We start from the raw sequence: 138,040 nt of genomic DNA, 5'->3' as shown, positions 1-138,040 counted from the left end.
AACACTCACAACACATCAAACAATCACAACACATCAATCACAACACATCAGTCATAATACATCAAACAATCACAACACATCAAACAATTACAACACATCAGTCATAACACATCAAACCCTCACAACACATCAAACAATCACAACACATCAGTCATAACACATCAAAGACTCACAATACATCAAACCATCACAACACATCAGTCATAACACATCAAACACTCACAACACATCAAATACTCAACACATCAGTCATAACACGTCAAACACTCACAACACATCAAACAATTATATTACATCAAACACTCATAGTACATCAAAGAATTACAACTACATTCATAACACATAAGTTAAAATCATTATCCAGATACCAACCGGATTCCAAAAATGTTGGGACACTAAACAAATTGTGAATAAAAACTGAATGCAATGATGTGGAGATGGCAGAACATAGATGACAGATCAAAGTTTAATCTGAGTAAATGTAACATTTTAAAGAAAAAATATGTCGATTCAAAATTTCACAGTGTCAACAAATCCCAAAAAAGTTGGGACAAGTAGCAATAAGTGTATGGAAAAAGAAAATTGAGCATATAACGAACAGCTGGAAGACCAATTAACACTAATTAGGTCAATTGACAACATGATTGGGTATAAAAAGAGCTTCTCAGAGTGTCAGTGTCTCTCTGAAACCGAGATGGTAAGAGGATCACCAATTCCACCATTGTTGCGCAGAAAGATAGTGCAGCAATACCAGAATGGTGTTACCCAGCGTAAAATTGCAAAGACTTTTAGTTATCATCATCAACCGTGCATAACATCATCAAAAGACTGCACCTCAAACAGGAATGCCACTGTAAAGGAAATAACAGAATGGGCTCAGGAATACTTCCAGAAAGCATTGTCAGTGAACACAATCCACCGTGCCATCCGCCGTTGCCAGCTGAAACTCTACAGTGCAAAGAGGAAGCCATTTCTAAGCAAGCTCCACAAGCTCAGATGTTTACACTGGGCCAGGGGTCTTTTAAAATGGAGTGTGGCAAAATGGAAGACTGTTCTATGGTCAGATGACTCACGATTTGAAGTTCTTTATGGAACACTGGGACGCCATGTCATCCGGACCAGAGAGGACAAGGATAACCCAAGTTGTTATCAACGCTCCGTTCAGAAGCCTGCATCACTGATGGTATGGGGTTGCATGAGTGCTTGTGGCATGGGCAGCTTGCATGTCTGGAAAGGCACCATTAATGCAGAGAACTATATTCAGGTTCTAGAACAACATAAGCTCCCATCTAGACGTCATCTCTTTCAGGGAAGACCCTGCATTTTTCAACAAGATAATGCCAGACCACATTCTGCAGCAATCACAACATCATGGCTACGTAGGAGAAGGATCCGGGTCCTGAAATGGCCAGCCTGCAGTCCAGATCTTTCACCTATAGAGAACATGTGGCGCATCATAAAGAGGAAGGTCCGACAAAGAAGGCCCAAGATGATTGAACAGTTAGAGGCCTGTATTAGACATGAATGGGAGAGCATTTCTCCTCTGTCCCCAGACGTCTGTTGAGTGTTGTAAGAAGAAGGGGGGATGCCACACAGTGGTAAAAAAATGACCTTGTCTCAACTTTTTTGGGATTTGTTGACGCCGTGAAATTTTGCATCAACCTTTTTTTCCCTTAAAATGATAGATTCTCTCAGTTTAAACTTTTGATCTGTGATTTGTGTTCTATTCTGAATAAAATATTAGATGTTGGCACCTCCACATCATTGCATTCAGTTTTTATTCACAATTTGTTTAGTGTCCCAGCTTTTTTGGAATCCGGTTTGTATTTCCTGACTCTTCCCCCTTAATCTGCTGCAGCAGATCAATGAGTTAAAAACTGGGTGATTTGATTTCCTTATATGGACTAAGCAGAGACAACCACAGTGTGTGTGTGTGTGTGTGTGTGTGTGTGTGTATAAGTGCACACTCTGGTGTGTTTGTGTGTGTAGTCATGGAGACGGCCTGTACACAGCGGTGTGTGTGTGTGTGTAGGGAAAGTGTTGATTTTCTGGTGTTTGGGTTTATTTTGACAACAGTAAAAACAGCAACCACGCGTTCACAGGCCCCACCTCCTCTCTCCACAGAGGCCCCACCCACTCCACCCACTTCTATAAGAGAGATATAATCCTGTTATCTGTAACTTCATATGAACTTTACACCTGGAAACAGTGATGTCACTTCAGACACACCCCCACCACACCACAGCCACTCCCCCATGGCCACGCCCATCCACAATACCTCCTTTTGACAATGAAACAATACCTATTACAATCATCACACAGCAGCAGAACAGCATTTAAACTCATTTAACAGATCTGTGGCAGTCTCACACACACACACACTCACACACACTCTCACGCACATACATACACACTCACACACACAAACACACACACACACAAACTCATACAAACACACACACACACACACTCACACACACTCTCACGCACATACATACACACTCACACACACAAACACACACACACACAAACTCATACAAACACACACACACACTCATAGAAACACACACACTCTCACTCACACGCACACTCACACACACACACACAAGCTCATACACACACACTCATAGAAACACACACACTCTCACTCACACGCACACTCACACACACACACACAAGCTCATACACACACACACACTCACAAACACTCTCACTCACACACACACTCATACACACACAAGCTCATACACACAAGCTCATACACACACTCACACACACACACATACACACACACACGCTTCCAATATACACACACACACACATTCATACACATACACACACACATTCATACACACACTCACACACACACAAGCACACTCACTCATACACACACACACACACACTCATACACACACACACACACACTCATACACACACACACACTCACACACACACACACACACACACACACACACACACACACACACACACTCATACTCTCACACACTCTCTCACACACGCACACACTCATACACACACACACACATACACACACATATACACACACACACACATACACACACTCACACACACACACACACACACACACACACTATGTAGCCATCCCTAGCCCCAGGGTGTAGTTGTGGAGTAGGGGTCATGCTCAGCTGTGGATGTTGAGGGACGAGACAGCGCTGTTCCTTCACTTACTGACACCAAATCAAACCAGCGACATTCTGCTCCCAAACACACCTCTGTAACATTAGATCACAGCCAAAACAAACAGAACTCACAGCCAAGAGAAAACACCACTGATATCAGGCTTAGTGTGCCACAATGAAATGTGTCTCTCTTTTTCTGTGTGTGTGTATGTGTGTATGTGTGTGTGTGTGTGTGTGTGTGTGTGTGTGTGTGTGTGGTAGATGTTAGTGTCAATCCTGTTTGCGGCGGTGGGTGTAGCGGGAGCTCTGTACAGTTTGGCGGTGGCGGTGCTGGGACTCAATAACGGACCTTACTGTAAAACCATCATCCTCTGGTCCACTCCCTTCAAGGACAGGTCAGTCACCTCACACACACACACACACACACACACATCACACACAAACTATGGAGTCAAAAAAGGGACAAAAACACTGAGTTTGTAAAACAATCCTCACAGATGTAACTGTTTGAGCGACTACATTCACGAAAAATTAACTCCACAAATGTATTGGAAACGCTCTAATTTACAACAACAACCACAAAAACAACAATAATTTAAATTCACAAATGTGGAAAACATATTTGAAACGTTTAGAAATATTTTTTACATGTGTAGAAAAGGTTAGCATTTGTAAATCAAATGTTGTGAACATGTGAATCAGGAATCTCTCAAACGGATTAAAATGTGCCAGAGCAAACATTTCTGAGGTTCCAAATGTGACCGGGGAGTTTTTCAGAGCGGTGGAAAAACCCACACATTCACCTTTTCTGCTGCGTTTGTGAAGCTCTTTTTGCAGCTGTGAATTTAACACCCTGCTTTGATGGACCAATAGGAAGCTTCAGCTGGACCAATCAGATCGCGCGGTTTGTTCAACCAATCAGAACACTGATTTGTTGCTATCAATCATAGCTTTTCCAAGAGGAAAAACTCAGGTTCTTGAATGGCTTTTGTTCCTGATTCTTGGAACCTTGGTTTTTTCCAGTGAAGCGGCTTGTGTTTCTACAAGTTTAGAGGGGAACGGAGGATACGTCACCTGCGGGGGGGGTGTCTGAATACAGACAGTCAGACATACAGACAGTCAGAGCCGCAGATAAACTGTCAGTCATGACAGGGTCATTGTTTATTCTATGTTTACCATGGAGTCAGATCAGAGTGAGATATAACACTGTGTAAATTAGTTCAGAGGTGTCCTGCTGAGCTCGTGCATGGCGGAGAAACATAACCAGTGCAGAGCCACAGCTCTGACCAACGCTCACTGTGTCACTCCAAACTCAACCCCAGAAACACACACAAACGGATTGTATTCCTGCTTTATTTCCTATTAGTTATTTATATGAAACGGTGTAAATGACCATGTCCAGCTCCACTGGGGGATAAAGCTGTGTGTGAGGCTCTGAGCTCTTTCCTGAACTGACCCTCCACATGCCCATGGACCACGTCAGGGTTCACGCAGAAGAACTTACTGTTCTTTGGTTCCAGCCGGAGGAATCCCTCACTGTCTCTGAGAGAACGGCAGAAAGTGAGGTCGATTCTAATGGAAGATGTTTGAGACGTGGCACATTTAAGAAGCTGCAGAGTGTTGAACAGTAAAGCTCTGCTTCCTCTGAGAGAGAATGGGGACTAACACATGACCGCTGTCTCTGAGGAAGTAGACCTTTACTGTTCAACACTCTGCAGCTTCTTCAGGGCAGCACTCAGAACTCCAGTGTGTTTCTGTACCTGGGCCCGAGGGGCTACAGTCTGTGTCCACACCAATGTTCCAGGGGTTCCTGCTCCTCCGGGTACAGTCTGTGTCCAGACCAATGTTCCAGGGGTTCCTGCTCCTCCGGGTACAGTCTGTGTCCAGACCAATGTTCCAGGGGTTCCTGCTCCTCTGAGTACAGTCTGGATAGGTTCTGTGTGACTCTGTGTGAAATGGGCTTCTGTCTCTCTCTCTGTCTCGCTCTGCCCCCCACCCCCACCCCCAGGTCTGAGAGTTATCTGAAAAACAGAGACTGGTGGGGGTTGTGTACGGAGCCGAAGAACATAGTGGAGTTTAACGTGGGGCTGTTCTCGACTCTGCTGGTGACAAGCCTCCTGGAGCTCGTCCTCTGTGGCGTCCAGATGATAAACGGCCTCGTCGGCTGCATCTGTGGAACCTGCAACAAGAAAGGGGTAAGAGACACAGACAGATAGAGAGAGAGAGAGAGAGAGAGAGAGAGAGAGAGAGAGAACAGAGAGAGAAAGAGAGAGATAGAAAGAGAGAGAGCGTGTTTATGGTGCCTCTGTGTGTGCGTGTGTGTGTGTGTGTGTGTTTTGCAGTGTCTGTAGTAAGGTGTATAAACCTGTATGTGTGTGCAGTGTCTGTAGTAAGGTGTATAAACCTGTGTGTTTGTGCGTGTGTGCATTGCCTGTAGTAAAGAATATAAACCTGTGTGTTTCAGGTTCTGTGAAAGTGCAGTGTGTTGGCGCCCCCTGGAGGTCAGTCCTCCTCCTGCAGCTGTGTCACAGATCCCCAGACCCCACCCCCAACATTCTCATGAATATTAATCATTTATAATTATCACAGACTTTAATTAAGAGCTTTAATTTAGATCATTAACGCAGTATTAACTCATTAATAATTCAGAAATAAAGGTTAATAGAGGTTATTTGCAGTTTACTCTCTAAAGTAAAGTGCGGGTCGTGTTTCCTCAGAGGCCTGTGAAGTGTCACTGCGCCAGTGTTTATTACAGTCCACTTTAAACTGTCCACAGGGTGAGTGTGTGAGTGACTGAGTGTTTGAGTGACTGGATGAGTGAGTGACTGGATGAGTGACTGAGTGAGTGTGTAAGTGACTGGGTGAGTGTGTGAGTGACTGTGTGAATGACTGTGTGAGTGACTGAGGTAGTGTGTGAGTGTGTGTGTGTGTGTGAGGGTATGTGTGAGTGTGTGAAGGAGTGAGTGTGTGATTGAGTGAGTGTGTGATTGAGTGAGTGTGTGAGTGAGTGACAGAGGGAGTGTGTGAGGGAATGTGTGAGTGACTGAGTGAGTGAATGAAAGAGTGAGTGTGTGTTCCTGTGTTTCTGGGGAGGCTCTGGACCCTGATCAGAATTCAGTGCTTACAGAAGATGAATGAATGAAATAAAGCTCTTTGTCATGTGACAGTTCTTAAAGAGGGAATAAATACTGAACACTTTTTAAACTCTGTTTGCTTTTATTAATGTATTTATTCTCAAATCCACTCAGTGTCAGTTTCAGAAAATATTCCTCTTCAGTGAAAGGTGAAAGTTAAAAAATCTAAGAGTTAACAGTGTTCTGTTAAGTTCTGTCGAGTTCAAGATACAGTACAGAGTACAGCAGCAGGGTTATCTCTATAAAACACTTTTAAAATCACTGTCCACACACACACACACACACACACACTGCAGTTTCACACCCTAGCGTTTCTGCTTTAATCCAAAAACATTCAAAACTCATTCCTTCACCATCAGTCACCCACATCACACACTGGACTCTACTGGTCTCTAACCCTGTCTCTAAGGGGAACAGTGGGCTTTGGAAACCACAACAACGGCGGCGGTAACGTTAAGCAGTGTTTACTCATGGTGTATTAGCGTATTGTTGTTGTTGTTTGGGACTGAACACAGCACTGTCATCAGTTCAGACAGATCAGTAGAGTTTGTTCCTTCGTTGTTGCAGCGTCCAACTCTCGCTGGATTCTTTCGTCAGCCACCGATTCAAGGAGCGTTTGAACCTCTTCAAAAGACCATGGCGTAATTTCACAAGCTGCCATCGTGAGTCGGAAAAAAACAAACGTGATCTCTGCTGCAGCTGGAGATTTTACAGATGGAGAGTTGGTGCTGGTCGTCTGCGTTGCGTGGCGTAGAGTGACAACTCTCTCTGGACAATCAGCGCTCTGCAAGGTTTACACGCCACAGTTTAGTCCCTACTCGGCTCGCTCTGAACCACGAGAGAACAGCCACTAAACAAGAACCCGCTTCCAGAACCAGGACCTGATTCACCTGGTGGAGGAGTGGAACAGACCAGTAGAGTCCAGTAGAGTTGATGTGCACAGACAGTGGCTGGTGGAGATTTATACGTAAACACTTGTGTCTGTGACATCACAAATCCAGTGAGTTCCAGAGCAGCTCTCAAAGCTGTTTCCAGGTACAGACTCTGAGGAGCGACTGCTGTGTTTAGAAAGGTGATAATTTAAAGGTTAAAAATGGGAGGTGCTTCAGTTTGGCAGGCTGTGGGCTCTTTACCCTGCGGAGGTAAACTGCGCGCTGGTCTGGAGTTATGGGACTAACCCAGGAGTCCGGGTTTGTGTGAGGTCTCTAACACTGATACGGAGAAGGACACTAACGGAACTCATCAACCAAAATAACTTCAATAAATAAAGATAATGGAGTGATAATGTTTACACAGAGCAGCCAAAACATTGAAACCACTCATTTCTCCACTCCGGTCTCTCTATAGTTTACACTTACACACGGTTCCCCACGGTGCTGTTAGAAACAAGGAGGTGGTTTTAATGTTGTGGCTGGTCGGGGCAATAATAAATGTGTTAAAATCTTTGCTCAGAAAAAAATGAATAAAATGATCAGACTCTGATCTACAGAAACATACCAACATCACAAAGAAATAAATGACAGGAGTTTGGCACGAAGGAAACATCAAGAGATTCAGAAGAGAACCAGCAGCTGGAGTTAACGAGAGAGTTAATGAAAGAGTTAATGAAAGATTTAATGCGAGGGTTATTGTTAACTGTCGAACTGTGACATCATGAGTTTGCGGCTGGCTTCGTATCCAAGGAACAGCGCTCCATTTGCTGGGAATGTCCGGATCATCGTGGGAGTGAGACCGGAATACAGTGCTCTGACACCTGCAGAGACATTAACCACATCACTGACCACACTGTGTGTATTACACTCTGTCAGAACATTATATTTTACTGCGTAATGGGGGCTTTGTCGCCTTCTGTTGCACCTGTAGAGTGTTACACTTTGTTTAAAGGAGGCTGTTGCAGCCATGTAACACTTTGTGGCACCTGTAGGGTATTACATTCTGTTTAAAGGAGGCTGTGTCATTCCCTGTGGCTCCTTATGGGTATAACACCCTGTTTAAAGGAGGCTGTGGAGGCCGTGACACCCCCTATGGCTCCTGTAGGGCATTACACCCCATTTAAAGGAGGCTGTGGAAGCCATCTTGCTCCCTATGTCTCCTGTAGGTTATTTCACTCTATTTAATTGAGGCTGTAGTTTGTGCAACCCCAGTCCACAGTGAGTGTGTATGTGTATGTGTGTGTGTGTGTGTGTGTGTGTGTGTGTGTGTCATGTGTCATGTTTACCTTCAGTTCTGAAGATGTTGAGGAAGGTCTTGAAGAATCCTGACTGTCTCCCGCTCATGGACATTACCTGGATTCTGGACTTCACACAGTCCATCGGGTACACCACCAACCACAGACACGCTCCCCCAAAACCGCCACTGAACATGATGGGGGCTACGCCTGAGCACACGCACACACACATACACACACACACACACACACACATTATGAAATATAGGGTCTCGCATTGCAAAATTCCTTTGGGACTCTTCAAGGAGAGTCTGGAACCCTTTGCCGTGAAATGTGGCCATAACCCGCCTACTACTGCAGGAAACACACTGAAGCAGAGAGATTATGAAATATATAAATCACATTTAATTATAAACATAAAGGCTCAGTTCAAGCCATTGTATTTATGTTTGTATATATTTATTGATGTTTGTTTATCTTTATGTCTGTGTTTGTTTATGTACTGTACCTATATCTTCTTTGCTGCAGTGCAGGTAATCTGCAAAGAAAGAGCGACAGAGTTCATACGCTCCAAAAAAGCAGAAATACCCCGGCACTTCGCGGGCTATAGTGGTGGTCAGACCCTGGAAAAACCCTGCAGGACCCTCGTTGTGGGCGATCGACCTTATAACAGACCACACAGAGCTAGAGAAAGAGAGAGAGGGTACAACATATTAACTATATTACAATAATAATTATTATTCTATTAATACATTTCCTACCAAACTTACTGTAAATCTGAAATGCAGGTAAACATAGGTAAAAAGATAAACACAGGTAAACATGGGTAAAGAGAGACAAACACATGTAAAGGGAGGTAATCACAGGTAAAGAGAGGTAAACACAGGTAAACACAGATAAACAGAGGTAAACACAGGTAAAGAGAGGTAAACACAGGTAAACAGAGGTAAACACGGGTAAACAGAGGTAAACACAGGTAAAGAGAGGTAAACACGGGTAAACAGAGGTAAACAGAGGTAAACACAGACAAAGAGAGGTAAACACAGGTAAACACAAATAAAGAGGTAAACAGAAGTAAACATGTGTAAAGGTGCGTTACTTGTGGGCGGTGGTGATGCGGCCGGATGACGCCATCTCGTGCATCGCCTGCAGACGACATTTCACCAGCTCCGTTGGACACAGAACCAGAGACGAGAACACAGACGCTACAGAACCGGAACATGCCTTCTGTACATCACTACAGAGAGAGAGAGAGAGAGAGAGATCAGAGAGAGGGAGACAGAGAGAGAGACATCACAAAGAGAGAGTGAGAGAGAGAGAGAGAGAGAGAGATAGAGAGAGAGAGAGAGCAAGAGTCAGATTGGATTCATACCAAATCACCGCACGTCTGATCACATTTACACCCTACACGCCCTGATTGACTTACATGTTAAAAACAATAAAAACAAAATATTCGCATGTTTTATTGACTTCAAAAAAGCATTTGATTCCATTTGGCACCAAGGTCTATTCTACAAACTTATAGAGAGTGGTGTAGGGGGTAAAACATATGACATTATTAAATCCATGTACACAAACAATAAGTGCGGTATAAAGATTGGCAACAAAAGGACGGGGCTGTTCTCTCAGGAGCGCGGAGTGAGACAGGGCTGCTGCTTAAGCCCAACACTATTTAACATTTATATAAACGAATTGGCCTGATTCTGGAGCATTCTGCAGCGCCGGGTCTCACTCTGCACGACTCAGAGATTAAACTCCTGCTCTACGCAGACGACCTGGTTCTTCTGTCCCCCACAGAGCAGGGTCTACAGCAGAACCTGGACCTGCTAGAGCAGTACTGTCAGAACTGGGCCCTGACAATCAACCTTAAAAAGACCAAAACCATCATTTTCAAAAAGAGACCCAGATCTCAGGGACACTCCCCCTGCTTCACACTAGGGACACACAGGTTAGACTCCGGTACAGAGTATAACTATTTAGGGCTGAAGATCAGTTCAACAGGAAGCTTCAGTCCCGCAGTCAAAGAACTGAGAGAGAAAGCACGCAGGGCCTTTTACGCCATCAAACACCAAATTCCCATTCAAATTCCAATTCGAATCTGGCTCAAATTATTCCAATCAATTCTAGAACCCATTCTCCTGTACGGCAGCGAGGTGTGGGGGGCGCTCCAAAACCACACATTTGACCAATGGGACAAACACCCAGCGGAAATGATGCACACAGAATTTTGTAAAAGCATCCTGAAAGTACACAGGACGACACCAAACAACGGCTGCAGAGCGGAATTAGGCCAGTACCCTCTGTTACTGAGAATACAGAAACGAATGATTAAATATTGGCTACATCTAAAACACAGTGACCCCCACTCCTATCACTACAAAGCCCTGCAAAGCCAAGAGTTGAGCAAAGAGAAGAGTTCCCTCACACAGCTGGTCCTGACCCTGACCTCACTAACACACACTAACCCCCCTCAGGACCAGTCTGACACAACCCCAATCAGAGTCAACCAAATTATAACACTCCAAAAACACAACTACCGTATTTTCCGCACTATAAGGCGCACCTAAAAAACTCAAACAGGTCTCGCAACTACGGTAAGCAACCGCCTACTTCATATTCTTCCGCGCGCGGTGCATGCTGGATATATACCGGTATATATATTTCATTTCCATTTGTTTTTTATGTAAAGCCCAAAATGGCTCCTATTAAGAGACACGCATATGACGCAGAGTTTAAACTCAAGGCGATCAGTCACGCAGAAGCACACGGGAATAGAGCAGCAGCAAGAGAATTTAACATTAACGAATCACTAACGAACGGGATTCGTGGATGAGGCATAACTTAGTAAAGTGAGCTTTACGTGTTTATTTTGTGTGTTGTGTGATTTTAACGTTTGAGCAACGTTGAGTTATTGATATATTGTTATCGCTTTGCACTATTTCGAGTGTTACTATATTGTGATTATTATCATTATTGAATCGAGGAAAAGTCCCCCCCCCCCCCCCACGATGTGGGGTATATTAACATTGCACTACATGTTTTACCTTAAACTACGCTGGGTTGTAATCTATTAATAAAGTTGAACTGACCTATCTGACTGTTTTGTTGACATTCCCTTTAGCGCAGCTCCATCTAATTGATGCATAACGTAACCCCCAGCCTCTACTGTAGCGTCTATTGTATGCACCTTATAATCCGGTGCCCCTTATATATGGACAAAGTTTTAAAATAGGTCATTCAATGAAGGTGCGCCTTATAATCCGGTGCGCCTTATAGTGCGGAAAATACGGTACATCACCCATTGGAACACACACACACAGGCACAAAGCAGAATGCAGTGCTATCTGGCCCTAAATCGACAGTACACTGTAGCAGAGTACCTCAGCACAGTGACTGACCCCACAGACAGAGCCACACTGACCAGGTACAGACTCAGCGCCCACAGCCTGGCTGTACAGACCGGCCGCTACAGACAGACCTGGCTCCCCAGAGCGGAGAGACACTGCCGGCAGTGCCAGAGTGGCGCTGTAGAGACAGAGCTGCACTTTATCACAGAGTGTGATAAATACAAAAGATTAAGACAAATTTACTTCCCAAAATTTGAAAAACTTCACCCACAATTCAACAGCTTCTCTAACGAACCCAAAATGAGCGTCCTGCTCGGAGACACGGGGGAGAGCAGCACCCTAGCAGCGAGATATATATCTGCCTGCCACACACTCAGGGACAGTGAGTGACCAACACACATACACACACACTCAAACACACATATACACACATACACGCACATAAACACACATATATACACGTACACACACACACACAAACAATTGCCCTGTCTGTTACCATTCTCACCATTCCTACCATTTATTTTTGTTATAATTTTATTTAGTTATGTATTTATTTATAATTATTATTATTATTATTTATCTTTATATTATTTATTTATTATATATATATATATATATATAACATTATTATTTATTTATTACATAAATTGTTTAAATTTTTTAACTGGTTCTTTTTATTATTACAGTCCTATAAGGTTGTTAATTATTATATTAATAATAACAGAAAAATAATTGTGATACTCATGTTCCATGTTATCGTATTAATGCTTTGGCAATACTATGTATGAATATGGTCATGCCAATAAAGCTTATTGAAATTGAAAATTGAGAGAGAGATCACAAAGAGAGAGAGAGACAGAGAGAGAGGGAGATCACAGAGAGAGATTCCAGAGACAGAGAGAGAAAGAGAGAGAGAGATCACAGAGAGTTCAGAGAGAGAGAGAGAGACAGAGAGAGTGAGAGACATAGAGAGAATACCCAATAAACTCCACGCCCATGTATCAGACCTCTCACCTGAGCTCCGCCCCCTCCCGCAGGCCGCAGGTGAGGCGCACCAGGTCCTGGCAGAAGCCGTAGCTCATGAAGAGGACGGAGTTCTCTGCGACGTTGGCCATGAGGGCGGGGCTGGTGCCCTGGTACAGCCCCCGGACGCCCACCTGTCGGTATGTGGAGAGGAAGCAGTGCAGGAACCCGCGGTAGAGACCCGGGAATGTCTGCATCTTCACCTTCGCCGTGTCCAGCGGCTGCCCACTGAACACACACGCAGCGCCACCTGCAGGACATGCACACACACAGACACACACATACACTGAACACACATGCAGCGCCACTTGCAGGACACACCCAGATTCAGATGATACCCTCTACAGTGTTTCAGAGGGAGTAGTCTCAGCACATGGGGCAGTGGACAAGGAAAGTACAGAGTGTGTGTGTGTGTGTGTGTGTGTGTGTGTGTGTGTGTGTGTGTGTGTGTGTGTGTGTGTGTGTGTGTGTGTGTGTGTGTGTGTGTATGTGAGAGAGAGAGAGAGAGAGAGAGAGAGAGAGAGAACTGGCTCTGTGAGAATGTGCAGGGGTCAGCAGCCTCACAAACCCCTCGATCAGAGAGTGGACACAATGCTGAGCTTTAACTCTATTCACACACACACACACATACATACACACTACAGACTGAACACTACAAACTACAAACTGAACACACACTACAGACTGAACACTAGACACTACAGACTGCTCACTACACCCTACAGACTGGACACTACACACTGCTCACTACACACTACAGACTGAACACTGCTCACTACACACTACAGACTGGACACTACACACTGCTCACTACACACTACAGACTGAACACTACACACTACTCACTCCACACTTCAGACTGAACACTACACACTGCTCACTACACACTACAGACTGGACACTACACACTGCTCACTACACACTAAACACTGCTCACTACACACTACATACTGGACACTAAACACTACAGACTGAACACTACACACTACAGACTGAACACTACACACTACAGACTGGACATTACACACTACAGACTGAACACTGCCAAATGAACACTACACGCCACTCACTACATATTACAGACTGAACACTGCCAACTGAACACTACACAATGCTCACTCCACACTACAGACTGAACACTACACATTGCAGACTGAACACTACACACTGCTCACAACACACTACACACTACAGACTTAACACTGCAGACTGAACACTGCAGACTAAACACTACACACTGCTCACAACATGCTGCTTACTACACACTGAACACAACACATTGCAGACTGAACATTACACACTGCTCACTACACGCTTCTCACTACACACTACAGACTGAACACTACAAACTGCTCACTACACACTGCTAGCATGGAGCCAGTGTGGGCTACTGTTAGCTAAAATTACACATCTTGTCAGTTAATGTTCTCCCCCAAGTGCGTACTGCGTCACACTTCACTTTTCAGTGGTTGTACTACACACCCCCTGGTGGCCAGTGCATTTTGTTTTGTTTTGTAGTGCTTACACATAAAAACTCACTATGAAATGTTACAGATGTGTGCTGTGTATTGTGTGGTTTGCAGTTTGTAGTGTGTAGTTTATTGAATAGCGTGAATAGTGTGTAGTGAAGTGTAAATAGTGTGTAGTTACTAGTGTAAAGTGTGTAGTTGCTAGTGTGAATAGTGTGTAGATACTATTGTAAATAGCGTGTAGTTACTAGTGTGAATAGTGTGTAGTTACTAGTGTGAATAGTGTGTACTATGTGGTTACTGGTGTGAATAGTGTGTTTGTGAATTGTGTGTGTAATGAATAATGGGGAGTAGCGTGACATGTAAATAGTGTGTAGTTAATAGTGAATAGTCCATAGTGTGTAGTGAATAGTGTGTAGTGTTTGTACTGAATAGTGCAGTGTATCCAGGTGAATTTTGTATGATTCTGTGACTCACCAATAGCTCCAGCCGACAGGTCAATTACAGCCTGGACAACAGGGTGCGGCGTCATGACAGAGGGGCTACGGGGGTCTCTCTGGGTCACGGCTTCCTTCACTTTATTAAAGAATGAGTCTGAGAGAGAGAGAGAGAGAGAGAGAGAGAGAGAGAGAGAGAGAGAGAGAGAAAGAGAGAGAATGAAGACTGCAGTGCTGGGCTGAATTATACTGTGCTGTGAGTTAAAAGCAGTGTTTCAGCCCTGGGGGGTGGGGGCTTCTTCTTGAAAGAGCTGCGTAAAGTGAGAAAAGAGCTCATTTGCATTTATCAGTCTTAAAGTCACAATAATAGAGTGGGTTTGCTTCTGAGGGGAGAGGCTGGGGACAGATCTGTGGCTGGTTTTGGAGCTTTACAACAGAGTCCCTTTATCCCTCTTTTCTCCTCTGTCTCCTCAGAGAGCAACAAGTAAAGATCATCAGAAGGACACTGAGCCTGAGGCTAAAGATCAGCTCTGCGTTAAACACATTCAAAACTTCACATTTACATCCAACCCCAGAAACATCCGCCTGAGGTAAAGCTCCATGTCCCCGCTTCACCACCCTCCATCCCCCGCTCTCCCGCCGGGAGAAGGCGCTGTAACCGGGAGCGGCGCTGCGGGGTCACGGCTCTGAGCCCCGGCGGAGATAAAAAGCCCCTCTGTGTGGAGAAAGTCCTCCGAGTTTTTACCGAGATTTCTGACCTCATTGACCGTCCATCGCTGCTCCTCGCTGTTGAGTCTTCTCTCAATGTGCGTGTTGTTTTCACACCCGAATTCCGGTAGACCACGCCCATCCTGCGCTCCGATTGGCTACTACTCCATATTTACAGCGTTCCTCTGTTGTAGACCGCTAAATCCCCGCCCCTCCTGTGCACTGATTGGCTACTAGTCCACATTTACAGCGTTCCTCTGTTGTAGACCGCTAAATCCCCGCCCCTCCTGTGCTCTGATTGGCTAACAGTCATGATTAAATAAAAGAGATTCTACTCTCTTCTCACTATTACCTACTCACGTCTCATTACTCATTACTCCCTAAACCCCACTCCCTCTCCCTATTCCCTTCTCACTACTCCCCCTCCCTACTCACTACTCCCTTCTCCCTAAATCCCTCTCCCTCTCCCCTTCTCACTACTCCCCTCTCCCCTCTCCCTACTCACTACTTTCTTCTCACTGCACACTACTCCCCATCCCTACTCCCTTCTCACTAATCTCTTCTAACTATTCCCTACTCCCTTCTCTCTATTCCCTACGTTTGCCTGCTCCCCTCTCCCTAATACCTTCTCACTACCCCCTACTCACTTCTCATTACTCACTATTTCCTACTCCCCTCTCCCTACTCTGTACTCCTTACTTCTCACTACTCCCTTCTAACTTCTCTCTAGTTACCACTCCCTACTCATTACCCCCTAATCCCTTTCCACTACTCCCTTCTTCCTTCTAGATCTCTCTACTTACTACTCCCTACTAACTACTCTCTTAACCCTTCTCACTCACTAATCCCTTTGTCATACTCACTACTGCCTAATCCCTACTCTCTACTCATTAATCTCTGTTATTAAAATCTGTTCACAGATTTCTGTGAATATTTTTGAGTTCATGAGAGATTTTTTTCTGACAGTGCAGGGGAAAACTTAGTGCTGCCTCCACTTCACTGCCCTCTACCCCTACTCTTCAGAAGAAGAAGAAACACTCTGCATTTGACCCATCTGTGAACACAGACACACACTAGTGAGCAGTTCTTCACACACACTCTAGGGGCAGTGAACACACACACATCCGGAGCAGGGTGCTGTGATTGGGTTAGGTGCCTTGCTCAAGGGCACGTCAGCGGTGAGTGAATTGAACCGGGGACCCTCCGGCCTCAAGCTTGCTTCTCTCACCTCAAGGCCCTGCTGCGCATTAATTTCTGACTCGCGACTCCATATTGTCTTCTCACTGTTCCCTTCTCTCCAGTCCATACACTCTGCCTCTGACTCACAACTCTACTCCCCACTGCCTTCTCCCAACGCTCTACTCCTTACGCCTTTCTTTAAGGACTTTATGAAGTTAAGAAAAATGTGTCCTGTTTATTAGAGTCCTAAATATTTGCAGCTTTAATAAACCAGCTGAGATTTGTTGCTGTACTCGCTGGTGTTCAGTTTCTGTGAGCGTGGTCTATGATCCCATTGCAAGCCACATGTACACGGTTTGGAACGCGCCCTCAGCCCGCAGCTCTCAGGACGGAGTTTGTCCGAAAGCGGGTGGAGAAAGCGCTGATTGCGTCAGAGGAGACGGTGACTTTTATTTTGTAGTCTTAACATGATGCAGATGTTTATGGTTTGTTCGCACAGGACATAAACTCATATATAGATAGATAGATAGATAGAGCCCGGGTTCATCAAGAATACACACAGTATAATGGACATTGTAAATAGGAATTATAAAATATATATATTTTTGAAACAGAGAGAGAGAGAGAGTTGTCACTTATTCGACAATTATTTGCTGCTTTTATTTTTCCTTTTTATTTTGTTGTTATTGTTGTTTGTTTAATGCTTTGGTAAAATTCTTCTAATAACATTCACAACAATAAAGCTATTAGAATCTGAATTTGAGAGAGAGAGAGACAGAGACTGCGTCACTGCGAGGCCGGAACGTTAGCGCGGTGTTGGTTCCCGGCCGGATTGTTTCGGCGGCTGCTCCGCAGTGTGTGTCGGGGTCATGTTGAGGAGATTAGTGTTAAATGTCTATAAAAATAAAACCGGTTTAACTCGGAGTCTCCCTCCGGAGCCGCGCCGCTGCCGGAGCCCCCCGCACACCGCGCTCAGGTCAGTGCCTCCGCCGCCTCTCTCTGCAGCCTTTAACCGCAGGTACATTAACACCACCTGTTTCTGCCCCGTCTCTCAGCTCCACTCTCCCCTCTCTCAGCTCCACTGTCTCCTCACTGTCCCTCTCTCAGCTCCACTGTCCTCTCTCTCAGCTCCACTGTCCCCTCTCTCAGCTCCACTGTCTCCTCACTGTCCCCGCTCTCAGCTCCACTGTCTCCTCACTGTCCCCTCTCTCAGCTCCACTGTCCCCGCTCTCAGCTCCACTGTCTCCTCACTGTCCCCTCTCTCAGCTCCACTGTCCCCGCTCTCAGCTCCACTGTCTCCTCACTGTCCCCTCTCTCAGCTCCACTGTCTCCTCACTGTCCCCGCTCTCAGCTCCACTGTCTCCTCACTGTCCCCTCTCTCAGCTCCACTGTCCCCGCTCTCAGCTCCACTGTCTCCTCACTGTCCTCTCTCTCAGCTCCACTGTCCCCTCTCTCAGCTCCACTGTCTCCTCACTGTCCTCTCTCTCAGCTCCACTGTCCCCTCTCTCAGCTCCACTGTCTCCTCACTGTCCCCGCTCTCAGCTCCACTGTCTCCTCACTGTCCCCTCTCTCAGCTCCACTGTCCCCGCTCTCAGCTCCACTGTCTCCTCACTGTCCTCTCTCTCAGCTCCACTGTCCCCTCTCTCAGCTCCACTGTCTCCTCACTGTCCCCGCTCTCAGCTCCACTGTCTCCTCACTGTCCCCTCTCTCAGCTCCACTGTCCCCGCTCTCAGCTCCACTGTCTCCTCACTGTCCCCTCTCTCAGCTCCACTGTCCCCGCTCTCAGCTCCACTGTCTCCTCACTGTCCCCTCTCTCAGCTCCACTGTCTCCTCACTGTCCCCGCTCTCAGCTCCACTGTCTCCTCACTGTCCCCTCTCTCAGCTCCACTGTCCCCGCTCTCAGCTCCACTGTCTCCTCACTGTCCTCTCTCTCAGCTCCACTGTCCCCGCTCTCAGCTCCACTGTCTCCTCACTGTCCCCTCTCTCAGCTCCACTGTCCCCGCTCTCAGCTCCACTGTCTCCTCACTGTCCCCTCTCTCAGCTCCACTGTCTCCTCACCGTCCCCTCTCTCAGCTCCACTGTCTCCTCACCGTCCCCTCTCTCAGCTCCACTGTCTCCTCACCGTCCCCTCTCTCAGCTCCACTGTCTCCTCACCGTCCCCTCTCTCAGCTCCACTGTCTCCTCACTGTCCCCTCTCTCAGCTCCACTGTCTCCTCACTGTCCCCTCTCTCAGCTCCACTGTCCCCTCTCTCAGCTGCACTGTCTCCTCACTGTCCCCTCTCTCAGCTCCACTGTCTCCTCACTGTCCCCGCTCTCAGCTCCACTGTCTCCTCACTGTCCCCTCTCTCAGCTCCACTGTCCCCGCTCTCAGCTCCACTGTCTCCTCACTGTCCTCTCTCTCAGCTCCACTGTCCCCTCTCTCAGCTCCACTGTCTCCTCACTGTCCCCGCTCTCAGCTCCACTGTCTCCTCACTGTCCCCTCTCTCAGCTCCACTGTCCCCGCTCTCAGCTCCACTGTCTCCTCACTGTCCCCTCTCTCAGCTCCACTGTCCCCTCACTGTCCCCGCTCTCAGCTCCACTGTCTCCTCACTGTCCCCGCTCTCAGCTCCACTGTCTCCTCACTGTCCCCTCTCTCAGCTCCACTGTCCCCGCTCTCAGCTCCACTGTCTCCTCACTGTCCCCTCTCTCAGCTCCACTGTCTCCTCACCGTCCCCTCTCTCAGCTCCACTGTCTCCTCACCGTCCCCTCTCTCAGCTCCACTGTCTCCTCACCGTCCCCTCTCTCAGCTCCACTGTCTCCTCACCGTCCCCTCTCTCAGCTCCACTGTCCCCTCACTGTCCCCTCTCTCAGCTCCACTGTCCCCTCACTGTCCCCTCTCTCAGCTCCACTGTCCCCTCACTGTCCCCTCTCTCAGCTCCACTGTCCCCTCTCTCAGCTGCACTGTCTCCTCACTGTCCCCTCTCTCAGCTGCACTGTCTCCTCACTGTCCCCTCTCTCAGCTCCACTGTCTCCTCACTGTCCCCTCTCTCAGCTCCACTGTCCCCTCACTCAGCTCCACTGTCTCCTCAGTGTCCCCTCTCTCAGCTCCACTGTCTCCTCACTGTCCCCTCTCTCAGCTCCACTGTCTCCTCACTGTCCCCTCTCTCAGCTCCACTGTCTCCTCACTGTCCCCTCTCTCAGCTCCACTGTCTCCTCACTGTCCCCTCTCTCAGCTCCACTGTCTCCTCACTGTCCCCTCTCTCAGCTCCACTGTCTCCGCACTGTCCCCTCTTTCAGCTCCACTCTCCCATCTCTCATCTTCACTGTCCCATCACTGTCCCATCTCTCATCTTCACTGTCCCATCTCTCATCTTCACTGTCCCATCACTGTCCCATCTCTCATCTTCACTGTCCCATCACTGTCCCATCTCTCATCTTCACTGTCCCATCACTGTCCCATCTCTCATCTTCACTGTCCCATCACTGTCCCCTCCCTCAGCTCCACTGTCCCATCACTGTCCCCTCTCTCAGCTCCACTGTCCCATCACTGTCCCCTCTCTCAGCTCCACTGTCCCATCACTGTCTCCTCACTGTCCCCTCTCTCAGCTCCACTGTCCCCTCACTCAGCTCCACTGTCTCCTCACTCTCCCCTCTCTCAGCTCCACTGTCTCCTCACTGTCCCCTCTTTCAGCTCCACTGTCCCATCACTGTCCCCTCTCTCAGCTCCACTGTCCCCTTACTGTCCCCTCTTTCAGCTCCACTGTCCCATCTCTCATCTTCACTGTCACATCACTCAGCTCCACTGTCCCCTCACTGTCCTCTCTCAGCTCAACTGTCCCCTCATTGTCCCCTTTCTCAGCCCCACTGTCCCATCACTGTCCTCTCTCAGCTCCACTGTCCCCTCATTGTCCCCTCTCTCAGCTTCACTGTCCCCTCTCTCAGCTCCACTGTCCACTCTGGTCACTCTTGTTCTACACTTACACACTGTAGTCCATCTGTTGCTCTGCATACTTCATTACCCCCCTCTCCCCCTGTTCCTCAGTGCTCAGGACCCCCACAGAGCAGGTGTGATGCAGTGGTGGTGGTGTTAGTGTGTGTTGTGCTGGTGTAGAGTGGATCAGACACAGCAGTGCTGCTGGAGTTTTTAAACCCTCAGTGTCACTGCTGGACTGAGAACAGTCCACTGACCAAAAACATCCAGCCAACAGCGTCCTGTGGGCAGACCCGAGTTCCCCTGTACTGACCTGCTGTTCTTCTCCTGTCCACTAGAGCGGCGCTGCAGGAGAGCAGAAGAGCACTCAGCAGCTCTGCTGTTCACCTTTGTGAGAAGAAAAATGGAGAGAGAGCAGATTCAGCGGGAAGGGGGGACCAGGAGGAGCGAGGGACACTGGAGGGGAGGAGCAGAGGAGGAGTGGAGGAGGAGGAGGAGGTGGTTAAGAGGGAGACGACAGGAGCTGAGTCTGAGGAGGGAGTTAAAGCAGCGAAGCCTGAGGATCGGGAGCTGAAGCCCACAGAGGTGTTTACACTGTTACAGCGTCAAACGTGGTTCTATATGTGTTCTGTATGAGGCCAGGCCTGTCCCCACAGTCATGTTTTAGCGGTCGATGTATTGCCCAGAAATGATCTCTAAACGATGTTACAGTCATTTTAAAACCTTCTATGCCACTGATGTAACAGCGTAATAATACCATTACATCTCTTTAAACAGCTGTTATAGTGCCCCCTGCAGAGTCAGGAGATTATATAGTGTGATGTAACAGGTGTGTGTGTGTGTGCAGAACGGTAAGCGTGGGCTGCTGGAGCTGCTGGGGGCGATGAAGGTGGAGGTCGTAACGAAGCGAAGAGTCAAAGCGCCGAAGACTCAGCAAAGTGCTCAGGAGACGCCAGAGAAAGAGGAGCTGGAGAGCACCAGCAGCATGTTCCAGGACGCCCACCGCGACTCCAAAACACGCAGGTACAAGAACACGGTACCTAGAACACTTTTATCTAGAATGCCCACTGTGTCCCTGTGCTGTGTCCTGTTTCTGAAGGGTGGTCATGTGGCAGTGGTCCTAACCGTGACATCTGGGCCGCACTGGGCTCTCTGTGTTTTTGAACGAACCTATGAACGGTAACAGAATAGAAACAGGGTCTTGGACGTTTGACGCTGCTTTCTCTGCTGTGTTTACGAGGGTCTGTGTGTTTTTCAGTGAGGGTCTGAGTCCAGAGCTGGTTGCCGCTGTCTCCGAGGTGGCGTCCACTCTGTCCAGCTCTCAGGCCAAATCAGAACTCCTCCGACAGCTCCGAAAACACGAGTCTGTGTCTCAGCAGGAGAGAAAACACGGAGAAACACAGGACCTCGGGTTAGTACACACACACACACAAACAAACACAGGGATATACACACCAACACGGGGCCGGAGTCCTCTTTTGTTCATCACACACCGCAAATATTTAAAAGAAATTCCACAAATTCCCAGTGTTCCCAGTTTTAAAGGAGGACGCCTGGTTCCATTCTCAGTCTCAGTTGTGTAACTGTGGAACGCTGTTCTCAGGGATATCATCGCTGACATGAAGGTGGGGAAGCGTCTGAACGGCAGACAGAACACACGGCCGGCCAATCAGATCCGCTTCGACGAGGACGGACGAGGATACACACACAACCGAGGCATCATGGGAGAACTGGACGGAGTCCGCAGGAGGTAAACAACAACAACGAGAAACACATGCAGAACATTTCCAGCTGTGAACTCCACACGGCCGATTTGTGTCCTGAGTTCATGTGATTCCGGGGTTTTCCGGAGTCTGTGTCCGTGCGGCACCCAGCTGAACTCCGTGTGCTTTTGTTTCACAGGAAGAGTTCGTTTCTGTCCAAAAGGCTGAGCATCTTTCCCTCTGCCGCGGAGCAGGAGCCGGACTCTGATCCCGGTAAAACACAGGCATTTCAGTTTTATTCGGACAGATCTAGGGCTGGACGATTTGGTCAAACTGTATATATCACAATATGTTTCTTAATTTCAGTCGATACAACGTGACTCCGATACCGATTACAAACAGCATAACAGCCACAGGAAAACTGCCAAAAGCAAACAAGAAACATCACCATCGAACATAAACCCACTGGCTTTGTCATTATTTATTATTAAAGTTAATTTAAGAAATTGTCCAGCCCTAGACAGGTCTGATCTTTTTAGTAATAGCTTTTTTCTGAATGAATGGAAGGTTCTTTGTTTATCGCAGAAGGCTGTCACACACTGAACTGCAGCGGACAGTCAGTGGATTTTTGATGTTGATGATAGTTTGAATGTTCTGAAAGGTCCACAGGGCCGTGCTCTCAGTGAGTGGCAGCCTTTATTCTGAACCTGAGGCTGAAGTGACTCAGATCTGATGTTTACTGATGTAGCAGCCCTCTGTCCACGAGATAAACAACAAAACATTAACCCGTCCCGTCATGTTGTAGCCACAGGCCCCTCCCTCTGGGACGCTGATCTGGCCAATCAGATCGCACAGACCATTAACAAGCATCCACGAAACGGCTTTGAGGAGATGATCCAGTGGACCAGAGAAGGAAAGATGTGGCAGTATCCCATCGACAACGAAGCAGGTCAGGATTAATACCCTCTCCAGCAAGGAGCAGATAAATATCTTAAATATTTAAAAAAAAAAAAATATCTTATTAATAAAATAGTGCACATATCTAAATATGTGAATGTTGTCCAGATAAAATTGAACTGAAATAATTTTGTGTAGAAGGTCCACTCTCTTTTGCGCTGAACGTGGTCTGCTTTAAAGATTCTCTGATCTCTCCCTCATGCCCCGTTTATGATTCTCAGGTTTGGAGGAGTGTAACGTGCCGTTCCATGAGCATGTGTTCCTGGAGCGCCACCTAGAGGAAGGCTTCCCTAAGCACGGCCCCATCCGACACTTCATGGAGCTGGTGATCACCGGCCTCAGCAAAAACCACCAGCTCTCAGTGGAACAGAAGCTGGAGCACATCGCCTGGTTCCGGGAATATTTCCAGCAGAAACAGGAGCTTCTCAAAGAGGCCGAGGCCCAGTGACCCCTCCCTGACCCAGAGGAAGAACATCAGTCTTTAATCAGATTAGACTCTGTCTCAGCGCAGGGTCTAACCCCAACATGAGCTTCATTCACTGCGTCATTCACAGCCATGTTTTTTGTGTTTTGTCTGATGTCCAATTAATAAATAAATCACTGAATAACAAACATTTCAGGTTTTAATATTTTATTGGATTTTTTACCTGTTTTGGCTGCTCCTGGGGCGAGGCATGGTGCTGCAGCAGATGGTGTCTCTGTCACAGCTCCATTTGTGGGTTTGAGTCCCGCTCCGGCTGACTGTCTGTGAGGAGTGTAGTGTGTTCTCCCAGTGTCTGCGTGGGTTTCCTCCGGGTGACTGTGAGGAGTGTGGTGTATTCTCCCTCTGTCTGCGTGGGTTTCCTCCACGCTCCAAAAACACACGTTGGTAGGTGGATTGGAGACTCAAGTGTTTACAAGAGTAGTGTGTTGTCTGCTCCTGCTAGGGGGCACCAGACAGGATCAGTATTCACATATTTGATCTGGCAAAGGATTTTCATTCATTGTCTGTAACCCTTATCCAGTTCAGGGTCGCAGTGGGTCCAGAGCCTACCTGGAATCATTGGGCATAAGGCAGGAACACGCCCTGGAGGGGGCACCAGTCCTTCACGGCAACACACATTCTGGCAAAGGATTTGCTCTCCTGAATTTAGTCAGTTCCACCTTAACCAGTGAAAACATGCTCTAAAGAGTGTGTTATGAAAGAGTGTGTGAAAGATTCCACTGAAGTTAGTGTGTCTCAGGACAGAGAGGACGACACCATGTACACAAAAGCTCCAGTTCTTTTATTGAACTTTCTATAAACAATGTACACAATCATCTTAAGGTCTGTACAAAGAGCTTTAAAGAGGAATATACAATGCATAACTTCAACAGATCTCCCATAATGCACCACAGGGGACATTGTTCTTCAGCTTCCCCCTGATGCAGCTGCTCTCTCAAACAGCTGGAGGTGCAGTAAGACAGATGTGCTCTCACTCAAATATGTGGACAAGTTTAGAAACAAAAAACAAACCCCCAAAAAAAAAAGCCTCCACACCAGAGTCCGACTCTCTCGGATCTCTCAGGCCCTGATCAAACGGCCGCGGAAAACAGAGTTAAGATTAAAGTAAACTTTGGCAACATTAACATGGTATATACACAGCGGGGTGTCAGTGACGGACAGGAACAGCAGGAGGGGCCCAGTGTAGAGGCTGTACGTCTCTGCAGCGAGAGCGAGTCCAGATCACCTTCACCACATCACAAACGTCCTTCATCCATTGAGACAAAGCTACTTCACACAGCCATCTGCAAAAACAGACAGACTTCAGGACCTGGTTTAAAGTTATAAACCACTCATAATACAAGCTTCAAACCTCTACAGGGCCAGCAGGGGGCGATGGCAGCCATTATCTCTTTTAAAGTAACACTAGGTCATACATTTACCTTAAAGTTACGGTTTCAGAATCAATGTGATGCTCCACTGAGGTGTAACAGGGAGGACAGAGCCTGTCTTTAATACTCCAGGCTCTGCACTATGTAACGTCTGGAGTACTGCAAAAGTGAATTACACTCAGCAACTCTTAGGGGGAGCCCATGAGCAAAAATACCAAATCTTAGTGTTGCTTTAAAATGTGATCTTTAAGACGTGTTACACGACAGGAACAGTAAGGGGTGATGTCCACGGCCTCATTTAGATAAGTTTTAATTGCATTGTGACAGAATGTAATACTCTGTGCCTTGTGCACAGGGCGCTCTGTCTTTCAGATTCAGGAATTCTGTTGTCTGCTTCACATGCAATTTTAAACAGTCTGGACATGCCCTGGAGTCACGTAATGTCACTGAACGTGTAATTCTCTCTTTGTGAGGTCCACATTCCTGAAACATTTGGTATACATTTGATAACATTTGGTATATATGAAAGGAAGACTAAAGTCACTAAGATATTTGAAGCACTAGAAATGACATTATAAATAAATAAAAGAATGAATGTAAAAAGCAGTAAGCTCTGAGCGCACCGAGGGGCTTCACCAGCGGCGGTAGCTCGTGGCCTGACGAGGGTGAGGAGGGGCTTTGTGTCGGAGGCTCTGTAGGTTTCTGTACTTGGACATGATGCTCTGGCTCTTCCTGAAAACAGGCTTCTGATGCAAGGGGGGTCGTGGAATGATGGTGGCCTGGAGGGGACAAGACAACAAGAAGTGGTCACAACGAGAATCCTCATCCACAGGGGTCCGTTCTCTCTGCAGAGGAGAGGGATCCTGGCTGCAGCCGGAGCTCCACGGCGCATGTGATATACATTCAACCCCAGGCCCCGGAAACACACTCTCAAGCACTTTACTGCTGTTGCCATGGCAACAGAGACTCCGTAATGAATTGTCACAGAAGAGGAACGAGGGCTTTTGTCCATGTTCATGTTTTATTTAGTTAATGAGTGACATGTGGATGTTTTTAGATAAAAGCTAAAAATCCTAACATTTACTGTGGGGTTTTAAATTGAAAATGCAAACGGTGTGTTGACGATGACTAACATTTCAGAGACGTTCGTGTTGAATTCCTCACTACTATCATCACTACCTCACTAACTTATATAATAGACCTCTCAATAATCAATAAGACACACACTGGAACTGGACTTGTTTATTTAACCGTTACCGTTCAGACCAGCCCTGGCTCTACCCTGCCGTTCAGTTACTGGCCTCTGTACGGCTTCTGAAACACCGATTGGCATTTTACGCTCGTGTTACCAGCACAAACGGCCAGAGTGAAAGGCTACGCTGACTTCATACAGGAGCCTAGTGAGTCTGTGAACGGGCTGTTTTCTGGCGTCGTAACGGATACCGTTTAGTTTAATACAAATCACACAACACACCAAGGGTTAAAACTCACTCATAAGCTCCTCAGATTCATTAAACCTGCCTCTGAAACGGTTCCTATCATTGGTCACTGAAAGTTTGGGGCTTGAGAGTGCACCTTCGGCGCCTGGTGGTGAATTAACACCAACACATGCCCCGTGGAGCTCCTGTGCTCCCAGACACAGAGGGAGGACTCCAGAGCTGAGAGCACACACACACACACTTCTCCCTGAGGAGCTACAGCAGGGTTCCTCTAAAGCTCAGAACGAAGAGCTGAACTCAAACTCTCACCATTAAAGGTCTCCTGAAGACGCCGTCGGGACACGGACCCCTTTTAAACCCGAAGTTTGGACGAAAGCCGGGCTTCTGTGTAAAACAAACATAGGATGAAGATGCGCCCTGACGTTTAAAGATGCCCTGGTCTTAAAATGACAATAAAACATTTCTTGCACCACCAGCACAGATTGACAGGCCCAGACTCTGTGTGTGTGTGTGTGTGTGCGCGCGTGTGTGGGTGTGCGTGTGTGGGGGTGTTACCTGAAAAGGCCCTGGCTTCCTGAAGGGTTTCCCAGGTCCACCCATCATCCTGTAACCAAACACACGGTAAAACACTTATCGTCATCATCCACCTGTTTATGATCACTTTATGATGATAATGATCATCATTGTTATGATGATTGACTCCACCCACAAAACCCGCCTTAAACAGTGTGGAACCACTGCAGTAACACTTTACAACATCACATCATTCTACCATCTCCAACCAATCAGTGCGATCCGTTTACGCCACTGTTTATTTCTTCCACTCTCAGCTCCGCCCTCAGTTTAACGCTGTACAGTTCGGACAGTAGGGGGCGCAATGCACTCACTACCCATTGGCTCACGAACTCCGTCAGTTCACTACAGAAATATGTAAATGATACGTAAAGGCACTGGTGGGCGGAGCTTGCTGTCTGCGTGCTCAGATCAGATCATTAAAGAACGGTAAAGGAGGAGGAGTGACCTACCGTCGCTCTTTCTGCTCTCGCGGAGAACATCCAGGACTCTGCAGTTTCCCAAAGCGCTCGCTCAGCGTGAGACTCTCATGAGAGCCTGAGGAGACGGAGGAAAGGAGACAAGGATGAGTGAAATCCAGGGACGTTTTTTACTCATCTGTGTTGGCGTTTATCAAGCGCAATCACAACAATCCAACAGCATTCAGAGAGTTACTGTGATATCACTCAGACTGCACTCACACGGACTGGTTATAAAAACCATAAACAGAAACATTAAACAGCCAGGGTGCAGGTCATTCCCTTCCGTAAAGCACTGCAGAGCTGTTCAGTTGCACACACACACAGAAACAGTCGTGAAAATAAGATTTACTTTGCACTGCAGCACTTCCTTCTAAATGGAACGTTTCCATCTGCTTTTAATCTCCTTCAGACAGTGCCCCCCACAAACCCTTCATTTATTTATTGTTTGTTTGTTGAATGATTAGTTGTTTGTGCTTTATCATTAATACAGTATTGTCTGGATGGGTATTAATCCCCTTCCCTCATTATTCCACAGTTAAAGCAGAGCTCTGTGAATCTGGAGGACGTCTCATTGTCGTTAGAAAACAAAGAAGCTGTGAAGGTGCAGCACTGTGCACAAGTTACAGATGGCTGTGAAACTGAACTTTAAAAAGCTATTTATCTGAACAATAAACAAACAAATTCGCTAACATCAGAATTAGGGCTGTGCCGTATCGTGTCATACGCAATAATATCATTAATTCCTTTTCAAACGGGACAGTGATTATGGTGACATTCGGACTCGTTTACGTAATGCCATCCTGCAGTAACACGGCGTACGCTCTTTACGTGACTCAGTGAGGCACAGAGAAGTCACTTCAGTCGTGTGGAGGTGGTTAGGACATAAAATATTAATATTCTATATTTATATATTGTCAGAACTTTGGTAATTTACAGCTGTTTACAAAATTCTTTGATGATTTTTTGATTTTATCTGAAATTATCTGATGTTTTTCTGAAAGTTTGAAATTGTATGAAAATAAAATGTTAAATATATACACTTTAAAAAATAAATTAAATATATTATTAATTGAATATAATAATTTATTTTTTGCAATAGTGTGTTCTGGAAATTAATAAAAATATCAATATCAAGATATCATTTTAGGGCCATATCAACTACCACTAATCAGAATCAACCCAGTCCCCTTATTCCTGTGTGTGTGTGTGTTATTTGAGGTGACCGTCCAGTGCCTAGTGTCAGATGTTAATTAATGCTTCATTGTGTTAAATTAAGTGTGCTGTATATATAGTAAATCCATATGATCAGGAAACATCTGGAAACACTCTGTTCTTCACTCGCTCCCAACACAGCGTCTACTTTTAGAACGTCATTTTACTACATTTACATTTATTGTAATTCTATAACTTTATACAAGCACCACCCAGAAAATGTCGATTATTATAGATAATAAACATAATAATAACAATCGTAGGTGCCCAACTCTCACAGATCAAAATAACCCACTAAAAGCTGAAGAGTAAATCCCTCTGCAGACATCTACTGCAGGCATTACCTGTCTTACTCCTCGAAGGCCTGTCCTTCCAGAGAGATCTGTCCTTGGGAGTAGGACTGGAACTTGGTCTAGGTCCAGCCTCCCAGTGAGAAACGACCACCAGGTCCCGAGTGAGATGTCTGTCTAAAGGTGAGGAGCTGAAAGAGCAGGTGAGGGAACAGGTGAGCCAGGCCTTCAGGAGGACGAGGATTATCAAACATTAACACACACACACACACATCGTTAAGAACATCTGTCAGAGGACGGTGAACATGCAAGTTTTAAAAATAAATAAATAAATAACTAAAACACAAGAATACCTTCCTCGTGAACTGAGGCTCAAGAGAGCAATGATCACTCAACAAACACTGAAATCACAAACTGTCCTCAAAACCTAACAGTACTGTAAAAAGGCGCAAGAACCAAATACGGATCACTGCTATGGTACTTACAGCAAGGCAAGCCCATCATCTCCACGCTTCAGATTGAACTGGCAGATTAGTTTCTCTCATTCACTCTGGCTGACAATGGTTTTCCTCGCTCTAATGCGAGTTAAAGACTGCTGAATCAAAAGAGGAGACAGAGGAAAGGCCTGGATCTGACAGACACTTGTTCCTAATATTGGGTCAGCCATCTTTTCTTGGGTTTTTCTGTCCATGTCGATCGTTCTGATCCTGCTGTTCTCATCTGTGTGACCGTCCTCCTCTCGGATCTCAGAGGGTTTCCCAGGTTTACGCTCCATGCGTCTTCAGCGTGACGAGATCTGGAGCAGAGGGACCAAGCTCGCATCTTTCAAACAGGATCTTCTCAGTCATTTGAAGTTTGGTAAATCTTTCACATGCTGCTGACATTGATTTGAAGGCAGAACGTTTACAGATGATTTTCAAATGGAAAGCACTGCACTCTAATATCGCTATCGGTAACTGATGTTGGTAAACAGTGTTAAAATGGTTTCACTCATTTCTTCAGGTCGACATCAAGCACGTTCGTGCGTGTCCTCATCATTCTCCGTGATCTCAAACACCTGGACACTTAGGAAAACGAATCTGTGCCATTACCTTCACAACCCGATAACAGCTCTTCAGGACAGCCAGGGTTATTTCTCTAGTCCCTTATTGATGATGTGGAAGGTTGGGTGACAAATCAGTGCTGACAGCCTCGGGTCCTGTCTGAACCAGTTGTATCCAGTGCAGATTTTTAAGCACTAATGCTTTCCTCTCATGCCTTTTTGGATTCACTGAGAGACCACACAAACTCTGCTTCCTGGTCTCACTTGGTATTAAAGCCACAGCTTTATAAAACATTTATAATCATTGGTGTGGACTGCAGGAACGTCTTAGGGATGCCTTACGTGTTTCCTCCATCTCCCACTGGAATATCACAGGTAGATCCTCTTACTGTTTCCCTCCAAAGAACCTCCTCATTTACCATGTCTTGCATTTTGAATTGCACAGGCTTTCCTTCCAAACTTTCTTCTTTGCTCTTGCCTCCCAGTTGAGAATCATTAAAGGGTTTCTTGAAAGAAGCAGCAGGGATTACTCTCTCTAAATTTCATCAACTGAACAGCTGGCCTTCAGTTGGCGTCCTCCATTTGCCAAGACACACCTTTGGGTTTTATCCCCAGACCGTTCCTGAATAAGACACTGCTTGGCACACTGGGCTGGTGTTGCGTAACCAACCTAATCTGATCTAGCATTCAGGCGAAAGGAATGAAGTTCAACCTCTGTTGACAAAGTGGGAGAGGCCATCGTTCTGCACAAACTCGAAGACGAAGACTTTGCTCGATCTTTCTTCCCTGTAAAGCTACCCTTCCCTCACAGACTGGTCACCGCAGCTCTGGGTTCAACAGCAATCGACGTAAACGTCATATGACACCGTTTCAGACTGAGGTTTGTGAGACGTGGGAAGCATAAGACCACACTTCTGGGAATTTTCAGACTCCCCTGGTAATCCCCTTAGATATCCCTGTGTTAACCGTGTTAAGGACAGAGATACTCTGAGCAAGCACAAAGGGCTTATGAATCTTAGCGGTGACTGTGATGAGGAGTAAAAATAGCCTTTATTTCTTTCCCTCTCTCATGTGAACTGAGGATGAGGCCCTTTGGTGAAAGCTGTGCCACTGACAAACAGGAAGCTTGACCTTCTAAACATCACGCGCCCACTGCCACAGTATGAGGGATGATACCGTACCTGTGTGCTCTCACAGAGCGGCGGGATTCCACCTGTGTCTCCGAGTCCCTTTCAGGATCAGTTGATTTGGAGTCCAGGTCAGACGATGATCTTCTGGGCATGGGTCTCTTCGCGGTTTTCTTTAGCAGGATCTTGGAGCGAGGTGGAGATCCAGAGTCTTCCTCGTGTTTGGATGCTTTCTGATCCTGCTCCGAGAGCCTGGGTTTGGGCGGAGGGAGTTTGAAGCGCGCCACGGATTCAGCTCTGAACTTGCGCCCTTTCAGGATCCGGGATTTGTCCTTGAGGGACAAGCCTCGTCCTCCAAAACCCCTAGGGGGCAGCGGTCGAACTAATAGCTCCTTGCGGAAGCGCTTGGGCGGTCCGTGCTCCATGCTGGCGGAGGACAGAGGGCGTCCGAGCCTTTTCAGCGGACGCATGACGGGCCTCTCCTGAGGACGCAGAGGAGGGAGGAACCTGGAAGACGAGTCGGAGGAAGACGGCGGGCCTGATTTCCATGAGGGCGATCTGAAAGGGGGTCGAGGGTGTGGGTTACCCCCTTCTCGGTGTGCCCAGGCTGGGGCGTGATGCCCAGGCCTCTCTCTCCCTCGCTCTCTTCCAAACTCTCCGCGCAGCTTCCGTGGATCTCTCTCTGCAGACCACCTGCATACCCATCACAAACAATACAAACATGTGGGTTATAATGCCAGCTTCCTGCTCAGGGGGTGACACTGACTGGACCTTTTTTGTAGGGAGGGGGGGGGGGGGGGGGTTCTTAACTTCTATTTGCTATTTCCAGCCCCAACCCTGAATGCTGAAATCCAAAACACTTCTGGGCCCAGTGTAACTCTTATAAAAGCTTCAAAAAGGGGGTTACAACATTTTCTCCACATTCGACTGGTTGACTTTAAAATGGCCTTAAAAATGAGGTGGGCTTTACAATTTAGCTCCTGCTTCAATCTTTACCTTCAGCCAAACTCATGAGGTAAAAGGCAGGGGAGGAAGAGCTGGGGTTAACTTATCTCCCTGTGTTGTTGACTTTTCGATCTAACATTTCTGCACATTCACATTGCCCCTCGTATCTCTACCACTCAATTCACCCGGCCTGTACGGCGCCATTCCTGTACCTCTCTGGATATGAGCTCCTCTCATGAAACTCCCTGGGCTTCCTATGGGGGGAGCCAGAGAACCTAGCCTCCCCATTGGGGTGATGGAATCCTCCCGGGCCGTTCCAGCGGTGCCGGTTGAAGGGTCTCTCCCTGGGGCTCAGGGGCCTCTCGGGGCCCCAGCCTCTGTCCTGCTCGTGGGCAGGGCTCCTGTGCCGCTGCGGGGGTCTATAGTTACCATGTGGAGACGGACCCCTTCGATCGGGAGGAGGGCCATTAAAGCGGCGTGGAGAAGGCGAAACGTGGCCAGAGTGGCTTCTGTGGAAGGGTGGGGGCCTGTGGTGGGCAGGGGGTCCGTGTGAGGGTCCATGAGGGGACATCCTATGCTGCACTGGTGGGGGGCGGTTTGATCGGGGCGGGGAAGGCCTCCTTCTGCCCCTTTGAGAATCTTGAGACCTAAAGTTGTCCGGGTTCTGGGGCGTCCAGTGTCCGTGTGGTCTCTCTCTGGGTTCTCCCATCAGAGGGGGTCTCTTGTAGGGGTGGGGTCCTCCACTGTTTTCTCGCCAGCTGTGAGGGGGCTTACCAGAGGACCCTCGAAACCCTCTCTGACTCCGAGAGGAGGGGCCGAACCGATCACCATGGTGCTCGCTGTGGTAGCCGTCAGAGAACGGCCTGGAAAAAAGGAAAAACACCAAAACCTGAGATTTTGGGAAAGACTAGAACTTTAAACATTTCAGTACAGTACTTTAACATCCATTCCCATTAAATTAATTATATTCATCAACAGTGAGGCGCTCCTCTCTGAAGAAGCAAATAAAACACTAACCTGGGTTTAGACCGTGGAGAGCCTGAGTGAGGTCTCACCATCTTCCAGTTGCTCACCTTCCTACTCAGAGAAAAGAGAACAGAGTTTAAAGGACTATTCACACAGAGTCCAATTTTTACGCAGGAAAAAAAAGCATTACATTAATCTGTAAATAAAATTGTACTTGATGTGATACTGATCCCTTGGCGTTGTGGCTAGTGCTGGCCAATGCCCCTTAGTGTTCACTAGTGTGTGTGTAAATGTGTTTCACTGCACAAGCTGGGTTAAACGTGGAGAACAAAGTCCTGTGTGGAAGCACAGCGGCCAATAAAATGATTCTAATTCATATAGGCTTATAAACAACAAATAGGACCACATTTTCCATATTCTAGTTTACAACGTTAAGTTATATGATAAAATTAGGATTAGACATGGGCTCTGACACAGAAAAAAAAAATCAACATTCCCGCAGTAACAGAGCTTCAGGATGCACCTGTTGAACTGTCTGAGGGATGGAAGGTCAGGGTGTGGTACATGGTGAAAGACCTAATCTTTATAAGATCTTGATGATTAAATATTTTTTCTATAAATTTTTCGATCCTATTTCACCTCCAACTTTTTTGTTTTTGGAGCGAGTTTCAGATTTTATAATGTGCTTATGTTCTTTTAAAAAATATAGTGGAGTTGTTCCGCAAAAACCCTGAAAATATGTTCTTTGTGCTTTTGTTGTTAGATGAAGTTTTAGAAGAACTAACACAGCACAGATTCCTGTTTTAATTGCAGTTTATAAAAGTTTCCAACTGAAGACTGAAAGGATCTTGAGGGAGTCGGGCTCCAGGAGACAACAACAACACCATCATCATGGCGCAGTGCTTCAGGGAAAAAAGCTCATCTTACTTGTAAGAGCGAAATAAAAATTAAAGATAATGTGAAAATCACATTATATTACACTGGTGAGGCCACATACAGAGATATTCGTGGTTAAAGTTTCTAAAAAGTAATACGATTCTCAAATAAAGCCTCTCTAGGCCGCACTGACCTAGCTACGTTACAAGGCCGCATTCTTTACCGAATAAACCAATAAACCTACACGATGAAAGCGCTTTGTAAACATATAGAGAATTTAAACCACGTATACATGTCAATATAATGAATTATAACAGGTCTGTTTAAAAGGTTGTGTGTCGCTAAATCGAGCTTTTTTTTCGAATTCTCTGTTCCACCTTAAACGGTGGGCTCAGGCGCCATAGTCTAACTGCACCTTTTAAGGTGGAACGGAGAATTCGACGAAGAAAAAACGAAAGCGAAGCTATCAAAAATTCACAAGCTAAACAATATTCGACACAAATCTCGTACATAACGCATACACTTCACTTTTACGACATTTAATAAGCCTTATAAACACTTTCACACTATAAAATGTCTATACTGGTTACTTACCCAAATTATATTCGAAAACTAAGCTGCTACACGACACTACTTCGCCAGTTTTTCGTACTCTTCGCGTCTTTAGTCGAGTAAATGAACAGAACTACAGATAAAATCGATGTTATTGCCTTACTTTGGTGTGTTTTAACCACATTAACTATTCCTTTTCCCACTTAAGCGCCTATATAAGCCCAGCAGGGCCGAGAGTCGACTCCACAAATGTGTCAGCTCCCCAATTCCATGCAAATCAGAATTACGAGTCGACTCCAAAGCATTGGAATCGATGCCGCATAGATAAATCATATTTAGTGTTAATATTTTAATTTTAAAAACCACTGTACAGAGCTTGAAAAAGAGAATACATAATATAAACGATTTATAAATGTTTAATCAAACTGATTATAATATTTGTTTTATTTGAACATTTTTCATGAGACTTTTGAACAGTATTCTCACGTGTCAGCAATCTTCATCTTTAATCCATCTTTATTTTATTTCAGAGAAAGTAAAGTAAATAATTTAACTTTAGACCTAATACTTGATATGGAAGTGAATTTGAATTAATATTGTACTTTAATTTTTTTGCCAGATAACTCCATTTCGACTCTTGGAATCAACTTTTCTGGTAAGTGGGATCCGAGGCGGAGTCGACTCGATATGTGTGGAATCGAGCAGAACCCGAGCACTGGCTCAACACGGGGCAGTGGGGTTGACTGAAATGGGGCGTGGCTAAAGCTGATCTCAGATCAGTTATTTTTATGAGTGTAAATGGGCGGGAGGAGTAAAAGTGACGTAGGCTGATCTGAAATCAGTTTTAAAGAGCTGAGCACAGTTCAGTACAGACTTCAGTCCTCAGCTGCTATTCTCCATCACTCAGACTTTAAATAAACTAAACCTGATTGATTAGAGCAGTCTGTTCTCTCTCTCTCTCTCTCTCTCTGTTATTTTCTTTCTGTTTTTTTTCTCTCCCTCTGTTTCTCACACTCAAACCCCACAGGTATTTTTAACATTTACAGTATGTATTTATAACGTTGTGGCATTCCCAGAAAGGGGCAGTGAGACACATCCCTGCTGCCTGTTTAATTCTCTTTAAATTGCCTCTAAAAGTTCATAGTGTACAAGTGAACACAGTACTATTTTTGCTTGGTGTGTAACAAGACCCAGGGACACCACATGCTATCAGACACCTTTCTGCACCTGTGTGAGCCCACACCTTGCTAAAAACATGGCATTTCTCACTTCGCTGCTCTGTCTGAAGCACTGATGGAGAGCTGTGGCGTGGGGCGCCGCCTCTGCTGCCTTAGAAACACAAATTCAGACAGATAGGTTTTCATACCTCACACACCTCAGGGACCAATCCTCTCAGCTTTCCACATGCAGGGGCGTGGCAGAGGGGTGGGTGGATATTAAGACAGGGACTAATGGCATATTTATAGAGCCAGGGAGAACCCACGCAGACACAGGGAGAACACACCACACTCCTCACAGACAGTCACCTGGAGGAAACCCACGCAGACACAGGGAGAACACACCACACTGGGGAGAACACACCACACTCCTCACAGACAGTCACCCGGAACGGGACTAGAACCCACAACTTCCAGGACGCTGGAGCTGTGACAGAGACACTACCTGCTGCTCCACCATGAGGCCTTTATAAATTAATTCCCACATTAATTTTATTTAACATAATAAAATTTTCTGGAATAAAAAATATTTATAATTCATCTCTCAAATAAATGATTTATTCGCAATACAAACTAAATAGGATTTAAGGATGATGCCTGCTGTGTTTCAGACAAGGTTTAAGACTAGGTCTAGACTGCTGTGCATTGTATGTATTTTTAGTAGATTTTATGTTGACTTTAAGAGACATTCCCCGACTCCCGGCTCTGATTCTGATGGTGATTATCTGCTCAAAGGTCAAGGATTAATAACACGGCCCTCTTCTTTACTGCAGGCAGATAGAGAATGAACGGGTGAGTAATAAATTCCCTTTTACAACTCTTTAAATTTACATCTGGAGAACACAGACTGGCGCTAAAACATATAATAAAATTTATCTTGTAATGGAATTTGTTTATTTAAATGATTAATAATCAATAGAGATAGTTTTAATCAGCAATGACCATGTATGCTTGTGTAACTGAAAATTGTTTCACAATGCACTGAAAAGAGTGCATTGTGAAAGGTGAAAGATAGGCAAAAGAGAGTTAAATAAATGGTAAAATGGCTCAGAGTTATACTGAGAACAGGACACATTAGAAAGCAAACGGAATATGAACAATGGTAACTTGGTTCGTAGCCATATAAGGTAAAGAAATGAGAGCTATGGTAATCAGAGGTAGAGAGACACAGGTATAAAGATGCAGTTTGTTAAGCGGGTCAGAGAGAGAGGAAACGGTGCTGCGCGTAGCATTCCCTCTCCATTAAATAAATTGTCGTTTTACTTGATGCCGACTCAGAGATTCAGCTTTCTTATTTCTGTCATAATTTTCCACCACAATGTTTAAACAGTTTAGGCTTAAATTAAATTAGCACTTATCCTACAGAACGAGGGAATGTTCCCTTGCAGGAGTTGAAGAAGTGAAGTCTAGAGTTGGTGTTCATGGTTTTGAGCTTCAAAGTAAAGAGAAGACAACAATAAATAAAGGCTTTATCAGTTTTATTGTTATAGCACAGCGTTCATGCCGAGGACCTATGCACATCGTCTACAGAAGTCACACCTCACACTCACTGCAGTGCACTGACCTCTCTCTGCACGGAGGAGAGGCTGAGACCCCTTCTCTTGAAACCTGATGTGGAAGAGCCCTGGAACTCCACAAAGCTTCAAGTAAACACTTTTCAAGTAAACATTTTGGTGCATGTTCCTCCTCCAGCTCCACCTCCTCAAATACAGACATTCATAATCCCACCACAGTCAGCAGTCACTCCATCAGCAAAACTACTGCAGGTAAAACGTCACCGAAACTCTCATAAAACAGCAGTAAAGCAGCTGGAGATCCCCATGCTCCACCCAGTAATGTTCTTCCCTAGTTACTGTTGCTAAGTTGGACAAGATTCTCTTGCTGCATTCAAGTGCAAGTCGGGGGATGGATTCCTCCAAGGTCCGACTCGTTCCCCTGACTCATGTTGTCATGTTGAGTTTAGCCGTTCTATGGGTGTCTTTGAACATACATACAGCGCAACAATATGCTTAAAAACATCACTCTTAGAATTAAGAACCAATTGTACATTATTATTTGATGTTTCACTGCTGATGGACTGTGACACCGTGTTGAAAACAGTTTGTGCTGCGCTGAAAATTTACATGTGTTTGCGGTTATTCATGTGGTGCCCCCTGAGGGAAACTCGTTTTTCTGATAAAACCGACACTACGTGAATGCAGCATCAGAGAAATTTTTATGTGACTTTTATTTTGTATATATGTTAATGGTGAAAGCATTTAATATTATATTATATTATTTATATTCAAATATATATCTCAGAGAATTCTGACTTTATTCAGAGATCTGAGGCGCTGCAGGTGGTGTCAAAATACTCTGTAATATTTGGCTGTGTACTGATTCGGTTTTTGCTAGAGGTGTATATCTGATTCTGATAACCCACTCTGTATATAACTAATGCACCTCAGTCTTCTGTGAAGCTTGCCCACACTAGCAACAGTAGCTATGGAAACACACATTTGAAAATTGTAACACATTTGTCCTTTATCATCGAGTTTAGAGAAGAAATAAGCGTCCAAAAGCGCTGTTATTTATTTATATAGAAGGACTGTGGATCTGCGGGTAGTTTCAACACTGTAAAGCACTTTGACTCCAACACTGAAGGAAAACTCACTCAGGATAAACACTAACAGTCAGCTGGTCGCCAACTAAGCTTTCTAGCGTCTGTGTTTGGGCAGCGTTCAGTATCACAATACACAGCTAGCTGCAGTCCCAGAGAAATAGCTCAGCAAAAACATGCTAACGTGAAGGGTTACCATGTCCTAGCAATACCCCATCTGCAAAATGCTAATGCTAACCAATAGCTAACAACTTTTATTCACTGTTAGCCACCATTAACTACAGATTTTGAATTTAACAGTTCTTTTAACCCACATTATTGGATAACAAACAATTCTGCATGGAACAGCTCTGTCCAAGATGCATTAGCAAACAATGCAAGACAATTCAGGAAAGCATTGTAGCTCTCGATTATCATAAAATATGAGCTAGCTACTCTTATTTAGAGTTATAAGGGTTCTTCAGGGTTAAAACCTACTGTAATATGGATGGTATCTAGTTCTCTGGGGAAGTGAAACTCTTATACTGGGGTCTTTTAAAGGTGAAAGGGAAAAACTGTCGGCTAATTCTAACCAGGCTAAATAAATTTAGGAAGGAGTAAAGTATGTTTTAACAACATATTGTTCCACAGAACGTCTTTTTCACATCCTTTTTGAGCACTTTGGCAGGTTGTACTTATTTATGCTACAAACATAAACACTGTTCACACATTCTCACACACACACACACACACACACACACTTATCCCAGGGTAATAAACACATTGTTAGCTCACACTAACACTTGCTCTGGGATAGAGATCAAGAAATAACACATTCATTATCTTCATTGTCCTGACCCTCGTCTTCATCGCAGGTGTGTTTCCAAGTTACTGCTGTTGAGCTGCGCAGCCCGAGATGATAAAGGAGCGAGAGATTTGAAGATATTGACACAGGGTTAAAGTCTCAGAATCATTTCAGCATCACGACATAAGTCCAGCTCTGAAGAGTCTCTTTATCGTCTCATGTGTTCCTCCACTCCACCGCCCTCAGTGCTCCATCACCCCCTCCACCTGTCCACGCAACAACACTGGGTCACACACACTATCTGTAGGAGGAGGTAGGGTTAAAGCAGCACTACAAATACTAGAGTTGCTTAAAAATATAGTTTAGTAGGAAATCCAGTTCCTCCAGTAGGTCCAGATCAACCGAACAAGACACATCTCAGACTCTCTTTATTTTATTTACTAACTGCAAATAACTGCACATATATATGTGTATAATATATATTTAATGCTCTGTCTCTCTCTCTGTTCTCTGTCTCTTTCTTTCACTCTCCTGTCTCTGTCTCTGTTATAACTTTCTGTCTCTCTCTCTGTTCTCCCTCTCTTTCTTTTTCTCGCTCGCCTCTGTCTCTGTTCTCCCTGTCTCTATCTATAATTTCTCTCACTCTTCTCTATCTGTCTCTGTTCTCTCTCTCTGTCACTTTCTGTGTTTGTGTGTGTTATGAGTGTGAGTGTGTGTGTGTTAAGTGTGTGTGTGTCTGTTAAAATTTGTGTGTGTTAAGAGAGTATGTTAGTGTGTGTGTGTGTGTGTGTGTACCTCTGTATTCTCAGTGCTGCTTACTGAGTGCTGAGTTTGGAGGGGGGTTGTTGGGGGTGTGTGTGTTGTCTCCGCTGGGGCTGCACACCCCCTCAATCAGGTTCTTGTTGCAGTCTCCCAGCACAGGGCCCTGGGGCATTCTGGGATACGCCACGTGTCCGGTGAGGTCCAGAAGGTCCTCCAGTGCTCGCTCGTTACTGCTCACTCCGTTCTGGATGTCCATCACCGGGGAGAACTCTGGGATCGAGATCAGCTCCTCCTTCGACACTGGGCTGGAACGGGGGCGGAGCCTCAGCATGGACATGTTTATAATAACAATGATAACAGTAAAAATAATACATTAATTCATTCATTGTCTGTAACCCTTATCTAGTTCATGGTCGCGGTGGGTCTAGAGCCTATCTGGAATCATTGGGCGCAAGGCAGGTATAGACCCTGGAAGGGGCGCCAGTCCTTCACAGGGTGACACACACACACATTCACTCACACACACACACCTACAGACATGCAGACACAGGGAGAACACACCACACTCCTCACAGACAGTCACCCGGAGGAAACCCATGCAGACACGGGGAGAACACACCACACTCTTCACAGACAGTCACCCGAATGAAACACACGCAGACACAGGGAGAACACACCACACTCCTCACAGACAGTCACCCGGATGAAACCCACGCAGACACAGGAAGAAAACACCACACTCCTCACAGACAGTCACCCGGAGGAAACCCACGAGGACACAGGGAGAACACACCACACTCCTCACAGACAGTCACCCGGAGGAAACCCACACAGATACGGGGAGAACACACCACACTCCTCACAGACAGTCACCTGGAGGAAACCCACGCAGACACAGGGAGAACACACCACACTCCTCACAGACAGTCACCCGGAGGAAACCCACGCAGACACAGGGAGAACACACCACACTCCTCACAGACAGTCACCCAGAGCGGGACTCGAACCCACAACCTCCAGGACCCTGGGGCTGTGAAAAAGACACTACATGATGCTCCACTGTGACGCCCTAATAATAATAATAACAATTAGAATATAATAATGTGATGAACACGCTGCCGAGTGTGGAACCTCACCTGACTTCCATGGACTGAACCTCATCAGACTCTTCACTTGCTCCACCCCTTTTTTCTGCAGGCTGCAGGTTAATAAGAGGAGGCGGGGCTTTGGATACAGGTAGAGGGGGGAGGGAGGAGGGGCTGTTGTTTTTCAACATGGTCTTTGATGTCACCTGTGATGTCACCTATATTATAATAATAATAAAAATTATTATTATAAAAAATTTTAAGACATTACAGAGCTGTGAGAAAATGAACTATTAATAACAGGTAGATTCCACACCTGGGAGCTCACCTGCTTTACCTGGCCGTTCAGCAGAGGATCACCTGGACTCTTCACACTGCGATCCTGAGCTGCACACTGGACCTTCACCTGAATCGACACGGGGCTTTTCACCTGGGCACTGGCCGCCTGTTTCACCACCGATGAGAGGGAGACAGGTGATTTTACCTGGACAGGTGATTTTGCTTCTACTTGGGCAGGTGCTTTTATCTGGATGAATATTTTAGCCTGTGCCGGTGATTCTACCTGGGCCTGGGAAGGTGCTTCTACCTGGGCAGGTGTTTTCACCTGGGTCTGTTCAGGTGCTTTTACCTGGACTAATGTTTTCACTTGGGCAGGTGCTTCTACCTTAGGAGCTTCTCTTTCTTTCTCCTGTATGGGAAGCTGTTTGGTCTCTTGCTTCTGTCCATTGTTTTCACCTGTGCCCTTCAGCTGGGTTACCTGCACCTTCGCTGCTGGACACTCGTTTATTCTCACCTGAGCGCTGTCCACTTTCACCTGGGTACTGTCCACTCTCACCTGACCTCTGTCCTTCTGTTCTGTAAACTTTTCTTTATATAGGTGTCCATTTAGAGAGGGACTCTTGATCTGCACCTGTCCAGGTGTGTTTGCTTTTATCTTCTCTGAGCTCTCCTGTTTGATGTTTGGTCCAGGAACCTGAGGCTTCACCTGGGTGCCACTGAGTGGAGTCTTCACCTCACCGTTCACCTTTGGGTTCGCCTGGATTTCACCTGTGAGAGCAGAGGAACCCGTGGGTCACAGAACACCGTGTTCCTGAGAATAACTCAAAGATCAATACTGCTGCCTGCATATCTGAGGGGTCCTGACCAGCAGCATCTCTGTCCACAGCAGCCAGGGACATGTCTCATGTACATAGTGCTGTTCTCTGTGTCCCCCAGTCCGAGCAGAGACGAGTGTCTCAATTACATACTACAGAACTGTCCAGCCCTGAGCACTGGGTTTAGACCAGTTCTGGGTTTGGTTCTGTTCGCTTCACTCCCATTTTTATAAAGGACTGCCCACATCTGGACAGATGTGTTCCACTCACAGAGTGGCACTGGGACAAAGTAAACAACCACCATCTCTGACCAGGGGACACTGACCTGTGCACACACACACACACACTCTCTCTCTCTCTCTCTCTCTCTGACACACACACACACACACACTCTCTCTGTGTGTGTGTGTGTGTGTGAGTTAGAGAGAGAGAGAGAGAATGTGTATGTGTGTGTGTGTTGGGGGGGTGTCACTGCAGTCTAAATATAGTTCTGAATGTCCTTCATCATAAGCTGCTCAACTCAGGAAAATATGACCCCCCCAAGGACCTGCAGCCAATCAGCACTGCGGAGACATAACACTGCATCACACACACACACACACACACACACACACACAGAAATTTAATGCTGCAGTCAGCGGGGGGCAGAGGTAGCGGAAGAATGCAGTCACTGTTTATTCACGTACTCCAGTAAAACACAGAGAGATCCTCAGTTCCTCTTTAAACTGTAACCTTCTCTAAAGTGTCTGTAATTCTCTGTTCTAGCTACGTTCAGTTTTCCCCTTCATTTCAGAAACACACCTCTACATTTCACTGTTAGAGACGACACACACAACTGTGTCAAACACAGAGAGAACAGGAGAAAAGCAGCAGAGAGAGCAGAGTGAATAGTGGACAAACCTGGAGGAGAGAGATGGTGTGATGGAGGAGACAGGCGCTCCGGGCTGTCCTCTCTCTGTAATCACACACACACACACACACACACACACACACACATTTATGATGTTCTTTTCTCTCACTCATTTCTGCTCCAGTTTCCCTCTCTAACACAAATCAGGTTAAAATTACCAGAGCTTAAACTACACAAACTAAACTACACAAATTATACACTAAAATACACAAACTATAACCTAAACTACACAAACTATAAACTAAACAGCACAAACTATAAACTAAACTGCACAAACTATGCATTAAACTACACAAACTATAAACTAAACTACACAAGCTATGCATTAAAATACACAAACTATGCACTAAACTACACAAACTATAAACTAAACTACACAAAATATATTATTTAACTACACAAACTATAAACTAAACTGCACAAATTATAAACTAAACTACACAAAATATAACCTACACTACACAAACTATAAACTAAAAAACACAAAGTATACATTAAAGTACACAAACTATAAACTAAACTACTCAAACTAAACTACACTAACTATACATTAAAGTACACAAACTATAAACTAAAGTACACAAACTATAAACTAAGCTACACAAACTATAAACTAAACTACACAAACTATACACTAAAAACACAAACTATACACTAAAAACACAAACTATACATTAAACTACACAAATTATAAACTAAACTACACAAACTATAATCTAAAGTACACAAACTATACACTAAACTACACTAACTAAATTACAATAGGTACACTACATACAATAACTATCCTATGATTACACATCTGTTATTAAACTAAATTTCATCAAAAATACAAACAACTACACACAAACTAGAGTATATCTGAAAATACGTAACTCTACACTAATAACACAGTAAAACTACAGCTACCATGAAAACTGTGCTGTAGAAACACAAATGTGGTCTGACAGGAAAAGTACTTTGTTCACCTTCATCTCCCCGTCACTCTTCCTTGTCCTCTTCATTATCTCCTCAATCCTCTGAAAAAAACCCATCACACACTTTACAAACCTGCGTTTACTGATTTTACACCTCCCTGCTCACAGCGGATTACAGCCCAGTGTAAAGTTTACAGTAGTCAAGTGTGTAGTGGATAAAGGTGGGGTAGTGTGAAGTGTGTAGCGTGTAAAGATGAAGTAGTGTGTAGTGTGTAAAGGTGGGGTAGTGTGTATTGTGTAGTGTGTAAAGGTGGGGTAGTGTGTATTGTGTAGTGTGTAAAGGTGGGGTAGTGTGTACTGTGTAGTGTGTAAAGGTGGGGTACTGTGTACTGTGTAGTGTGTAAAGGTGGGGTAGTGTGCATTGTGTAGTGTGTAAAGGTGGGGTAGTGTGTATTGTGTAGTGTGTAAAGGTGGGGTAGTGTGTACTGTGTAGTGTGTAAAGGTGGGGTACTGTGTACTGTGTAGTGTGTAAAGGTGGGGTAGTGTGTAGTGTGTAAAAGTGGTAGTGTGTAGTGTGTAAATGTGGGGTAGTGTGTAGTGTGTGGTGTGTAAAGCTGGGGTAGTGTGTAGTGTGTAAATGTGGGGTAGTGTGTAAAGATGGGGTAGTGTGTAGTGTGTGGTGTGTAAAGCTGGGGTAATGTGTAGTGTGTAAATGTGGGGTAGTGTGTAAAGGTGGGGTAGTGTGTAGTGTGTAAAGGTGGGGTAGTGTGTAGTGTGTGAATGTGGGGTAGTGTGTAGTGTGTAATGTGTGGTGTGTAAAGCTTGGGTAGTGTGTAGTGTGTAGTGTGTGGTGTGTAAAGCTGGGGTAGTGTGTAGTGTGTAAAGGTGGGGTATTGTGTAGTGTGTAGTGTGTAAATGTGGGGTAGTGTGTAGTGTGTAAATGTGGGTTAGGTTGTAAAGGTGGGGTAGTGTGTAGTGTGTAAATATGGGGTAGTGTGTAAAGGTGGGGTAGTGTGTAGTGTGTAAAGGTGGGGTAGTGTGTAGTGTGTAAAGGTGGGGTAGTGTGTAGTGTGTAAAGGTGGGGTAGTGTGTAGTGTGTAAATGTGGGGTAGTGTGTAGTGTGTGGTGTGTAAAGCTGGGGTAGTGTGTAGTGTGTAAAGGTGGGGTAGTGTGTAGTGTGTAAATGTGGGGTAGTGTGTAGTGTGTAATGTGTGGTGTGTAAAGCTGGGGTAGTGTGTAGTGTGTAAATGTGGGGTAGTGTGTAGTGTGTGGTGTGTAAAGCTGGGGTAGTGTGTAGTGTGTAAAGGTGGGGTATTGTGTAGTGTGTAGTGTGTAAATGTGGGTTAGGTTGTAAAGGTGGGGTAGTGTGTAGTGTGTAAATATGGGGTAGTGTGTAAAGGTGGGGTAGTGGGTAGTGTGTAGTGTGTAAATATGGGGTAGTGTGTAATGGTGGGGTAGTGTGTAGTGTGTAAATGTGGGGTAGTGTGTAGTGAGTAGTGTGTAATGCTGGGGTTGTGTGTAGTGTGTAAAGGTGGGGTAGTGTGTAGTGTGTAGTGTGTAAAGGTGGGGTAGTGGGTAGTGTGTAGTGTGTAAATATGGGGTAGTGTGTAATGGTGGGGTAGTGTGTAGTGTGTAAATGTGGGGTAGTGTGTAGTGAGTAGTGTGTAATGCTGGGGTTGTGTGTAGTGTGTAAAGGTGGGGTAGTGTGTAGTGTGTAGTGTGTAAAGGTGGGGTAGTGGGTAGTGTGTAGTGTGTAAATATGGGGTAGTGTGTAATGGTGGGGTAGTGTGTAGTGTGTAGTGTGTAAATGTAGGGTAGTGTGTAGTGAGTAGTGTGTAAAGCTGGGGTTGTGTGTAGTGTGTAGTGTGTAAAGCTGGGGTAGTGTGTAGTGTGTAAAGCTGGGGTAGTGTGTAGTGAGTAAAGTTGTAAAGTGTTGATTGTGTAAAACCTTTTTCCGCTGCTGTCGCTCCTCGTCTTCGTGCTGCTTCATCAGCTCCCTCTCCATCCTCTGACGCTCCACATCTCTCTGTTACACACACACACACACGCACACACACAGGTTATCCTTCCACTTCTTCAGGACTCTGTAAGAAATCCTGAGATGATCAGTGTGTTGTTGTGAATGTGATTTGTGTCGATGTGTGCAGCTGTGAATGAGGTGATGCTCTGCTGAGTTAAATATAAATAATGTTGATGTGTGTTAATGGCACACATGTAAAATCTCCTCTGAACCCTACAGTGGACCCCAGCTGTGTGTGTGTGAGTCTGTGTGTGTGCGTGCATGTGTGTGTGTGTGTCCTGTGGCAGCCCTTACAGAGCTGAGATTGAAGAGAGCGAATTCTGAGGGGGTTAAAGCTCTTATTTCCCTCTGGGTGCACTGGGCTCCTGCTGGGTTTAAGATAAAAGCATTAGGACCTGTCCCTCCATCTGCACCTGTACCTCCTTCTCTTCCTCCTCACGGCGCTTCTCCTTTTCCTCACGCACTCGTTCATCTGCTTGCTTCTGAGCTCTCAGCTGCTCTGCTTTCAGCCTTTAACACACACAGAATGGGTGGAGCTAAATAGCTGTTAGTTGAAGGGGCGTGGCTAAACTGCTGTAGCCTGAAGGGGTGGGACTAAATTAGTATAGGCAGAAGGAGTGGAGTTAAAAACTGTTAGCTGAAGGGGCGTGGGCTTAGATTGAAGGGGTGGGGCTAAACTGCTGTAGTCTGAAGTGGTGGGGCTAAACTGCTGTAGGCTGAAGGGGTGGGGCTAAACTGCTGTAGGCTGAAGGGGTGGGGCTAAACTGCTGTAGGCTGAAGGGGCGGGGCTAAATTGCTGTAGGCTGAAGGGGTGGGATTAAACTGCTGTAGGCTGAAAGGGTGGGGCTAAACTGCTGTAGTCTGAAGGGGTGGGGCTAAACTGCTGTAAACTGAAGGGGCGGGACTAAATTGCTGTAAGCTGAAGGGGCGGGATTAAATTGCTGTAGGCTGAAGGGGTGGGATTAAACTGCTGTAGGCTGAAGGGGTGGGGCTAAACTGCTGTAGGCTGAAGGGGTGGGGCTAAACTGCTCTAGGCTGAATGCGTGGGATTAAACTGCTGTAGTCTGAAGGGGCGGGGCTAAACTGTTGTAGGCTGAAGGGGCGGGGCTAAATAGTTGTAGGTTGAAGGGGCGGGGTTAAATAAGCTTTACAATGAGACACACCTCTCGTGGTCGTCCTGTTCTTTCTGAACTCGAGCCTGGCGCCGTTTCTCAGCTAAAACACGGCACGCCTCCGCATCCGACTTTACCACCGGGGGCAGACCTGAGTCTGTGGGAAAGTAAACAAATAAATAAACATCAGATGTAAACAAGAGAACATGAAGAAGCTAATAGTTTTAAAGACAGACGCTGAGGATCAGAGACGAGGTTTCAATAATAAATAAACAAACATATAACAAACAAAAAAACAAATTAATGAACAAATGACATCAAAGTTTATTTGTTACAGACACAGTCCAACTAGCAGTGAAATGCTTTGATGATTCACAATGAAAACAATCACGTCAAATGAAGATCTTTAAGATAAATGCGTAATAAATAAGAGTAAAAACGAAGAACATGGTGTAAAAGTCTGTAATGTGATCACTTCCCTCATGTGCTGCAGATGATTTTAAGCAGAGAGTCATCCCTCAGGTTTATCGTGGTGTATTGTTTAAAGACTAAGTGATGTGTGTGGAACGGTGTTCTTCAGGTGGAACACCTCACCTGTGTTCCTCTCTGTGCCAGCACTGATCTTCTCCAGTGTCCCTCTGAGGGTGCTGTTACTGTCCTGGGGTTTTTTCTCCAGCCCTGGACTCTTCTCTCCTACGTTTACGGCTCTAACGCTGTTCTGGGGATTTTCTGTTTCTTTACCGTTCCGTTTCTCCGGGGTCCCTTTAACCTGGCTCTCCGTTTTCCCCTCAGGGCCCGGGCTCTCTGTGTTGGAGCTCTTTTTCGGAGGGGGGTCCGGTGTGAGGGGGTGTTTATTGATGAGGTCTGGACCCTGTTTGTCGTTGGTCAGTTTGTTGCTCTCAGTCACAGCCGGTCTGTATCTCAGAGGGGATGCTGGGTACTGATGGACAGGTACAGGAGACTGATTACGACTCCTAGCAGTCAGCCTGCACACACACACACACACACACACACACACACACACACACACACACACAAATGTTAATACTGGTGCTTTTCCACTGTGTGGGATCGACTCAACTCTCTTTTTGCTTTTCCACTCCCACAGCTCCCTGTGAAATGTTTCTGGTGTCGTCTCAAAACCTGTCTATAACGGTAACCGCGGGCTCTGAAAACCACAACAGGGCGGCGGTAGAGTCAGGTGTTTACTCGTTGTTGTTGTTGTTTGGACGGAACATGGCTCTGCCCCCAGTTCCTCACAGAGCAGTTTTTCTTGTCTCACGTTTGTCTTTCGCTGGAGATTTTCCTCAGCCACCGACCCAAGGAGCGTCTGACCCTCTTCAGAAACCCCTCGGGGGAATGTTACGAGCTGCTGCTGAGAGTCGGATAAAAACTAATGTGAAAGAGATTTTACAAGCGGTGAGTTTGTGCTGGAGCTCTGTGTTTCATGGAAAAGCATCAAAGCAGAGTGGAGCATCAGTTCACCTCTCACACAGCAGCAACAAAAATAACCGATCACCGCTGTTCCTCTGCATTCTGCTGCCGTTTGCTGTGACCTCACATTGACGGACCTCAGCTGCGCCGTTTAAACGTCTGATGTTAAAACAAACCTGTCCTGGGTGTGAGGTGCTGACGAGGGACACGTACCGCGGAGCTGAGGGAGACGCAGAGCGGCGCAGGAACTGAGCTGGAGATTCAGAGCGTCTCACTGGAGAACCCGCAACCGGGGAACCCATCCTCCTCTCTCTGCGCAAACTCTCCTTCTGTACACACACACACACACACACACACAGAAACAATCACATACACTATTCCTGAAAACCCGTCCCCGATGGCCACCCTGCAGCACACACTAGAGGACTGTTCTGTGTCAGTGACTTCTGCTCACCTTTGGGGTGTTGGGGGGTGTCCTGGCCCCTCCTCCTAAATCCTCAGTGGCTGCAGGGTTGCCACGGCGACGGCTGGGAGATCCCCGGTACGGAGACCTGTGGGGACTTGCAGGAACTGGACACACACCGAACACTTCAGTTAGAGAGCATGTTAGTGTGTTAGGGGTGTGTTTAGGAGTGTGTGTGTGTATGTGTGTGTGTGTGTGTGTGTGCGTGTGTGTAGGTTTATGAATGACTTTTGGAGGCAGAATGAGAAATCAGTGAGAAATTAAACAAGCATAATACAAGCATTACTGAAACACACACACACACACACACACACACACACACACACACACACATACACACACACACATACACACAGAATACAAACACGCGGGGACACAGACACACCCACACACAGAATACAAACACACACACACACACACACACACAAACAGAATTCAAACACAAACACACACACACAAAAACAAACACACACACACAGAATACACACACACACACACACAAACACACACAAACACACACACACACAGAATACACACACACACACACACACACACACACACACACACACACACAGAATACAATATATGTGTGTGTGTGTGTGTGTGTTACCTGTGCACCGTGGACAGGACACACACAGATCCGCGGTGCTGTTAGAGCGGGCGAGGGAGGAGTGTGTGTGTGTGCGGAGACGATGGAGCGTCAGATTCTCCAGCGAAATCACACCATGCTGAACTAACGATGGAGGGATGGAGGGGAGAGGATGGAGGGATGGAGGAGAGGATGGAGAGATGGAAGGGAGGATGGAGGGATGGAGAGATGGAGGGATGGAGGGATGGAGGAGAGGATGGAGAGATGGAAGGAAGGATGGAGGGATGAAGGAGAGGATGGAGGGATGGAAGGATAGAGGGATGAGGGATGGAGGGATAGAAGGGAGGATGGAGACAAAGATGAAAGAAAAGCCATGAGGAGAGTGTGATGGAGGGATGAAGAAGGAAAAATGAGTGTGGCCTCGTTTCCCTCTGAAGGAGAAGGAGGCAGAGTGAACCGACACAGACTCAACACCAACAACAATCAGCGTTTAACACACCACCGAGCAGCGGAGTGTGTGTGTGTGTGAGTGTGTGTGTGTGTGAGTGTGTGTGTGTGTGTGTGTGTGTGCGCATGTGTTTCATTACAAATCTGATTCCTCAGTCGTGAAACTCACAAACAAACACACCCAGGCCATGCTGTGAGGTGATCTTACCTGGAATAGACACACACACACACACACACACATACATACACACATACACACACACACAGACATGCTCAGCTGTACACAGGGCCATGCAGAGAGGGACGTCACAAACAGAGAACTATCAGAGACCTAGTGTGTGTTGCAGCAAAGCCACACACACACACGCACACACACACACACAGTGGAGTGCCCCAGTGTTTCTGCGTCTCTGTTAACACGACTGTGTCGATGTCTTAATGCAGCCCTGTCCTCTGCGGGGGGAGGAGCTGGGGGACGAGTGGGTCACTGCAGCAGTGTCCTCACACACCCATGTCTCACCTCATTTACATATTGAGACAGAGACACACCTCTGGAAGGTGGAGCTGAGCAGAAACGCAGAAAGGGTGGAGTTTACTCCGTGTGTAAACAGAGCAGCATCAGCACATCATTGGAGGAAAGGGGCGACAGTCACAGGAGAGGGGGCAGGGTTTAGAGGGTCCATACCGTTGCCTGATTCGCTGGTGGGAGCAGAGGGAGTGGCGAGGTCATGGGAAAGGGCGGAGACAGCCGAAGGGGGAGGGGCATTCTCCCAGTCACCTGGGCAAGGGGGCGGGCCAGAGCACAGCAGAGAGAGCAGAGCATTATGGACAGGCTGTGAGTGTGTGTGTGTGTGTGTATGAAGTAAGATTACTGGCAAAAATAAATGTGTGAATATACTTTGAAACAGAAATATTTCATTTGGACACAAGTCAGTTTTGTGTGTGTTTTGTACGAATATGACTTCAAAAACATACGATTATTAAGATTTACTCATGAGGCGTCACTCATTACTCATACAGTGATGTATGAGTCCATACATCACTGGACTCACAGGCAACACGCACTCAGCAGAAGGCAATGATTCAGAAGAGACAGAGCGTGGTGTGCTGCGGAGAGTGTGCGTGTGTGGTGTGCTGCGGAGAGTGCGCATGTGTGGTGTGCTGCGGAGAGAGTGCATGTGTGGTGTGCTGTCAAAGAGTGCGCATGCATGGTGTGCTGTGGAGAGTGCGCACGCGTGGTGTGTTGTGGAGAGTGCGCATGCGTGGTGTGCTGCGGAGAGTGCGGATGTGTGGTCTGCTGTGTAGAGTGCGCATGTGTGGTGTGCTGCGAAGAGTGCGCATGCGTAGTGTGCTGTGGAGAGTGCACATGAGTGGTCTGCTGCAGAGAGTGCTCATGTGTGGTGTGCTGTCAAAGAGTGAGTATGCATGGTGTGCTGCGGAGAGTGCACATGCGTGGTGTGCTGCGGAGAGTGCACATGCGTGGTGTGCTGCGGAGAGTGCACATGCGTGGTGTGCTGCGGAGAGTGCACATGCGTGGTGTGCTGCGGAGAGTGCACATGCGTAGTGTGCTGCGGAGAGTGCGCATGAGTGGTCTGCTGCAGAGAGTGCTCATGTGTGGTGTGCTGTCAAAGAGTGAGCATGCATGGTGTGCTGCGGAGAGTGCACACGCGTGGTGTGCTGCGGAGAGTGCACATGCGTGGTGTGCTGCGGAGACTTCGCATGCGTGGTGTGCTGCGGAGAGTGCGCATGCGTAGTGTGCTGCGGAGAGTGCGCATGCGTGGTGTGCTGCGGAGAGTGCGCGTGTGTATTGTGTGCTGCGGAGGGTGTGCTGCAGAGAGTGCTCATGTGTGGTGTGCTACTGAGAGTGCTCATGTGTGGTGTGCTGGGGAGAGTGCATTCATTCATAACTGATGAATGTAGTGGAAGGAGGACAGTTGGAGACAGGTGAGAGCTTGTTACTTTGAGAAGTTAGGTGTTGCCAGGTTTATAAACGTTGTATAATCACAGATATATTTTAGTGGTGTTTGTTTTTCCCCAAAATCAAGGATTACGTATATATTATAAATCTGACATTGACTGAGTAATATTTTGTCCGTTAAAAATCCCAAGAACCAAGCCATTGATTTGATGAATGATTTATAACTTTTGGATGACATTTATTTTTGAACAGATTATTAATGTCCATTGCATTTGATATTTCTGTGTTTTATTCTTGTGTTTTATATTTTAAGCAGATTCCTCATTAGTTCCACGTTTTACAAAAGAACACTGGTCAGATGGAAAGAGGATAGTTCCAGGTTTTTCACATGAGACCTTTACACTGTATCTGTGTTTATTTTTGACAGTAATCTTAATCCATATGTGTGTGAGTGTGTGTGCAGCTCTGTGTTTGTGTGTGTGTGTGTGTGTGTGTAAGGGCTGCCAAAATAATGTATATGGTGCTGATGGTGTCCTCAGCTCTTGGTCACACTGACTCTTCCGTAGTCAGGGTTCAAGTCCCAGCTCAGGCTACACAAGAGTCCCTGGGCAAGACTCCTAACACTGAATCTACTTCTGTCCCTGACCTGATTAAAGCTGAGAGTCTGGAGCACCACCCTGTGGTCACCTCTCTACCACCACTGAACTCACACCGCATTCTGGGTAATGTAATGTTCCTTAGAGGTTTATGACATAATCTGACAGCCCACACACACACACACACACATACACTCACATACACACGTCTGAACACACTCTAAGGTATCTTCATGCACACCTGAGTGCAGTGGCCGCTGGCATGGCAAGAATTAGGCTCTCTCTCTCTCTTTCTCTCTCTCTCTCTCACACTCACTCTCTCTCTCTCTCACACACACACAGTGAGTCAGCAGGACTGACCACTGTGTTTATGAAAACTCACACAGACACTGACCTTTCCCCTAATTTCAACATAAGAATAAATCAAAGCTTGTAGACTCCGCCCACTAATGTGTTCATCTACATATACATTAGTTCATCACCAGTGACCACACCACCCTCCACAGCCTCCCGCCTCACTCACTCACTCACTCACTCACTCACTCACTCACTCACTCACTCACTCACTCACTCACTCACTCACTCACTCACTCACTCACTCACTCACTCACTTCACCTCATACTGCTCTCTCCCTCCTTTCTCTTTCTCTCTCTCTCTCTCTCTCTCTCTCTCTCTCACCCTGTACTCCTCCATTGTTCCAGGTCCAGCGTTTATTTCTGTTCTCCAGCTGAAGACTGCGCTCCAGAGATTTCCTCATAAGAGCCTCCAGACGCACCTACACACACACACATTAATACACATACATTAATACACACACATAAATATACACACGTTACACACACATTAATAAACACACTAATACACACATCACACACACGCATGAATACACAAACAACACACACACACACACACACACATTAATACACACACATTAAAATGCACACAATACACACAAAATACACACACATTAAAACACACACATTAATACACATATTACACATACACATTAATACACACACAATACATGCACATTAATACACACACAAACACAGAGAGAGAGTGAGCGAGATTAGATTAGAGCAGGGGTCATGAACAGGTGATTATTTAAATGGTGTGACTCTTCTAGTCATTACGGTTCAGGTTTAGCGCTCCAGGAAACTCAGACTAATCACATGTTTCTGCATATCAGACGTGAGACTCCTCAGCCAATCAGATCTGTGCATTATGATGAGCGCTGTGACTCCTACGGAGACTTTTGAGACTCCAATCCACCTATGTGTGTTTTCGGACTCAGAGCAGGGCTCAAACCCACAACCTCAGGGCCCTGGAGCTGTGTGACAGACACTACCTGCAGCGCCACCATGGCACCTTATTAATAATAATAATAATAATAATAATAATAATAATAATAATAACTAGACGGGGCACGCTCATGAACAAACTTTGAATTTGGCTTGTCGCGACCAGTTCAAATGACACTTAAAATATTAAAAAAAGATACTTGGACTGCCACATTAAAAAATACCCCTTTAAATAAACCTTAAAACCTTAATGTACGGCCAATGTATTTTGTTTGCCACAAGGAACACACGACTGACCCCCAACATCAAACACAACACACGACTGACCCCCAACATCAAACACAACACACGACTGACCCCCAACATCAAACACAACACACGACTGACCCCCAACATCAAACACAACACACGATTGACCCCAACATCAAACACAACACACGACTGACCCCCAACATCAAACACAACACATGACTGACCCCCAACATCAAACACAACACACGATTGACCCCCAACATCAAACACAACACACGACTGACCCCCAACATCAAACACAACACACGATTGACCCCCAACATCAAACACAACACACGACTGACCCCCAACATCGAACACTATACACGATTGACCCCCAACATCAAACATAACACACGACTGACCCCCAACATCAAACATCTCTCTATCTCTCTGTCTCTCTTTCTGTCTCTCTCTCTCTCTACCTTCTCCTCCTCCAGCTGTTGTCTCCTCTTCTCCTCCACAGCAGCTCTACGCTGCTCTTCCTTCATCCTCTGTTCCTCCAGCTTCCTCCACCTCTCCTCCACCGTCCTCTCGTACTGCAGCCGGGCTCGACGTTCCTTCTCCAGGATCGCCTGCTCCCTCGCCACTGAAAGAGAGAGAGAGGGGGGGGGGATAGAGAGAGAGAGGGGGGAGAGAGAGAGAGAGGGGAGAGAGAGAGAGGGAGATGGAGAGAGAGATAGAGAGAGAGGGGGGGGAGAGGGAGAGAGAGAGAGAGAGGGAGAGAGGGGGGAGACAGGGAGAGAGAGAGGGTGAGGAAAGAGAGAGGGGGAGAGAGGGAGAAAGAGAAAGAAAGAGGGGGAGAGAGAGGGAGATGGGGGAGAGAGAGAGGGGAGAGAGAGAGAGAGAGGGAGAGGGAGAGATAGCGAGAGATAGAGAAGGGGGGAGAGGGAGAGAGAGGGGGGAGAGGGAGAGAGAGGGAGGAGAGGGGGGGTAGGTGGAGAGAGATAGATAGATAGAGAGAGAGAGAGAGAGAGAGAGAGAGAGAGAGAGAGCGAGGGGGAGAGTAAGTAGCGATTGTCTCTCACTCACGGATTTTGTACAGATCACAGACATAGACGTCATTCAGAGGGAACATACCCAGACTCCTCTCTCTCTCCTCTCGTCTCTCCTTCGCCAGGCGCATCCTGTCGTCCGTTTTCAGATACCCATCCAAACCTGAGAGAGAGTGTAATGATCAAGCCCCACCCATCTGTCCCTCGTTTACATAGCATTTACATAAGCCACGTCCGTATTCATGTGTAGGTCTTGGTGTTATAGAGTTATATATGGACTTCAGATCAGACACGATCAGACCGCACCGGGTTTGATCAGAGAGTCACAGACTCTTCTGCACTTTCAGAAAACAAAGGAAATGATGTATAATAATAATAATAATAATAATAATAATAATAATAATATTATTCATTTTATTTCATTATTATTTAATTATTATAAGAACAGCCAGGTGGCACTGCACATAGCATCACTGTCTCACAGTAACTGGACATTTCCTCCGGGTGACTGTCTGTGAGGAGTGTGGTTTGTTCTCCCTGTGTCTGCATGGGTTTCCTCCGGGTGACTGTCTGTGAGGAGCATGGTGTGTTCTCCCTGTGTCTGCGTGGGTTTCCTCTGGGTGACTGTCTGTGAGGAATGTGGTGTGTTCTCCCTGTGTCTGCGTGGGTTTCCTCCAGGTCACTGTCTGTGAGCAGTGCGGTGTGTACTCCCTGTGTCTGCGTGGGTTTCCTCCAGGTCACTGTCTGTGAGCAGTGCGGTGTGTTCTCCCTGTGTCTGCGTGGGTTTCCTCCAGGTGACTGTCTGTGAGGAGCGTGGTGTGTTCTCCCTGTGTCTGCGTGGGTTTCATCCGGGTGACTGTCTGTGAGGAATGTGGTGTGTTCTCCCTGTGTCTGCGTGGGTTTCCTCCGGGTGACTGTCTGTGAGGAGTGTGGTGTGTTCTCCCTGTGTCTGTGTGAGTTTCCTCTGGGTGACTGTCTGTGAGGAGCGTGGTGTGTTCTCCCTGTGTCTGTGTGGGTTTCCTCCGGGTGACTGTCTGTGAGGAGTGTGGTGTGTTCTCCCTGTGTCTCCGTGGGTTTCCTCCAGGTGACTGTCTGTGAGCAGTGCGGTGTGTACTCCCTGTGTCTGCGTGGGTTTCCTCCAGGTGACTGTCTGTGAGGAGCGTGGTGTGTTCTCCCTGTGTCTGCGTGGGTTTCCTCCGGGTGACTGTCTGTGAGGAAAGGGGTGTGTTCTCCCAGTGTCTGCGTGGGTTTCCTCCGGGTGACTGTCTGTGAGGAATGTGGTGTGTTCTCCCTGTGTCTGCGTGGGTTTCCTCCAGGTGACTGTCTGTGAGCAGCGTGGTGTGTTCTCCCTGTGTCTGTGTGGGTTTCCTCCGGGTGACTGTCTGTGAGGAGTGTGGTGTGTTCTCCCTGTGTCTGCGTGGGTTTCCTCCGGATGACTGTCTGTGAGGAATGTGGTGTGTTCTCCCTGTGTCTGCGTGGGTTTCCTCCAGGTGACTGTCTGTGAGCAGCGTGGTGTGTTCTCCCTGTGTCTGCGTGGCTTTCCTCTGGGTGACTGTCAGTGAGGAATGTGGTGTGTTCTCCCAGTGTCTGCGTGGGTTTCCTCCGGGTGACTGTCTGTGAGGAGTGTGGTGTGTTCTCCCTGTGTCTGTGTGGGTTTCCTCCGGGTGATTGTCTGTGAGGAGTGTGGTGTGTTCTCCCTGTGTCTGCGTGGGTTTCCTCCGGATGACTGTCTGTGAGGAATGTGGTGTGTTCTCCCTGTGTCTGCGTGGCTTTCCTCCGGGTGACTGTCTGTGAGGAGCGTGGTGTGTTCTCCCTGTGTCTGCGTGGGTTTCCTCCGGATGACTGACTGTGAGCAGTGTGGTGTGTTCTCCCTGTGTCTGTGTGGGTTTCCTCCAGGTGACTGTCTATGAGGAGTGTGGTGTGTTCTCCCTGTGTCTGCGTGGGTTTCCTCTGGGTGCTCCAGTTTCCTCCCACACTCCAAAAACACACATTAGTAGGTGGATTGGAGATTCAAAAGTGTCTGTAGGTGTGAATGTGTGACCCTCTGCCTCAGGTTCATTTCCTCAGTGCAAGGGGTGGGACTTAAACTCTTTACCTGTGTGTCCATTGCTGCTATTGGTTGCGTGGCGACCAGGTGAGGCGTGCCCATTGGTCTGTGGTCTCTTCTCGGGAGGAGTTAGCGTCTCAGCTAACAAAGACAAAGCAAAGAGAGAGAGTTGTTACTGAAAGGAGCCCACCAGCCCGGCCGCTAGGACCTCCAGTGCCCCCCCATCCACCTGTTCATCTCTGGGAAAAGGGGCAGAGCTTACTCTTTTTTCCAGAGAGAGGGCTGCCGTGATTGGCCGTCTGGTGGGCTGGGGAGGTGTGGCCAATGCTCCGAAGTTTCTTTTCAGCAGCTGGTGATGTCATTGCTTTAGCTGTGAATTCACAGAAAACATTACAGATGCAGTTCACACACACACACATACACACACACACACCATCCACACACTGCAGGATCCGTCCCTCTTTATTTCACACCTTTGTTTGTGATAATCACAGATCACTGATGTAACTCTCAGGAGTGGAGCTGTTATTTATTCATTAGCAGCTCATTACTGAACATCTCTGACCCCTAGACACAACGCACACACACACACACACACACACACACACACACACACCTACTGTATTACACTATTACACCCCAGCCCTCTTAATCAGACTCTCAGGGAGGAACTGTTTCTCACTCCACACCAGCCCCCTGTCAGGAGGATATCTGCAGAACAGACACAGCTACAGCCAATCAGACACAAGCTCCTGATTTATGAACCACCCCCTGACTCCTCCCGTAACGTCCAGTGGACCCAATCAGACACAAGCTCCTGATTTAGGAACCACGCCCTGACTCCTCCCATAATGTCTAGTGGACCCAATCAGATACAAGCTCCTGATTTAGGAACCACCCCCTGACTCCTCCTATAATATCCAGTGGACCCAATCAGACACAAGCTCCTGATTTAGGAACCACCCACTATTACAAATCTGATCTGTTCTGATCTACACAACTCTATTATACACAACTCTAATCTGATCTACACAACTCTATTATACATACCTCAAATCTGATCTACACAACTCTGCACACCCCTAATCTGATCTACACAACTATAATCCGATCTATACAACTTTAATCTGTTCTACACCACTATTTTATATACAACTCTGATCGAATCAACACAACTCTATTCTCATCTACACAACTGTACTCTACACAACTCTAATCTGATCTATACAACTCTGATCCACACACCTCTAATGTGATCTACAAAACCTTAATCCGATCTACACAACTATATTCTAATATATTATACTCTAATTGGCTCGATGCAACTCTAATGTGATCTACAGAACTCTGTGATCTACACAACTCTGAGCTACACAATTCTATTATGCTATACACAAATCTAATCAGATCTACACAACTCTACTCTACACAACTCTAATCTGATCTGCACAACTGTACACTACACAACTCTAATCTGATCTACACAACTCTAATCTGACCTACATAACTCTAATCTGATCTACCCAACTATTTTACACAACTCTGATCTGATCTACAAAGCTCTGATGTACACAACTCTACACAACACTGCTTTAATTTGATCTACACAACTCTACTCTACACAACTCTAATCTGATCTACACAACTGTACACTACACAACTCTAATCTGATCTACACAACTCTAATCTGAACTACATAACTTTAATCTGATCTACACAACTATTCTACACAAGTCTGATCTGATCTACAAAACTCCGATCTACACAACTCTACACTACACTGCTCTAATCTGATCTACACAACTCTACTCCACACAGCTGTAATCTGATCTACACAACTATTCTACACAAGTCTGATCTGATCTACAAAACTCCGATCTACACAACTCTACACTACACTGCTCTAATCTGATCTACACAACTCTACTCCACACAGCTGTAATCTGATCTACACAACTTTACACTACACAGCTCTAATCTGATCTACACAACTCTACACTACACAGCTCTAATCTGATCTACACAACTGTACACTACACATCTCTAATCTGGTCTAAACAACTGTACACTACACATCTCTAATCTGATCTACACAACTGTACACTACACATCTCTAATCTGATCTACACAACTCTACACTACACAGCTCTAATCTGGCCTACACAACTCTACACTACACAGCTCTAATCTGATCTACACAACTGTACACTACACAGCTCTAATCTGATCTTCACACCTCTACACTACACAGCTCTAATCTAATCTACACAACTGTACACTACACAGCTCTAATCTGGTCTACACAACTCTACACTACACAGCTCTAATCTGGTCTACAGAACTATACACTACACAGCTCTAATCTGATCTACACAACTCTACACTACACAGCTCTAATTTGATCTACAGAACTATACACTACACAGCTCTAATCTGATCTACACAACTCTACACTACACAGCTCTAATCTGATCTACAGAACTATACACTACACAGCTCTAATCTGATCTACACAACTCTACACTACACAGCTCTAATCTGATCTACACAACTGTACACTACACAGCTCTAATCTGATCTACAAAACTCTAATCTATATGTGTTCCTTTACCCAGTCAATACATCTGCCACTGTCTCTTTCCACGTCTGTCTGACTCTGACTGTCTCCACCCCTCCTCTCAGCAGTGGCAGTGTAACAGAAGCATCCAGAACAATGCACTCACTTCTTAAGGTGCCCTGAGGCACAGCAGGCCGTAGTTAAGGTGGAGTGCTTTGATGTTTTGAGGATGACCTCACCTGGTTAAAGCTGAGAACAAAAACAACACTGGAGGGGCAACCATCATGGTGGCAAACTGGCTTCCTATTCACCAGCTCTCTTACTGGAATTATCCGTTCCACCTTAAATGACGAGGCGCCAGAACGTTAACGCTGCACCATTTAAGGTGGAAGAGGAAATTCCTCTAAGGAGCTGCACGATCGGGAGCAAACTAAAGCATCGTCATTGTTTGTCGCTTCAAAGGGGCACGCATCATTTAAGGTGGAATGAACTAATTCGGTTAAAGAAAGCTGGAGAACAGAGAGATAACGGGAGAGAGGAGAGAGAGAGAGAGAGAGATGCAGGGAGGTAGCTCTGTGTTGCGCACCCTGTGCTCATTCGGTCTAATGCAGCATCCCCAGAAACTGCCCTAAAACCCCGCATTCCCCTCCGCCTCCTCAGCATCAGCATCAGCATCAGCTGTGTGTGTGTGTGTGTTTACCTGTACCGGCCTCCACCTTCTCCTCCATCCTCCCGCTCTGCGTCCAGCTGTGAACTGTGGTCATGATAATTAGAGCATCGCTGAACAAACGAGCGCGCACACACACACACATATACACACACATACACACACACACAAACACACACGAATTCGGGAATGCCACGCCCCTTCCAGTGCTCTGTTTGGCTATGAGCTATTACGTCACGAACAGAGAGGCAGTTCCATGAGAAAATGTAATAATTAAATAGTGACAGTAACAATAACATAAACGGTAACAGTAATAAATAATAATAATAATAATAGTAATGAATAAGATAATAAAATAACACTAATCATATTAAAGAATATAGGGATGTTAACAGAGGGATACATCTCTGGTGAAATATCGTAAGATTTATGTGATTTATAAAGTGTGTGCGCTGTAAGACAAACAGGGCTCAGTAAGAGGGTTTTACAAGACCAGGAAAGTAGAGAACCTCAACTGGTTTTTATCAGTTTCTGGGGACATTTATTTTGTGTTGGACTCGGTTCAGACTTCAGGAGTTTAGAGAGACATCAGGAGGAGGACACTGCGGTCCGGGTCCAGCTGAGACCCCACCGGACAGGACCACCCTGAGCGGGGTGAACCAGGGCAGAGCCGGAGAAGAAAGAGAGAGGGCCCATAGAAGAACCGGAAAGGAACCAGTGCAGAGATGAGCTCAGCGTCCAGACACAGGGCAGATATCCCCTGTTCACACAGCGCCCTCTTCAGGAGAAACACTCAGGTCAGTCTTCGCCAGTGTCCGGCCGGGCAGGAGGGCGGACAGTAGCTCGAAGGCAGTACAGAGATGGCTTTAGCTCAGTTGAGTGTGTTTATAGATTATAGAGAGGTGAGAGACTCAGATTAAACTAAAAGCAGAGCGGGGGCAGGAGGAGGACAGAGGTGATTCTGTCGCTGTAATGTTACCTGTGTTTAATGATGGAACTGTATCCACTGTGACACTGATGTCCAAGGAATCAGACGGTTACGTCTCGCAGGGTCTGGACCCAGAGGGAGGCGTTTTGTCATTGATTAGAAGAAGAAAGTTTAGCTTTTACACAGTCGTCTGTGTCTTTACTCTCTGCTTGCAGGTTTGGTCGATGTGTGACGGCTGCATATCGTCTGCGTGACTGCGGGAGTCAATGCAGCATTTTTTGCAATGTTTAGTTTCTTTATGAAAAGAGTGTGAATACTCACAGTCCTAAAATAGAGCCTTGTGGGACTCCACATCTTTTTGTCTGATGTCAGTGATCTTTACGAACTGAAAGCGATGTGTGTGGTTCAAGGGCGTACATTTGCCTTTGATATTGGTGGGGACCTATGAATCTACCCCATCGCCGATACCACCACATCGCTGATAAAACAATAAAAGACTGATATACCACAGATTGTATTCTATGTGCTTTTAAATTCATTCATACATTCATTGTCTGTAACCCTTATCCAGTTCAGGGCGGCGGTTGGTCCAGAGCCTACCCAGAATCACTGGGTACAAGGCAGGAACACACCCTGGAGGGGGCGCCAGTCCTTCACAGGGCAACACACACTCACACATTCACTCACACCTATGAACACTTTTGAGTCTCCAATCCACCTACCAACATGTGTTTTTGGACTGTGGGAGGAAACCGGAGCACCCGGAGGAAACCCACGCAGACACAGGGAGAACACACCACACTCCTCACAGACAGTCACCCGGAGGAAACCCTCGCAGACACAGGGAGAACACACCACACTCCTCACAGACGGTCACCCGGACCGGGACTTGAACCCACAACCTCCAGGACCCTGCAGTTGTGTTGCTTTTAAATTATTCAGAATAAAAATATATTATTTAAACTGTGACTTATATAAAGTTAAATTAATGACAAAGAAGTTGGCGCTTTTCATGCAGATAATTTCTAAATCATAGCTACAGATGATGCCTGCTGTGTGTTGTGCCCCAGAGCCTAGCATTGCCTTAAACGTTATTAGAATGGACTCATGTGATTTCCAAGTTTCTTTGAAAAAAAAGCTCATGTTCACCACCTTCTTTTTTGCTGCGCTCTTCACTCGCATCTGCACCTGAGTCTTGCAGTAAGTCTCACATACGACTGCAAAGTTTTCCTTCCAGTTTTGGAGCTGCTCTCAACCAATCGTAGCTAGAGTCTCAGTGACAGCAGGGAGAGGCACAGCTAGTCTCATTGGGGCTGTGTGTTACAGGGAGGTAGGACTCGACTAGAGAACAGGATTTAACCCTTTCTGCACCTCTAGGGTAATGTGACGTTGACAGGTTTTTTTTCTTTTGTTTGGAGGGGATCAAATTATTGGTGGGGGACAATTCAATAATCGCTGGACATTGGTGGGGACACATCACATCCATCCATGCCGATTCTACGCTACGCCCCCAGTGTGGTTAGAGTTAAACCAGGGCAGAGCTGTTCCTGAGTTCAGACCACATTCTCTAACATTCCTAATGGACTGGGTTCAGTGACAGTGGTTTTACTAAGTCCCCCCTGAGCCCATGTGTCTGCATTAACCACAGCGTGATGAGGGTTTCTACTGCAGAGCCGTCTGAGGGCTGGTGGGTCAGGCTCGCTCAGCAGCGGTGGCCAAACACGTCCGGAGTTCCTGAGTCTTCCACAGTGTTGTGGACAGGAGACAGTGAGCCTCTGTGAGACAATGATTGGTGGAACTTCTCCAGAAGTTGTTACTCAGTAACTAATGAAAATACTGATATTTGTTTAAACCGCCACTGTATTTAAAAATGAAGTGAACAAAATCAGATGAAAGAGAGTAAAGATTTTATATTTAAAAAACAGTCAACACCGAAAAATACTTGAAGGTTTTATTGATGATTTAATATTTCATTTCCTTAAAAGCGATCAAAGCACTTTCAGCGGCACAGGAAAATCAACAGCAATTTATTAAAACCTCTCCGCTCCAAATTGAACAGAAATCACCCTCAAACTCGACCCCAGTCTCTCTCTCTCTCACACACACACACACACACACACACACTGTAGTAGAAAAGTGTTTGTATAAAAATACATTCTGACGTGTCTCTGTATAAACTGGCGGTGTTTGTATAAAAGTGAAGCCGAGTGCAGACGCAGCGCTGAAAGAAATCGTGGGGATTTTCGGATGCATCTGTTTTTACTAAAAGTGTTTAATTTGATTTAAACAGAGTTTCCCTGAGTTTAGGAGACAGCAGGACACTGCTCCCTTCCACCGCCTGGTTCTGGGGGGGGGGGGGGGTGGGCATCAGTGGGTCTGGGTCTGGGGCAGGGTCAGTGTTCAGTGAGTCTGGGGCAGGGTCAGTGTTCAGTGAGTCTGGGGCAGGGTCAGTGTTCAGTGAGTCTGGGGCAGGGTCAGTGTTCAGTGAGTCTGGGGCAGGGTCAGTGTTCAGTGAGTCTGGGGCAGGGTCGGTGTTCAGTGAGTCTGGGGGGGGGTGGTAAGTGTTCAGTGAGTCTGGGGGGGGGTGGTAAGTGTTCAGTGAGTCTGGGGGCGGTGTCAGTGTTCAGTGGGTCTGGGGGGGTGGTAAGTGTTCAGTGAGTCTGGGGCGGGGTCAGTGTTCAGTGAGTCTGGGGCGGGGTCAGTGTTCAGTGAGTCTGGGGCGGGGTCAGTGTTCAGTGAGTCTGGGGAGGTAGGAGTTCAGTGGGTCAGGGGGCAGGGTCAGTGTTCAGTGGGTCTGGGGCGGGGTCAGTGTTCAGTGAGTCTGGGGAGGTAGGAGTTCAGTGGGTCAAGGGGCAGGGTCAGTGTTCACTGAGTCTGGGGCGGGGTCAGTGTTCGGTGAGTCTGAGGGGGTGGTAAGTGTTCAGTGGGTCTGAGGGGGTGGTAAGTGTTCAGTGGGTCTGAGGGGGTGGTAAGTGTTCAGTGGGTCTGGGGGCGGTGTCAGAGTTCAGTGAGTCTGGGGAGGGGTCAGTGTTCAGTGAGTCTGAGGGGGTGGTAAGTGTTCAGTGGGTCTGGGGAGGTAGATGTTCAGTGGGTCTGGGGGCAGGGTCAGTGTTCAGTGGGTCTGGGGGCAGGGTCAGTGTTCAGTGGGTCTAGGGGCAGGGTCAGTGTTCAGTGGGTCTGGGGGTGGTGTCAGTGTTCAGTGAGTCTGAGGGCGGTGTCAGAGTTCAGTGAGTCTGGGGAGGTAGATGTTCAGTGGGTCTGGGGAGGTAGGTGTTCAGTGGGTCTGGGGGAGGTAGGTGTTCAGTGGGTCTGGGAGCGGTGTCAGAGTTCAGTGGGTCTGGGGGCGGGGTCAGAGTTCAGTGGGTCTGGGGGCAGGGTCAGTGTTCAGTGGGTCTGGGGGCAGGGTCAGTGTTCAGTGGGTCTGGGGGCAGGGTCAGTGTTCAGTGGGTCTGGGGGCAGGGTCAGTGTTCAGTGGGTCTGGGGGCGGGGTCAGTGTTCAGTGAGTCTGAGGGCGGTGTCAGAGTTCAGTGAGTCTGGGGAGGTAGATGTTCAGTGGGTCTTGGGAGGTAGGTGTTCAGTGGGTCTGGGGAGGTGTCAGAGTTCAGTGGGTCTGGGGGCGGTGTCAGAGTTCAGTGGGTCTGGGGGCGGTGTCAGAGTTCAGTGGGTCTGGGGGCAGGGTCAGTGTTCAGTGGGTCTGGGGGCAGGGTCAGTGTTCAGTGGGTCTGGGTAGGTAGGTGTTCAGTGGGTCTGGGGAGGTAGGTGTTCAGTGGGTCTGGGGGCGGTGTCAGAGTTCAGTGGGTCTGGGGGCGGTGTCAGAGTTCAGTGGGTCTGGGGGCAGGGTCAGTGTTCAGTGGGTCTGGGTACGTAGGTGTTCAGTGGGTCTGGGGAGGTAGGTGTTCAGTGGGTCTGGGGGCGGTGTCAGAGTTCAGTGGGTCTGGGGGAGGTAGGTGTTCAGTGGGTCTGGGGGCGGTGTCAGAGTTCAGTGGGTCTGGGGGAGGTAGGAGTTCAGTGGGTCAGGGGGAGGTAGGTGTTCAGTGAGTCTGGGGGCAGGGTCAGTGTTAAATGAGTCTGGGGGGCGGGAGGTAAGTGTTCAGTGAGTCTGGGGGCGGGATCAGTGTTCAGTGGGTCTCGGGGTGGTCAGCAAGCCTGGGTGGGGATCAGTTGGTCGGGGCAGACACTGAACAGGCATTTCTGAAATTTAAGAATACATGGTGTACGAGTGGGCGGGGTCTCCCAGGCTCCGCCTCCTCATCCACATTGGACACCAGGATCCTTGGAGAAATGCAAAGTAAACAAAATGACTGAGATTTGAACCTGTTCCCATTTAAAATTTTCCAGATGTTTATACACGAGCTCAGCATCTGTCCCCAGACCGCCGTGAGGTCAGAACCGGACCCTCGCTGGGGTGGCTCCTCATGCTCCGCCCAAAGCAGGATGAGGGGCTGAAGTCAGTAAGGACCCACTCTCTGGATCTCAGGGGTGCTCCACAACCCGCAGAGTTAGCTGAATAACTACAGCCCAAACTCTGAGGCATCCGACAGGAACGTGCCGCTCCTCTGCCGTCATTGGTTAATCCTGTTAAAGGCTTTGTCCCAATTCTCCACTTTAGCGCCAGCGCTATGAGGCTAACTCTGACTCACAGTCTGAAGACTATTCAGGAACATATTGCTTACAAAGGCTATTTGGGTGACTACTGACTTTCAGTGATTGTTAGCAACATTAGCCTCCTCTTCTGAGCGACTGGAGACAGTGCAGAATCGGATTCAGATTTTCACAGAACTGTTCCTTTAAGAGAGCAGCTCCCTCAGACCCTGAGAGTGGAGACCACGCCCCTGACACCAACCCCACCGAGACCCGGGCGAAGATGACACGCTGGGGGACGGGTTCGAGACCAGGGTTATGGGGGAAAAACAGTACGAATTAGCCACAGCATAGTGGCCACTTTAATGGAAACAGTGCAGTGGTGGAAGCACTTTTAAAAAAATTGAAAATTAAAATCTGAACAGAGCAGAAAAAATGGAATTTTAAACTGAATTAAAAACACTCTACCCCCCCCTCTCTCTCCCCCCTTCCTTCCCTCCCTCCCTCCCTATCTCTCTCTCCCTCCTTCCCTCCCTCTCTCTCTCTCTGATCTTGGTGAAATGTTCACTCTAAGGTGAGACACTCTACTTTAGATCAACACTCATTTCCCAACGGAGTGTCTTCTGCACCACTCACACACACACACCACTCTCTGGGTACTCAGCACACACACGCGCACACCCACTTCTCTCAGGGTACTCAGCGCACACACACACACACACACACACACACTGCTCTCAGGGTACTCAGCACACACACTGCTCTCAGGGTACTCAGTACACACACACACACACACACACACACACACACACACACACACACACACACACACACACACACACACACACACACACACACAGGTCTGTGTATTAAAGCGAGACTGTGTGAAAGTAGAAGAGAAACTGATTGTCGTTGATAAAGCGCTGATTGTGATACAGGGATCAAGGCGCCGACACAAACACAACGTTAACATCCTCAGGTTTTGGTCCTCAGCTCCTGACAGGGGGGTGGGGGGGGTGTCAGAGAGCAGTGGAGGTGAGTTTTTTAACCCCTCGGCGCATGGCGAGTGTGGAGCGACCGACCGGCTCCAACATCGGAGACACATTCAGGTTCAGAGCCGAGTACGTTGCAGCCATCGCCCCCTGAGACACACAGAGAGAGAAAGAGAGAGAGAGAGGTGAATATCTTCCTCCTCTGAACTCTGTAAGGTGTGTATGTTTATGAAGGGACTGATATGTAAATGAGCTGAAGGGCTATTGGCTGCAGTAGTTAAACAGAGTGTGAAGTTTACAGTGAGGTATCTTGTGGGCAGAGCTAACTGTGTCAAATGTACAGATCACCTTGACCAGCTGCGGCGCCTCCTGTCTGTGCAGTTGGAACTTGGGGAGCTGGTCTTTGTGGACGATCCACGGGTGACGCAAGACCTGAGCAGCAGTCAGTCTCTGCTGAGGGTCAACATGCAGCATCTTAGACACCAGATCCTACAGAGAGAGAGAGAGGGAAAGAGGGAGGGAGAGAGAGAGGGGAAGAGGGAGAGAGAGAAGGCAAGCAGAGGGAGAGAAGTGTGAAGTGATGATAAAATAAACAAGTTCCAAAGAAAGAGGAAAAAAGAATTGATCAGACAGAGAGCGAGAGAAAGAAAGAAACAGCGAGAGAGAGAGACCTTGGCCTCGTTGGAGACAGAGTTCCAGTATCCTCCGCTCAGGGAGAATTTCCCACTGCCGATCCGAGCCAGGATGTCTTCTGGAGTGTCGTCAGGACCGTTCGCAAATGGAGTGAAGCTGAAAACACACACACACACACACACACTGTAGACTGTGTGCACATTGTGGGTCTGCCCCAACTCCTGACAGTGAGCTGTCAACACCAAGAGTATTTTAGAGCATGCTCTGAACACGTGAGCTGTCCCCAGTCTTAGACACATTAAATACGCGGCCTGCTGAAATATCTTAACCTTAACCCTTAATCTGAAGTTTTAAGGTCAGCATTGAACCGTTCCAGATCGGGAAGGCACTCCCATGATGCACTGCCAGAACAGCTCCCGTCTGTTTCACTCTTCTCTCAGAGCAAAGAAAATTAAAATCATGCTAAAAACATAAAGAGCAGACTCCATGGCGCCGAAACACCGACGCGCCGCTCGCCGCTGAATGAAGTAAACACAGGCCGTGTGCAGTGGGCGGGAACAAGCTGTGACATCATCGCTCTCTAACTACAGTCCGCCTCATGAGGTCAGACCACCGTAAGAGCGCCGCCAACTCAGGGAGCTCCGTGAGGTTTGGGACAGACCTTGTATGTAAGATGTGTGTAGACTTTGCATGTATAGGTGTAATGTGTGTGTGTGTTTACCCTGTCAACATGGTATACAGCAGAACTCCCAGACTCCAGATGTCACAGGCCTCATCGTAGCCCTGCTTCTTCAACACCTGCGTCCACAACACAGACTTCCCTCATCACTCTACCTGTACAGCAGCATGTGAGTGTGTGAGAGTGTGTGTGTGTGTGTGTGTGTATGCGTGTACCTCTGGAGCGACAAAGTTAGCAGTATAGCAGGGCGTCATTAAGAGGCCGTTTTCCGCTCTGAGCTGTTTAGCGAAGCCGAAGTCACAGATCCGTATGGACTCGGGATTCCCGGATTCATCCACGTACAGGATATTACTTGGCTTTAAATCCCGGTGAACAACCTACGGCCAATCCATCAATACATCGACCAATCAATACATCGAGCAAACAGTTGATCATTCAGTGAGTGAATGTGGAGTGTAAGGGACTGCAGTGTACAGGAGTGTAAGAGACTAACAGGTGGGAACACTCTGAGCCCTGCAGCCGTGGCCATGGAGCCGTGCACAGCCCCTAGTGCACGTGTGTGTGTGTGTTAGTTACCCCCTGTATGTGTGTGTGTGTGTTAGTTACCCCCTGTGAGTGTGTAAGTGTGTGTGAGTTTCCCCTTATGTATGTTAGTTACCCTGTGTGTGTGTGTGTGTGTGTGTTAGTTACCCCCTGTGTGTATATGTGTGTGTTAGTTACCCCATGTGTGTGTATTAGCTACCCCGTGTATGTGTTTGAGTGTGTGTGTTAGTTACCCCGTGCATGTGTGTGTTAGTTACCCCGTGCATGTGTGTGTGTTAGTTACCCCGTGCATGTGTGTGTGTTAGTTACCCCGTGTGCATGTGTGTATGTGTTAGTTACCCCCTGTGTGTATATGTATGTGTTAGTTACCCCATGTGTGTGTATTAGCTACCCCGTGTATGTGTGTGTGTGTGTGTGTGTTAGTTACCCCCTGTGCATGTGTGTGTGTGTGTGTGTGTGTGTGTGTGTTAGTTACCCCCTGGGTGTGTGTGTGTGTGTGTTAGTTACCCCCTGTGTGTGTGTGTGTGTGTGTTAGTTACCCCCTGTGTGTGTGTGTTAGTTACCCCCTGTGTGTGTGTGTGTTAGTTACCCCCTGTGTGTGTGTGTGTGTGTGTGTGTTAGTTAACCCCTGTGTGTGTGTGTGTGTGTGTGTGTGTTAGTTAACCCCTGTGTGTGTGTGTGTGTGTATGTGTTAGTTACCCCCTGTGCATGTGTGTGTGTGTGTGTATGTGTTAGTTACCCCCTGTGCATGTGTGTGTGTGTGTGTATGTGTTAGTTACCCCCTGTGCATGTGTGTGTGTGTGTATGTGTTAGTTACCCCCTGTGTGTGTGTGTGTGTTAGTTACCCCCTGGGTGTGTGTGTGTGTGTGTGTAAGTTGCCCCCTGTGTGTGTGTGTTAGTTACCCCCTGGGTGTGTGTGTGTGTGTGTGTTAGTTACCCCCCCTGTGTGTGTGTGTTAGTTACCCCCCCTGTGTGTGTGTGTGTGTGTGTGTGTGTTAGTTACCCCCCCTGTGTGTGTGTGTGTGTTAGTTACCCCCCCTGTGTGTGTGTGTGTGTGTGTGTGTGTTAGTTACCCCCCCCGTGTGTGTGTGTGTGTATGTGTTAGTTACCCCCTGTGTGTGTGTGTGTTAGTTACCCCCTGTGTGTGTGTGTGTGTGTGTGTGTTAGTTACCCCCTGTGTGTGTGTGTGTGTGTGTTAGTTACCCCCTGTGTGTGTGTGTGTGTGTGTTTTAGTTACCCCCCGTGTGTGTGTGTGTGTGTGTTAGTTGCCCCCTGTGTGTGTGTGTGTGTGTTAGTTAACCCCTGTGTGTGTGTGTGTGTGTGTGTGTTAGTTAACCCCTGTGTGTGTGTGTGTGTGTGTGTGTTAGTTACCCCCCCTGTGTGTGTGTGTGTGTTAGTTACCCCCCCTGTGTGTGTGTGTGTGTGTTAGTTACCCCCCCCGTGTGTGTGTGTGTGTGTTAGTTACCCCCCCCGTGTGTGTGTGTGTGTTTTAGTTACCCCCCGTGTGTGTGTGTGTGTGTATGTGTTAGTTACCCCCTGTGTGTGTGTGTGTGTGTGTGTGTGTGTGTTAGTTACCCCCTGTGTGTGTGTGTGTGTGTTAGTTACCCCCTGTGTGTGTGTGTGTGTGTGTTTTAGTTACCCCCCGTGTGTGTGTGTGTGTGTGTTAGTTGCCCCCTGTGTGTGTGTGTGTGTGTGTGTGTTAGTTAACCCCTGTGTGTGTGTGTGTGTGTGTGTTAGTTAACCCCTGTGTGTGTGTGTGTGTGTGTGTGTTAGTTAACCCCTGTGTGTGTGTGTGTGTGTTAGTTGCCCCCTGTGTGTGTGTGTGTGTTAGTTGCCCCCTGTGTGTGTGTGTGTGTGTTAGTTACCCCCCCCGTGTGTGTGTGTGTGTGTGTTAGTTACCCCCCCCGTGTGTGTGTGTGTGTGTGTTAGTTACCCCCTGTGTGTGTGTGTGTGTGTGTGTGTGTGTGTTAGTTACCCCCTGTGTGTGTGTGTGTGTGTGTTAGTTACCCCGTGTGTGTGTGTGTGTGTGTTAGTTACCCCCTGTGTGTGTGTGTGTGTGTGTGTTAGTTACCCCCTGTGTGTGTGTGTGTGTGTGTGTGTTAGTTACCCCCTGTGTGTGTGTGTGTGTGTGTTAGTTACCCCCTGTGTGTGTGTGTGTGTGTGTTTTAGTTACCCCCCGTGTGTGTGTGTGTGTGTTTTAGTTACCCCCGTGTGTGTGTGTTTTAGTTACCCCCTGTGTGTGTGTGTGTGTGTGTGTGTTAGTTACCCCCTGTGTGTGTGTGTGTTTTAGTTACCCCCTGTGTGTGTGTGTGTGTTAGTTACCCCCTGTGTGTGTGTTAGTTACCCCGTGTGTGTGTGTGTGTTAGTTACCCCCTGTGTGTTTGTATGTGTGTGTTAGTTACCCCGTGTGTGTGTGTGTGTTAGTTACCCCCTGTGTGTGTGTGTGTGTTAGTTACCCCCCCGTGTGTGCGTGTGTGTGTGTGTGTGTGTTAGTTACCCCCTGTGTGTGTGTGTGTGTTAGTTACCCCCTGTGTGTGTGTGAGTGTTAGTTACCCCCTGTGTGTGTGTGTGTGTGAGTGTTAGTTACCCCCTGTGTGTGTGTGTGTTAGTTACCCCGTGTGTGTGTGTGTGTTAGTTACCCCCTGTGTGTGTGTGTGTGTTAGTTACCCCCTGTGTGTGTGTGTGTGTTAGTTACCCCGTGTGTGTGTGTGTGTTAGTTACCCCCTGTGTGTTTGTGTGTGTGTGTTAGTTACCCCCTGTGTGTGTGTGTGTGTGTTAGTCACCCCCTGTGTGTGTGTGTGTGTGTTAGTCACCCCCCGTGTGTGTGTGTGTGTGTTAGTTACCCCCTGTGTGTGTGTGTGTGTGTGTGTGTTAGTTACCCCCTGTGTGTGTGTGTGTGTGTGTGTGTGTTAGTTACCCCCTGTGTGTGTGTGTGTGTGTGTTTTAGTTACCCCCCGTGTGTGTGTGTGTGTGTTTTAGTTACCCCCGTGTGTGTGTGTTTTAGTTACCCCCTGTGTGTGTGTGTGTGTGTGTGTTAGTTACCCCCTGTGTGTGTGTGTGTTTTAGTTACCCCCTGTGTGTGTGTGTGTGTTAGTTACCCCCTGTGTGTGTGTTAGTTACCCCGTGTGTGTGTGTGTGTTAGTTACCCCCTGTGTGTTTGTATGTGTGTGTTAGTTACCCCGTGTGTGTGTGTGTGTTAGTTACCCCCCCGTGTGTGCGTGTGTGTGTGTGTGTGTGTGTTAGTTACCCCCTGTGTGTGTGTGTGTGTTAGTTACCCCCTGTGTGTGTGTGTGTGTGAGTGTTAGTTACCCCCTGTGTGTGTGTGTGTGTGAGTGTTAGTTACCCCCTGTGTGTGTGTGTGTTAGTTACCCCGTGTGTGTGTGTGTGTTAGTTACCCCCTGTGTGTGTGTGTGTGTGTGTTAGTTACCCCCTGTGTGTGTGTGTGTGTTAGTTACCCCGTGTGTGTGTGTGTGTTAGTTACCCCCTGTGTGTTTGTGTGTGTGTGTTAGTTACCCCCTGTGTGTGTGTGTGTGTGTTAGTCACCCCCTGTGTGTGTGTGTGTGTGTGTTAGTCACCCCCTGTGTGTGTGTGTGTTTTAGTTACCCCCTGTGTGTGTGTGTGTGTGTTAGTCACCCCCTGTGTGTGTGTGTGTGTGTGTTAGTTACCCCCTGTGTGTGTGTGTTAGTTACCCCCTGTGTGTGTGTGTGTGTGTGTGTGTGAGTGTTAGTAACCCCCTGTGTGTGTGTGTGTGTTAGTTACCCCCTGTGTGTGTGTGTGTGTTAGTTACCCCCTGTGTGTGTGTGTGTGTGTGTGTGTGTGTGTGTGTGTTAGTTACCCCCCCGTGTGTGTGTGTGTGTGTGTGTGTGTGTTAGTTACCCCCCCGTGTGTGTGTGTGTGTGTGTTAGTCACCCCCTGTGTGTGTGTGTTAGTTACCCCCTGTGTGTGTGTGTGTGTGAGTGTTAGTTACCCCCTGTGTGTGTGTGTGTTAGTTACCCCGTGTGTGTGTGTGTGTGTGTTAGTTACCCCCTGTGTGTGTGTGTGTGTTAGTTACCCCCTGTGTGTGTGTGTGTGTTAGTTACCCCCTGTGTGTTTGTGTGTGTGTTAGTTACCCCCTGTGTGTTTGTGTGTGTGTTAGTTACCCCGTGTGTGTGTGTGTGTTAGTTACCCCCTGTGTGTTTGTGTGTGTGTTAGTTACCCCCTGTGTGTGTGTGTGTTAGTCACCCCCTGTGTGTGTGTGTGTGTGTGTTAGTTACCCCCTGTGTGTGTGTGTGTGTGTTAGTCACCCCCTGTGTGTGTGTGTGTGTGTTAGTTACCCCCTGTGTGTGTGTGTGTTAGTTACCCCCTGTGTGTGTGTGTGTGTGTTAGTTACCCCCCGTGTGTGTGTGTGTTAGTTACCCCCCGTGTGTGTGTGTGTGTGTGTGTGTGTTAGTTACCCCCCCGTGTGTGTGTGTGTGTGTTAGTTACCCCCCCCCCGTGTGTGTGTGTGTGTTAGTTACCCCCCCCGTGTGTGTGTGTGTGTGTGTGTTAGTTACCCCCCCCCTGTGTGTGTGTGTTAGTTACCCCCCCTGTGTGTGTGTGTGTGTGTTAGTTACCCCCCCTGTGTGTGTGTGTGTGTGTGTTAGTTACCCCCCCCTGTGTGTGTGTGTGTTAGTTACCCCCCCCTGTGTGTGTGTGTTAGTTAACCCCCTGTGTGTGTGTGTGCGTGTGTGTGTTAGTTACCCCCTGTGTGTGTGTGTTAGTTACCCCGTGTGTGTGTGTGTGTGTGTGTTAGTTACCCCCTGTGTGTGTGTGTGTGTGTTTTAGTTACCCCCCCTGTGTGTGTGTGTGTGTGTTTTAGTTACCCCCCCTGTGTGTGTGTGTGTTTTAGTTACCCCCCCTGTGTGTGTGTGTGTGTGTGTGTGTTAGTTACCCCCTGTGTGTGTGTGTGTGTGTGTGTGTGTGTGTGTGTGTTAGTTACCCCCTGTGTGTGTGTGTGTGTGTGTGTGTTAGTTACCCCCTGTGTGTGTGTGTGTGTGTTAGTTACCCCCTGTGTTTGTGTGTGTGTTAGTTACCCCCTGTGTGTGTGTGTGTGTGTGTGTTAGTTACCCCCTGTGTGTGTGTGTGTGTGTGTGTTAGTTACCCCCTGTGTGTGTGTGTGTTAGTTACCCCCTGGGTGTGGAGGTAATCCACAGTTCTGCTGATGGTGTGGAGGACGGCACTTGCTTCTCGCTCTGAGAAAAATTTCTGTCTCAGGATTTTATCCAAAAGTTCTCCACCTTTCATCAGCTCCGTCACCAAATACACCATCCTCCCGTCATCATACACCTGCACACACACACTAGCTGCGTCACCAAATACACCATCCTCCCGTCATCATACACCTGCACACACACACTAGCTGCGTCACTAAATACACCATCCTCCCGTCATCATACACCTGCACACACACACTAGCTGCGTCACCAAATACACCATCCTCCCGTTATCATACACACACACACACCAGCTCCAACACCAAATACACCACCCTCCCATCATCATACACCTGCACACACACATACACATCGCTGAAGACACACTCACATCCTTCAGTGTGATGATGTTTGGATGTTGTCCGTATCTCAGCAGAATCTCCACCTCCTCCGCCGGGTCCCGCTTCTCTTTATCAATCATCTACAATCAATTAATAAATCAATTAATCACCTACAGAGTGTGAGTGAGTGAGTGAGTGAGTGAGTGTGTGTGTGTGTGTGTGTGTGTGTGGGTTGTTTACTTTAACAGCGTACTCCAGGCCCGAGCTCTTGTGGACGCATCGTTTACAGATGGAGTAGGAGCCGACTCCGATATCCTCCTTCACCTCATACACCTCCGAGAACTGCAGAGTACTGCGCAGCTGAGAGAGAGAGAAAGAGAGAGGGGTGTATGTATGTGTGTGTGTACCTGCAGGGCTCCACTGATGCTGGTGTTGGTCTGTCTGTGTGTGTGTGTGTGTGTGTGTGCGCACCTGCAGGGCTCCGCTGATGCTGGTGTGTGTGTGTGTGCGCACCTGCAGGGCTCCGCTGATGCTGGTGTTGGTCTGAATGGGAGGTTGACTCTCGTCTGCTCCCACCGCAACAAAACTAAACCCTCTGAACAACTGGTGAGCATTCGCGCTGGGGGGGACACCAGGGGAGTCTACACACACACACAAAACAATAAGACACAAACAGAAATAATGAGGAATAAACATCATGACAGGGAGAGAGACCGGGAAGCTGAGAGACAGGGAGAAAGACCGGGACGCTGAGGGACAGGGAGAAAGAGTGGGATGCTGAGGGACAGGGAGAGACACCCTGAAGCTGAGGGACAGGCAGAGACACTGGGACACAGGGACGGCATCTGACCTCGCGGAGTCTTGGCGGTGAATTCACTGTCGAAGTAAATGGTGTCATCTGGACGACCACGGATCGGTTTAAATGGGGGCTTCATCTCCCTCCGGAACAGCTTCTACACACACACACACACACATATTAACACCACCTCACACTATCCCTGTCTCTGTCCTCACACATCTGTGTCTTTTCTGTTAGGCTGGATATTAAGCAATCCTACTAGAGTGCAGTAGAGTGCAGAGTCAAAGGAGCTGATAACATAATGTTTATTACAGAAAGAGGAGAGAGAAGGCAGTGTGAGGAGTTGGGAGGAGATGGAGGAGATGAGGAGGAGGTGTAGGGTGAGGAGGAATTGTAGGAGGAGTTGCAGGAATTGTAAGATGAGAAAAAGGTATAAGATGAAGAGGAGATGTAGGAGGGGTTGCAGGAGGAGAAGAAGGAATTGTAAGATGAGGAGGTGTTGCAGGAGGAGAAGGAGGAACTGTAAGGGGAGGAGGTACAGGAGGACCGGATAATGCAACATTACTCTCTACAGAAAACACTACACTGCACCCCATGGCCTCCAGGGTTACTGCTTTGGAGGAAATACACCATGGCTCTGTGTTCAACTGAAAATAAAGAGCCTTTAGAGTTCCCTCTACACCTTCAGCCCTGATCACACTCACGTTCCAGTCAATGGTGGAGAAGAACGAGTGTCTCTTTATCTCCTCCACCCCGTCAGTACCTGCCCCTAAACAAACAAACAAACAAACAAACATCTATTTACGTTACCCAGCCTCAGACTCACATCAGGATGCTGTAGCTCTAACGCTAGTGTCAGTGTTGGGGTGCACACCCCACACGAGTTCTGAAACTTTACCGAGCCGGTTCCCTGGGTTCCTCTTGAACAGGTTCCTGAGCAGAGACTGCGCCTCGAGACTGAGGAACTGTGGCATGCCCAGCTTGGCCCTGCGGACACACAGAGAGGCTGAGATCAGCTTGAGTCCCACTCAGGGACGACCTGGAGTCCAGTCTCACAGAAGAACTCACTTTAAAATCATCGTCATCGTCTCCTTTCGGTCTTTACCCTGAAAGGGCAGCATCCCGGTCAGCATCTCAAACTGTGGACAGAGAGGACAGCGTGAGGCCAACAGAACTAAGCTCAGCAGTATAATGGGTGCTAAAGAGGACCCGCCCCCTCAGACCCCACCCCCTCACCATGAGGACGCCGTATGACCACCAGTCGGCGCTGTGGGTGTGTCCTCTCCGGTTCACCACCTCTGGAGCCATGTACTCCACCGTCCCGCAGAAGGAATACGCCTTGTTCTCATGGTCCACCGACTCCTTGCTCAGCCCGAAATCTTTGTTCACATCAAACAGACAGATCAGAGACATTCACACATTCGCTCCGGACTGGAAAGAGGCGCAGTGGGCAGGCACCGGTCAGAACCTGGACACAGCGCCCCCCCTGAACACTGACAGAGACTGAAACTTACCTGTGAGTTTAATGTGGCCCTCTTCATCCAGAAGAATACTGCAAAACACACAACACTCAGATTCAGCTTCACTACAACAAACACACACTGCATTCACACCCTCATACACACAGGTCGACAATGAATACACCACGCCCACCCGAGCATGTCCAACCCCGGATCAGGGTTAAATTACAGATTAGTGTGTACTTCTCTGGTTTGAGGTCTCTGTAGATGATCCCCAGGCTGTGCAGGTGATCCAGCGCTAGAGCCAACTCCGCCAGGTAGAACTTCACATCCTCCTCTGTAAACATCACCTGAACACACACACACACACAAATTTCACAACACATATGTGATCAATAAATGGGGGACTATGGGGGGTGTCTGGAGGGGTGACCTTACCTCTTTAGAGAGCCGAGTGAACAGATCTCCTCCTCTCAGGAAATCCAGTATCAGGTAAAGTTTCCCCTCCGTCTGAAAAGCTGAACAACACCCACTCTGTCATCACCCTCCACCTACAACACTGCCCATCACCCTCTGACCCACCCATTACCACCCTACCCCATCACCCTCTGACCCGCCCATTACCACCCTACCCCATCACCCTCTGACCCGCCCATTACCACCCTACCCCATCACCCTCTGACCCGCCCATTACCACCCTACCCCATCACCCTCTGACCCGCCCATTACCACCCTACCCCATCACCCTCTGACCCGGCCATCACCCACTGACCCACCCATCACCACCCTACCCCATCATATTTTGACCCGCCCATTACCACCCTACCCCATCACCCTCTGACCCGCACATCACCCTTTGACCCGCCCATTACCACCCACCCTACCCCATCACCCTCTGACCCGCCCATTACCATCCTACCCCATCACCCTCTGACCCGCCCATTACCATCCTACCCCATCACCCTCTGACCCGCCCATTACCACCCTACCCCATCACCCCCTGACCCGCACATTACCATCCTACCCCATCACCCTCTGACCCGCCCATTACCATCCTACCCCATCACCCTCTGACCCGCCCATTACCACCCTACCCCATCACCCCCTGACCCGCCCATTACCATCCTACCCCATCACCCTCTGACCCGCCCATTACCACCGTACCCCATCACCCTCTGACCCGCCCATTACCACCGTACCCCATCACCCTCTGACCCGGCCATCACCCACTGACCCACCCATCACCACCCTACCCCATCATATTTTGACCCGCCCATTACCACCCTACCCCATCACCCTCTGACCCACCCATTACCATCCTACCCCATCACCCTCTGACCCGCACATCACCCTTTGACCCGCCCATTACCACCCACCCTACCCCATCACCCTCTGACCCGCCCATTACCATCCTACCCCATCACCCTCTGACCCGCCCATTACCACCCTACCCCATCACCCCCTGACCCGCACATTACCATCCTACCCCATCACCCTCTGACCCGCCCATTACCATCCTACCCCATCACCCTCTGACCCTCCCATTACCACCCTACCCCATCACCCTCTGACCCGCCCATTACCATCCTACCCCATCACCCTCTGACCCGCCCATTACCATCCTACCCCATCACCCTCTGACCCACACATCACCATTTGACCCGCCCATTACCACACTACCCCATCACCCTCTGACCCGCACATCACCCTCTGACTTGCCCATTACCACCCTACCCATCACCCTCTGACCTGCCCATCCTACTACATCACCCTCTGACTCGCCCATTACCACCTTACCCATCACCCTCTGACTAGCCCATTACCACCTTACCCATCACCCTCTGACTCGCCCATTACCACCCTACCCATCACCCTCTGACGTGCTGAGGCCCGTCCTGGTAAGAGTCTGGGATTAATCCACTCACCGTAGTGCAGCCGGACGATGAACGGGTGATTCACTTCCACCAGGATGTCCCTCTCCATCTTTGTCCTCATTCTGTCCCTCACTGAGAATACACACAGACACACACACCTCGTGTGAACTCTGCTCCGTCCCAAACAGTGCCCTACTCCCTACAGAGTGCAATTTAGAGGTTTATAAATGTAATTCCACTGCACCAGTACAGTGTGTACTGCAGAGTGTAGAGGATGAAGTTTGAGAGTCAGCCCCTAGTGGTGTGGATGTGTAAAAGCAGAGCGATGAATAATAAATGCTCACAATAGCATAGAGCTCTGTGTTGAGTCAACGCTGAAATCTGCCTGAAGTCTGAACACCACCCACCCTCACCCCCCCACTCGCATACACACCCACATCCTCACACAACCCACACACCCCCACCAAGCCCCCCCCCCCCCCCCCCAACAGCCTCACACACACACAAACACACACCCTCAACCCCCCACCCCCCTCACACTTTCCCACCTTTCAGTGTTGCCTTCTTCAAGACCTTCATGGCGTAGAGGTGTCCTGCATCTGGACCTGTGACCTTCCTCACCAGGAACACCTACACACACACACTGCTGTATTAACCAGTGAGAGATGATTATTGATGGCTTATTGATGAGTGATAAGGGTGAAGCGTGTGACTCCAAATGTTCCAGACCTTTCCAAACGAACCCTGCCCGAGAACTTTGAGGAAGTCGAACTGACGCGGGTCAGCTTTCTCTGACCCTTCTTTAACCAGATGTGTAATTCTGATCTCCTTAACCGGACCTTCATCCTAAGGAAGAGCAGCAGACAGTTACTCACACAACCCCACACACTCACAGTTACCCCTACACACTCACACAGTCACCCCCACACACACTGAGTTACCCCACACACACACTCAGTTACCCCACACACACACACACTCAGTTACCCCCCCCCCACACACACACACACAGTTAACCTCCCCCCACACACAAACACACACACACAGTTAACCTCCCCCCCACACACAAACAATCAGTTACCTGACCACACACACACTAACAATTACCACCACCCCCCCACACACACAATCACAGTTACCCGACCACACACACACAATCACCCCCCACACACACACACTGTCACCCTCACACAGTTTACCCCCACACACACACAGTCACCCCCACAAACACACACACACACTCAGTTACCCCCCCCCACACACACACACACAGTTACCCCCCCAAACACACACACTCAGTTACCCCTACACACTCACACTCAGTTACCCCCCCCCACACACACACACACTTAGTTACCCCCCCCACACTCACACTCAGTTAACCCCCCCCACACACACACACACTCACAGTTAACCCCCCCCCACACACACACAATCACAGTTACCACCCCCCCCCCCACACACACACAGTTACCCCCAAACACACACTGTCACCCCCCCCACACACACACACACTGTCACCCCCCCCACACACACACACTGTCACCCCCCCCACACACACACACACACTGTCACCCTCACACACACACACACACACACTGTCACCCCCACAGACTCACAGTTACCCCCCTCCCACACACACACACACATTCAACCCCACACACTCACACAGTTACCCGATCACACACACACACACTCACCTCCCCCACACACACACAGTTACCCCACCACCACCACCACCCCAGAAAAGGGAAGTCAGTGTACAACACCACCACAAGAAAACATGATTTGCAACTTTTCTGTGTGTGTCTCTCTCTCTCTCTCACACACACAGAAAAGCAGATCCAGTTTAGAGATAAGTGTGAGTTAAACATAAAGCCAGTCTCAACGTCTCTCTCAGCTCTGAATGTCTTTATTAAACTTTAGATCTACAGCTGATTAATGTTGACACTCACTCACACACACACACACACACCTCACCCTCGTCCACTCCGCTAAGGATCTTGGGTCAGTTCAAAGAGCAACAACAATAACAGAGTGAGAGAAACTTACAGCCACTGGAGCTTCATCATCTCCCATAGAGTCATCCTGAAACACACACACACACACACAAGCACAGACATGTTACTGCAATGCTGATCAAACCACACACACTTCCTAGGATACCAGAATGTCTGGAATTTTGTGTGTGTGCGTGTCTCTGTGTCACTGTGTGTGTGTGTGTGTGTGTGATTTTTTTTAAAGCATTAGTTTTATTTGGATTTTTATGTTCTTGTTTTTTGTGAAACAGAATCAGAGAACAACAACCTGATCTCGCGCGCACACACACACACACACACACACACACACACACACAGCGGTGTACAGAACTTAGGGAGTGAAGGAGTTAAAGTGTAAACAGTTAAAGGAGTGAACGGGTTACAGAGTAAAGTGTTTCTAAATGGGGCCCTGTCCCCTGTCCCCTGTCTGTCCCCTGTCCTCACCTCGTTCTCCGGAGGACTCACAGGAAACTTCTGCCACGGATCCGCGCACTGCGCCAGAGGCATCTTCACAACCGCCCAGAACCGAACCGAACCCGCTGACACCGCCCGGGCCGCTCAGAGCAAACTCGGGCTCGACTCACACCGGACTCGGGCTCAAACTAAACTCAGTTTTTAAACTGAAACTCGCTCTCTTCCGTTTTGAGAAACATGGCGCCTCCTGCTTCACCTGTCCGTCAGCGCCTCAGCACACCCGCTTTCCGACAGGCCACGCCCCCCGCGCGCTCATTGGACAGGGGCACACACAACAAAGCCTTCCGCCTTCTGACGTCGCGGAGCGGGCGCGGGCGGAGTCAGAAAAGACCACAGCGTGGCGCCAAAACATCAAACACCAGACTCTTTTAACATCAAAGAAAAAAATTATAAGCATAAAAATTACTCACATGTCAACACTGCTTCAGTGACTTTCTTTCATTCTTAATTTTGTTTGATTTTTAAATTATTATTTGCACATTTTTTTGGCACAAAACGATTCTGTACTTTAGAGGCTTTAAAAACCGGAAACCTGCAGCACTACATCCGGATTCTGTTGACTCCTCCCCCAGGATGCTGTAGTTTGGGGCCCGGACTCTCTCAGACGCTGCGTCCCAAACTGTTCCTTGTTCACTTCATAGTGCATTATTTTTGGGTTCCACCGTTTTGTAGCAGTGTCCGACACACTGGACAATTTTCAGGGCCAGAACCGGACCGGTTCAGGGTCAGTTAGGAGGATGATCTCACGAGTGTCAGAGAACACTGCCCCCACCCCTTTACCTTTAGTCTGCTTATCTCAGTAACTCAACCAATCAGAGCGCATGGTGGGCGGGGCTCCCCTGAAAACGGGTGGAGAAAGCTGCTATGTTGAAGATCACAGGGTCAGAAATCCTGAGTAGTGATTGGTCGGTTTCTCCCAGGTAAACATTTAAATCACAGTCCGGAGAACTCTGTCCAATGGGAACAGAGCAGAGAAACAGTCCTCAGCCCAGGATTAAGTTATCGGTCTGAGAAATCACCCCCAGCTCCCCACTCTGCACCGTTTACACACACAATGCTCCTCATTCTCCTCTGCATTTAAATACATTTCAGTTTTCAATGTTTTAGCAATAATTTATATTTTATTCATATTTACAATCAACAGAAAAACATTGAATAGGTAGAGGGACAGAGAGAGAAAGGTGGAGAGAGAGAGAGAGAGGTGGTCAATCAGAGGAAAGAGAGGAAGAGTGATGACTGACACAGGAAGAAGTTTATGATGTTTATATTTATTTTGTTTGAACTTTTATAAAGAGCAATACATAACACCCCCCCCCCCCCCAGCCACTGGTTTAATGCTCAGAGAGAGAGAGAAGGAAAGAAAGAGACTGAGCAGGACCCAGAGTCCAACAGCCTCCCCCTCTCCCATACACAACAGAACTACATTTCCCAGAGTTCAGTGCTGTAACAGTTTGCTCCCAGGTCCCTAATGTACTGGTTTACATTTTAAACACACAGAGTTCATGAGGAACGTGTTCTGGCGCCACAGCGCAGACACGTCCCTTTATCACCCAACCCCCACCATCACCACAAACACACAACCCCCTTCAGAACTGTTACACACACACCAGCCAACAGGGGGCATTAGGCTGAATGGGGCCTGGTTTGGCTAATTGGGGCATGATGGGGTCTGTAGTGTAGAGGGGGGGTATCTAAGGGGCTTAGCTGACAGACTTGAGTTTGGCCCAGGGGTTAGTGCCCCGCACCTCGATGGGGGGGTTGTTGCAGAAGAGGTGATTACAGAGGTCGTCCAGGGGGGGCTCAGGGTCTGTGGTGGCAAATTGAGCAGCGTCTTCAATCTCCTTCCTCACCTCCACGTCGATCTCCTGCAGCAACACACACACATACACGCCAATGTTTACCGCTGGTGGTTTACCCCTGGATGCTCCCCCCAGTGTGTGGGAGTCTTACCTTCAGCTCCTCAACGCTGGCCATGTTGTTACTGAGCAGACGGTCCTTCAGCAGGGAAATGGGGTCACTCTTACTGCGCACCTCCTGGATCTCCTCCCGCGTCCGGTAACTATGGAAACACAGTGGGGTCAGGAGGCACGCTCTCTACCGGGCGGGGTGGGGAGGGGGGTAATCGTACGGAGGGGGAAAAGGGGGAAAGCAGCAATAATAAAAAAAAATTTAAAAAATCAGAATTGAAGCACAGCAGCTCTGTGAGAGCTAATCAGAGCATGGTTTATTTACATATGTCAGTCTTAAAAGACACGGTACCCCCACCCACGCTGCCACACCAATCAGACCAGCCAATCAGAACAGAGCTCATCAGAATATTCATGAGCCTTCCATAGAGGGGAATGCAGCTTGTGTCTGTGAGGGTCGAATCAGCCCCAGACCAAGGTCACGCTGCATTTACACTCGCCCGACACACTGCGCCGTGCCAGCTCTCACATGGAGCAGGAGGGTTCTGCCACTGCTCGGTGAGGGGGGGGGGGGGGGGGGGGGGGGGGGGTGTTTGCAACAAAGTTCAACAAAGAGATGAAATGAGTGACGTGTTCTGGATCAAAACGGAGGTGATTTCAGCCGGACGCCGCCTTCGACACAGATTTAACGTCCGAAATAAAGATGGTGAGGATGAGGATGAAGTCTCACCTGATGCCCGGGTCACTCATGCTGTGTCCGTGGTAGCGATACGTCTGGAGCTCCATGAGAATCGGGCCCTAGGATCGAACCACAGCATCACATCAACAACCAGCATCCAGATCTGCACAGTGCACAGAGCAGTGTGTGTGTGTGTGTGTGTGTGAGAGCGAGATATTTACCTTCCCTGATCTACAGTGATCTGCAGCGAACTTGGTGGCCTCTCTCACACAAAGCACATCCATTCCGTCCACCTTAAAACACAGATTCAACTGTTATTCCTGTGAATTAAACTGGATTAATTGCCCCCCACCCCGCAGTGAGTTGTCCACAGTGTGTATTTACCCTGAGTCCTGGTATGAAATCCCCCCGTTTGTAGTAGTCAGTGCTGGCGGCCGCTCGCTCCACAGACGTCCCCATCCCGTATTTATTATTCTCACAGATAAATATACAGGGCAACTTCCACAGAGACGCCATGTTATACGTCTCAAATATCTGACCCTACACACACACAGGGAGAGCAAACATCAGGCGATCACATCCTGGGAGCATTACTGAACAGACCTGACCCCACCCTGTGGTCTTACCTGATTGGCCGCTCCATCGCCATAGAGACACACACAGAGCTCGTTTTTGCCCTGATATTTACAGGCCAGCGCTACACCCGCTCCCAGAGGAACCTGGAAAACGTAGTTTAAAAGATCAGAACTCAAACAGAAAGACTCTGGGGCCAGACAGCAGGGTCTGACCCCTGCAAGACACCACAAACCCTCACCTGAGCTCCTACAAAGCCTCACCTGTTCACTCACCTGAGCTCCCACAAACCCTCACCTGTTCACTCACCTGAGCTCCCACAAACCTTCACCTGTTCACTCACCTGAGCTCCCACAAACCCTCACCTGTTCATTCACCTGAGCTCCCACAAAGCATCACCTGTTCATTCACCTGAGCTCCCATAAAAACTCACCTGAGCTCCCACAAACCCTCAACTGAGCTCCTACAAACCCTCAACTGAGCTCCTACAAACCCTCAACTGTTCACTCACCTGAGCTCCCACAAACCCTCACCTGTTCACTCCTGAGCTCCCACAAACCTTCACCTGTTCACTCACCTGAGCTCCCACAAACCCTCACCTGAGCTCCCACAAACCCTCACCTGAGCTCCCACAAAGCATCACCTGTTCACTCCTGAGCTCCCACAAAGCATCACCTGAGCTCCCACAAACCCTCACCGGTTCACTCACCTGAGCTCCCACAAACCCTCACCTGTTCACTCCTGAGCTCCCATAAAAACTCACCTGAGCTCCCACAAACCCTCACCGGTTCACTCACCTGAGCTCCCACAAACCTCACCTGAGCTCCTACAAACCCTCACCTGTTCACTCCTGAGCTCCCATAAAAACTCACCTGAGCTCCCACAAACCCTCAACTGAGCTCCCACAAACCCTCACCTGTTCACTCACCTGAGCTCCCACAAACCCTCACCTGTTCACTCCTGAGCCCCCAATAAAAACTCACGTAAGCTCCCACAAACCCTCACCTGAGCTCCCACAAAACTCGCCTGAGCTCCCACAGACCCTCAACTGTTCACTCACCTGAGCTCCCACAAACCTGCACCTGTTGACTCACCTGAGCTCCCACAATGCCATTTCCCCCGTAGAAGTTCTTGGTGTACATGTGCATGGAGCCACCCTTCCCTTTCGCAATGCCCCCTCGACGGCCTGGTACATGTACACACACATAAGACAGTTGCACCTTATTTGTTAATATGTTTTGCTGTTATTATTGTAATTGATGTTATAGGTATTGATGCTATTGTTGTGATTGATGTTATGAATGGGCTTTATGTTATTATTGTGATTTACGTTGTTAATATTATTGGAGCTTTTTTTTTCCATGTGATTTATGTTATTAAAGTGATTGACATTATCATGATATACTGTACTAGTTTGTTTGATTTTATTCATGTGTTATATGCCATTAGTGTGATTACGTTTTTTACATTTAGGTGATTGATTATTGCGATTTAGTTCTGTGTTTAATACCATCATCCCATCCAGACTGGTCACCAAACTCAGCACACTTGGGATTAGTCAAACAATATGCAACTGAATTATTGACTTCCTTACCTCCAGGCCACACCCCCTCCTCATACGATATTATTGTGATTGAAGTTTATGAGAATGATGTGACTGATGTAAATTGTGATTTATGTGATATTTATGATGTATGCTATTATTGTGATAAATGTTATTACAGTCATTTACATTATTCTTGTGACTGATGCGATTAACGTGATTGATGTGGTGTAAGTGTCCCCATAGAACCCCGTTACTTAAATGTGTTTGTACCTGTGAGTTCAGCCATGATCTCACGGACAGTGCCCCCTCTGGTCAGGGTGTATCCGTGCGCTCTGTACGCAGTGATCAGGTGATCAGTCAGATTTATACCTGCCTCGATACCCACTGCACACGCTTCCTGTAACACACACACACACAGTGTAAATAATAACTTTAAGAGCATTATATTAGTTAATAACTTTATGAGCATTATATTAGTTAGATTTTGCTGCACACTGTGCTGTGGAGTGGGACACAGACTGTTTTCCTGTTGCGTGTGTGTCTGTGTGTGTGTGTGTTACCTGCCCATCGTACAGGTGACAGAAGCCCCTGATGATCTTCTGTTTGTAGAGCTGATCCGCCTTCAGCTCCATGCGCCTCATGGTCTGCATGGTGCGGTAATACTGCAGCCCCTCCTCTCTGGTCAGGACCGACTGCACCGGGGGGCCCACCTCCAGCTTGTGCAGGTCGCATTTCTGTAAAACAGTAAGCGATCAACCACAGGGAAGAGCGGCCGGGTCTGAACCGGCCAGGGCTCTGAGCCAGGTTCTAACACCAGAACCACACAGTAATAACCGGGAGGGCTTCATCAGCGTAAACACCAGCACCACAGCTCTTACTCTCCCGCTCACACAAAAGAATCTGAAGTACAGTAAAGCAGTGTCTGTGGGAGCGTGTCCAGGTCAGACCCTCACCTTTATATCGAAGGAGGCCTGGGGGGTGAAGTCTGCGTATGATCTTGCCGACACCACCACACGCCCACCCTGCAGAGAGAGAAAGAGAGAGAGAGAGACACACACACACACACACAATGAGAATATGAATCTCTCTCTCACACTCATCAATAATATTTAAAAAATAATAATAATTCAGAACACTTATAATTCAGCAGTGACTCAGAGGAAGGATGCGGCTTGAGAAAATAATAACAACAACAACAACAACATTTTCCTCCCCCAGGTTACTGTACAGGGGCAAAACAAACAAACAAAAACAACAATTCTACTACCCCCCACCCCCAACCCCCCGAGACAGAGGCTGAGCGGAGGTGGAGAGGGAGAGTTCAGGTTCGGGCTTTGGAGCAGGGCTCAGGGTTCGGGTTCTAAATCCCTCAGCACATACACAAACAGTCCTGTCCTCCATGTGAAGCAGAAACAGCACTGAAACAGAGCTGAACCTGAGCAGCACACCAGCAGCAGGTGTGTGTAGATTTGACATCACAAATCTCCAGTGAAGGAGCCAACACTCAGTTCTGGTTCAGAGACAAGATTCTGCTTCCTTCAGCTCCAGCTACAGACCGAGGACCAGTGGCCAGAGAGCACTGTGCGGCATTCTGGGAAAAGTTCAGGAGTGTGGGGAAAGGGGCGGGGCCAGACGTCACAGGAAGTTCAGGGACAACAACAGAGAGTGGATGACATGGACGAGTCAACACCGGTCACCTTAAAACAGACCTGTCTCTGACCTTCACATGGCCCTCTGTCTACGAGTGTAGGACACTGCGGGAGGAGCAGGGGGCGCTAGGACGTCTAGCATTGTAAATAAGTTAGTTCCGTCACCTCCCTCCACACTTCGCAGTGCACTAAAATAGTACACTGCGTGTCAGATAATAATAACATATTTGGAAAAAGCTTCATATCCCTGTCTTCTATTTAGTGCACTGTCTGAGTGTAGAAGTGAAGTTTATATTCTGTAACGTGCACTATGTAGATAGTAGGGCACTATTTGGGTCAGAGTGCAAGAAGCCCCTCCCTTTCCTTTGCCCAGGAGACAGTGTCCATTCGGGTTAGTTTAGCTTAATAAAGTGTGCACTGTGGATATTTATAATATTTGACTTTCACACTAATAACTACACACTCAGGTTAGTGTTAACTGCACAACTGGGACGCAACTTATTTTCAGCTTTCTCACTTTCCTCTGCTTTTTTCCCTGATGTCTTTCATTTGAATCAAAAAAAGCCATTGCGCCCCCTGCAGGTCCCGCGTGTACTAAACTACGAGATCGGTGGTGTGGATCAGGGCTTTAGGGAGCCTGTCTGTGTTCAGGTGGACACGGCGCTGTCTGTCCCCGGCGCTGTCCGTCCTGTTATCAGCGAGAGGTGTGAGACAGAACTGAGTGGACATTACTCACGGCAGGCAGCAGGGGGTTCTGATTGTGTTTGGCTCGACTGCTGATGCCCTCCGGACCACGGGTTAATTCAGCACTCTGGAAGCTCCTGCCCGAGGAGGGGGCTGGGGTCAGGACCGCCAGAGCTGTGTCCAGAGGTGTCTGGGTATGGACAGCCTCTGTGGCGTCCCCTGATGCAGCTGTTGTTTTCGCTGCCAAAACTGATTCGGGTTCTGGGAAAGTGTCTTCGAGGAATGACGGTTCTGACTCCTCGCTGCGGTCCATTCCTGGCTCCTCAGGCCTTTGCTGCTGTAGTGAGTCCATTGTATCCACAGCAGTGCCCCCTACTGGAACTCTTACTGACGCTTGTGTGTTTGCTGAACGTGGCGACCCCTCACTGTTTGTCGACGTATTAGAAACAGACTCAGATCTATCAGATGTTGGTCCACGTGGTGGTAAATCCGTGACCTCAGACTGGTCCGTGGGCAGTTCTGCTAAAGCCTCTGGAGGAAGGGGTGTGCTGACCCGGTGAGGGTCCGAGGGCAGTGTGGGGTACGTTTTAGGGTGTGGTGGGGATTCTGGGTCAAAGGTCACATCTGCGTAATCGCCCTGTGCCGCTAGGAACTGCAGAATGGCCCCACGTACAGATGGCTGCAACACACAAATATTTAAAAAATATACACCACAAACACACCTCCTGCTTTAGAGCGTTAACCCAGCTCTGCTCCAAAACTAGACCAACTTATTTTCAACCCTGTATCTCAGGGTCTCAAGATGTTCTCTAGAATCAGAACCACCCACTGCCCCTGACAAACACATACACTCATGAATTCCTGACACATGGATGGAGTTCCTCTGTACAACAAGCATCTTACCTCATTAACCAGGTCAGCTCCCTGACAGAGCGGGACAGAGAGAGAGAGAGAGAGAGGTAGAAGTAGAGAGAAGAGAGATGGTGGTAGAGAGAGAGAGAGAGAGAGGGAGTAGAGGTAGAGAGAGAGAGGTGTAGAGGGAGAGAGAGAGGTGTAGAGGGAGAGAGAGAGAGAGAGAAAGAGAAAGAGAGAGAGAGGTGTAGTTATCATTGTGCAGTGATCTGTTTGTTTGTTAATGGTCAGAGATATATTTTATAACAAAGGGGATGATATTCCGGTGCCGTACAGAGACAGGGCTGAGGAACGAGTCGAGCAGGTGGCTCCATTCTGACCTGGTTCTACTAGAATCAGAGTGCACAGAGATGGAAGTCAGTCACTGAAAGCCCTTGGAGGGGGCTCGTGAACGTTTGTGTACGAGAACAGATACGGTTGCGGGATCTTGAGTTTTTACTGTGTCTTTTACCCCCTGTGAGTTCGGGAGGGAGACTGTGACTCTGCTCTGGTGCATGTGCCTCGTCCAGATTGTGCGCAGCTGTCAGAATTATGGAAAGTTATAATAATGCCCTGTGTCTATTTTGGGGGATTTTAATAAGTGTGATCCGACTACACACTCGACCCGTTTAAACACAGACTCTGGATCAGTGCTGGAGGCCTATAAGGCTGTGTGTCGCCCCCTATGGACAGGTCAGAACATAATGTGGTGCTTTTGCCAAAGTATAAAGCAAAACCGCAACAAGGGAACATGATAAAACTGTGAAGACACGGGCCGACCGGAGTACAGAGACACGGGCCGACCGGAGTACAGAAGAAATGTTTGGAAGATACAGACTGGGGTTCTTTACAGAGCGAGGGAAGGAACATGAATTGACTAACACCATTGTTTCATACACTTTATTTCGTGAAGCTAATGTAACTGAGTGTAAGGTCATTAAACAGTTTCCAAATCACAAACCACAACTAAGAAGAGAAGTGGAGGAATGTTTAAATCAGAAGAAAGGGGCAGGAAAATGAATGAAGATCCAATGTTATGAGTGGTTCAGTACATTTGAAGGATCTGAATAAACGTTATAGTGGGTTTGATTTTGAAATGCAGTGTGAGAGGGTTTCTAATAGTATCCCCTCGTACTCTTCAATAAAGTCTTGGTACACAACCCAGAAGCCTCCAGGTCCTGAGGCCTGGGTGGTCGAGTAATTTAGGAATGATTTACTCAGCTCTTTCAGCGACTGTTAGATAAAAGTGTTGTCCCATTCTCTCAGAAACGGACTAACGTTGTTCCCGAACCGAAGACGGCTGGGGCTTTGCTTTTTAAATAAGCTGCTACCTTCGACAGTCAAAAGCAGGTGCTACAGCGCTGTTTATAGTTTTCAGTGTGGCTTTTAATAGGATGAAAACACATGTCCTGTTCCAGCGCTTATTGGAATTAGGAGTGAAGGGTGGCATTATTCTGTGGATTAAAGACTTTTTGACAGACCGCTCTCAAAGGGTGAATACCAATGGAATGCAGTCAGAAGGCTATCAGAGTGGGTGGGTGTGAATAATGGTGCACTTCAAGGATGTATTTTATTTCCTGTGTTGTTTTCTATTTATACAAATGTTTTAGAGTTCGTGAGTCTGGATTTTCTTTATTTAAATTTACAGATGACATAGGGCTCCTCGCTTTATTAAATGGAAGAGGACGCTGTGATGAGAGACAGTATTTGGAGCATGTTGCTGCTTTTCAGGATGGTGTCTGTGGAGTAAGTTGTAAATTAATTAGGAAAAGACAAAGGAGATGATCTTTAGCATCAGACACCGCTCACCAGCCACTGGTGGATATTAAGGGGAAGAGTACAGAGAGAGATAGCTGCTGTAGATGTAGGAGTGAGACCTTCACCTGAACAGCACTGGACTCAGGAGACACTGGCCACAAGCAGCGTTAGTTCTCTCTCTCTCTCTCTCTCTCACACACACACACACACACACACACACACACACACTAGGGTCAGCCGTTAGAAGGTGAAGGTTAGCGTGTAAGCTGTCAGAGTGTGTTAGCATGGGGGAGTGAGCCGGTGGAGTTAGCATGCTAAGCTAAACTATGCTATGCTAAGATAAACGGAGTGAAGAGCAGCCCGAGCCGAACACAGCCCGGGTCAGTCCGGATTAAACACGGAATAATCCGGATTACTTAGTGAGCTGTGAACTCTTCAGCAGATTCTGGGAGAATCTTCGGAACCTGTTTAAAATCGGAGAGACTCCGAGTCTTTACAAGGTCAACGGCCCTGAGTGTCAGCCCAACCCCGGGACAGCGCGCCTCAGGCCGGGGGGGCACTCTTTAAACACCACGGATTAAATTACCCCAGATTACAGTTTATAACGAGATTACTGTAACGGTACTCACTGTTCTACCGCCGAGTCTCAGAGCGCTGGAGATCAGAGACAGCATCTTCCTCATCATCTAACAGACACACACTCTCTCACACAAACATACACCACGCCACAGCGCCACCTGCTGGACGGACAGCTTCTTCTTCCACCCCTCTCTCTCTCTCTCTCTCTCTCTCTCTCTCTCACACACACGCGCGCGCGCGCGTCATCATAGCGCCACCTGCTGGATTGACAGCATCCCATCCTCATCTCACACTCTCACACACGACAGGACACTGCTATATTTTCAAAACTTTCCTTTTTTCTAAAAATTAATAAGTAAACGTAGTAAACACTGTTCGAAAAAAACAATTTTCGAAACATATTTCACGAGATTTACACACAACCTGTGTGTGTGAAATTCACACACACTATCTTCTACAATCAGAAGATTATTTTGACCTGAGAAAATCAGGACATAGCTCATTTACATAATCAATCAATCAATCAATCAATCAGTCAATCAATCAATCAAAATGAGATCAGTGTAAAATCAGACCAGTGATCATCATCTTATAACTCCATCCTCCTGAAGACCAGGTTTAAGGAGGTGGTAGTGTTTATATGTTTTTCCTGGTAACATCACAGAATCCCTAAAATCAAAATCCATATCTGGAGCATTCACTGTGTAAATAATATTGCCAAAGTCTCTGATTTCAGAGTAAAGTCGTGTTTTCTGTGATATGTCCCTTTAATTCCCTCAGTCCACTCCTCCCTGTCACTGCTCCTCCAGCGAATGAGCTCCAGTAACGGAGCTTGAAAGGATCTTCGCCCACAATCAGTCCCTCCTCCTCGGCGTGAGAGAAACGTGCGGCCCGCAGCCCTCAGCATGGAGTCCCCAGCAAACAGAGCTCTTTTCTGCGTGTGTTCCGCGCTTCTGCTCCTGGCAGTGACAGCGGGGGATAGTGGAGATGGGAAAAAGGAACAGGAGTGTTATAATTACGCCGGAGGACACGTCTATCCGGGGGAGGCGTTCCGCGTTCCCGTGTCCGACCACTCTCTGCACCTCAGCAAAGCGAAAAGTGAGGAATTATTTCATATTTCATTCACTTTATCGCTCCAAATGATTGCTTCTGATCAGGGGTCTTCGCTTCTTTGCATTTGTCTGCATTAAGGGAAATATTTGTTTAAACTGAGCATTTGCAGACAGTTTATTACAGACATGTACAGTTTCACTTTTCTCCCGCGCCAGCTGTCAGGGAGTGATGCGGGAATTTTCCTGTCCACCTTAAATCCGGTAGCGAGTGCATTTTGGCGCCTCGAGCTACCGTCGTAACAGCTGTAGTCATTTAAGGTGGAACGGGCAGTTAGAATAGGAAGCTCATAAATGCTAAACCATAAGGAATATCTTTAAGGTGGGACGGTAAATGGCCTGTAAGTAGCAAAGGTTATCATCTTTTAAGGTGGAATTGAGTGAACAGGAAGCTGAATTTAGCTTAGCATCGCTACAGTTCGTTACGGCTAACGACATAACAATATCCACAGGCTGCAGCAGCGAGGAATAACCCGCATTTTCTGAAGACCTCGTGTTTCTGCTTTTTAATCGAGTTATGGTTTTTATTTAAATACTTTTTGCACCCTTGTTGAAGCTGTAAATCGCTAGGGTCTGGACCAGAGTGTAGTCCACGTCATGTTTGGACTGCGGCTCAAACCCAGAACTGGACCCGAACTCCTGTGGGGTTATAATTCTGAAACTTGGGAGGAACAGTGGAAGAATAAAATATTTAAAATGTTCAGGGCTGCGCTGTGTTTATTTTGCTTCTTTGTTTTCCCGTGTATTCACATTCATATACTGTACACCTGTTTACCTTTCACTTCCTACTGATATTAAAGCCCAGTTTGATGAATATTGTTTTAAAATGAATTTACACGGTCTTCTGTGTTCAGAGAACAGAGAGGTTGAGGTTTAAAGGTGAAAAATGGCTGAAAGCTGTGTTTCTACTTTATAAACTCAGTCTCTCTGCTGTTTCTTTATGATAATATAATCCAGTTATGAGAAGTGTGTATGTGCTGATGTGTAACGTGTGTCTCCTGTTTCTCAGTCTCCAAACCCGCGCCACACTGGGAGGGAACAGCCGTCATCAACGGAGAGTTTAAGGAGCTGAAACTGTCTGACTACAAGGGCAAATACCTGGTGTTTTTCTTCTACCCCCTGGACTTGTGAGTTTGGGGCTGTGTGTGGTGTGGTGTATGATCTGAGTTCTGGTTACAGCGTGTGTGTGTTGGGAGGTGGTGTGGGGGACTGATAAATAATTGACCTGACCCAGTTTCTCTTTAACAGCACTTTTGTGTGTCCCACGGAGATCATTGCATTCAGCGACAGAGTTCACGAGTTCCACGCTATAAACGCAGACGTTGTGGCCTGTTCCGTAGACTCTCAGTTCACACACTTGGCCTGGTGAGAGCACACACACAGACACACACCTGAGGGGTGTACTAGGAAACAGGATTTCTCAGTTTAGCCAGAAACTTAAGCCCAAAATCAGGGCTGCCCAGGAGGGACAGAGCTGAGGGACACTGGTATTGGACAAACCTTAACTTTGGGCTTAAATGAGAATCCTGCTTGTAGTGCACCCCTCTGGCCTGAGGGTATGAGGCACTGCGCAAGTTTCACTGATGTCTCTATACGGTCATTTCTTTAAGACTAGCTGTTTTTAAAACATTAAAACCCTGAAAGAATAATTTGAGTTGTTGTTTTTTTCAGGATCAACACTCCCAGGAAACAGGGTGGGCTCGGACCAATGAAAATCCCCCTCCTCTCTGACCTCACACACCAGATTTCCAAAGACTATGGAGTGTATCTGGAGGACCAGGGACACACACTCAGGTAAATTAGTCACACACACACCACTCGTGCTCTTAATCTCAGTCCGGTGCAGCCCAGGGAGCAGCGCTGACATTGGGGCAGTATAGTCCTGTCTGTTTAAGAAGTGCAGCACAATGGAAAACACTCTTAACACACACCATGAAGAACACAACGGCGAGAGGGTGTTTTTATTTGTTTTTGTTTGTTTATTCATCAGGGGTCTGTTCATCATCGATGATAAAGGAACTCTGAGGCAGATCACTATGAACGACCTGCCGGTGGGACGCTCCGTAGACGAGACTCTCCGACTGGTCCAGGCCTTTCAGTACACAGATAAACACGGAGAAGGTACACACACACACACACACACACACACACACACACACAGTCACACTGTGGAGGAGAGACTGAATGAGGAGGAGGTCCCATGCTGTTATTAAAAACTGAGTTATTATTAGGGATCATTGTTGTTCTAGGATTGGTGTAATATCTCTCTCTCTCTCTCTCTCTCTCTCTCTCTCTCTCTCTCTCTCTCTCTCTCTGTGTGTGTGTTCAGTGTGTCCAGCGGGCTGGAAGCCTGGCAGTGAAACGGTGAGTCCTCTCATAATAAAACAGTTGATTTGTTTGTTGTGTAACGTAGATGTTTGTGCAGTGTGTGACTCTCAATGAGTTTTCCTCTCCTTCCTGCAGATCATTCCGGATCCCTCTGGAAAGCTGAAGTACTTTGATAAACTGAACTGATTCTGTGTGTTTGTGTGTTGGGGGTGTGTTGTCGTGTGTGAAGCACAGAATAAAGAGGGTTTTGATAGAACTGTGTGGTCTTTAATGAGAGATGTTTGTGTGAATAGAGCACTGTAACAATGACAGAATGTGGAGTATATCACTGACCTCAGACCTGCAGGGGGCTCACTGAGGGGCTGCGTTAATACAGGGGCAGGTGTGTGTGTGTGTGTTTGTTTCACACGATGGAGGGGTTAAAATGTAGAATACATTCCTTTTTAAAGTAACATTTTCTTCTTTAAATGTGATTCTCCTTTAATCAGGTTTGATACAGCTGCAGATTCCAGAATTTTATAAAGAGCTTTAAGCTAAGGGTAATTTACAGAGGAAGTTATTTAAATATTTTTGAAAGGCAGCGTTCAGTAATTTCTCGGTGCTTCTGGCCACAGTCCCCAGGGGGCGCTGTTTCTCTGTGAGGTCAGAGACGAGCCGGAGGAGTTGAAGTGCCGTTTTCAGAAACAACAGTGGGGTTTCTGTGTGGAAATGTGCCGCTGTGGCTGAGTTTTACTGATGAAAACAGAACGGAGATATTCCCATATTCTGACGCTGAAATATTCCCAACTCTAAACAGGACATAGCTCAGTCTCCGTGTGAGAGGAAAAATAAAGCGATAAAACTAAACATTTTAAAAATAATGGATTCACTGATTGAATGATTGTGGTAGAGAAATAACGGCACCGCTTTAGAGTAAGACTCCACTTACAAAGGTCTATAAATGGTTTAGAAACTGTGTAGTAACAGTTAATAATCGGATTATAATTAATGTGTGCAACGATTGAGATGTCCTCGACATTTTCAGTGAATTCTGACGTTCAGTTTCAGACCAAAAACAGGTCACTTTTTCCCTTTTAATCACTGTTAAAAGTCAATATTAATTACCATTAATGTTGTTACATCCTAATTAATAATAACTGTCACTGCGCCTGGGACGTAAGCGTTCAGTGTTACACAGAAGATAAAACACAGTTTAGTGACTAGATTAACACGAAAGTCAAAAGAGAGACTCAAATGTAGGAGGCAGCCAAGGTTCTTAAAGGAAGGGCCTGGTTTAAGATCAACACCATCAATATTTACAGAGAAATCTGACACATGAGAAAGTGATGCCTTCGCTACAAATAATAAAACATCGTTCTTCTCTGCATTTAGTTTGAGGAAGTTGTTCTGTACCCAGATGTTTAACTCCATAACTCCACTCTAAGCCTGGGCAGAGGCAGCGAGGGAAGAAGTGCTGATGTTGATTTGGATATCGTCAGCATAGCAGTGGAATTTTAAACCATGTTTGTGGATGATTTGACCAAGAGGAGAAACATAAATAATAAAAGGCAAAAGGCCAAGGACAGATCCCTGAGGAACACCACAATCTACCGGGGCCTAATAAGATTCATGAGAATAGTATCATACTGATGTCTCCCAGCGAGGTATGAAGAGCACTGAAGAGCAAGGACAGAAAGACCAATAATGACAATCTTGATATATGTAGGCTGTGACTGAGCGTATCAAAAGCTGATGTTAAATCCAAGAGAACCAGGAATAAGGAATCCAGCATCTGGAGACAGCTGTAAGTCATTCACCGCCTTAACCAGAGCAGACTCCACTGTGTAACATTTGGAAACCAGACTGAAAGGGGTCATAAAGGTTATTTGAGAATCACGCAGCTCAGTGGCTACAATTGTTTCCATGATTTTGGATTTTGGAGAAAGGGGAGGACAGAAACAGGTCTGTAGTTGGTTAAACACAGAGGCTCTGACCCAGGTTTCTTCAGTATAAGGGTGAAAGCAGCTGTTCAAAGAGAGAGGAACAGTAACTAATGAAAAGCACAGATTTATCAAATGAGTTCTAAAAGGAGAGATATCAGAGGCAGCAGACTGTAGAGCAGCTGTAGGGGCTGGGTGTAAATGTGAGCTGCAGGAAGTTGACTTCAGTAACAGTGGAAGAATCCACAGGGGAAAAGACAGAGAGAGGTTTGTCTGATGAGAGTGAGGCGGCCTCAGGAAGAACAGGGAAGTGTAGATAGATCTGATCGACTTTGTCCTGAAAGTAATCCATAAATGACACTGGGCAGAGGGGCTCAGGGTGGAGAGAGAAGGAGGGGAGAGAAGTTTGTTTATCGTGTGGAAAAGAGTTTGAGGCCTGTGACTATCAGAGTTTATAAGATTTGAGCAGTGAGAGGAAAGGGCAGTATTTAATGCAGAAAAAAGGGAGAAATGAACTGAAAGAACAGTTTTGTTGTAAAAGTCGCTCTAAACGTCTGACTTTAACTTCTGATTCTGAGCTCTGGAGTGAACTGTGGTGATATATAGATAATTAATAACCGTGTAATAAACGGTTATTAAACCCTTTTATAACTGTTATCTTATTTTAAAGAGAAATTTATAATGTCCCGGGGGCGGGGCACATGGTGCTGGCTCTCCGCTGGGTAAAGTTTATCGGCCTGAGGCACTGTGGGTAGATCAGGGTCAGATTAAAGGTGCGGTCAGTGGAGTCCGACCAAGGTTCAGTGTCATTAAAGTGACTTTAATCAGCTTCAGTTTAAAGCAGCTCCACAGTGCAGCTCTGAACAGAATCAGCAGCACGTCCGATTCTGAGGGGTACAGGCCGGGAAACTCCTTACAATAACACACACACACACACACACACACACACACAGTGGAAGTGAAAGATGACCTCATGGTGTGTGAGTAAATTCCTGAATGTGATCTGGAGAGAACAGGATGAGCGTGAGTCACACTGTGTGTGTAAAGAGGGCGGGGCTGGGCTGGTGATGTCACTGTTCCTGGTGTATAAGAGAGTGTGTGAGAGTGTGTACGGGGATCAGTGCTGTCTGCATGTTGCCTGGACGGCGGGTGGTGATCTGTCTCGCTGCAGGGGGCCGGAACCCTTCAACCGAATGAAGAAACAAATCCTCCTTCTTTTCACTTACAGAGGACTGAAGAGGAACGGCAAGAAGAGTAAGAGGAGAAAATGGACGGGTTCAGTTTACGCTCCGCAGAGTCCAGGGACGTCCCGGATATACTCCGTCTCATAAAGGTACAACACACACACACACACTCACATACGCACTTATACTCACACACACACACACAGATACGCACTTACACACTCATACACACACATACTCACACACACACACTGACACTCAGACATATGCAATTACACTCTCTCACACACACACACGCACATACACACAGATACGAACTTACATTTACACACACACTCTCACACACACACACGCTCTTACACACATACACACACTCTTACACTCACACATTCACACACACTCACACATACTCACTTACACACACACACTCTTACATACGCACTTACACACACACACTCTTACATACGCACTTACACACACACACACACTCACACATACTCACTTACACACACACTCTTACATACGCACTTACACACACACACACTTATACTCACAAACACACACTTATACTCACACACACACACTTATAATTTGCTGATTAGAGTGTGGCACTAGGTGTCTTCAATATTGAACCTTTTCACAATATTCTAATTTTCTGAGACACTGAATTTGGGGTTTTCATTAGTTGTCAGTTATAATCATCAAATTTAAATAAATAAACACTTGAAATATATCAGTCTGTGTGTAATGAATGAGTATAACATAAGTTTCACTTTTTGAATGGAATTACTGTAATAAATAAACCTTTTCATGATATTCTAATTTTATGACCAGCACCTGTACACACACACACACATTTACACACCTACAGTCACACACACACTTGCCCACATTTACACTCACACACACACACACTCACACAAACTAGCATAGAGAAGCACACACACACACACACACACACACACACACACACACACACACACACACACACACACTCAGACTCTTACAGTAAATATTTTATAGATGTAATTTTAGGTCAAAGTTCAGTAAATATGAATAAGTTAAATACACAACCAATAGAAACGCTGCACTCTGTGAATATATTACTGCCATTTTACACTTTACATCCTCTCTCCCTCTCCCCCCCTCTCAGGAGTTGGCTAAGTTTGAAGAGATGGAGGAGCAGGTTGTTCTGACAGAGAAAGGTAAGATAACAGCACATCGGCTGTGTCATAATTATACATTACATTAGACACACACTACCACTATACAGTGTAAACCATGTACTAACCTCAAAACTCACACTTGGAGGAGAGGTGTTGATGTGTGTTTAGTGTATTGATGTGTGTGTGTTACAGAGCTGCTGGAGGACGGTTTTGGCGATCAGCCGTTTTACCGCTGCCTGGTGGCGGAGGTCCCCGAGGACAGACGGACAGTGGAGGGTAAGTTATGGAGAGAAATTAGTCTCAAAACACTTTACAAACCAGTCCGTGTCTCACTGTTTACCAGGGAACACTCGTCCCAGTCCGTGTCTCACTGTTTACCAGGGAACACTTGTCCCAGTCAGTGTCTCACTGTTTACCAGGGAACACTCGTCCCAGTCCGTGTCTAACTGTTCCCTGGCGAACACTCGTCACAGTCTGTGTCTCACTGCCTGTAGTTTGTACAAACACAGTTACATTCATAAATGTGTTTGGTTTTCACAGATATATCATAAATTATTATGAAAATAAAAATGTGTTTGAATTTACATTGTATATACGAATTTAAAATGTATTTGTAAAATGTTAAATCTGCGTTTGTGTAACATTTGTTCATTTCCTCTCGTGGGTTTTTGGATTTTGAGACTTTCCTTTCGCATTTCACCTGCTCCACACACAGCAGCGTGATCCACAAATGTGGCCAGCAGGAGAACAAGTCTCCAGAGTCAGGACAGAGTCAGCTCCAGAGTCAGGATAGAGTCACCTACAGAGTCAGGATAGAGTCACCTACAGAGTCAGGATAGCGTCAGCTCCAGAGTCAGGACAGCGTCGGCTCCAGAGTCAGGACAGCGTCGGCTCCAGAGTCAGGACAGAGTCAGCTCCAGAGTCAGGACAGAGACACCTCCAGAGTCAGGATAGCATCAGCTCCAGAGTCAGGATAGAGTCACCTACAGAGTCAGGATAGAGTCACCTACAGAGTCAGGATAGCGTCAGCTCCAGAGTCAGGATAGCGTCAACTCCAGAGTCAGGATAGAGTCACCTACAGAGTCAGGATAGAGTCACCTACAGAGTCAGGATAGAGTCAGCTCCAGAGTCAGGATAGCGTCAGGATAGAGTCACCTACAGAGTCAGGATAGAGTCAGCTCCAGAGTCAGGATAGAGTCAGGACAGAGTCAGCTCCAGAGTCAGGATAGGGTCACCTCCAGAGTCAGGGTTAATCCACTGTTTATAGTGCGCTCAGATCCGTGAGACATGATTTAAACAATGATTATAAATACTGTGACTCGACTCTGTACTGATTGTGTGTGTGTGTGTGTGCAGGTCACACAGTGGTGGGTTTTGCGATGTACTACTTCACCTATGACCCCTGGATCGGGAAGCTGCTCTACCTGGAGGACTTCTACGTGATGAAGGAGTTCAGAGGTACTGGCCCTTGCTCTGGAGGTCCTCGCTCGCTGAGGTTTATATGTAAATAACATCATTTCTGAGCGTAATTCCTACTTTCTGCTGTTTTCCAGGGTTCGGAATCGGGTCTGAAATCCTGAAGCGCCTCAGTGAAGTATGCTTTACACCTTCCTCATCCAAAACCAAACCTAAACACTGCACTGCATCCACAGAGTGGGGTTATGGCGCCCCCTGTGTTCCCACAGGGTATTACACTCCCACTGTGTCCGAAATGGCCCCTATGCATTATTCTCTGTTTCTCCAATTATAGGGAAGTTAGGAGGATAGTGAATCATTTTTACCAAAGAACGCAGTGCATTATGGGTATCTGCTATCCACTAGTGTCAGCTAGTGTAATTTGGGTGGACACTAACTTTTGCAGTGCATTGTGGGATTGTCTTAATGCACTTAAAAATCTGCACTAGGTTTTCAGACACACATACAAAGTGGCAGAACCCACAAATCGTGCACTATATAGTGAATAGGGCTCAGTTTCGGACGCAGCGCCTGTCAGAACCACCCTGAGGATGATGTGAATGTTATTCAGCTGTGTGTAAATGAGTCAGTGGGGTTATGGCGCCCTCTGTGTTCCTGTAGCATATTTACATGCTGAAACCTCTGATTAGCATGCGGTGTGTGTCCTGCAGGTGGCAGTGCAGAGTCGCTGCAGCAGTTTGCACTTCATCGTCGCGGAGTGGAACACCACCTCCATCGAGTTTTATAAACGTCGTGGAGCCGAGGATCTGTCGCTGGAGGAGGGCTGGAGACTGTTTGAGATCGGGAAACAGAGCCTTGTCAAAATGTCCACGAGATCAACAACAAATAAACAAACAAACTGATCGGAGTGGACAGAGGACACTCAGCTCTGCTTTCTCCCTCAGTCCCCTCTCCTCCCTCTATACTCTCCTCTCCATCTCTACTCCCCCTCCCTCTACACTCTCCACACTTTCTCTCCTCTCCTCCCTCTACTCTCTCCTCTCCTCCCTCGCTCTCTCTCTACCCTCACCTCCCTCCTCCCTCTCTTTACACCCCCCCCCCCCCCCCGCCCCAAGTCAATTTTACTTGTGTCAGTGCTGAAGGCAAATTAAAGTTTTCTAATAAAATAACCCTTTATGAGTTTTTGATTAATGTGTGTGAGTGTGGTTGTGTAAATGTGTGTGTGTGTGCTTGAGTGTGGTTGTGTGTGTGTGTTTGGTTGTGTAAATGTGTGTGTGTGTATTTGAAGGGAAGACCTTTATTTTCTCTACACTGTAGCTAGTCTGACTGTACAAAATTAAAACATCATACTCTAATATTCCTCTCTACCACCCCCTCCCACCCCAGCTCTCTACGACCCCACCTCCACCCACCCTCTCCACCCCCCACTCACCACCTCTCCACCCCCCACTCACCACCTCTCCACACTGAGGTCAGAGTTACACGCCGATAGGAAGGACGTAAAATATTTATTTTTGTTTGTACATAAATATACATCAAACAGCAGACCAAACCCCTCCGACAGGCCACGCCCCCTTCTGTGATGAGTGCAAACACTAAGAGACCCAGCCGATGGCGAGAGAGAGAAGGTGGGCTGTGTATTAAACCCAGTTCCTGCTGGTTCCGGTCCGTTCTGCTGGTGTTCTGGTTCTAGACTGTGGTCTCTCCACTCGACGGTTTCTCCTTGGTGTTTTCAACCTGCAGAAAAACACAACTCTGTTCATGTCCCTACTGAGACACAGTAGTTTCTCAGTGCAGAGAACTGCCCACTTCCTCCCTCTGCCTTTTTCCACCAAATTAACTCCGGTTCCATTCAGGATTAGAAAGCGGAATCTCCCCAGGGACCCCGACTTCGGACAGGAACCGAGGCGGTGCCTCTTCACAGAGCCGCTGTGTTTGAACCGGGACAGAACCAGAGCCACAGACAAACGGGAGTCGAGACAGAGTCACGGTTTATCCACCGTTCAGAGCTAGGTCAGTTTGATCAGCGCCATGGACACAGCACGGCCAGCGGCGTCAGTCAGGGCTCCGTTTCTTGGACGCCTGAATGCCCCCTAGGACCCACTGGACACTTAACCCCCTCCCAACAGTTTCAGAGTTCACAGACTGAGCCCTGACCCACGTCTGTACTCACTGTATGTAAATGAGATGTAAATGAGGCGTGTTGTACCTTTTCCGCAGGTTTTCCTGTAACTAGCTTCTCCGCTGTAACATATGCCTGCAGCGCCCAGTCGTACACCGCGTCCCCAGAGGCCTGAACACAGAGACACACCACCGGACTGTTACAGATCACACACCTCCGACCGCGTGTGTGTGAGTGTAAGAGTGTTTGTGTGAATAAGTGTGTGTATATGTGTGTGTGTGTGTGTATGTGAATAAAAGTGTGTGTGTCGTGGGCACCGTTCAGAAAAAAAACCTCAGTCTCCCCTCTTCCAACAAAATACAGAACAAAGGTTAAAAATCACACACAAACACACACACACACAGGTTTAGTCTGGTTTAGACAAGAAACATCTTACTCAGTCCTTACTTCCTTGTATAAAGTTTCAATAAAATATAAACTCACTCTCTCTCTCTCACACACACACACACACACACACACACCTTAGCGATGGTGACTGCTTCTTTTGGGTAGTACATAGAGGCACCAACAGCCATCAAAGCCGTGGGATAGATCAGCTTCTTCACCCTGGAACCTGCAGGAACACACACACAGGCAGGTGTCTAAACGGTTTATAAACCAAAAACATGCACAGCCTCACGGGCGTTAACAAGTGGAGAAGGGGCTGCAGGAGGAGGAAGATGTATAGGAGGAGTAAGTGGAGGAGTTGGAGGTAGAAGTTGAGGTGCAGGAGGAGGAGGTGAATGTGGAGGTAGAGTAGGTTGAGGTGCAGGAGGAGAAGGTGAATGTGGAGGTAGAAGCTGAGGTGCAGGAGGAGGGAGGTGAATGTGGAGGTAGAAGCTGAGGTGCAGGAGGAGGGAGGTGAATGTGGAGGTAGAAGCTGAGGTGCAGGAGGAGGGAGGTGAATGTGGAGGTAGAAGCTGAGGTGCAGGAGGAGGGAGGTGAATGTGGAGGTAGAAGCTGAGGTGCAGGAGGAGGGAGGTGAATGTGGAGGTAGAAGCTGAGGTGCAGGAGGAGGGAGGTGAATGTGGAGGTAGAAGCTGAGGTGCAGGAGGAGGGAGGTGAATGTGGAGGTAGAAGCTGAGGTGCAGGAGGAGGGAGGTGAATGTGGAGGTAGAAGCTGAGGTGCAGGAGGAGGAGGTGAATGTGGAGGTAGAGTAGGTTAAGGTGCAGGAGGAGGAGGTGAATGTGGAGGTAGTGTAGGTTGAGGTGCAGGTGGGGGTGCAGGAGGAGTGGGTGGTAAAAGTTGAGGTAGAGTAGGTTGAGGTGCAGGAGGAGGATGTGAATGTGGAGGTAGAAGTTGAAGTGCAGGAGGAGGAGGTGAATGTGGAGGTAGAAGTTGAAGTGCAGGAGGAGGAGATGAATGTGGAGGTAGAGTAGGCTGAGGTGCAGGTTGAGCTGCAGGAGGAGGAGGTGAATGTGGAGGTAGTGTAGGTTGAGGTGCAGGTGGGGGTGCAGGAGGAGTGGGTGGTAAAAGTTGAGGTAGAGTAGGTTGAGGTGCAGGAGGAGGATGTGAATGTGGAGGTAGAAGTTGAAGTGCAGGAGGAGGAGGTGAATGTGGAGGTAGAAGTTGAAGTGCAGGAGGAGGAGATGAATGTGGAGGTAGAGTAGGCTGAGGTGCAGGTGGAGGTGCAGGAGGAGGAGGTCAATGTGGAGGTAGAGTAGGTAAAGGTGCAGGAGGAGTAGGTGAATGTAGAGGTAGAGTAGGCTGAGGTGCAGGTGGAGGTACAGGAGGAGGAGGTGAATGTGGAGGTAGAAGTTGAAGTGCAGGAGGAGGAGGTGAATGTGGAGGTAGTGTAGGTTGAGGTGCAGGTGGGGGTGTAGGAGGAGGAGGTGGTAAATGTTGAGGTAGAGTAGGTTGAGGTGCAGGAGGAGGAGGTGAATGTGGAGGTAGAGTAGGCTGAGGTGCAGGTTGAGGTACAGGAGGAGGAGGTGAATGTGGAGGTAGAAGTTGAAGTGCAGGAGGAGGAGGTGCAGGACAAGCAGGAGGTCCAGGAGGAGGGGGAGATCACCTCTGGCCAGAAACAGCCCCAGGACTCCAGCGAAGCCAATCACTCCAGCTCTGGGGTAAAACTCAGCGGATGGGTTCTTCAGATAGGAGTACGAGTCTAGAACACAGAACATAGAACCCTCAGAACCCCACCGCTCTCTGAACTGAACCTCGTATCTCCTGTTCCATGTAAGGACACAGTGAGCCACGTCAGGAGAACCATGGTCTGATCTGATCAATAAATACACGCTAAATAAAAATGTCTCTGGTGGTTACCATCAAGGAACATGTACTGTACCTTTAATTAGGGAACAGAACTGTACCTTACTCTATATAAACTGTGGATGTTAAAGTGTGTCGATGTCTGTCGCCCTGTTTCATCTCCAGGACTTTTATTGTGTTCCTTTATTCTCCACAGTTGTATAATGAAAGATTACAGAGAGCCCCCTCTCCTTCTGGAGAAGAGAATGTAATGAACCTTTAGGGAACACAACTGGACTCTAACACCATTGCTGTACCTTTAAAGATACACTCCACTGTTGGTGCCTTTAGTGACAGCAATGTTCCTGCACCGTACCTTTAATCTGAGAGATCAACAGTGTGAGTGTTATGTATACTGTGTGTGTGTTATTTACAGTGTGTGTGTGTTATTTACAGTGTGTGTTTCCTCACCTTGTCCAAACTGTACTACACTGTCCACTCTGGGCTTCACAGCTCCGTACACACCCTGTGATTAAACAAAACACAGAAAACACTGCATGAGGTCTCTCTCTCTCACACACACACATTTTAAATAACACACACACACACACACACACAGTAAATAACACGCACACACACACACATTTTAAATAACACACACACACACACACTGTAAAAACACATACAGAGAGTGTCCGGAAATGTTCTGGAATTTTTCCAGAGGAGCTGTGTGTGTGAACATTGGTCCCGGCCATTACCCGGACTTCATCCTCCTTGTGCCCTGGTAAAGACTCCGGGTGAAGTCAGAGTTTCTCCTGCTCATGCTGCACAGGCTCCGCCCCCACGTCTACAGCACGTGTTTCACTTCCCACTGATAGAACAAGTCTAACTCACGCTGTTCGCTGCGTGTGTGAACGAACGCTCTGGGACGTTTCCTGACACAACACTCTGAAGTTTCTTTAGAGATTCTCCAGAGCTCATGTGAAAGAGGCAGCTGTTAAAATCTAAATAAATATGTGTGTGTGTATGTGTGTGTGTGTGTGTGTGTGTTTAGATGCAGTGAAGAGGAAGATCCTGGTGTTAGATCTGGATGAAACACTAATACACTGTTATTACACAGTTAGACCAGGAACACCTCCAGATTTTATACTGAAGGTGCGCGCGCACACACACACACACACACACACACACACACTGTGTGGCCGCAGCTTGTTATATGCTACAGAAAATTTAGGGGGTAATAAGGGTTCTGTTTTTCCATTTTAAAAAAGCTATAAAATGTTTAACAGTCCACAAAGTCTTTCTGACAGAGTGTAATGCACCAGAGGAAGTGTAGGGGGCGATGTGGATTAGCCACTTTATTAGAAATATGAATGCATGTTTGTGAACGTTATAATTGATTTGTGTATTGATTTGAGCTCTGTTTCTCCTCACTGTTCAGGTTGTAATAGATAAACATCCAGTGCGTTTTTTTGTTCATAAAAGGCCACACGTCAACTTCTTCTTAGAAGTGGTGAGTACCTTTACTAGTGCATGGTATATTAGTAAGTAGTACTACATATATAAGTAGAATACACTCCTGCCTCTTTCACACCTGCGCAGTAAAGTTTTCCCAGAGAAGCTGTGTGTATGTGTGAGCACTGGTCCCGGACGTTACCCAGACTTCATCCTCCTTGTGCCCTGGTAAAGGCGAACGCTCCGGGACGTCTCCTGACCGAACACTCTGGAGTTTCTTTAGAGATTCTCCAGAGCTCATGTGAAAGAGGCATCAGCATGTATATACCTGTCTCCAGGTGCGTTCGTGTGTGTGTGTGTGTACCTGTCTGCAGGTGTGTGTGTGTGTGTACCCGTCTGCAGGTGTGTGTGTGTGTGTACCCGTCTCCAGGTGTGTGTGTGTGTGTGTGTGTGTGTGTGTGTGTGTACCCGTCTCCAGGTGTGTGTGTGTGTGTGTGTGTGTGTACCCGTCTGCAGGTGTGTGTGTGTGTGTGTGTGTGTGTACCCGTCTGCAGGTGTGTGTGTGTGTGTGTGTGTGTGTGTGTGTACCCGTCTCCAGGTGTGTGTGTGTGTACCCGTCTCCAGGTGTGTGTGTGTGTGTACCGGTCTCCAGGTGTGTGTGTGTGTGTGTGTGTGTGTGTGTGTGTACCCGTCTCCAGGTGTGTGTGTGTGTGTGTGTGTGTGTGTACCCGTCTCCAGGTGTGTGTGTGTACCCGTCTCCAGGTGTGTGTGTGTGTGTGTGTGTGTACCCGTCTCCAGGTGTTTGTGTGTGTGTGTACCCGTCTCCAGGTGTGTGTGTGTGTGTGTGTGTGTGTGTACCCGTCTCCAGATGTGTGTGTGTGTGTGTGTGTGTACCTGTCTCCAGGTGTGTGTGTGTGTGTACCTGTCTCCAGGTGTGTGTGTGTACCTGTTTCCAGGTGTGTGTGTGTGTGTACCTGTCTCCATGTGTGTGTGTGTGTGTGTGTGTACCTGTCTCCAGGTGTGTGTGTGTGTGTACCTGTCTCCATGTGTGTGTGTGTGTGTGTGTGTGTGTGTACCTGTCTCCAGGTGTGTGTGTGTGTGTGTACCTGTCTCCAGGTGTGTGTGTGTGTGTACCTGTCTCCAGGTGTGTGTGTGTACCTGTCTCCAGGTGTGTGTACCTGTCTCCAGGTGTGTATATACCCAGGTGTTTTTGTGTTTGTGTGTACTTTTCCCCCGGGGTTGTGTGTATGTACCTGTACTCAGGTGTGTGTGTGTGTACCTGTCCCCAGGTGGTGTAAGGTTCTGCCAGTTTCCTGACTGTAGCCACACCCTCCTCAACCTGCCTCCTCGCCCTCTCCTCACCCCACTGGGGATTCTGTGGGGGGGATGTGTAAAGAGAGAGCTGCAACACACACACACACACACCATCAATAAACAACCTGCTGACTGCAGTGACCCCACACACACAGCCTCAGAGAGGGAATTGGGAGTGTGTGTATATACCTCATCTACACTGACTCCTTCGTTGTGATTCTCAGTTTTTTCGGCCGCAAGGATGGACCCCGACATCAGGCCCAGAGCCCCCGAGAGCCCGGTCACGGCCCCCACCTGCGTTGCCAAGGAAACACAACAACAGCCAATCACATCCCTGTACTGTCGCTTCTCTGAGTCTCTGCCGCCCCCCACTGGCCACTGTCTCCATCACCGCTACACATCATTCAATTGTAAAAGCTGGTGGATTTGACCTGAGAGCTGGCCGCTGTTATCGCGCCACTTGCTGGACACAAGCGGGAAGCGCAGGTAAAAAGACGAGTCGGCTTCAAAACCGAGAACCGAGTCTCATTTCTGTTTCTGAACATTTTAATATTTTACAAACACAACTTTCATCTTCCACGAGTCTCTGTTTTTCAAATAAAACCCTCCTTCAGCCGCTGAGCTTCAAACAGCGCGGGTTCGGAGGAGGATTTTAACCAAAGTGAGAGATAAAGTCGCGTTTGGAGCTTCTCCACGGGCCAGGGGTCGAGAGGGAGACCCTCAGAAAGAAACAAAAATATAAAATAAACCCGTTTCTCTAAAAGACTTCACTGTCCTTCACTGCTCCTTTTCTGAAGAGAGGAGAAACTCGCTCTAATCGGAGGGTTTTACTGAAACCACAACCGCGCGGAAATCATTAACCTGTAAATAACACCCTAATATTAAAAACAAACTTTTATATAAAATAGTTTCGAAAAGCAGCGGTTTAAACTTATATTCCTCACCTTGTACATGTTCTGCTTCTTCCTCTCTGCAGTGCGCTGAGCTGAAGCTCATTATCGCCCCCTGCCGGCCGACAGACACAGACAGACAGACAGACACAGAGACACACACACGGTGTAAATAATAACTTTATGAGTATAATATTAGTTAGATTTTGCTGCAGACTGTGCTGTGGAGTGGGACGCAGACTGTTCTCCTGTATTACTCTTCCCCCGGAGGCAGACGGAGACGATTGGGATCCACTGGATCTCCCTCAGAAGTAAAGGACCATGGGTGGGATGTGTTTCAGTGTAAAGGAGGGTTTCACCTCGGTCTCCTGTGTAGTGTAAAGCTGGGCTCTGGGGGGCTGCGGGGGGAGGGAGGGAGGGAGAAGGTTTCTGAAGGTTCCAGAGACAAGGAGCTCTGCAGGAGTCAGCGAGGAGGATCCAGAAAGATCTCGTCAGAACAGAACCCTCTTCCACTCTGTGATGAACCCTGACCCTGCGGTGAGTTTACACCAGAGCCCCCACCCTTCCACACACCTCTGTCCTCATGGGGTTCGGGGGAAAGGTGGAGATGAAGTGGAGGAACCCACCCCAGTGTAAAGAGGACGGCGCTGGGGAGGAGAGGGTTAATAATCCTAGACCACATCTGACCACTGAAACATCTGGAAATAAAGCTCCGCCTTTTTTAACAGAATTTTGAAAAAACATCACAGACTGGAGTGTGAACAGTAACGATGGCAACAGCTGTAGTGTAACCATGGAAACATGTATGTACCCTTGGAAACAGCTGTTGTGTAACCATGGAAACATCATCATTATCTTCTTTGCTGCTTAATCCATCTCAGGGTCGCAGTACCATGGATACAGCTGTAGTGTAACCATGGAAACAGTCAGTGTAACCATGGAAACATCTGTAGTGTATCCAAGGAAAGGGCTGTAATGTAACCATGGACATGGATAGATGTGCTGGTCCCAGTGCTGTGGTTAAAATGCACTGTTGACACTTTTAAGTCTAGGTCACTTGCGATGAGTTTGAAACATCTGTGCCACAGCTGGGGGCAGGTCTCAGAGCCCGGGTTCGGACGGAGCGGGAGTGTGTGGGGAGGGGGGGATATTTCACTTGTTTCTCAGTTTCTTTCTCCCACTTTATTTTATACTGATTTAGTTCTATTTTCACTTTTTATTATTTCTACCTCTCGCTCACTCTCTACTCTTACATTTTTCCTCTGTTTCTGTATTCTCTCGTTCCTTCTGTTATCTCTCTCTTTTCTGTAGTCTCTCTCTCTCGGCCTTGTGTCGGTGCTCACTCTCGCGCGCTGTCTCTTTGCGTGTTTTCCTGCTGCTCTCGCGCTGTGACGTGGTGCTCTGACGGCGGGCGCTCGCGCTGGCGGAGCTGCAGGCTTCTCTCTCTCTCTCTCTCTCTCTCCCCTCCCTTTCTCTCTGTCTGGCAGCGTCTCTCTCTCCCTCACTGTGTGTGCGTGTCTCTCTCCCTCGCTCTCTCTCTTCCTGCTCCTCCGTGCGCGCGCTCACACAGCGCGGAGCCCGAGCGGCCTGCGGCTCGAGACACACTCCCCGACGCACGCGGTAAGAAACACGGGCGCGAGACGCTTTTGTTTTTGTGGGGGGGCGCGGAGGGGGGGAGGTTCGCGCGCGCGGCTCGTGCACGTAGCAGTGTTGTTGTTATTGTCCAGGTAAAGCTCGCGAAGAGTAGCGCGAGGCCTAAACTGGGCCCAGGCCTCGAGAAGAAGGCCGCGCGCGAGAGGCCTCGGGAGGAACGGGGGGAGGGGAGAGAGAGAGAGAGGGAGAGGGAGAGAGAGAGAGAATGAAAGAAAAATAAACAAACAAACGCGGGGTGTAGAAGCGCGCGCTGTATTGTGCAGATTATTTGTATTTCACAGTGGGTGTGGGAGCGTGCATTTTAACATATGCATTAGTGCGCGCACTGTGTGTTGGATGTGCACGAGCGCTTTCGCTATTCTCCACCCCCTTCAAAATGGCGCTCGCGGGAAGGTTTGGGTTTTTGTGCAGGGGCGGGGCAGGTGTGTGTGTGTGTCTGTGTTGGGGGGTTGTGTATGTGTGTGTTGGGGGGTTGTGTGTGTGTGTGTGTTGGGGGTTGTGTGAGTGTTTGTTTGTTGGGGGTTTTGTGTGTGTGTTGGAGGGGTTGTGTGTGTGTGTGTGTTTGTTGGGTGGTTGTATGTGTGTTGGGGGGTTGTGTGTGTGTGTGTGTGTGTTGGGTGGGTTGTGTGTGTGTGTGTTGGGGGGTTTTGTGTGTGTGTGTGTGTGTGTTGGGGGTGTTGTGTGAATCCACATGAAGGACAGTGTCACTGGGCCTCTACCTGCTGTGTTCCTCACCCAGAAAATGCCAAGGCAGTAAACAACAGATGTTTCAGACATAGTGCATTTGATTTGTTTTGTTTTGTTTATTTTGAGAATTTGCAAATATTGTTTTTCAAAAATATAATTTTATTATTTTAAAAACAGAACAAGGGGCAAATAAATATCTTTACATTTCTTTATTAATAAACTGTTCAATAAACTGATGTTCTTTCCCATAATAGAGTGTGTGTATATTATTATATTATCATTAATCATAGAGACTTATTAAAATACTGGGGGTGTAAATAAACAGAAAATTAAACAGTTAATCGCATTTACATTTGTGACAAATAATCGTCAGTTAAAATTTCATGACGGTGACAGCCATAGACTGCAGTGGTGTGTGGACCCTGTTACATTTTGATTATCACCTACAGAGTCTAGGGTTGAAGTAAATTACTTTTTTAGTGGGTCATCTGCCTTTTCAAAATAAACACTGAAATCTCCTACAGTAATAACTTTATTGTTGCACACAGAGGTTTGCAGCGAAATCACTGAATTCTTTTAAAGATTCTGAGTAGGGCCCTGGTGGTCTGTAAATGTGAGCGGATTTGTAACAAATTTGGGGAAAGAACCTCAAAAGAAGTGAAGGTGGTGCATTTTTTCTGACTCATATCTGGGGCGGGCACGGTGGCACAGCAGGTTGTGGGTGTTCTCCGTGTCTGCGTGGGTTTCCTCCGGGTGACTGTCTGTGAGGAGTTTGGTGTGTTCTCCCCGTGTCCGCGTGGGTTTCCTCCGGGTGACTGTCTGTGAGGAGTTTGGTGTGTTCTCCCCGTGTCTGCGTGGGTTTCCTCCGGGTGACTGTCTGTGAGGAGTTTGGTGTGTTCTCCCTGTGTCCGCGTGGGTTTCCTCCGGTTGGTCCGGTTTCCTCCCACAGTCCAAAAACACATGTTGGAAGGTGGATTGGAGACTCAAAAGTGTCCATAGGTGTGAATGTGTGTGTGCATGTCTGTGTTGCCCTGTGAAGGACTGGCGCCCCCTCCAGGGTGTGTTCCCGCCTTGCGCCCAATGATTCCAGGTAGGCTGTGGACCCACCATGACCCTGAACTGGATAAGCGGTTACAGATAATGAATGATATCTGGGGTATTTTTACACTCATTTCAGTTTCAGTTGTGCAGTGAGAAACCTGGGGAAGAACCCCCCACCAAACCACACACACACTCACAGAATCACTCTCACACTCACAGCTGGCTCTGTTTGTGTGTGTGCTCCTGCTCCTGTTCCTAGAATAGTGCACTATGTAGGGAGCCATTTTAAATGTAGTGTGACTGCTCCATATCTGCCCTCAGCAGGAAGCGTTTGTTTCTGTCGTCTGAGTTGCTGTGGTGATTAGGTGAACTCTGACCTCAGTTCAGAACAGTTCAGAGGTGGAGTTTTAAAGTGTTCTGTTGCAGGGCTCTGATTGGGTGCTTTTTCTCGCTCAGATTTTCCGGAGGCCAATGAAGAGTAAGGACGATGGATGAAGATGTGGCAAGACTCGCGCTCCGTTCCCAAGAGCCGAAGATCATCCTCCATGGCTCAGGTACGGCTCGTTCTCTCAGTCCATCTCTCTCTTTATCTCTGTCTCCCCTCTCTAGACGTTTTCATGTATGAACACCAGAAAAAAGTCCGGAGAATCAGGACTGGATATTTTCCGGATATTGTCCTTTAACCACAGCAGGAGATACAGTTTAGTTACTCTATTCACACAGGGGTCACAAGGACATTCCCTGGACTGTGTCCCGGGGACAGGAGAAAGTCCTGGGAATGTCCTGGACAGTGTTCTGCTTTACCGTGCCTGTGTGGAAGAGGCTTATAGCACAATTAATACTCCTGTATCAATCTTATGTCATAAGCAGTGCGTCAACATGGGCCCTACACTGCACTCCGCTCCAAAAATGTAACAAAAATGTAACGCAGCCTGTGATTGGTCAGTAGTGGGAAGGTGGTTGTTGAAGTTGAACTGAAGAAGTACAGGAGCATGAGCTCCTCTCCTCCACACAGAGACACAGACAGCAGCACATTCACAGACAGAGGTTTCCTCAGACATGGGGTGGACATCAGAGACCAATCAAAATGTAGAACAAAAGAAATATACAGATGTCTCTGGGAAAAAATTAAGAGAAGCTGGACCTAGTGGGAAAAACGTGTCGCTTTGTATTAGTTACTTTCCTGGCGCCTCGTGTAAACTCTGCTCCATTCCAAACGGCACCCTCCTTACTACATAGTGCACTTTAAAGCTTTATAAAAGTAACTTTACTGCACCACTACAGTATGTACTGCAGAGTGTAGAGGAAGATGTTTGAGATTCAGCCCCTAGTGGTGTGGAGGTGTAACAGCAGAGCAACACAGACACCAACGCAGAAGAATAAACACAACAGCGTAAGCTCTGTGTCGATTCAACGCTGAAATCCACCTTATCTCTCTCTCTCTCTTTCTCTCTCTCTTTCTCTCTCTCTCTCTTTCTCTCTCCCCCTCTCTCTCTCTGTCTCTCGCTGTCTCCCTCTCTCTGTCTCTCTCTCTTTCTCTCTCTCACTCTGTCTCTCTCTCTCTGTCTCTGTCTCTATCTCAGATGATGGGGGTCTGTGTGGGGAGGAGTATGTGGTGGAGCTGCAGGAGACGGTGCTGGTGTCTGAGGGAGATGGAGACGGAGATGGAGATGTGGAGGCGGTGCGGGGGTTCTCCTCTGATGAACTGGTGATCCAGGACGCCGTGGAGGATGTGGTTGCAGAGGACGATGAGGGCGTCGCCGTGGAGACGTGTGTGATGTCACTGGAGGGTGATGAGGAGGACGAGGAGGGCGTGGCAATGGCGGAGATGGTGGAAGACGTCCTGGTGCAGGACAGAGGGAACGACTCGGACACCTGCGGAGACTACCTTATGATCTCCTGTAAGATTCATTCAGTCATTCATTCACTCACTCACTCTCAACTACATATCCCACATACTGTAGAGCTCACCCCCTGACCCTCTGTCTCCCCCTAGTGGACGAGGCTGGTAAGATGGTGTCTGCTGATGGAGAGGAGGTGACGGTGGAGGGAGCACTGGGCGATCAAGAGGTGGAGAAGGACGAGGACGGGCAGGAAGTCATTAAAGTTTACATCTTCAAAGCTGACTCTGGGGAGGACGACCTCGGTGTGTGTGTGTGTGTGTGAAAGAGATAAAGAGTTACTGTGTGTGTGTGTGTGTGTGTTTTCTATTACCTAATATTTTTTAATTATTTGCTATAAGTACAAGATTCTTTTTTGTGTTAGATTTCCAATAAATGTTTTTTAATGGACTGTGTGTGTGTGTGTAGGTGAACCGGTGGATATAGGTGAGGGAGACTCAGAGACCCTGGCTCTGACGGACTCGGTGGGCCGGCCCCTGAGGGAGAAGATGGTTTACATGTCTGTGGGAGATGGTCACCACACTCACAGCGACGGTCAGTGGCTGATTATTGATGTTTATTTGTGGAAGACATGTTGGAGGAGAACATTACACTGTAATTGTATTGTGTGAGCTCAGCGCGGTTTGGAGGAGAACACTACACTGTAATTGTGTTGTGTGAGCTCAGCACGCTTGGAGGAGAACACTACACTGTAGTTGTGTTGTGTGAGCTCAGCGCAGTTGGAGGAGAACACTACACTGTAATTGTATTGTGTGAGCTCAGCGCAGTTGGAGGAGAACACTACACTGTAATTGTGTTGTGTGAGCTCAGCGCGGTTGGAGGAGAACACTACACTGTAATTGTGTTGTGTGAGCTCAGCGCGGTTTGGAGGAGAACACTACACTGTAATTGTATTGTGTGAGCTCAGCACGCTTGGAGGAGAACAGTACACTGTAGTTGTGTTGTGTGAGCTCAGCGCAGTTGGAGGAGAACACTACACTGTAATTGTATTGTGTGAGCTCAGCGCAGTTGGAGGAGAACACTACACTGTAATTGTATTGTGTGAGCTCAGCACGCTTGGAGGACAACAGTACACTGTAATTGTGTTGTGTGAGCTCAGCGCAGTTGGAGGAGAACACTACACTGTAATTGTGTTGTGTGAGCTCAGCGCGGTTGGAGGAGAACACTACACTGTAATTGTGTTGTGTGAGCTCAGCGCGGTTGGAAGAGAACACTACACTGTAATTGTGTTGTGTAAGCTCAGCACGCTTGGAGGAGAACACTACACTGTAATTGTGTTGTGTGAGCTCAGCACGCTTGGAGGAGAACACTACACTGTAATTGTATTGTGTGAGCTCAGCGCAGTTGGAGGAGAACACTACACTGTAATTGTATTGTGTGAGCTCAGCACGCTTGGAGGAGAACAGTACACTGTAATTGTGTTGTGTGAGCTCAGCGCAGTTGGAGGAGAACACTACACTGTAATTGTATTGTGTGAGCTCAGCGCAGTTGGAGGAGAACACTACACTGTAATTGTGTTGTGTGAGCTCAGCGCGGTTGGAGGAGAACACTACACTGTAATTGTGTTGTGTGAGCTCAGCGCGGTTGGAAGAGAACACTACACTGTAATTGTGTTGTGTGAGCTCAGCACGCTTGGAGGAGAACACTACACTGTAGTTGTGTTGTGTGAGCTCAGCGCAGTTGGAGGAGAACACTACACTGTAATTGTATTGTGTGAGCTTAGCACGCTTGGAGGAGAACAGTACACTGTAATTGTGTTGTGTGAGCTCAGCGCAGTTGGAGGAGAACACTACACTGTAATTGTATTGTGTGAGCTCAGCGCAGTTGGAGGAGAACACTACACTGTAATTGTGTTGTGTGAGCTCAGCGCGGTTGGAAGAGAACACTACACTGTAATTGTGTTGTGTGAGCTCAGCACGCTTGGAGGAGAACACTACACTGTAATTGTGTTGTGTGAGCTCAGCACGCTTGGAGGAGAACACTACACTGTAATTGTATTGTGTGAGCTCAGTGCGCTTGGAGGAGAACACTACACTGTAATTACAGTGAAGTGTGTGAGGTCAGTGTGGTTGGAGGAGAACACTACACTGTAGTTGTGTTGTGTGAGCTCAGCGCGCTTGGATAAGAGCACTACACTGTAATTGTGTTGTGTGAGCTCAGCGCGCTTGGAGCAGAACACTACACTGGAATTGTATTGTGTGAGCTCAGTGTGGTTGGAGGAGAACAGTACACTGTAGTTGTGTTGTGTGAGCTCAGCGTGCTTGGAGGAGAATACTACACTGTAATTGTGTTGTGTGAGCTCAGCGCGCTTGGATAAGAGCACTACACTGTAATTGTGTTGTGTGAGCTCAGCACGCTTGGAGGAGAACCCTACACTGTAGTTGTGTTGTGTGAGCTCAGCGCAGTTGAAGGAGAACACTACACTGTAATTGTGTTGTGTGAGCTCAGCGCGGTTTGGAGGAGAACACTACACTGTAATTGTGTTGTGTGAGCTCAGCGCAGTTGGAGGAGAACACTACACTGTAATTGTATTGTGTGAGCTCAGCGCAGTTGGAGGAGAACACTACACTGTAATTGTGTTGTGTGAGCTCAGCGCGGTTGAAGGAGAACACTACACTGTAATTGTGTTGTGTGAGCTCAGCGCGGTTTGGAGGAGAACACTACACTGTAATTGTGTTGTGTGAGCTCAGCGAGCTTGGAGGAGAACACTACACTGTAATTGTATTGTGTGAGCTCAGCGCGGTTTGGAGGAGAACACTACACTGTAATTGTGTTGTGTGAGCTCAGCACGCTTGGAGGAGAGCACTACACTGTAGTTGTGTTGTGTGAGCTAAGCCCAGTTGGAGGAGAACACTACACTGTAATTGTATTGTGTGAGCTCAGTGTGCTTGGAGGAGAACACTACACTGTAATTACAGTGTAGTGTGTGAGGTCAGTGTGGTTGGAGGAGAGCACTACACTGTATTTGTGTTGTGTGAGCTAAGCGCAGTTGGAGGAGAACACTACACTGTAATTGTGTTGTGTGAGCTCAGCGTGCTTGGATAAGAGCACTACACTGTAATTGTGTTGTGTGAGCTCAGCACGCTTGGAGGAGAACACTACACTGTAATTGTGTTGTGTGAGCTCAGCACGCTTGGAGGAGAACACTACACTGTAATTGTGTTGTGCTGTGGAAGGTAGAGAATGGCCCTGATGGTGAGTTTTTAGCTGATTACAGAGGGCTGAGTCAGTGTTTTTCACATGATGTGTGTTTGTGTGTGTACAGGAAATTCCAAGGTGTCTGACGAGGTGTATATGGAGGTGGTGGTTGGTGGAGAGGAGCCAGTTCCTCACGATCGGGCATTCGACAGCGGTGCTCTCAGTAAAGAGTTCATGCCTGTGGCCTGGGCTGCCGCCTATGGTTAGACTCCCCACCACACACACACAATCACACACACACTTTCTGCTCTGACACATTTCCTGACTGGGTTTCGGCACGTGGTGTGGGGATGACTGAGGCCAGTCCTGTGTGAAACTGCAGAAATATCCTGACCACGGCAGATTATAAGCAACTTTAAGGGAATTCACAGAGCAGAACAGAGCAGAGCAGAACAGACCAGAGCAGAGCGGTGTACACAGTCCAGACCGGAAACACAAGTCAAACAAGCAGAAGGGACAAATACAAACAGCAGAGGCACAGCGAGACAAAACAAGGCTGTGAAGGACTGGCGCCCCCTCCAGGGTGTGTTCCTGCCTTGCGCCCATTGATTCTGGGTAGACTCCAGACCCACTGCGACCATGAACTAGATAAGAGTTACAGACAATGAATGAATGAATGTCTCTATTGTGATTGTACCACAAATTGAAAAACTACAATTATTTCTTTAACGTGCAAATATTAACACAGACACTGTACAGTTAACACTCAACACTTAAAAGACTGAACAAATATAAGTGAATGCACTGCTCAGCGGATAGCACAGCTGACGTGGCTCAGTCTTCTGAACCCAGAGCTGAACAGTTCCCCCCTCGGGGGAATTCTGGGAATTAGAGTCGGGTTAATGTGACTGTCAGTGGCGCTCCCGGTAATGCTATCAGTGTAGAGCACAGATGATTTTATTTAAGATGGATAGTGGAGCTCATGTCTGAAAGGTGTGGTCTGCCGTGGTGTTATATGCCCTGCGCGGCTCACGTGAGAATTACAGAAACATTTCTGTTGTGTTTTAGGAGCTGATGATCATGAAGGCTGTGAGAACAGAAACGGAGCCGCGAGCGCTTTGCTGCACATCGACGAGTCTGACGCTCTGGACAAACTGAACCGCCAACACGGACGGAACCGGAGGCGAGCGGAACCCAGACAGGTGCAGACAGGTAGGTCTCGTAACCGCAGGCTGAAATACACTCTTCGTTGAGTTATTCCTTTTCACTGTGTTTCTTTCTCTTCCCCAGCCATCATCATCGGTCCATACGGGCAGCCGCTGACTGTGTATCCCTGCATGCTCTGCGGGAAGAAGTTTAAATCTCGTGGATTTCTGAAGCGCCACACGCGGAACCACCACCAGGACGTCCTGAGCCGTAAGAAATACCAGTGCACCGACTGTGACTTTACCACCAACAAGAAGGCCAGCCTCCACAACCACATGGAGGTGCACACCCTCAGCACTAAAGCGCCGTTCGAGTGCGAGACATGCGGGAAGGAGTTCCACCAGCAGGCGGCGCTGTTCTCCCACCGCCTGCAGCACCACCACCGTGAGCAGAAACCTGCAGCTGTCTCCGCACCGGTGCCCCCGGCAGGCCCCACCGCAAAGATGCACAAGTGCAAGTTCTGTGAGTACGAGACAGCAGAGCAGGGCTTGTTAAACCGCCACCTGCTGGCCGTCCACAGTAAAAGCTTCCCACACATCTGCGTGGAATGTGGAAAGGGCTTCCGGCATCCATCAGAGCTGAAGAAGCACATGAGGACGCACACGGGTGAGAAGCCGTACTCCTGCGCCTACTGCGACTACAAATCCGCAGACTCCTCCAACCTGAAAACCCACGTGAAGACGAAGCACAGCCGCGAACTGCCGTTCCGCTGCGACCGCTGCGGTCAGACGTTCGGGGAGGAGGACGAGCTGATGCAGCATTCCTCCACTCACGAGGAGAACCGTGGGAACCACCAATGCGGCCACTGCGAGCACCGCAGCTCCAACTCCAGTGACCTCAAGCGCCACGTCATCTCCGTACACACTAAGGACTATCCGCACAAGTGTGCCGTGTGTGGGAAGGGCTTCCACCGGCCGTCGGAGCTGAAGAAGCACTCGGCCTCCCACAAGGCCAAGAAGATGCATCAGTGCCGACACTGCAGCTTCAAAATTGCGGACCCCTTCGTGCTCAGCCGCCACATCCTGTCAGTCCACACTAAAGAACAGCAGCAAGAGGAGGAGCAGGAATCCCCTCCGCAATCCCCCCAGCAGCCCTCTCCCCCTCCCCCTCCACCGCCTCCACCACCACAGCCCCAGGCTTCGGTCCAGACCCCTCAGACGCCTGCACCCTCGCAGGAGAAGGTCGCTCCCAAAAGGACTATAGGAGCGGCACAGCTGGCCCTGGGCGGCGCAGCCATGATAAAGAAGGTGTCCGGAGGGAAAGGGCCGCGAGAGAGGCGGGTTTATCAGTGTCAGTACTGTGACTACAGCACGGGAGACGCGTCCGGCTTCAAACGACACGTCATCTCCATCCACACCAAGGACTACCCCCACCGCTGCCAATTCTGCTCCAAGGGCTTCCGCCGGCCCTCCGAGAAAAACCAGCACATCATGCGCCACCACAAAGACATGGTGCCGGCCGAGTAGAGCCGGACACACCCCTCCTCACCCCTCTCCTCGTCCTTAGCCTCACACTCCCCGTGCTCCTCGTCCTCACCCTTATCCTCATCTTGTGCTCCCGGCCGTGCCTCTGACTCTTCTCCACTCGCTTCCATTAAAACGCTAAATGGCCAATGACTCACTAGTGACATCACTCCACACGCAGGCGTCCACTAAAGTGAAATAGTTTGGTAAAATTCTAAACAGGCGTCTGTCTGGACTTTGCTTCTTTAATGCTGGAGCTACAGGTCTAACAGGAGAAATTTTCATTAGCGTCGTCCCCAAACAAAGCCCTTAGACTTCATCAGGACACACTCGCCCGGCAAAACCCGTCGACATCCGCTAAAGTACCTCAGCACACAGCTGAACTGGGTTACAGAATATTGAGTTGAATGAATAAAATCTTGATTGGCTGAACGATGCTCCGTTCTTCCAGTTTTCCATTAGCTGTTAGCTCATTAGCCTCTTAGCTCAAATGTAAAACTAAAGGAACAAACCTCTGGCGCTGAGGGAGGGAGGGGTTGGACTCTTCCGCTAAACTATGACTTTAAAGAGTGGCGTAGTGTAAATCTCAGCGTGTGCTTCTGTCAGAAACGTCCAGATATATTTACTAAATGCGTGTATGAAATCGTAAGAAAACCTTTTCTTCTGAACATGATGCAGTTGAAAATAGACGCAGTGTGCCATATTCAGACGATCTCAGAGGAGTAGGACAGTGTCCACACACATCAGTGTAGTCCAAATTTAGGCTTAATCTCACTCTAACCCTTGGTGTTTTAAATGTGTAACATTCCACTCTGAAAGATTTACCCTGTTGTTGCAGAACTGCAGTGAAGCTTTGGGAAAGTTTTATAACCATAAACCATACTTCACTTTTAGTGCATGTGGTCACTTCCAAATTTTAATGAAAATACTCTTAATGAAAGTTCACTCAACATAAAAAGACAAATTGTTATTTCTTTAAGAGAGGAAACAGGGTGTTCATCTTTCCTTCGTCTTCGTTTCCCCCAAGTTCTGATTTTCATGGTGGTTTATTGAATTGGAACCGGGCCAACACCTGCTCCAGACACATGTTAGCGACAGAGAAGTCAAACTCTGCACGTCAGTGAAGTTCACCACAGAGAGATAGAGCAGTGGATTGTGGAAAACTGTCCTTTGTTATTCAGCCTTAAACCCCACACACTCCTGACCACGGCTCGGTTCCTCAATCCTTTAATTAAAACACCTATAACCGAGACACACGAGTGGAAGAGAGTGGCTCCTGTTAGTAATGTGGTGCCTGTTAGCATTGTGCAGATGACTAGACATTTCTGTTCACCGTTAGCCACGTTAGCATGTTCAATGAAATTATGACTTACAATGTTGACCTTGTTTCACACATTTTCTCCGAACTGGAGGATCAGTGAAAAAATCCCAGAGCTGCTCTCGCCGCTCGCTACATCTAGCACTTTATGTGAAGGTTTGGGAGTTCACTAAGCTAAGGCCTGCAGCTGTCGCAAACTGAAAATAAAAGATGTTTTTCTGATCTCTCTTACCCATGATGCCATGGGTTTTCCAGATATACTCTGTGAGTGTTTCTGACTGTGCCTATTTGAGTTAGCAGTGTGGCTAAAAGGTGTTTTAAGAAGAACACTTCCTTTGATAATGCTAATATTGCCAGTGTTTTCATACAGTGCTAATCCTTGTTTGGAATTGTGCTAAAATCTAATGATGCTAACTGTGTGTGCAGGGTTAGCGGCATCATTAACTCTGTTTACTCTGTGGTGACTGTGGAAGTGTCACAGTTAGCACACGGCTACAAGGTAACACAGACATTGCTAATGTGAAAGGGAGACACGTGTTGTGTATCGTCCTGTAACACTTCTAAAATATAACCATAATGGAACCAGTTGGGTTTATTTAACTCTGCATTAGCGTAGCACTCTAATTGTTAACCTCAGGCAGAGACGTTAGCATGTCCACTAATCTGAAGCTAGTTTTGTTTGTGTGTAGAATACTCCCCTACAGCACTCTTTACACAGAGTTACCAGCACTCTGGGATATCTGTGCAGTGTATCATGGGTATTTGAGGCACGAGGATGTCTGGTGTGTGTTGTGTCCAAGTTTGTCAGACGCAACTGGTGGTGATGTTTATGAACCGTGTGTCGGAGGTGAACTCTGTTTCGGTGCCAAACACACCGGTGTTTTTACTGAAATCTGTTCAGTTTCAGCCTCAGCGTCAACACTATCGTGTCTCAGTATAACACATAGCGAGAGGCACCGTGGTGTGTGTGTGTGTGTGTTTTTCATACACTAGTTCCTCACTCATACCCAAGTTTCTGAGGGACCCCGGCACTGTAACAAGATTATTTTGTGGCGAGAACGGTTGCAGTGCCCTCTGTGTGTGTGTGTGTGTGTGTGTGTGTGTGTGTGTGTGTGTGTGTGTGTGTGTGTGTGTGTGTGAGAGAGAGAGAGAGAGAGTGAGTGTGAGTGTGTTTAAAGGGATAATGCAGCTGTAGGCTGTGGTGTATGCATGCCCACACACACACACACTGTCCTGAGTGGAAAATCTCTCTGTAGACTTCACAGCATTTGACAGCACTATCAGGAGCGCACAACATGAACTTTGAGATAAATGTGGTCGGCCAGCACGTTTTTACCTTTTAAACCCGACGCTGATAAATCCCTCTCTTCGTGATTGGACCAATCACAGCGCAGTTGGGGATATTATCTGTGATGTGATTGGATAAGGGCCGGATAAAGCACTGAGTTACTTGTGTGACGCCATCGGCCGAGGCCCACTGTCCAGTAGATTTGATCAAGGCCATTTTTCCCTGCTTCGCCTGCCCTGTGGTCATTTTATAGTAAAGATTATTTATTTGGTCAGCGTTTAATCTTTGTGTATAGTTCAGTGTAACTCTGATTCTATGGGACTGTAACTTATTGTTTTGTACACACATCTGTAAAGAGAGAAACGAGATGTAAACACTTCTTAAAGCGGATCAGAACTTTGTGTTGTCATGGGTGTAACTTGACATTTGTTTAAGAAAGAAACAAAAAAGTGTTAAAAAGGAAATAAAAAGCAAAGTATTTTCCTCCATTGTGGTCTGCTTTTCTGTAAAACTGTCTGTTTCCTGCTGAAGGGTGGTGTGAATTAGGAGGAAATGAATTGATGCAAAGTGTTTAGATTGAACTCCTCTGAATTTTCCCCTGAACTGGAACCAACACAAGGGGTTTAATGTAAGAGACACATTTCCAACAGATACAGACCTGCTCCGACCAGCCCAGACCCGCTCTGAATAGCCCACACCCGGCAGAACCAGGCCCCCCCGACCAGTCCACACCGGGCAGAACCAGACACGCTCCGACCAGCCCATACACAGCAGAACCAGACCACACCCGGTATACAGATGGTATAAAGTGGGATGAGTAAAGACAGTACAAAGAGCTATGAATAAAGATGATGTGAAGAGCGGGGAATAAAGACAATATAAAGACAGTATAAAGCGCTGTGAATAAAGATGATATAAAGACAGTATGAAAAGTCGAATAAAGACGATATGAAGAATGGTGAATGAAGATGGTATAAAGAAGGTATAAGGAGCAGTGCATGAAGACGGTATAAAGAGTGATGAATAAAGAAGTCATAAATACGGTATTAAGATAGTAAAACAAGTCAATTAATATGGTATAAAGATGATAAGAGCAGTCAATAAAGACGGTATTAAGACAGTACGAAGAGCTGTGAAGAAAGACGGTACAAAGACCGTATAAGAGCACGTAATAAAGACAGTATTAAGATGGTATGAAGAGCTGTGAATTAAGACGGTATAAAGATGATACGAACAGCAGTGAAGAGAGACGGTATGAAGAGATGTGAATAAATATGGTACAAAGAGCAGGTAATATAGACGGTATGAAGAGCGGTGAATAAAGACGGTATGAAGAGCAGTGAATAAAGATGGTACGAAGACAGTATGAAGAGCGGGGAATAAAGATGGTATGAAGACAGTATGAAGAGCGGTGAATAAAGACGGTACAAAGACAGTATGAAGAGATGAGATAAAGACGGTACGAAGACAGTATGAAGAGAGACGAGATATAGATGGTACGAAGAGTGGTGAATAAAGACGGTATGAAGACAGTATGAAGAGTGGTGAATAAAGACGGTACGAAGAGTGGTGAATAAAATGGTACAAAGACAGTACGAAGAGCAGGTAAAAAAGACGGTATGAAGAGTGGTGAATAAAGACGGTATGAAGAGTGGTGAATAAAGATGGTACGAAGACAGTACGAAGAGCAGGTAATAAAGACAGTATGAAGAGCAGGTAATAAAGACGGTACGAAGACAGTATGAAGAGCGGTGAATGAATACGGTACGAAGAGCAGTGAATGAATACGGTACGAAGAGCGTTGAATGAATACGGTACAAAGAGCGGTGAATGAATACGGTACAAAGAGCGGTGAATGAATACGGTACGAAGAGCGGTGAATGAATACGGTACAAAGAGCGGTGAATGAATACGGTACGAAGAGCGGTGAATGAATACGGTACGAAGAGCGGTGAATGAATACGGTACGAAGAGCAGTGAATGAATACGGTACGAAGAGCGGTGAATGAATACTGTACGAAGAGCGGTGAATGAATACGGTACAAAGAGCGTTGAATGAATACGGTACGAAGAGCGGTGAATGAATACTGTACGAAGAGCGGTGAATGAATACGGTACAAAGAGCGTTGAATGAATACGGTACGAAGAGCAGTGAATGAATACGGTACAAAGAGCGGTGAATGAATACTGTACGAAGAGCGGTGAATGAATACGGTACAAAGAGCGCTGAATGAATACGGTACGAAGAGCGGTGAATAAATACGGTACGAAGAGCAGTGAATGAATACGGTACGAAGAGCGGTGAATGAATACGGTACAAAGAGCGGTGAATGAATACGGTACAAAGAGCGTTGAATGAATACGGTACTAAGAGCGTTGAATGAATACGGTACGAAGAGCAGTGAATGAATACGGTACAAAGAGCGGTGAATGAATACGGTACGAAGAGCGGTGAATAAATACGGTACGAAGAGCGGTGAATAAAGACGTTACGAAGAGCGTGTGTGCGAGGGGTGGTTTGTGTGTGTGTGTGTGAAAGAGAATGGCGAGTGTGTGTGTGTGTATGTATGTATGTATGTGAGGGTGGAGAGTGTATGTGTGAGGGTGGTGAGTGTGTGTATGTGAGGTTAGTGTGCGTGTGTGTGTGTGTGAAGATGGTGAGTGTGGGTATGTGAGGTTGTTGTGCGTGTGTGTGTGTGAGGATGGTGAGTGTGGGTATGTGAGGGTGGTGTGCGTGTGTGTGAGAAAGTGTGTGTGAGGATGAGAATGGTGTGTGTGTGTGTGTGTGTGTGAGGATGAGAATGGTGAGTGTCTGTATGTGATTGTGTGCGTGGGTGTGGTGTGTTAATAAAGCTCAAAGGTCATTGTGAGAGAAAAATATCATTGATTTTATTAAAGATCAAAAGCAGCTGACATCATCACCAACACCAGTGATGTCATCTATGATGTCACCCATGACCCAAGCTTGAGCAGATGTTTCAGGTGAAGCGTCAGAGTTGCAGTTTAAGAACACTCATCTGCAAATAAAACACACTGTTACAATACAGTTCTAATGTGTGTGTGTATATCTCTGTGTGTGTGTGTGTGTGTGTGTTGTGTACCTGCTTTGGGGAGAATGGCGATGTTCTCGGGGCGAATTTCCTGCTCCAGTGAAAACTGGGTGAACTTCTGCAGCACATCAGCCCCGGGGTCCTGGGTACGACCTGAAAACAAACACACACACACACACACATTATAAATGATGTGGAGTGTTACTTGTGGCGTTCTTCCTGATCAGAGATGGACTGGGACACTTTTTAAAACATTTATATCTGACCGGGGGCGGCACGGTGGCGCAACAGGTAGTGTCGCAGTCACACAGCTCCAGGGGCCTGGAGGTTGTGGGTTCGATTCCCGCTCCGGGTGACTGTCTGTGAGGAGTTGGTGTGTTCTCTCTGTGTCTGCGTGGGTTTCCTCCGGGTGCTCCGCTTTCCTCCCACAGTCCAAAAACACACGTTGCAGGTGGATTGGCGACTCAAAAGTGTCCGTAGGTGTGAGTGAATGTGTGTGTGTGTCTGTGTTGCCCTGTGAAGGACTGGCGCCCCCTCCAGGGTGTATTCACGCCTTGCGCCCGATGATTCCAGGTAGGCTCTGGACCCCCCGCGACCCTAAATTGGATAAGCGGTTACAGATAATGGATGGATATGGATGGATATATCTGACCGGCCCATAAAACCAGTATATCAGTGGCCCGACTGACACTGGATTTAACATCAGCCCGATTCATCTTGGTCCTTGCATTCAGCAAAAATAAAAAAAAATGTCAGTGCAAGAGTTAGTTTCCTAACCATCGGCCCCTGAATCACACAGATCTGTGGCCCATTGGTTATTTTATTTACTGACACAGGGCTGGCCCAATCATCAGGCAACACCTCCTCCCTGTGTGCAGTGCAATGCAGAATGAACCTAACATTATCTGTGAGGATCTTCTGAGATGGAGAGAAAATGCAAAGGAGGCACAGAGATATTGTGAAAAAAGAAACTTGTATGTCACAGCAGGGCCTTCACCAGCTCCCGTGGCTGATGACAGTGGTGGTGGTGGCACTCTGAACAGGAACATGTGGGCTAAATGATATAGATCAATGAGGAGGATGAATGAGGAGGATGAATGAGGAGGCTAAATGACGAGGATAAACGAGGAGGCTGAATAAGGAGGATAAATGAGGAGGATGGATGAGGAGGATAAAGTAACCCACCCCTTGGTAAATCTGATAAAATGATAATAAAATGTCATAAAATATTTTTTGCTAATGTTCTATGGCAGAGTGAGCTTGGATTGGTGAAACAAGCTAATAACAGCCTTACCACTAGCAGAAACACTCTCTACCTTCCTCACTCCTCACACTGGAACGTAGCTGTGAGAATCTGATGGAGTTCAGCCTCAGTCTGTGTGTGTGTGTGTGTGTGTTTGTGACTCACTGTAGAGTTTGATGAGGACGTGTGAGGACCCAGCCTTGGTCTTGAAGGTGTAAATAAGAGCGTATTCATTGTACTTCACGTCGGCTATTCGCATTTCATTATCATTCCCCCAACCTAACACACACACACACACACAGAGGGAGTGTAACATACATAACAGAATATCATATACAGAATACCTTTAAAAAAGAAGGAAGTGAATATGTCAGAGTGAATGTGGGCTGCTGCTGAAGCGGGCACAGCGTGAACAGCAGGGGGCGCCTCGTATTGAAGAGTTTCTACCATATAACATTAAACCATGTGTACAGAGAAACAGTGAGGAGATGTCCAGGGTGTGAAAGGACGGGGTGTGTGTGTGTGTGTGTGTGCAGACTTACGTTGGCTGCGGTAAGTGAATTTCCCGGGAATATCAGTTTTCTTGGCGAGATGGTTCATCTTAAAACAGGTTCCGTCCGACCTGCACAGAGTTAATAACAGAGTTAATGACAGTTACTGCAGATTTAATTTCAGGTTCTGATCTGTCCTTGTGTCGTTCGGGTTCTGAGACTCTGTCCCCATGTTGTTGTCTTACTTGAGGCTGCTGTAGTCCATCTGCAGGTCTCCATCTGCGGTTGGGTTGAGGACAGCTGTCCCCATCTTCATCTCTGCTTTACGTTTAACAAACCACTCTGCGTTTGTGGCGAAACCCACCAGGTACCACTTCCCCACGACCTGCAACACAACACAGACCTAACAACCACCTGGAACTGGGGGAACACTTCAGAGAGAAACTCCAACCTCCAAATAGCTGTGATCCACACAACCGCTTCATTCACTGACTCTGACTAAGTCCAACAACATCTGTGACAAATTCATCCATTCATTCATTCATTAGTTCATCCTCTGCTCCACTTGGCCAGGGGCACAGCCGAACAGTGCAGTGTTATTAAACGCAGCGGCTTTCCCAGAGAGCAGCTGCAAACACTGAGTCTGAAGAGATGTTGACGTTGAAGCTGTCTCCAGACTTTAATATAATTGCACTTTTATTGTTTTTATTTCAGAACTGAAATTTTTAAGATTGGATTCACGTTAAATCTGTGCAGTCGCAGCTGCAGAGGAACCACAGAGAGACGAGATGGTATTAAATACACCTTCAGTCACAGACAGGTTAGTATTTGAGTTCTCACCTTCTGCACATCGAAGTCGGCCTGCGGCTCAACGTCTGCGTTCACTACCAACGCACAGAGGACAGCTCCCAGAATTCCCAGTGCAGTGACCCTCATGGCTTCAGCGGAGCAGCTCTCAGTGTGGGTTTGTTTGAGCTGTTTACGAGAAGCGATGGCTTTATATAGTGTAGAGTAGCCCCCGAGTTATATAAACACACACACACACACACACATACACACACACAGCCCATTATCAATGTTACACTAAGTGTTTTTCTTTCAAATCATGAACACTGTTGCACACACATTTGTTTTAATGCATTTTCTGGCCTTACCCTCACTTCACTGACTGGACCCTGACCCTGACCCTGACCCAGACCCTAACTTTAATAAAATGTGAGCAGTGTGTGGTCCCTATGATCCTCACAGTGGGAGCATGTCAGTAGGTTTCAGTCCCCACAATGTGATGTATACCTGTTCACCCCTCACCCCGAGGCAGTGTTGTGTAAGGGCTGATGCTCTTATTCCTGGTGTACAGTTCCAAGCACTGGAATGTGGTGAGATAGAGCTGAAGATAAACCCTGAGTTTACCTCATTCCCATTAAACTAAAGGAAGAGTGGAAAAACAGCTTTGTTTTAAACACACGCTTTATTCCACACTTTATTTCTCTAAAGTGTAACCCACATGGCTTTGAACCAGTTTATTCTCCACAGAGTGGGTTGCACACACGTCTCTTTTAGTTCCTTTCTCTCTTTTGTTTTTCTTGGTTTAACTCCACCCATTTTCCTCTGGCTCGTGCCATGTTCCTCAGCTCTGCCCATTTTCCTCAACTCCGCCCCATGTTTGTGTATGCTTATGTTTGTGTGTGCTTGTGTGTGTGTGTGTGTGTGTATATTTGTGTGTGTGCTTGCGTGTGTGTGTGTGTGTGTGTGCGTGTGCTTGGGTGTATGTGTGTGTGCGTGCTTGTGTGTGTGTATCCGTGTGTGTTTGTTTGTGTGTGTGTGTGTATGTGTGGGCATGAGAATGAGTGGGTATTTGTGTGAGTGTGTGTGTGTGCTTTTTTGTGTGAGGGTGTGTGTTTGTGAGTGTGTGTATGTACGTGAGTGCTTGTGTGTGATGTGTGTATGTGTGTGTGTAAGTATGTGAGGGTGTGTGTGTGTACGTGAGGATGTGTGTGTGTGTGTGTGTATGTGTACGTGAGGATGTGTGTGTGTGTGTATGTGAGGGTGTGTGTGTGTATATGTGAGGGTGTGTGTGTGTGTGTGTGTGTGTGTGTATCTGAGGGTGTGTTTGTGTGTATGCGAGGGTGTGTGTGTGTATATGTGAAGGTGTGTGTGTATGTGTGTGTGTGTGTATGTGAAGGTGTGTATGTGTGAGGGTGTGATTGTGTGTGTATCTGAGGGTGTGTGTATGCCTGTGTGTGTGTGTGTATATTTGTGTGTGTGCTTGCGTGTGTGTGCGTGTGCTTGCGTGTGTGTGTGTGTGTGTGTGTGTGCGTGTGCTTGTGTGTATGTGTGTGTGCGTGCTTGTGTGTTAGTATCTGTGTGTGTTTTTTTGTGTGTGTGTGTGCTTTTTTGTGTGAGGGTGTGTGTTTGTGAGTGTGTGTATGTACGTGAGTGCTTGTGTGTGTGTGTGTATGTGTGTGTACGTATGTGAGGGTGTGTGTGTGTATGTGTACGAGAGGGTGTGTTTGTGTGTGTATGTGAGGATGTTAGTTAGTTACTTAGTTAGTTATCGTTACACTTATATAGCGCCTTTCTAGATACCCAAGGACGCTTTTTACAATCTACACTTCTCAGAACGCTCAATACACACACACTGGCGAGAAGCGGCAGCCAAACGCGCACAGCGTACTCTCGACCAGGAACGACCGTCCACCTGGAGGACTGCATCGGGCACTAGGATTTCACCCAGGACAGAGTGCCAATCCATATGTGTGTGTGTGTGTGTGTGTTTGTGTGTGTATGTGAGTGTGTGTGTGTGTGTATACGTGAGGGTGTGTGTGTGTGTATGTGAGGGTGTGTGTGTGTTTGTGTGTGAGGGTGTGTTTGTGTGTGTATCTGAGGGTGTGTGTATGCGTGTGTGTTTGTGTGTGTGTGTATAGTGGGTTTGTATAACTCTAGCCGAAAGATCCAGCAGGAACGAATTGATTATTAACACAAACAGAAAACAAAACTCCCTCCCACCCTCCCTCCGACTGTCTGGGCTTTTCCTGAACACATGACCCTCGGCTAAAGGCAGCCGTCAGCACTTCACACACACATACACTGTTCTGTTGACTGTCCTCTGTCCTGTGGAGCATATGTCCTGTTTATTTACTTTCTCTCATTCAGAAAAGCCCTGAAACTATGACATATTTCAAATATGTGTAAATTTTTCACTCAAACACTCACCCAGTCACTCTCACACTCACCCAGACATTCACACAGTCACTCACCCAGTCACTCACACACTCACCCAGTCACACACACACTCACACATTCACTCAGTCCCTCACACACTCTCCAAGTCACTCACACACTCACCCAGTCACTCACACACTCACCCAGTCACTCACACACCCACCCAGTCACCCACACACTAATCCAGTCACTGACACACTCACTCAGTCACTCACTATCTCACCCAGTAGCTCACACATTTGCCCAGTCACACACACACTTGCCCAGTTGCTCATACACTCACCCAGTCACTCACACACTTACCCAGTCACTCACACACTCACTCAGTCACTCACAAACTCACCCAGTCCCCCACACATTCAATCAGTCACTCACACACTCACCCAGTCACTCACACATTCACTCAGTCAATCACACACTCACCCAGTCACACACACTCACCCAGTCACTCACACATTCACCCAGTCACTCACACACTCGCCCAGTCACTCACACTTTCACTCAGTAACTCACACACTCACTAAGTCACTCGTACATTCACCGAGTCACCCACACACTCACCCAGTCACTCACACACTCACCCAGTCACTCACACACACACCTATTCCCTCACTCACCCACTCACGCACACACACACTCTCAGTCACTCACACCCTCACCCAGTCACTCACACACTCACCCAGTCACTCACACACTCACCCAGTCACTCACACACTAACCCAGTCATTCACACATTCACCCAGTCACTTAAACACTCAGTCACTCACGCACTCACTCACACACTCAACCAGTCACTCACACATTCACTCAGTCACTCACACACTCACCCAGTCACTCATACACTCACTCAGTCACTTAAACACTCACTCAGTCACTCACGCACTCACTCACACACTCACCCATTCAATAACTGACAAACTCACTCAGTCACTCACACACTCACTCAGTCACTCACACACTAACCCAGTCATTCACACATTCACCCAGTCACTTAAACACTCAGTCACTCACGCACTCACTCACACACTCAACCAGTCACTCACACATTCACTCAGTCACTCACCCAGTCACTCATACACTCACTCAGTCATTTAAACACTCACTCAGTCACTCACGCACTCACTCACACACTCACCCATTCAATAACTGACAAACTCACTCAGTCACTCACACTCTCACCCAGTGACTCACACATTCAATCAGTCTCTCACACACTCACCCAGTCACTCACACTCTCACTCAGTCACTCGCACACTCACCTAGTCACTCTCACACACACCCATTCCCTCACACTCACGCACACATACACACTCAGTCACTCACACACTCACCCAGTAACTCACGCACTCACTCACACATTCACCCAGTCACTCACTGACACACTCACTCAGTCACTCACACTCTCACCCAGTCACTCACACATTCGCCCAGTTACTCACACACTCAGCCAGTCACTCACACTCTCACTCAGTCACTCACACACTCACCCAGTCACTCACACACTCGCCCAGTCACTCACACTCTCACTCAGTCACTCACACACTCACCAAGTTACTCATACATTCACCCAGTCACCCACACACTCACCCAGTCACTCTCACACTCACCCAGACATTCACACAGTCACTCACCCAGTCACTCACACACTCACCCAGTCACACACACACTCACACATTCACTCAGTCCCTCACACACTCTCCAAGTCACTCACACACTCACCCAGTCACTCACACACTCACCCAGTCACTCACACACCCACCCAGTCACCCACACACTAATCCAGTCACTGACACACTCACTCAGTCACTCACTATCTCACCCAGTAGCTCACACATTTGCCCAGTCACACACACACTTGCCCAGTTGCTCATACACTCACCCAGTCACTCACACACTTACCCAGTCACTCACACACTCACTCAGTCACTCACAAACTCACCCAGTCCCCCACACATTCAATCAGTCACTCACACACTCACCCAGTCACTCACACATTCACTCAGTCAATCACACACTCACCCAGTCACACACACTCACCCAGTCACTCACACATTCACCCAGTCACTCACACACTCGCCCAGTCACTCACACTTTCACTCAGTAACTCACACACTCACTAAGTCACTCGTACATTCACCGAGTCACCCACACACTCACCCAGTCACTCACACACTCACCCAGTCACTCACACACACACCTATTCCCTCACTCACCCACTCACGCACACACACACTCTCAGTCACTCACACCCTCACCCAGTCACTCACACACTCACCCAGTCACTCACACACTCACCCAGTCACTCACACACTAACCCAGTCATTCACACATTCACCCAGTCACTTAAACACTCAGTCACTCACGCACTCACTCACACACTCAACCAGTCACTCACACATTCACTCAGTCACTCACACACTCACCCAGTCACTCATACACTCACTCAGTCACTTAAACACTCACTCAGTCACTCACGCACTCACTCACACACTCACCCATTCAATAACTGACAAACTCACTCAGTCACTCACACACTCACTCAGTCACTCACACACTAACCCAGTCATTCACACATTCACCCAGTCACTTAAACACTCAGTCACTCACGCACTCACTCACACACTCAACCAGTCACTCACACATTCACTCAGTCACTCACCCAGTCACTCATACACTCACTCAGTCACTTAAACACTCACTCAGTCACTCACGCACTCACTCACACACTCACCCATTCAATAACTGACAAACTCACTCAGTCACTCACACTCTCACCCAGTGACTCACACATTCAATCAGTCTCTCACACACTCACCCAGTCACTCACACTCTCACTCAGTCACTCGCACACTCACCTAGTCACTCTCACACACACCCATTCCCTCACACTCACGCACACATACACACTCAGTCACTCACACACTCACCCAGTAACTCACGCACTCACTCACACATTCACCCAGTCACTCACTGACACACTCACTCAGTCACTCACACTCTCACCCAGTCACTCACACATTCGCCCAGTTACTCACACACTCAGCCAGTCACTCACACTCTCACTCAGTCACTCACACACTCACCCAGTCACTCACACACTCGCCCAGTCACTCACACTCTCACTCAGTCACTCACACACTCACCAAGTTACTCATACATTCACCCAGTCACCCACACACTCACCCAGTCACTCACACACTCATCCAGTCACTCACACACTCACCCAGTCATTCACACACTCCCTTAGCCACTCTCACACTCACCCAGTCACTCACACATTCACACAATCACTTAAACACTCACTCACACACTCACCCAGTCACTCACACACTCACCCAGTCACTCACACACTCACTCAGTCACTCACAAATTCACACAGTCACTTAAACAATCACTTAAACACACACTCGCCCAGTCCCTCACACATTCACTCAGTCACTCACACACTCACCCAGTCCCTCACACACTCATTCAGTCACTCACACACTCACTCAGTCACTTGCACATTCACACAGTCACTCACACATTCACCCAGTCACTCACACACTCACTCAGTCACGCACACATTCACCCAGTCACTCACACACTCACTCAGTCACTCACACATTCACCCAGTCACTCATACACTCGCCCAGTTACTCACACTCTCACTCAGTAACTCACACACTAACCAAGTCACTGGTACATTCACCCAGTTACCCACACACTCACCCAGTCACTCACACACATCCACCCATTCACTCCCACTCACCCACTCACTCAGTCACTCACACTCTCACCCAGTCATTCACACATTCGCCCAGTCACAGAACGCTCAATTCACACACACTGGCGAGAAGCGGCAGCCAAACGCGCACAGCGTACTCTCGACCAGGAACGACCGTCCACCTGGAGGACTGCATCGGGCACTAGGATTTCACCCAGGACAGAGTGCCAATCCATATGTGTGTGTGTGTGTGTGTGTTTGTGTGTGTATGTGAGTGTGTGTGTGTGTGTATACGTGAGGGTGTGTGTGTGTGTATGTGAGGGTGTGTGTGTGTTTGTGTGTGAGGGTGTGTTTGTGTGTGTATCTGAGGGTGTGTGTATGCGTGTGTGTTTGTGTGTGTGTGTATAGTGGGTTTGTATAACTCTAGCCGAAAGATCCAGCAGGAACGAATTGATTATTAACACAAACAGAAAACAAAACTCCCTCCCACCCTCCCTCCGACTGTCTGGGCTTTTCCTGAACACATGACCCTCGGCTAAAGGCAGCCGTCAGCACTTCACACACACATACACTGTTCTGTTGACTGTCCTCTGTCCTGTGGAGCATATGTCCTGTTTATTTACTTTCTCTCATTCAGAAAAGCCCTGAAACTATGACATATTTCAAATATGTGTAAATTTTTCACTCAAACACTCACCCAGTCACTCTCACACTCACCCAGACATTCACACAGTCACTCACCCAGTCACTCACACACTCACCCAGTCACACACACACTCACACATTCACTCAGTCCCTCACACACTCTCCAAGTCACTCACACACTCACCCAGTCACTCACACACTCACCCAGTCACTCACACACCCACCCAGTCACCCACACACTAATCCAGTCACTGACACACTCACTCAGTCACTCACTATCTCACCCAGTAGCTCACACATTTGCCCAGTCACACACACACTTGCCCAGTTGCTCATACACTCACCCAGTCACTCACACACTTACCCAGTCACTCACACACTCACTCAGTCACTCACAAACTCACCCAGTCCCCCACACATTCAATCAGTCACTCACACACTCACCCAGTCACTCACACATTCACTCAGTCAATCACACACTCACCCAGTCACACACACTCACCCAGTCACTCACACATTCACCCAGTCACTCACACTTTCACTCAGTAACTCACACACTCACTAAGTCACTCGTACATTCACCGAGTCACCCACACACTCACCCAGTCACTCACACACTCACCCAGTCACTCACACACACACCTATTCCCTCACTCACCCACTCACGCACACACACACTCTCAGTCACTCACACCCTCACCCAGTCACTCACACACTCACCCAGTCACTCACACACTCACCCAGTCACTCACACACTAACCCAGTCATTCACACATTCACCTAGTCACTTAAACACTCAGTCACTCACGCACTCACTCACACACTCAACCAGTCACTCACACATTCACTCAGTCACTCACACACTCACCCAGTCACTCATACACTCACTCAGTCACTTAAACACTCACTCAGTCACTCACGCACTCACTCACACACTCACCCATTCAATAACTGACAAACTCACTCAGTCACTCACACACTCACTCAGTCACTCACACACTAACCCAGTCATTCACACATTCACCCAGTCACTTAAACACTCAGTCACTCACGCACTCACTCACACACTCAACCAGTCACTCACACATTCACTCAGTCACTCACCCAGTCACTCATACACTCACTCAGTCACTTAAACACTCACTCAGTCACTCACGCACTCACTCACACACTCACCCATTCAATAACTGACAAACTCACTCAGTCACTCACACTCTCACCCAGTAACTCACACATTCAATCAGTCTCTCACACACTCACCCAGTCACTCACACTCTCACTCAGTCACTCGCACACTCACCTAGTCACTCACACACACACCCATTCCCTCACACTCACGCACACATACACACTCAGTCACTCACACACTCATCCAGTCACTCACACACTCACCCAGTCATTCACACACTCCCTCAGCCACTCTCACACTCACCCAGTCACTCACACATTCACACAATCACTTAAACACTCACTCACACACTCACCCAGTCACTCACACACTCACCCAGTCACTCACACACTCACTCAGTCACTCACAAATTCACACAGTCACTTAAACAATCACTTAAACACACACTCGCCCAGTCCCTCACACATTCACTCAGTCACTCACACACTCACCCAGTCCCTCACACACTCATTCAGTCACTCACACACTCACTCAGTCACTTGCACATTCACACAGTCACTCACACATTCACCCAGTCACTCACACACTCACTCAGTCACGCACACATTCACCCAGTCACTCACACACTCACTCAGTCACTCACACATTCACCCAGTCACTCATACACTCGCCCAGTTACTCACACTCTCACTCAGTAACTCACACACTAACCAAGTCACTGGTACATTCACCCAGTTACCCACACACTCACCCAGTCACTCACACACATCCACCCATTCACTCCCACTCACCCACTCACTCAGTCACTCACACTCTCACCCAGTCATTCACACATTCGCCCAGTCACTCACACACTCACTCAGTCACTTGCACATTCACCCAGTCACTCACACTCAGTCACTCACCAAGTCACACGTATATTCACCCAGTCACCCACACACTCACCCAGTCACCCACACACTCACCCAGTCACTCACACACACACACTCATTCAATCACACTTACCCACTCACTCAGTTACTCACACACTCACCCAGTCACTCACACTCTCACTCAGTCACTCACATACTCAACCAGCCATTCACACACTCACTCAGTCACTCACACACTCATTCAGTCATTCGCACATTCATCCAGTCACCCACACACTCACCCAATCACTCACACACACACCCATCCACTCACACTCCCTCACACACTCACTCGGTCACTCACACACTCACCCAGTCATTCACACTCTTACTCAGTCACTCACACACTCAACCAGCCATTCTCACACTCACTCACACACTCACCCAGTCATTCGCACATTCACACAGTCACTCACACACTCGCCCAGTCACTCAAACACACACCCGTTCCCTCACACTCACCCACTCACTCACTCAGTCACTCACACACTCAACCAGCCATTCACACACTCACTCAATCACTCACACATTCACCCAGTCATTCGCACACTCACTCAGTCACTCATGCGCTCACTCACACACTCACCCAGTCACTCACACTCTCACAGTCACTCACACACAGTCACTCACACACTCGCCCAGTCACTCACACACACACCCATTCCCTCACACACTCACTCACACACTCAACCAGCCATTCACACACTCACTCAGTCACTCACACACTCACCCAGTCATTCGCACATTCACACAGTCACTCACACATTCGCCCAGTCACACACACACCCATTCCCTCACACTCACCCACTTACTCACACACTCACTCAGTCACTCACACACTCACTCAGTCACTCACACACTCACCCAGTCCCTCACACACTCATTTAGTCATTCGCACACTCACTCAGTCACTCATGCGCTCACTCACACACTCACCCAGTCACTCACACATTCACTCAGTCCCTCACACACTCTCCAAGTCACTCACACACTCACCCAGTCACTCACTCACTCACCCAGTCACTCACTCACAGACTCACCCAGTCACTCACACACTCCTCAAGTCACTCACACAGTCACCCATTCGATCATTCTCACCCAGTCACTCACTCAGACATTCGCCCAGTCACTCACACACTCACTCAGTCACTCACACACTCCCCCATTCACCCAGTCACTCACACACTCTCCCAGTCACTCACACACTCACCCAGTCACTCACACACTCACCCAGTCACTCACACACTCATTCACACACTCACCCAGTCACTCACCCATTCACTCACACACTCGCCCAGTCACTCACACACTCAACCAGTCACTTACACACACATTCAGTCACTCACACATTCACCCAGTCGCTCACACACTAATTCAGTTACTCACACACTCACTCACACACTCACCCAGTCCCTCACACACTAATTCAGTTACTCACACACTCACTCAGTCACTCACACACTCGCCCAGTCACTCACACACTCACTCACACACTCACCCAGTCACTCACCCATTCACTCACACACTCGCCCAGTCACTCACACTCACCCAGTCACTTACACACACATTCAGTCACTCACACATTCACCCAGTCGCTCACACACTAATTCAGTTACTCACACTCTCCCTCAGTCACTCACACACTCACCCAGTCCCTCACAAACTAATTCAGTTACTCACACACTCACTCAGTC

The 138,040-nt window shown here is 47.7% G+C and overlaps 12 protein-coding genes across 21 annotated transcripts in view; 5 read left to right on the top strand and 7 right to left on the bottom strand.

Moving 5' to 3' along the window:
- tm4sf21a (transmembrane 4 L six family member 21a) overlaps positions 1 to 6,351 on the top strand; it is a 9,687-nt gene extending 3,336 nt beyond the window's left edge. The window contains exons 3-5 of the mRNA XM_066660116.1: positions 3,423 to 3,556; positions 5,170 to 5,356; positions 5,626 to 6,351. Coding sequence (XP_066516213.1) covers positions 3,423 to 3,556; positions 5,170 to 5,356; positions 5,626 to 5,634 — 330 coding nt within the window. The 3' untranslated portion in view covers positions 5,635 to 6,351. The remainder of the gene's footprint in view (positions 1 to 3,422; positions 3,557 to 5,169; positions 5,357 to 5,625) is intronic.
- A 35-nt stretch (positions 6,352 to 6,386) lies between these two features.
- Positions 6,387 to 17,745, bottom strand: slc25a15b (solute carrier family 25 member 15b). Of its 3 annotated transcripts, none has more exons than XM_066659068.1 (7): positions 17,662 to 17,745; positions 14,782 to 14,898; positions 12,827 to 13,085; positions 9,562 to 9,699; positions 8,971 to 9,146; positions 8,514 to 8,672; positions 6,387 to 8,048 (listed from the first exon to the last, which is right to left on the bottom strand). In XM_066659068.1, the coding sequence occupies exons 2-7, from the start codon at positions 14,834 to 14,836 to the stop codon at positions 7,927 to 7,929; spliced, it is 909 nt and encodes a 302-aa protein (XP_066515165.1). In that variant the 5' UTR covers positions 14,837 to 14,898; positions 17,662 to 17,745; the 3' UTR covers positions 6,387 to 7,926. The 3 variants fall into 3 exon arrangements, with proteins under 3 accessions (XP_066515165.1, XP_066515146.1, XP_066515156.1); XM_066659049.1 differs by lacking the exon at positions 17,662 to 17,745 and adding an exon at positions 15,500 to 15,577; XM_066659059.1 differs by lacking the exon at positions 17,662 to 17,745 and adding an exon at positions 15,487 to 15,517.
- mrps31 (mitochondrial ribosomal protein S31) lies at positions 17,412 to 23,803 on the top strand. Of its 2 annotated transcripts, none has more exons than XM_066659040.1 (8): positions 17,412 to 17,646; positions 20,877 to 21,123; positions 21,386 to 21,561; positions 21,797 to 21,949; positions 22,142 to 22,288; positions 22,441 to 22,514; positions 23,047 to 23,190; positions 23,420 to 23,803. In XM_066659040.1, the coding sequence occupies exons 1-8, from the start codon at positions 17,498 to 17,500 to the stop codon at positions 23,644 to 23,646; spliced, it is 1,317 nt and encodes a 438-aa protein (XP_066515137.1). In that variant the 5' UTR covers positions 17,412 to 17,497; the 3' UTR covers positions 23,647 to 23,803. The 2 variants fall into 2 exon arrangements, with proteins under 2 accessions (XP_066515137.1, XP_066515138.1); XM_066659041.1 differs by having other exon boundaries at positions 17,414 to 17,604.
- A 648-nt stretch (positions 23,804 to 24,451) lies between these two features.
- Positions 24,452 to 34,815, bottom strand: si:ch211-114c12.2 (uncharacterized protein LOC336578 homolog). Of its 2 annotated transcripts, XM_066659738.1 has the most exons (10): positions 34,578 to 34,814; positions 33,159 to 33,218; positions 32,354 to 33,004; positions 31,251 to 31,889; positions 29,082 to 29,218; positions 27,517 to 27,601; positions 27,047 to 27,095; positions 26,801 to 26,875; positions 25,676 to 25,831; positions 24,452 to 24,965 (listed from the first exon to the last, which is right to left on the bottom strand). In XM_066659738.1, exons 2-9 carry the CDS (start codon positions 33,197 to 33,199, stop codon positions 25,685 to 25,687), a joined length of 1,824 nt encoding a protein of 607 aa, XP_066515835.1. In that variant the 5' UTR covers positions 33,200 to 33,218; positions 34,578 to 34,814; the 3' UTR covers positions 24,452 to 24,965; positions 25,676 to 25,684. The 2 variants fall into 2 exon arrangements, with proteins under 2 accessions (XP_066515835.1, XP_066515836.1); XM_066659739.1 differs by lacking the exon at positions 26,801 to 26,875 and having other exon boundaries at positions 34,578 to 34,815.
- Positions 34,816 to 37,223: 2,408 nt separating this feature from the next.
- map7d2a (MAP7 domain containing 2a) lies at positions 37,224 to 60,498 on the bottom strand. 2 transcript variants are annotated; one of them, XM_066660040.1, is made up of 19 exons: positions 60,375 to 60,498; positions 57,380 to 57,487; positions 57,166 to 57,258; positions 55,156 to 55,233; positions 54,501 to 54,664; positions 53,162 to 53,258; positions 50,654 to 50,746; positions 48,924 to 49,039; positions 48,683 to 48,798; positions 47,630 to 48,021; positions 47,087 to 47,192; positions 46,337 to 46,433; positions 45,852 to 45,929; positions 43,955 to 44,005; positions 42,977 to 43,031; positions 41,311 to 42,029; positions 41,034 to 41,200; positions 39,931 to 40,202; positions 37,224 to 39,401 (listed from the first exon to the last, which is right to left on the bottom strand). In XM_066660040.1, the coding sequence occupies exons 1-18, from the start codon at positions 60,496 to 60,498 to the stop codon at positions 39,941 to 39,943; spliced, it is 2,916 nt and encodes a 971-aa protein (XP_066516137.1). In that variant the 3' UTR covers positions 37,224 to 39,401; positions 39,931 to 39,940. The 2 variants fall into 2 exon arrangements, with proteins under 2 accessions (XP_066516137.1, XP_066516138.1); XM_066660041.1 differs by having other exon boundaries at positions 46,343 to 46,433.
- A 5,897-nt stretch (positions 60,499 to 66,395) lies between these two features.
- On the bottom strand, positions 66,396 to 81,058 carry rps6ka3a (ribosomal protein S6 kinase a, polypeptide 3a). Its single transcript, XM_066649866.1, has 22 exons — positions 80,826 to 81,058; positions 80,395 to 80,430; positions 79,072 to 79,188; positions 78,891 to 78,972; positions 78,394 to 78,474; positions 76,907 to 76,986; positions 76,712 to 76,818; positions 76,523 to 76,560; positions 76,245 to 76,387; positions 76,077 to 76,147; positions 75,907 to 75,995; positions 75,713 to 75,777; positions 75,060 to 75,162; positions 74,723 to 74,850; positions 74,450 to 74,569; positions 74,260 to 74,349; positions 73,843 to 74,001; positions 68,370 to 68,531; positions 68,197 to 68,273; positions 67,514 to 67,631; positions 67,191 to 67,331; positions 66,396 to 66,992 (listed from the first exon to the last, which is right to left on the bottom strand). The coding sequence occupies exons 1-22, from the start codon at positions 80,886 to 80,888 to the stop codon at positions 66,870 to 66,872; spliced, it is 2,193 nt and encodes a 730-aa protein (XP_066505963.1). The 5' UTR covers positions 80,889 to 81,058; the 3' UTR covers positions 66,396 to 66,869.
- Positions 81,059 to 82,179: 1,121 nt separating this feature from the next.
- On the bottom strand, positions 82,180 to 91,309 carry pdha1a (pyruvate dehydrogenase E1 subunit alpha 1a). Of its 2 annotated transcripts, XM_066649879.1 has the most exons (12): positions 91,172 to 91,307; positions 88,797 to 88,817; positions 86,514 to 86,582; positions 86,121 to 86,294; positions 85,831 to 85,957; positions 85,109 to 85,200; positions 84,068 to 84,160; positions 83,826 to 83,981; positions 83,663 to 83,734; positions 83,493 to 83,560; positions 82,806 to 82,914; positions 82,180 to 82,720 (listed from the first exon to the last, which is right to left on the bottom strand). In XM_066649879.1, the coding sequence occupies exons 1-12, from the start codon at positions 91,226 to 91,228 to the stop codon at positions 82,556 to 82,558; spliced, it is 1,203 nt and encodes a 400-aa protein (XP_066505976.1). In that variant the 5' UTR covers positions 91,229 to 91,307; the 3' UTR covers positions 82,180 to 82,555. The 2 variants fall into 2 exon arrangements, with proteins under 2 accessions (XP_066505976.1, XP_066505984.1); XM_066649887.1 differs by lacking the exon at positions 88,797 to 88,817 and having other exon boundaries at positions 91,172 to 91,309.
- A 472-nt stretch (positions 91,310 to 91,781) lies between these two features.
- Positions 91,782 to 94,815, top strand: prdx4 (peroxiredoxin 4). The gene is made up of 7 exons (XM_066649898.1): positions 91,782 to 92,219; positions 93,240 to 93,357; positions 93,479 to 93,595; positions 93,902 to 94,024; positions 94,221 to 94,351; positions 94,560 to 94,594; positions 94,694 to 94,815. The coding sequence occupies exons 1-7, from the start codon at positions 92,027 to 92,029 to the stop codon at positions 94,742 to 94,744; spliced, it is 768 nt and encodes a 255-aa protein (XP_066505995.1). The 5' UTR covers positions 91,782 to 92,026; the 3' UTR covers positions 94,745 to 94,815.
- A 2,766-nt stretch (positions 94,816 to 97,581) lies between these two features.
- On the top strand, positions 97,582 to 101,316 carry LOC136686136 (diamine acetyltransferase 1-like). Its single transcript, XM_066659696.1, has 6 exons — positions 97,582 to 97,810; positions 98,815 to 98,866; positions 99,020 to 99,103; positions 100,184 to 100,285; positions 100,381 to 100,421; positions 100,954 to 101,316. The coding sequence occupies exons 1-6, from the start codon at positions 97,745 to 97,747 to the stop codon at positions 101,143 to 101,145; spliced, it is 537 nt and encodes a 178-aa protein (XP_066515793.1). The 5' UTR covers positions 97,582 to 97,744; the 3' UTR covers positions 101,146 to 101,316.
- Positions 101,317 to 101,743: 427 nt separating this feature from the next.
- apooa (apolipoprotein O, a) lies at positions 101,744 to 109,596 on the bottom strand. 2 transcript variants are annotated; one of them, XM_066652262.1, is made up of 9 exons: positions 109,066 to 109,596; positions 108,309 to 108,369; positions 107,554 to 107,658; positions 107,330 to 107,452; positions 105,067 to 105,121; positions 104,417 to 104,512; positions 102,887 to 102,978; positions 102,453 to 102,536; positions 101,744 to 101,980 (listed from the first exon to the last, which is right to left on the bottom strand). In XM_066652262.1, exons 2-9 carry the CDS (start codon positions 108,315 to 108,317, stop codon positions 101,933 to 101,935), a joined length of 612 nt encoding a protein of 203 aa, XP_066508359.1. In that variant the 5' UTR covers positions 108,318 to 108,369; positions 109,066 to 109,596; the 3' UTR covers positions 101,744 to 101,932. The 2 variants fall into 2 exon arrangements, with proteins under 2 accessions (XP_066508359.1, XP_066508352.1); XM_066652255.1 differs by lacking the exons at positions 108,309 to 108,369; positions 109,066 to 109,596 and adding an exon at positions 107,796 to 108,232.
- Positions 107,730 to 119,971, top strand: LOC136675591 (zinc finger Y-chromosomal protein 1). 3 transcript variants are annotated; one of them, XM_066652235.1, is made up of 8 exons: positions 107,730 to 107,850; positions 112,092 to 112,189; positions 113,219 to 113,536; positions 113,632 to 113,781; positions 113,945 to 114,070; positions 116,802 to 116,936; positions 117,743 to 117,886; positions 117,965 to 119,971. In XM_066652235.1, the coding sequence occupies exons 2-8, from the start codon at positions 112,123 to 112,125 to the stop codon at positions 119,344 to 119,346; spliced, it is 2,322 nt and encodes a 773-aa protein (XP_066508332.1). In that variant the 5' UTR covers positions 107,730 to 107,850; positions 112,092 to 112,122; the 3' UTR covers positions 119,347 to 119,971. The 3 variants fall into 3 exon arrangements, with proteins under 3 accessions (XP_066508332.1, XP_066508339.1, XP_066508323.1); XM_066652242.1 differs by lacking the exon at positions 107,730 to 107,850 and adding an exon at positions 108,702 to 108,791; XM_066652226.1 differs by lacking the exon at positions 107,730 to 107,850 and adding an exon at positions 109,719 to 109,874.
- Positions 119,972 to 124,824: 4,853 nt separating this feature from the next.
- zgc:153704 (Lipocalin-like) lies at positions 124,825 to 127,696 on the bottom strand. Its single transcript, XM_066661587.1, has 6 exons — positions 127,574 to 127,696; positions 126,979 to 127,118; positions 126,785 to 126,864; positions 126,408 to 126,521; positions 125,051 to 125,152; positions 124,825 to 124,966 (listed from the first exon to the last, which is right to left on the bottom strand). The coding sequence occupies exons 1-6, from the start codon at positions 127,667 to 127,669 to the stop codon at positions 124,953 to 124,955; spliced, it is 546 nt and encodes a 181-aa protein (XP_066517684.1). The 5' UTR covers positions 127,670 to 127,696; the 3' UTR covers positions 124,825 to 124,952.
- Between the last annotated feature and the right edge of the window lie 10,344 nt (positions 127,697 to 138,040).

This window comes from Hoplias malabaricus, chromosome 2, assembly GCF_029633855.1.
Source record: "Hoplias malabaricus isolate fHopMal1 chromosome 2, fHopMal1.hap1, whole genome shotgun sequence".
NCBI classification, from domain to species: Eukaryota; Metazoa; Chordata; class Actinopteri; order Characiformes; family Erythrinidae; genus Hoplias; species Hoplias malabaricus.
Note: the sequence above shows the minus strand (reverse complement) of the source record. Positions and strands in the feature narration are given on the sequence as shown.

Bases quoted from the DNA above. Each gene is read 5' to 3' on its own strand.
- slc25a15b (XM_066659068.1), bottom strand. From the start codon at position 14,836: ATGACGCCGCACCCTGTTGTCCAGGCTGTAATTGACCTGTCGGCTGGA. The intron at 9,147-9,561 runs GTAACGCACCTT...CTCTTTCTCTAG, and splicing joins CGCATCACCACCGCCCACAA to CTCTGTGTGGTCTGTTATAA. The intron at 8,049-8,513 runs GTAAACATGACA...ATGTCTCTGCAG, and splicing joins CAACATCTTCAGAACTGAAG to GTGTCAGAGCACTGTATTCC.
- mrps31 (XM_066659040.1), top strand. From the start codon at position 17,498: ATGTTGAGGAGATTAGTGTTAAATGTCTATAAAAATAAAACCGGTTTA. The intron at 21,124-21,385 runs GTGTTTACACTG...GTGTGTGTGCAG, and splicing joins GGGAGCTGAAGCCCACAGAG to AACGGTAAGCGTGGGCTGCT. The intron at 23,191-23,419 runs GTCAGGATTAAT...TATGATTCTCAG, and splicing joins TCCCATCGACAACGAAGCAG to GTTTGGAGGAGTGTAACGTG.
- si:ch211-114c12.2 (XM_066659738.1), bottom strand. From the start codon at position 33,199: ATGGTGAGACCTCACTCAGGCTCTCCACGGTCTAAACCCAG. The intron at 26,876-27,046 runs GTAACACCCCCA...TGTTTTACACAG, and splicing joins GGAAGCCAGGGCCTTTTCAG to AAGCCCGGCTTTCGTCCAAA. The intron at 25,832-26,800 runs GTGAGAGTTTGA...TGTCCCCTCCAG, and splicing joins TCTTCAGGAGACCTTTAATG to GCCACCATCATTCCACGACC.
- map7d2a (XM_066660040.1), bottom strand. From the start codon at position 60,498: ATGTGTGTGTATATGTGTGTGTGTGTGCGCGCTCGTTTGTTCAGCGAT. The intron at 53,259-54,500 runs GTAGAGAGAGAG...GTGTGTGTGTAG, and splicing joins AACAGCTGGAGGAGGAGAAG to GTGCGTCTGGAGGCTCTTAT. The intron at 44,006-45,851 runs GTTTTACACAAT...GGTTTTTTTCAG, and splicing joins AGCGACAGCAGCGGAAAAAG to AGGATTGAGGAGATAATGAA.
- rps6ka3a (XM_066649866.1), bottom strand. From the start codon at position 80,888: ATGCCTCTGGCGCAGTGCGCGGATCCGTGGCAGAAGTTTCCTGTGAGT. The intron at 76,148-76,244 runs GTGAGGGGGTGG...CTCTGTCCACAG, and splicing joins GGTCATACGGCGTCCTCATG to TTTGAGATGCTGACCGGGAT. The intron at 67,332-67,513 runs GTCTCTCTCTCT...CTCTCTCTGTAG, and splicing joins CTGTCTCCAACGAGGCCAAG to GATCTGGTGTCTAAGATGCT.
- pdha1a (XM_066649879.1), bottom strand. From the start codon at position 91,228: ATGATGAGGAAGATGCTGTCTCTGATCTCCAGCGCTCTGAGACTCGGC. The intron at 83,735-83,825 runs GTAAATACACAC...CTGTGTTTTAAG, and splicing joins ATTTCATACCAGGACTCAGG to GTGGACGGAATGGATGTGCT. The intron at 82,721-82,805 runs GTAAGACTCCCA...GTGTTGCTGCAG, and splicing joins CCAGCGTTGAGGAGCTGAAG to GAGATCGACGTGGAGGTGAG.
- prdx4 (XM_066649898.1), top strand. From the start codon at position 92,027: ATGGAGTCCCCAGCAAACAGAGCTCTTTTCTGCGTGTGTTCCGCGCTT. The intron at 92,220-93,239 runs GTGAGGAATTAT...CCTGTTTCTCAG, and splicing joins GCACCTCAGCAAAGCGAAAA to TCTCCAAACCCGCGCCACAC. The intron at 94,352-94,559 runs GTACACACACAC...GTGTGTGTTCAG, and splicing joins CACAGATAAACACGGAGAAG to TGTGTCCAGCGGGCTGGAAG.
- LOC136686136 (XM_066659696.1), top strand. From the start codon at position 97,745: ATGGACGGGTTCAGTTTACGCTCCGCAGAGTCCAGGGACGTCCCGGAT. The intron at 98,867-99,019 runs GTAAGATAACAG...TGTGTGTTACAG, and splicing joins GGTTGTTCTGACAGAGAAAG to AGCTGCTGGAGGACGGTTTT. The intron at 100,286-100,380 runs GTACTGGCCCTT...GCTGTTTTCCAG, and splicing joins CGTGATGAAGGAGTTCAGAG to GGTTCGGAATCGGGTCTGAA.
- apooa (XM_066652255.1), bottom strand. From the start codon at position 107,909: ATGTTCAGAAACAGAAATGAGACTCGGTTCTCGGTTTTGAAGCCGACT. The intron at 105,122-107,329 runs GTACACACACAC...GTTTAATCACAG, and splicing joins CTTACACCACCTGGGGACAG to GGTGTGTACGGAGCTGTGAA. The intron at 104,513-105,066 runs GTGAGGAAACAC...TCTGTGTTCTAG, and splicing joins TGTAGTACAGTTTGGACAAG to ACTCGTACTCCTATCTGAAG.
- LOC136675591 (XM_066652235.1), top strand. From the start codon at position 112,123: ATGGATGAAGATGTGGCAAGACTCGCGCTCCGTTCCCAAGAGCCGAAG. The intron at 113,782-113,944 runs GTGTGTGTGTGT...GTGTGTGTGTAG, and splicing joins CTCTGGGGAGGACGACCTCG to GTGAACCGGTGGATATAGGT. The intron at 116,937-117,742 runs GTTAGACTCCCC...GTTGTGTTTTAG, and splicing joins GGCCTGGGCTGCCGCCTATG to GAGCTGATGATCATGAAGGC.
- zgc:153704 (XM_066661587.1), bottom strand. From the start codon at position 127,669: ATGAGGGTCACTGCACTGGGAATTCTGGGAGCTGTCCTCTGTGCGTTG. The intron at 126,522-126,784 runs GTAAGTCTGCAC...TGTGTGTGTTAG, and splicing joins ATTCACTTACCGCAGCCAAC to GTTGGGGGAATGATAATGAA. The intron at 125,153-126,407 runs GTGAGTCACAAA...GTTTGTTTTCAG, and splicing joins CGTCCTCATCAAACTCTACA to GTCGTACCCAGGACCCCGGG.